Below are 121,516 nucleotides of genomic sequence, written 5' to 3' on the forward strand. Positions count from 1 at the left end.
CAAGAGGCAGGCCTAGATATTTAGCTGGTAGGGCAGAGACTGAGAGTCCTAGCGCAGTCGCCTCCTGCTCTATAAGGCTGCGACCTCTTCCCCCAGCATATAGTGTCGACTTAGCTAGGTTGATAGACAAGCCCGATATCTTTGCAAACTCTTCAAATACCTGGATTGTACCCCGTAGAGATTGCGGAGATCCATCAGTGAACACCATTATGTCATCAGCGAAACTCAGATGGGATAGCTTAACCTCTTTGCATCTCGGATGGTACCCTATTTCTCTCCTTTCAGTTGCTTTATTTAGCATCAGGGTGAGCACATTGCTGATAATTACATACAGGTAGGGAGAGAGAGCACAGCCTTGTCTGATACCACGTGCACTCAAAAAGAACCCCTCTAGCTCTCCATTAACAGACACAGAGAACCCAGCCGTTTAAATACAACACATAATCCAAGAGACAAACTGATCCGGGTAATGCATCGCACGCAGGGTCGCTTCTATAAATCTCCACTGGACTGAATCAAAAGCTTTCGAGATATCAAGCTTTAAGGCCGTACGAGGAGTAAGAGATGTGTTGTGATAGTCTTTAACAAGCTCCATCACCAGCAACACATTTTCCAGTAGCAGCCGCCCCTCCACAAACGCGCACTGGTTCATTTCTATAGCCGCTGGAAGTGTAACTCAAAGCCTCCTTGCAATTAGTTTGGAGATTACCTTATAGACCACATTGCAGTATGCAATGGGTCTGTATTCCGACATACGCTCCGCATCCTGAGTTTTTGGTATCAGAGCTAGAAGAGTTGCATTAATGCTTTTGGGCAGGAATCCATAGAGAAAGAAGGATTGTACTGCAGTGACAAAATCAGCTCCAATAGTATGCCATGCAGCTTTATAGAACTCCATTGGGTAGCCATCAGGTCCAGGGGCTTTATTTGACGGCATTGAGAAGAGAACATCCCTGATCTCATCTCCATGAACCGGTCTGATCAACAATGCAGCCTCCTCCATACTACATTTGTACTCAATCAGGCCAGATAACTCCTCCAAGTCAACTTCCATCACCTCTGTCGGAACTTGTTGTAAGAAGTTCTAAAAATGACAAGCGGCTTATATCTTAATCAACCCTGGTTCTGTCACCACAACACCATCAGCAATTATCAACCTCCTTCTCGCATTCTTGGAGTTTCTGCTTTGAGTAATCTTGTGATAGAAGTTGGTATTGCGATCACCTAGCTTGAGCCATTGGATTCGCGACTTCTGATAGAAAAATTGTTCCTCTATCCCCGCTAGGTGGTGCCAATCACTCCAAGCTTCAGCAACAGCTGTGAACGTGCCAGTACATGGATTAGAGAGGGCTTCAGTTTGACGGACGCATAGCAGATCATAAGCAGCTGTTACCCTTGCTGGAATATTCCCAAAGACGTCTTTATTGAGCTGCCTAAGGGGGAGCTTGAGGTTCTTCAGCTTCGCATGAAACATCAAGAGGGCTTGTCTATAGTGGAAGAGCGGAGCAGTAGAGGTCCAGGATTGGGATGTCACATCTAGAAAGCTGGGGTGGGAAGCAAGATGGTTGAAGAACTTGAAAGGTTTCTTATTCCCCATAACTGGCGCATGAAGCGTAGCACAGACCCGAGCATGATCAGAGACACCTCCCATTTCAAATTTTGCAAAGGAGTGCGGGAACACCATGAGCCAAGCATGATTTACTAGCGCCCTGTCCAGTTTTTTGCAGATCGAGTTGGCGTCTTGGTTATTTGACCACGTGAACAACGGCCCTACATACGAGAGATCAGATAGCCGACACATTCCGACAGCCTCTTGGAACTCCCTGATAGCACTACGAGCACCCACTTGATATCAGCCATTCTAGAGTGCTCGTTAATAGACAGAGTGGCATTGAAATCACCCAAGACAACCCATGCATCACTGCCTCCTGCAGTCATAGTAGCAATCAGTTCCAGCTCTTTCCAAAGCTGCCTTCTTTCATGCGCAAAATTTGAGGCATAGACAAAGGAGACCAGAAACGTATCACCCGTCTGTCGAAATTTCACCCAACATGTTATCATCTGTGCGCTGATTAAGACAGGAGCCACTTCCACCAAGTCCGACCACACCACCCAAATACGCCTCAATCTGTGCTTGCTGTAGTTTGTAAGACTAGACCAGCCCGGAAAGGTATTTTGGAAGACCCATGGAAAGTTTGCTTCTTGTACTCGAGTCTCAAGCAAACAGCCCAATGATAATTTTCCAGCTCTAATCCAATGTTTGACTGCATTATGCTTGCGAGGCTTGTTGAATCCCCGCATGTTTCAGGCAAAGATAGACGACATCAGTGCTTCCTAGAGGAAGCTTCTTTGTTTTGACTCTGCACTTGAAGCAATGCTTTTGAACTCAATATCGGCTTCCTCCCTTGCTTCCGACCATGGTGAATCCAAAGTGTAGCCACCTTGCTACCCAATTCCATCTGCTTGTTCCCTTTAAGTATTCTAGCTTCCTCCAGATCTTCCTCCACTTCTCCACAGACTTTCTCTGTCTCTTCAACCACCTCACATTCCCCTTCCTCCATTATTTCACCTTCCTCGCGCAAATCTTGTAGTACAGAAAATCCATTTGACGAGGAAGCTGAGTTCCTCCTGCCTTGAGAGCTCATTTGGTTTCCAATGGGGGAACAGCTTCGACCTCGATGGGCTACATTTTTCCATTGTTTTTCCACGCCCACTTTACTTATCTCTTTGCCATTCATAACTTTCTTCCCATTACCACCCGACTCACTCACACAACCACTAATGTTGCCGCCAGAGCTTATTGCTTTCGTGTTCTCCAACTCCTGGATTAAATCCAAGACAGCCTATTTCCCGGTAGCAACTACTTTCTCCGCGACCTCAACTACCCCCTCTCTATGCTCCAGCACATCTTGGGACCTCTTCAGAATCTTTACTGACGACACCACGGTGCACTCCTTTTCCACATGCCCCCAACCATGACAAAGGTTGCAGTGTGGAGGTAGCCAGGGGTAATCAATCTCAACGGAGACATCACTGCCATCTCTGTCCTTGAAACTGAGCTTGTGAACCAGCGGTTTGTGCAGATTCACTTCCACCAGGACTCTTGCAACATCAAGTCTTGTGCATCGCTCCGTCTATGGGTGAAGCTTTACGAATTTCCCCGCTGCATGAGACAGAAAGCTGAGTCCTTTCTGTGAGTAAAGATATCCAGGAACACCTTTGAAACCTACCCAGAGAGGCATAGCTGTAAGGTCCGGAGGGGACTGCGCTGTCTCCGGGTTCCACACACACACTGCCAAGGGCACATCCGCAACGTACCAGTAGCGACGCTTCAGAACGCGAGCCCTCATCTGAGCATTCTCAACCCTGAACAGAACTGTTCTCTTGCTGATGAACTGGACATCAATCTTCGATGCGCTGCCCGGAGAGTTCCAAATACGGTTAACCGGAGAGTTCCAAATACGGTTAACCGTAGAGTGTATGGAGCCCACATGAGGACGGTCCCCCATAAAGTAGCCCACGAGAAAGCTCTCCCACAATGGCACAGCGTCCTCAAACACCTCCTCAGGGATTTTGATTTCAGCAACACCATCTCGAACCTCAATCTCCACCTGAACTTCTTCCTCGATGACCGAATCGTCACACACCTTCTGAACATACGACTTCGGACAGCCACTGGTTCTGTCGAAAGAGGGAGACCCGCCTTCGGAGACAGTGGTGGATCGCTCGCGGCCACTGGGGAAATCTCGATTAGGGTTTTGTCGCCTTCGATATCGCCGTCGCCCTCTGCCATCGCCATGATTTTTTTTTTTGATTATTTGTATATTTTATAACAAAAACTTTAAATCACTAATAACACAATTTTCATTGTGTGATGTTTAAAAGTTTTAATAATTTATCATTTCAATACAAAATTTAAAATTGAAATATTAAGTTGTCACTATTTGTTCAAAACTTTTATCAAAAAGAATTGTTCAAAGCAAATTTCAAAATTAAAATATTTATGTATTTTTATGGTATATAGTTTAATTTAAAAAGATATATATATATATATATATATATATATATATTAAATAACACTTCTTACTTATATGATTAGGTAATATATTAATATCTTTTAATCTTGATATTTATTAAATAACACTTCTTACTTATATGATTAGGTAATCATTTGTTTCTTGTCATAAAAAAAAATTAAAACATAGATCATAAAAATTTTAATGTGAGACTTTTTAAAAAATTCAAAATATAATATATACGGAAAAATCTAAATTTTTATTATATGGTTAGTGTGACATTTTAATTTATATTTTAATAATTTAAAGTTAAACAAAAATGATAGAGAATGCACTAATTTGTATCAAATCTTCATTATTTAAATCATTAATTGTCATATATACTCTAACCACATTAGGAAATTCCGTAGTTTTTATTTAAGAAAATATTTGAGAACATTAATAATTAATTTATGGTTAGTTTAATAAAAAGTTTATTATATATTTAGATGGACCAACCTATTTCTTTAAAAATTTTAAGAATTATTGTGGTGATGATACGTGACAACCTAAAAAAATTGTAATGATTCTCTTTTAATATACAGAGATTTGAATTATACTTGTGCCTCGGCCTATTATTCGGCCCATTTCATTTGACGCCAAATCGTACAAATAAATTAAAGTAACGTGAAGCAGACATTCGCTAGTAAAAATTAAGAAATTCCAAAAACTAAAAATGTTAAATTATAAAATATTGGGGTTTTTGCACGCACAGGAAAAAAACTGAGAATTGACTAAAATAATAGTCAAAAAGATGTGACCTTGCGTGGAAACGAAAGCGGATACTCGGAAGCGGAATTGTATGGAAGCGTAAACGCGAATTTTTTAAAAAAATATGAAGCGGAATCGTGTTGGAAGCATATGTAAATAAATAAATAAATAAATAAATATATATATAATGTAAACCCAAATATAAAATAAAATTCTGAAAATTAAAAGTGTCTAAACCACAAAAATCCAACAAAGTCTTAAATATTAAGCAGTTAAACTAAAAATAAAAATATTCAATGTCAAAGATCAATTGTTTCACTCATTATTGATGTGATCTTGGGCAGATTTATGAAGTTTTGGACATGAAAAATAATCAGAAATCAACCCATGATGTTAGGTAACATGTCCAGCTCATTTTTATGAAGTTACAATCCCAAGAAGAATCAAAATCAAGTGGTTTCTTTGCTGTCCAAGGAAAGTGACGAAAATCACAAACTAAATTGCATGGAAAGCTTCTCTCTCCTGCATGCAAGGATTGCTTGTTCCAAGAACCTTCTCCCTCATCCATGCACTATTTTGTGATTTTCTATGTATTAATTATCTAGCTTTCTCAACAAGTTTAGTTTCCTATAAATAAGTTGTAATCTCTATTGAAATAAGATAAGTTTTGAGTGATTATTTTTGGAATCTTGAGGGTGATTCTCACTTTTCTTTCAATGTGTGTAATATCCATTGATCTTTTCGATCCGTCTTGGTGCGTCATATCCAAGGGATCAAACCGATTCATCCTGGTGCGTCATATCCAGGGAATCATCCTCATTGTCGTCTAGGTGCGTCATATCCTAGGACATTGAGTTGGAATATCCCTTACCAATTTCAGAGTGTATTCCTTGGGAGGTTTTTATCATTTGGTATCAGAGCAACACTCTGAGTTTGGTATTCACTTCTGTTATCACCATTCTCTTCTTTCCATCTTCTACAAAAAAAAAAGAAAAAAAAAGAGTTTTATTATTTATGTTCTACAGATCTGCTGGATCTTTGGAAAGTTTGTGTACAAGTTTTCTTTCTTCGGAAAGCAAAATTTGAGGACAAATCTTTTTGAAGAGGATGAGTATGATGTGATCTTGGGCAGATTTATGAAGTTTTGGACATGAAAAATAATCAGAAATCAACCCATGATGTTAGGTAACATGTCCAGCCCATTTTTATGAAGATACAAGCCCAAGAAGAATCAAAATCAAGTGGTTTCTTTGTTGTCCAAGGAAAGTGACGAAAATCACAAACTAAATTGCATGGAAAGCTTTTCTCTCCTGCATGCAAGGATTGCTTGTTCCAAGAACATTCTCTCTCCTCCATGCACTATTTTGTGATTTCCTATGTATTAACTATCTAGTTTTCTCAACAAGTTTAGTTTCCTATAAATAAGTTGTAATCTCTATTGAAATAAGATAAGTTTTGAGTGATTATTTTTGGAACCTTGAGAGTGATTCTCACTTTTCTTTCAATGGTGTGTAATATCCATTGATCTTTTCGATCCGTCTTGGTCCGTCATATCCAAGGGATCAAACCGATTCGTCCTGGTGCGTCATATCCAGGGAATCATCCTCATTGTCGTCTAGGTGCGTCATATCCCAGGGCATTGAGTTGGAATATCGGAGGCCTTCTGCATCCTTCGTGCGGCCATTCACTCCACATCCCTTGTCTTTGAAGCTTTACGGTTTCATAGCAGCACGGTTTATCCCCTTTACCAACTTAGAGTGCCGACTCCTCGGGAAGTTTTCATCAATTATCATCTTCTCCATCAAACACAACAACCTCTAGTTCTGGTTCATCAAGGGAAAAATCTTCAAACTCAAGTCTTCATATATTAAGCTCATCTAAAGAATCAAATTGGTCACCTCCAACATCCCACATCTTGTTAGGACCTTCTTTACAAGCCGAACTCCTTCTAGATAAGAGACGAAGATTTTATGCATAAATACTAAATCTAGAATAAATTTATAACTTACTTGGGATTTAGAGAATGTGTCATACAATGGAGAGGAGTGTTACTCTTACTCCAACGATATGTTAAAATAGACTGCACATCATTCCAACAAAATTGAGTCATCTTCAAGTTCTTTCCTTTCCTTTCTAGAGATAGCCTTTTTCATAGTCTCTTCATGCTTTCCCACCATTCATAAACCAGATGAAGTGAAGGCTTAGCAGTATCAGCAGCTCTAATCACATTATATATCGGCAAAGTGAAAGACAAAGCATATTCAATCTCATCCCAGAACATCTCATCTAATATTTTTTTCTTCACTGCTGATGCTCTTTCTACATCATCATCTTTATAATCATCCCACTTAGGACTGGTCACAATTTGTTGTAACCCGGTTTTTATTTTCTTGAATCTCTTAAGCATCACAACTGCTGAAGCGAACCTGTAAAAAAAACTTAATAATTTTTTTTTTAATAATCTAATTAAAATTGAACTTAACAACAGAGAACACAAACCTTGTAGAAGCAATTGTAAGGAGCTTAAGATCACAATGCTCTGTGAACATGACAAGCCTCATTTCATGGTTCATAATGAAGTTCTTGATCCAAGTAACATCCTCACTGATAGACTTTATCCAATAACAAGCATCATATACATCTGCATTGTTTCTTGTATTATAAACTGGTGCACATATGTTCTTGAGTGCAAGATTCAAAGTATGAACCACACATTGTGTCCGAAGATAGTAGGAAACTTAGCTGAAATAAGTGCACCAGCTTTTACACAATCTGAAGCATTGTTTGTGAGTACTTGAACCACATTCTCATGTCCAACCTCTTTAATGCATTCTATGATCATTTCTTCAATCACCTCACCAGTTTTTGTTTCACCTTGAGTGTTGATTGCTCTTAACATCATTAGACCACTCTCATTTGCAGCAATCAAATTTAAGATAGGTCTTCGATGAGGATCAGACCAGCCATCACTACATATGCTAACTCTTTATGTTTCCATGAATCCTTCAAAGGCTGCAAGTGCACTTCAAGGTTCTTTCTTTCTTTTTGGAGAAGTGTGGTCCTCAAAGCATTATAACCAGGAGGAACATATCCTGGAATTTGTGATGCACGCACAAATGAGTTGTGATAATGAGGATTTTTTGCAACGTTAAAAGACAACCCGCTTGTACAGAACATTTTAAATATTTCACCATCACACTGCTCCCTAGCCTGATTGTTAAATGCCTTTTCCAAAGCTGAACCCATTCCTTTTCTCTTCTTTGAATCAGCCTCATTTGTATCAGGAAATTTGTAGCTCATGTCACAGTCAAGAGAAGAAGCAAATGTCTTTCTTGACGATGAAGGTAATGGAACTGGCGTAGGAGCTGCATGTTTTATCATCTCCTTGCAATCATTAACCAATTTCTTCATGTTATCTCTTTTTTGTGGAGTAACTTTCAAGCATCTTTTGATTCCCTTGACTCCCTCTTGTAAAAGATGAGTCACAACTCTAGTATGAGATCCAACGTACGTTGTATTGAAATATTTGCATTCAAACCTCCATGATTCCCCTCCTGCTATCTTTTCAATCTTGTTCACATAAATCCATAAGGATGCTTTGCCATCCACATCATCATTATCAGATGAGTTCATATGAAAAGAAAAATTGTCATAATGAATCAATGATCAGACATGGTAGCTCTACTCTACGGCTCTACGCAAGGAAACACCAAAAAAAACATTATTTGCACTTGTTTAATATTAATAAAAGAGTTTAACCTTAGATTCACAATCCAAATTCAGTTTTAGTTTCAACTTTCAACCAATACTAACCATCTAATCATCGAAGCATACATAAAAAGCTACAAAGTCTCAGGTTTCTTTAAAAAAGAAGAAGAATATAACAATTGACAAAGAAATAAAAGTCCAAAGAAAATTACCTTGATCGATTGTTTGGTCTTAGTACAGAGAAGAAGAAAGATAGCAACAATGAAGTATAAAAGAGATGAGAATGACGACTCATCGTCGTAGTCTTTTGGATCTCCACTTTTTTTAATTAGGGTTTTCAGTTAAGGAAATAAAAGTTAAACACATTTAAAAAAAAAAAAAAATTACGATTCCATTATTGGATTTACACGCTTCCAACTAGAAATCATTGGTTCCAATACGCTTCCAAATCTGATTTTTTTTGAAACCACAATTCCGACACGCTTCTGATCCCGCTTCCGCTTCCGAACCAGGAACCATGGCTTAGGACACGCTTCCATGCAACATAGGATGTGACACCATACCAAACAGTAGATGTGATTTCAAATACAAATTCTCCCTCTCCTTTCCTTCAATTTATCACCTTCCCGAAGAAGAGGAGATCAGGAGATTAGAAGAGGGTAGTTGTGGTGTTGACATCCCCTATATATTAAAGGATAAGCATTTTTAAAATTTTCCTTAATGGTGTATTGGCAAGGTGTCTGACGTGGCTTTATGAGAAGATTTTATTTACCAAAACGCGTACGTGTCACGCAGAGAACGGTTCTCGCAAAAAAACTGAGTTTAATGCAAACATGACTTTCCTTTAACATAACTATAATAATAATCTCGATGACTTTCCTTCTGACATATCTTCGATGTACACAATTTTCTCAACGACGTTTTTTAGTTATTTTCATTCAGCTTCGAATACATCATATAATCTCGGTTGTAAATATAATCATAGATCCATGATCAACACTAACAAAAAATCCTCTTATCTTGTGTTAACCTTTATCTCTTTATCTTGATGGAAGCGTTCGAAGAGCTGATAGCAACCTCAAAGGAGCAATCACTGATCCTGGGAAGTGGACAAAGCGACAACGTCCACAATCACGTGTTCCTTTCTCTATCTCTCCTCCTATAGTTTCTTGCCCCGCACGCGACGTTATAGAGGAATACACTTATCTTGATTCCAAAGAAAACGCCTTAGGCAATAATGTGGAGAACCACAAGAAGGATGGTGTGATCACGTCTTCATCTCCGTCAGCCTCTTGGTCTTCTAACAACAACCCAACAACATTGAAAGCCGAAGAAGACGAGGAAGACCTAGACATAGCCAGTTGTTTGATCGTCCTTTCCCAAGGCCACTCTCTTCCACATCTCAAGATACCTAACCACGAAACAACAACAATAACACATATAAATTTAGCAGCAGGAGGTTCCTAGAGACTTCTTCATCTAACGGTGGTGGTAAAACTGACAGCTACGTTTATCAGTGCAAAACATGTGACTGGACCTTCTCTTCTTTTCAGGCTTTAGGTGGCCATAGAGCTAGCCACAAGAAACATAAGGCAACCTCTAATTATTCCAACCTTGACCACATTTTTGTGTATGATGATATGTATCTTCAGATAGTACCAAAAAATCGCGTTTTTGTGTATAATCACATGTATGTGTCCAGCTTTCTTTTTGTATGATCACAATAAGGAATCAATTTTGTTATCTGTTGTCCGAATATGATTATGTATTGAACATGGGACGAACTGGACCATTTAGATGTTGTATTCACGTGGTGTTTTTAGTTAGAGCTAATATGACGTGCCCAATTATTTATCAACATAAACATGAAATCTTAGACGTTGAATTTATTGTAGATTATTATGTCCGGTTTGTATATGCTTGGTTTCCAAATTTTCAATAAGTAATAAAAAAAAAGTCAAAACTCAGTGTACATTACTTATAATATAGATTTAGGATATTTTAGCCTACCATTTACTAAGTTCTTTCCTAATTAACAAAACTGAGAAAGTATAAGCCTAAAATTAAGAGGATAATATATATTGAGTAACCCGAAGCCTCTCTTAATCTCCATCCCAAAACAAAACACCGTACAATATTGATCATAAAGATGGCTGGAATTTGGAGAAATTGTGAGTTTATACAATCACGTATATAATGTACTACGAATCAACGTGAGTTTATAATGATTTAAAAATATTTTAATAAATAGTTAACATAATTAGTATTTTTAATAGTATTGATGTTAAAAAAAAATTTCACTTTCAGGATTCTATTCCACGCATTTTGATTCTACAAAAAGAGAATTGAAGACTTTAATTTATTATCTTATGAAAGTTTTTTTGTCATTTTTAGTTTTTTATTGAAAACTAATTATGTATTTTAGAGGATGGAATTTATTTCAATTACTTTTATGCTGTAACTACGTTTTTTATATTTCGATAGCTAAACATTATTTATTTCACACAGTTAATGTCTTGCTTATAATATGTTATTGATCTACCGATATCTTTTGGAAGTTAATCAACATCAAAACGAGTAATTGGCTCCAGTGAACACATATATACAATCACGTATAATCACTGAGTCGATAACATCATAATTAAATGAATCATACATTTAGTTGTGTCTAACGTTCGCTTAAAGTATACCTTATGTTATACTTAATCATAATATGTAATTTCAACAATGATATATATATCTTATTCCGCGCAAAGCGCGGGTTACTACCTAGTTTAAAGACTGTAATCAATGTTAATATTTAAAAAAATAATTATCAATCAATAAATTTTAGAATATTTAGAAAATCAGGTTGATTCATGGAAACAAATAATATATTTTACATTAAACTAATCAGGTAATTAATTAGTAATGCATAAAAATATTCTTCATTTTTTAAAATAAAAGTTATGAAATTACCTAATGCGATTAATATGTGACAATTAATGACTTGAATAATAAAAATTTAGTAAAATTTTGTGCATTCTCTATCAGTTTGTTTAATTTTATATTATCAAAAACAAATAAAAAATAACATTATCCATATAATTAAAATTTATATTTTCTGTATATGTTATATTTTCAATTTTTAAAACGGCTATAAATTAATAAAATTGCTAAAAGTTCCACATTGGAAATTTTATGATCAATTATTTATAATTTTTTTATAAAAAGATACAATTATTATAAAACCATATGAGTAGTAACTTTCATTTAATAAATAGTCATGTAAAAATATACTATATATATGTTAATATCATGTAAATTTAATTGTACATTAAATAAAATAGATAAATTATATTTGGATTATTTACCATAAATGATTGTAAATAAATAACAATGATTATTTTGATTTATATACATGCACCAATTTAAATATTTACGTAATACTTACTGACTTCTCAAATATTCAATATATTTTTTATAATTTTATTATTTCACAATATGTAAAGAACGCAAGTAAATAATAATATGTAAAGAATGCAAATAAGTAATATATATATATTGACGTCAAAAAGCCATTTTATTACTCAAACTTGAGGTGGTCTGGGTAACCAAACCGGAATAGAACAACCAATAAAAAGTAATTTCCTATGGAAGGATCTAGCAGTATTTGCTAAAAAATCTGAAATCTTATTGCACTCTCGTGGAACGTGAATGATGTTGAAATCCGGGAAGCATACATGTAGAGTCTCTATCCTCTCCAATTCCGTCGCAAAACTTGGCCAAACATGAGGTTCCTTTATCATTGCAATCAGCTCCCTATAGTCTGTCCCAAAGGTTTGGCATGGTGAATGTTGAAGCATGTTCTCCATTGCCCACCGCAGTGCTTCTACTTCCGAATGCAAGGCCGATTCGCGTCGAGGAAATTTCTTAGCCCCATAACTTGAACGTTCCCACCACTGTCCATCCAGACCCATCCAAATCCACTAAAGTGAGCAGAGGATGTCCAAGATCCATCTAACAAACAAATATTACCCAAACTTATGACTTGGGGTTCTTCAGTAATGTTATCTTGTACCACTGGATGTACCACTTCGTTCGCATCAAACCATGCTTTACATTCGCTTTCTGCATGTCGAACTAGTTCCAAAGGATCTATGTCTATCTCCCTGAAGAGTTTGTCATTGCTAGTATTCCAAATATACCAGATTATCCTGGGATAAGGATCTATGTCTTGTTCTGGCTCGATAATGTTGTTTTTCCTCCAGAATAGGTAATCCATATTTGTGTAGACACTCGGTATTGGAAATATATATGGGCTTGTTGGAGTTGATGATAAGGACCAAGTTTGTAGAGCTGGCGGACATTCGAAAATGGCATGGGTTACGGATTCTTCTAGTTCTCCACATCTTGGGCAGTAGTTATCACACTTCATATTGCATCTTGCTAAGTTTCTCGTTACTGCCACATAACCAATTAACAATTGCCATATAAGAAGACATATCTTCTTAGGCGCCGTTAACTTCCAAGCAAAGGCTTGAAGCTTCGTGATACTCGGCTCCAATACTTTCTTTTCCTCATGTGTCTTTAATAAATTTCGAGCCACCCAATATCCAGATTTAACCATGTATTGGCAATTCCTTGTGTAGTTCCAGCAAAATGTATCACGACGATGAGTTGAGCTTATGGCCAAACTCCTTATGAGTGGTATGTCATCAAGATTGACATAGTTCTCCAAAAGACCAGCATCCCAATCCTTCGAAACATGGTTAATGAGATCGCTGACTCTCATATTAGGATGCATAACTGGCGCTACAGGGATAGCTGGTCTCCCAGGGGTCGTTCGAATCCATGGATCCTCCCACACCTTGACCTCATAACCTGAATGTATCTTATGTCTGATTCCCACTAATAATAACTTCTTTGCAGCAGAAATGATAGACTACACATAGGATGGGCTACTAGCAGAGTTTACTCTTAGTGGCGAACTCAATCTATAAGTAATATATTTTATGTGTCATTTTAATATTTGTGCACACAAATTAAGAAAATATTTAATATTATATTTGTAAATAAAAACAACTATCTATTCTACTCCTAACCATTTCTTAACTAATAGAAAAATTAACTGAAATATATAAAAGAGAAATTCCATAGGATTGACCTAAAAAGGTTATTGTCACAGAGGACAGTATCACAGGCAGAGGTTATGTCATTACCGTTAATCCTAGGTAGATGGTGTTTCACAGATGGTTCCTGGAAAGAGAATGACGGTTTCTCCGGACAGGGTTGGTTCAGTACTTTAGAAGGTTTTGATGGGCTGATGGGGGCGAGGAATGTTCAGGCTAGTCTCTCTCCTCTCCATGCAGAGATGGAAGCACTACTCTGGGCAATGGAATGTATGAGGAACTTACGTCAATTTCAGGTTACGTTTGCAACGGATTGTTCTCAATTGGTGAAGATGATTTCGGAACCAGAAGAAAGACCAGCTTTTGCATGTTATTTAGAAGATATTAAAGTCCTGAAAGAAAGTTTTTCCCGATCAGAGATTTTCCATGTACCAAGAACGCAAAATACAAAGGCGGATAGCCTAGCACGTAGTGTCAGGAAGCATGGATCAACATCTCCCGGTTTGGTTTACAGAGTCTGTATGAGTCTGTTTAAGTTGATGACAAAAAAAATATATATATATACTATAAAAATAAAAATGACCAAAATAGACTTAAATGTTTTATCAAAAGAAGTAAATATACACTTATACCCCTAGGGTTAATTAATCTAGACATTAGAGTTTAGACTTAAGGGGTGGGGTTTCAGGGTTTAAAGTTTAAGGTTTAGGGTTTAGAGTTTAAGGTTTAGGGTTTAGAGTTGAGGAGTGGGGTTTTGGGGATAGGATTTCAAATTAAAAAAAAAAAATCAAAAAAAAAAATGTTATTTTGGTCATTTTAGTTTTTGAGGTCTATTTTTGTGACAAAAACTTAAAAATATCTATTTGAGAGAATTGTCCAATATAAAAGTCATATAACATATAAATTTAATAAATTTTGCATTGAAATTCTAAAATTACACTTATTTAGTAGCAAAAATTTACTTTACAACGATACTTAATATGAAAATGAAGCAGTATTAAAAAAAATATTTGTATATACAGTACCATCCCGTGCAAGATATATGTCTCAACCTAGTATATATATTGTGTGCCCCAGTCCACAGATCAGTACATGGAACCAGCTCTGCATGGAGTTTAGGACGTTCTGAACATTTCAACCGAGATTCATGTTTTTCACCGTACCAGACTGACTGACCGTGCAGTGTACTGGACCGTCCCGCATACGTCCGGAAAGGAGCTTTGGCTGGAACCATGGCTGGATGACCGATCTGACCGTATTGGAGCTTGCCTTTGCCGTCCAAGTTCACAAGATAAGGCTGATGGTCAAACCAGAATCAACTTAGGACGAGCCAATTCTGATTCAGACCATAGCTTCTCTCTTTTGGCCCGATTGGCTCGTACCGCATGTACCGACGACCGTGCTGATGATCTCTCTACCTTGTTCGATCCGATCATGGACTTTTCCTTTGGATATTTCTCTAAGGCAAGGATCCTTAAGCTATCAGAAGACTTGGGCTTTGTTGGAAAGCAACTTGTCCGATCATAACGTCTCACGGCCCTTGCTGATCGTCCCGCCTATGTGATGATCCTTACCGCATTGGACTTAGCCGGTTCGGATGCATCTGGACGGAAGCCGATCGGTCTCTTTGACTAGTTTTCTCTTTATTTTTGTGCCTTGACCAGATCTAGTCAAGTTTATTTAATGTTTTGCCTTGTTTTCCTACATTTCTATTTAATGTCTAGATCTACAAAACTCTATAAGTATGTAAACTCTTCTAATGAATAAATGAATCGATTTTGTCTAAGCTTTTTGAGTTAAACTCTTTGTTCTTTGTTTTAGAACTTGTCTTGTTTCTTGGTGAGTCATATCCAAGCAAACATCTCTCAAACTCGTTGGTCTTGTGAGTCATATCAAGCAACGGTTCGAGATTCTTCTTTTGGTGGACTTGTGAGTCATATCAAGCACCAACTGAAGTCGGGAATATCGAAGGTCATTCCGCAACCTTTGTGCGACCCTTCAATCCATCTAGTTCTCCATCCGGAGTTCATATCAAAATCTGATCCATTCGAGTGAGCCGATTTTAGGGTCCTTCAAGTGGTATCAGAGCCACTCGTTTGGTATCTTCTAAATCATTTCATCTTTCTCATCTTCCATTTCTAAATCATAAACACTTCTTTTCTATCTATCTTGAATCCGGGGCCCTCATTACCATCCTCTACCTATAAAAAAAATTGATCTATAAAAAAAAAAAATTCGAAAAGATTTCATTTGGGGGATTGGTGGTGGAAGAGAAAGCCTGCTGGCTGAGGAGAAATCCAACCTTTGAGGTGGTTAAAACGGATTCCCAAAAACAAAATCTCTTATCTGTCTCACTTTAAAAACTTCCCTTGTGTTTGCTTGGATTTTGTCCATTAAGTTTCTTTGATTTGTTCTTCTTAGAACTTTGAGTGAAAACTTGTTGTGTGACCATCCAAATTCTGAGAGAAACACGTGTGTGGGTGAGGATCAAACACTTGAGAGAGTGAGGATTTTTATCTAACGTTTTGTGTTTAAGAAATTTCAGGAACCATGAGTAGTGATGATGAACGGAGCCGTCCCGGAAACTCAGTTGCTGGATTGTCTAACCTTCAAATGTGTGCCTTGAATGATTCTATATCTAACATGTTGAACGCAGGTCTTGAGCAGATCCATCTAAGGCTAGACGAGATTCAGAACAGTCAACAGCCGCGTCCTCAAACCGGATCCATACGAGATCGCCCAAGGAGGCCGAACCGGCCAGATGATGATATCCGAGAAGAGGACTCTCATGAGGACGACGTCCGATCTATCAATCGACCTAGGAGAGGTTACAGAAACCAAGAACCAGGTGATACCAATCCTTTTGCTAGAAATGAACGTACTAATGATAGCTTAAGTGGATTGAAACTAAAAATCCCACCTTTTGAGGGTAAAAATGATCCTGATGTTTTTCTTGAATGGGAAAGAAAAATTGAACATGTCTTTGATTGTCAAAACTTTTATGAACTTAAGAAAGTTAGACCAGCTGTTACTGAATTCTCTGGCTATGCTATTAATTGGTATGATCAAGTTGTGACCCACAGGAGGAGAACAGGTGAGAGACCGATTGAGACATGGGATGAGTTTTTCATGCTGATGAGGAGACGATTTTGTTCCTGCTCATTATCACCGAGACCTCCACCAGAAACTCAAACGCTTGCTTCAAGGCACTAAGTCCGTGGAAGACTACTACCAGGAGATAAAAACTTTGATGATCAAGGCCGATGTAGACGAGCCCATGGACGCCACTATGGCTAGGTTCCTCTCTGGCCTTAACCGAGACATCCAAGACCGCAATGGAGCTTCAAGAGTATGGAACCGTGGAGCAAATGTTTCACAAAGCCATCCTGATCGAACAACAACTTAAAAGGAAGAGTTTCTCTAAACCGGCCATTACCTCTAAACCGGCCTACTCTCCTAAACCGGCCTTGCTCCTAAACCAAGCTACCAAGACAAAGGTAAGTCTTCTTCCACAACACATAATGCTTTTAAAACTGATGTCCCTGCTCGTGATGACAAAGGAAAGGCAGTTGATACTTCTGGCCGAGCAAGAGACATTAGGTGTTTCAAATGTCAAGGTCTAGGACATTTTGCCAAAAATTATCCCAACCAACGAGTGATGATTCTCATGGAGAATGGAGAAGTTGAATCTGAGGATGAACAGGCGGACAAAGAGGATCTTGGACCGATCTTTGATGATGAGGATGAGTCCTTTGGATATCCGCATCAAGGGCCACTACTTGTTGCTAGGAAAGGCATGATCGAGTCTATCTTCGATGAGACGGACGGCCGCTTAGTCGATGGTTCCTATCCAGCCTTTGATGATGAGTCATATCCAAGCAAACATCTCTCAAACTCATTGGTCTTGTGAGTCATATCAAGCAACGGTTCGAGATTCTTCTTTTGGTGGAATTGTGAGTCATATCAAGCACCAACTGAAGTCGGGAATATCGAAGGCCATTCCGCAACCTTCGTGCGACCCTTCAATCCATCTAGTTCTCCATTCGGAGTTCATATCCAGATCTGATCCATTCGAGTGAGCCGATCTTAGGGTCCTTCATATATTCTATTAAAACTGAAGTACAAAATAATACTTGTATATTTTTAAGTAGATTCTTAGAGATGTTATTTCTTTTTTGACTAATTCTAACAAGTTTATTTATGATTTTCATTTATGTGTTTTAATACATTTTTTACATTCCATTTTCACTCTTTCAAATTACTTCATTAATTTTATTTACCATGATAATTTGTGTTATTTATTTTACGTATTAACCATAATAATTTCACGTGTCATTTAAATGAAATTGCTCCATTGGTGAATAGAATTCAAAATGGTTAACAAAATTGTTATTATTTGTTTACATAATTAGTTAGACATGGCATTCAGGTATACATTCAGATATAGATCAATTTGTGCGGGTATCGGGTTTTTGAATTTTAAAATTAAACTATTTTTGGATATTATATTTTTTGGACAGGGTATGAATTGGATTCTTTAGAGTCCGGATAAGTTTTAGGAACCTAAAATATCTAAATAATTTATATGTTAAAAATGTCACTAAAAAAATTATAAAAAGATAAAAACCAATTTTCGTACGGGCGTGCGGATCAAACTCTAGTAATGAGTTAAAAAGCAAGATGAGAATACAATGGGTGAAATATGACCTTTAAAATAGCCAATTTTCCATGTTTATACTGGGGTCATCACTAAGCTGACTCATATTTTCTTCCATTAGAAGTTTATAAAAAAAATCTAAGAAACTATATGTTTAGTGATGATGAAGGTAAGATGTGATATAGAAAATCTTACAACTTTGACCCCCAAAACAAAATCTTAAAACTTACAAAGACGTGTGGCAAAATCCGATAAACAATTTAAGATATGATGCAGAAAATCTTAAAACTTTGACCAAAAAACAATCTTAAAACTCACAAAGACATGTGGCCAAATTGGATAAACAATTAAATATGGGTTATAATATTTTCTTTCTTCTTGTGGATATTCTTTTTGTTAACTCTTCTTGTGGATCTAATATGCGTTTTATTTTCTTTTATATATATATACACCAGATGTTATGCCCGCACTTAAAGGCTTAATAATTTTACAAAAATTTGTAAATAGATATATTATAAATTCAAAAACATTAGAAAATACTTTCATGCTTTTGAAATATTTACTAATTAATTAAATATTGAATTTTTTATATACAATAGAGTTCTTTTTAGTTTAATAAAATATATTTCATTAGGTAAAATAAATTTGAAAATATACATATATACATAAGACTATATACAACATTTTTATTTATTTTTAAAATATTATGATGTAAAATATTTTTGGATAACATAATATAGAATCTTTTTAGATAATGATGATTATCAAATTAATGAAAATTATTATCTTATTTATAGGTAATTATATATTAACAAATAAAATATAATTATTTATTAAGGGTAACAAATACTTTAAACGCTTTAACTTTTAACGTGAGAGCGAAAAAATCACTTCGTAAATAATAATACAAATATTTTGAATTTGTTGCCAATTTTATTTTTAGAAATTATCACAATAAGTGAATTTTATTGTCGTAAATTTTTTTATCTTAAATAGTAGATGATTAATAATAATTTAGCATAAAATATGACTAAACCTAAAATTATGTAAATCATGACAAATCAGCAAATTTACTTCACAAATAATAGTATAGATTTATATATTGCTTATATTTTTATTTTTCATTTTTATCTTTATTTCTTATTTTTCTTATTTTTTTTTTTTTTTATCTTTATTTTTTTAAACGATGATGTTGAATTTTCCCCAAATAAAAAAATCTTCAAAACTCTAGCTTTCTGTGATTACTTAATCGACCTCGTCCATAGAGCCCGAACCCACTAATGCGTATTGGTTAATTGGTCTTCTATTGGTTGACCAATTATAGCTAATATGAACGTAACCAAAGTAGTTGACAAAATAAAAAAGATGTAACCAAAGTAGGCGTAATTAGATTTGGACATGGATTACCAATGGTTAAACCAACCATTTGACAGCTCTACCTTTTGCTGACCACGGGCACATTTACACGTTTCTGACTTCTTTTGTCGAAATGCTAATAGCGTGGTTGATCATGCTTGTGAAACCATTAATATCCGCACAAGCTGAATCCTTGGTGTTAGAACTGCTTGTCATCTCCGTCTATTACATCATAATTACCTTCTGCGAGCTTCTCTGTCTCAAGGACAGAGATACACATACACTCTTTTGAATTGATGTGTTTTTGTGGTTATGCATAGTTTAGTTATATGCTTTAGTTTGTAATTCAATTTCTAAATGTTTCTTTTCTCTGATCCAACAGGATCCATTAATGGAACTGCCTCTGTCATCATCCTTGTTATGGTGAACAGGTTTCGATTATTTGCCTTCCCAATTACTGGGGCTATTGTCTTTGGGAAGAGTCTCGTCTGCGATCAGATTGCTGTGAATATTGAAGTACGCAACGTACTCTTCGCGCGAAGGAAGAAACGGAGGTTCAAAAACCTACTCATACGGTGGCTAGCATAGATCCGAAGTTCCATTTGTAACCAAAACAACTTTAGTGCTTCCTTGTTTTTATTTCTTTTTGCCTCGGAAGCATTCTTAGGAACGTTTGTTGTAACTTCCTCTCTTCATTTATATGATATTAACATTTTTAGCAAAAAAAAAAAAAGAAGAAGAACGAAAAATATTTGTACGAACCATATCAAGCAGGGAATATCCGGCATTTCACCGTAGTGGAGCATTCAATTCATACTCTAAAGGGACCAAAGCTTACTGACGATTACGTGAAATGCAAGCAAGGATCATTATCCATGTTGCCCCCTAGGGCTGGGCAAATAAACCGAACCCGAAAACCCGAACCGAATCCGATCCGATAAAAATGAATCCGAACCGATCCGAACCCGATGTAAATACCGAATGGATCTTGTTTTGTGGTATTTCGGGTTATGGGTATTATCCGAACCGAACCCGAATCTAAATGGATATCCGATAGAACCCGAAAAATTCAAACCTCTAAAAGATCTTGTACCAAACATGATCTCAATTCCTAATATATATCCAAAATACACTAAGAAATATTGAACATCTAAAATACTTATCTATTACACGAAGGTTGGTGGTTCTATTACATGAAGGTTGATGGTTGAAGATGGCCGTTGAATCTTGAAGTATTTAGATTTAGATTTTGTTTTCGTTAAACAATGTTTCTCATTTCATGAGAACTGGGTTTTCGTTTTATGCTTTTATTTATTGGGTTTTCTTTTTATCAGTAAATATGTTTACTTTTCGTTTGATTTTGAATGATCACGGTTGATGTTCCTTATTTTTGAATCGATTTTACTTAAGTTTTGGTTACAAAATAGGTACAGATCAGGTATTTTAAAACTGAAAAACTGGTTTTACTCATGATTTGGTTATAAAATAAGTAAAAATCAGGTACTTTTAAACCGAAAAATCGATTGGGACCCGAACTCAAAAGTATATTGGGTTGTACCGGTTCTTTAAAGATTTACTAACCCCGACCCGAACCCGATAGAACCCGAACTGGTCCCGAACCGAACTTTCATATAATCCGAATGGGGCTGATTTTGATAAACCCGAAAAACCGAAACCCGATTGGATAAAACCGAAACCCGATTGGGACCCCGAATGCCCAGGCCTATTGCCCCCAAAAAAATTCATTATCCTAATAAAATAAATAATTTTTTTGAATAAATGTTAAATTGGATTCAAAACAAAAAAAAAAAACTTTTTTACAATGAATGCTACTTGTTTGAGTTTGTGTAAGTCTACTATTCTACTTTTTTTTAATAGAGATATATTTTATTCAATCCGAAATGGGGATTCAGATTCGATTATCAGAACAAAAAATACCCAAGTCAACATATTTCAACCCAGATTCGGTTACTATCCCCCACTTTGCTAAATAAGAATCATCTCGATGCAAACCATAGTTGCATTGCCTTGTCATATTTCTTATGAAGTTTCCCACGCATTGAATCAATACGGTTCCGGATGTGTTTGTCGATGTTCCTTGCTAGCAGAGATTGATCTGTAGAAGGCTCATCGTGACGACGTGCGTTTCTCTCTCTCCAAATAGAGTGGATAGCAGCCTGGAAAGCAGACCGTAGCAAAAGCAGAGTATTGCAGTCCAATGTTGTGTCCGTAAGACTACGTAGAATATCATCCCAGTCACCAGAATATCGATTCCCCATCAACTTCATTGTGAGTTTCCTCAATAAAATAAATTTCGTTTACTCAAATTTGTTATCTTCTCCATTAAAAAGAAGTATACTTTAAATTTAATTTTACTATCATGTGGGATATTACAAAAAAATTCACTTCTTTTAAAATAAAGTCTAATACTCTCGTTAATTGTATTTTGGTCATTTGACAAGCCCTTAGATATACACATGTTGTCTATCCCCTAGACTATATTTGCGAAGTGATTTTGCCACCTGTCTTTTCTACAATCAATTTCACAAAACAAATATGACATGACTACTGAAATTGATGACATGTCTTATAGTTTAATATGACATGAAGACATGAATAATTGCATTTAATGTTAATTTATATTTTTGGTAAATTTTTTAAAATATGGTAATAACTCATATATTACAATTAATGTCAATTTATATTTTTGGAAATTGTTTTATAATATGGAAATAACTCATAAATCATCATTAAAATAAATATATTCAAATATGTCATTATAAATTTCGAAATATAATATAATTATACATTTTAAAAAATTATATATTTTTAAATTATACAATTTTATTACTAAAATTTTCAAAAATGTATACAATTTTTTTAGAAAATTATAAAAATTTAATCGTAAAATCATTAATTTTTTATGTATCTACAAATTTTATAAATATTATTTAATTTTAATTTTTGGTAATTATGCAACTTTTACAAATTTATTTAATATATTTAATTAAAATAGATAGATAGAAAAATCTATCTAAGATTATAATTTCAAATATATACATGCATATTCTTAAATATAAATTTTTATGTTTAATTAAATCAAATTTATATTAAAATATTGATACAAAAAAGAAAATTTATGATATTAATAAAATTTTATTTTAAAATATAATTTATATTTTTCTGTTAAAAAATATTTTAAATTTTTTTACTACACATGGTGCAGGAAGACACCTGGTTAAATATAATTCTAAAGTCTAAAATAATAAATCAAACACTAATATAACACCTAACATTACGAATGCATTTAACTATACCGGTTTAGTTGGTCCAATTTTATTACAAAACCAGCCATCATACGACTCATTAGGTCATAGTGGAAACTTAGCTCTCTTATTTGAAATGTTTTTCGATCAAAACGAATTTTTGTTTTTATTTTCTTTTTATTGCTTGAAGTTTTAAAGTTTAAAGTTTCCATAGATTTATAAAAATAATAATATTACAAGTAAAATTTTATGAAATTTGTGATGAAAACAAATATATATATTTATATAAAATATGTTTTCGCTTTATATATATATATATATATTAATATAAAATTACATATATATTATTTTTAAAAATAGATCTCAACTATTAAGAAATTGGAAGACATTGGATTGGACCCGGAACAGTCACACCGCTTGTCCCTCACTTAAGCCAAGCCGGCCATGGTCCTCACCAAACTGACTCATATTTTCTTGCATTAGAAGTTTATATGCTTCTACAAGTTTAGAGATGATAAAGGGAAGATATGATATAGAAAATCTTAAAACTTCATCACAAAAACATGTGGTCAAATCCGATCAACTAATATGGGATCGAGTATGCTTTTTGGAGTAAATGTCTTAATTTATGATAAATTATCTTATATACAAGTCATTTATTTTATAATAATACAATTACGATTCTAATAAATAAGATATTTTTCCTATTTGTAAGTAAATGCTTTTCTTTTCAGATATAAATCATAAATATCTGAAAGTGTATACCAATCATAGACATGTGTAAGGAAATAATCTTTGATGAGCATTGTTTAGAATCTGTTTAAATTGAAATACAATGTCACCAAAATTCTCTCTCTCAACCATACTTACTGGCATATGCCTTCCATTTCCATTTCTTGTTGCTCTGGCATATATTGCTTTTTAAATAAAACCTTTAGGAGGTGTTATTGGTTTATATATTTTGATTTATGTAGAAATTCATATAGTATTTATAAATCCAAGTAAAATATGCAAATCCGGAGGTTTTTCCTCGGATTTGAGTCTTTGTATTTTTAACTAAAAAATCCAAACAAATCCATTCAAATCCATTATAAAATCAAATATATTAGTAAATCCGTACGATTGAATAACACTTGATTTGATACAGAATTTATAAATCATTAAACCAATAACACATAATTTTAATACAGATTTGAAAATCATAGAACCAATAACACTAGATTTAGTTCGGATTTTCAAATCCATTAAAATACAACAACCAATAACCCCTACTTAATCTCATCAACAATCGCCAACTTCTTTGTAGATCACGGGCACATTTACACAATTTTGTCAAAATGATGATCATTGTATGGTTTATCACGCTTGTGAGGTCCAAAATTTTCGGTTTATTCATTTTTCTCTGATAAATTTAATTATATTTTCTATTCATTTTTCTCTTATTTTTCCAAATATTTCAGTTTCACCGTTCACATATAATCTTTCTACTATTTTACCCGACAGAAAATTACTTAGTTAATCTGTTATTTTGATCATATTAATTTACTTTTTTTTTGCTTTAATTAAAACTTTATTATTTTGCTTGTGTTTTTATTTATAAGGGTCAAGTCGTATTTTTATCTTCATTTATAGAAAAAAATAATTGATCAAAACATGTAAGTACATAGACAAAGATAAATAACTATAATTTTTTCTTTTTATTTTACATTTTGCTTTAGCTAAAATATAATTACATGATCTGTTTGTTTTGATTATGTGGATTATGAAGGAAATTCTGGTCACGACCATTAGTTTCTTCCATTGAATTGGCGAAAACATATCTTATCACTACCAACACTTCACAAATATCTCAAAATTGCTAAATAGCAGAAAAACCTATTTCTTCAAACCATCATTTGGTCATTTGGGGCTTATATGTGCATCATATTTTGTAAGTTCAATGACAATTATTTTTCATCAATGATCGTTTACTCATGCTTCCGTTATCATATATGGTTGTTTTAGGGTGTATAATTTCTTACTTCGAATATATGATGTCGTCCATAATAACAAACTTCTTTGGCAATCACGAACACATATACACAAGTTTAATATAGCATCATATGGTTGATCACACTTTTAAAATAACAAATTTATACCAAATGTGATTTTTTTAAAGTTAGATTTATTAATCGTCGCCGCTATTATAGCCAGCGTCTATAAATAAAATTAGTTCTAAAAAATTTAGATATCATAAATATTTAAAGTAAATTCAATAATTTTAAATAATTTAAATGCCAAAATTTCACAAAATCTACTTTCTTAAATTTCTAGAGCCATTGACTTAAATTTTACTGAAAACTGATCATGTCTGTGAAATTTTCCGTTTATAACGATGACAGAGTATATAGGTGTTATGGGGTTATGTATAGTTATTTGCATCTTCTACAAGCTTGTAAGTTTAATCTCAGTTTCTAATTGTCTTCCTCTTTACTGAAATTCTTTGATAACTATTTTCCAATAGGTTTGATTAACGGATGTGCGTCTGCCATCGTTCATCGCCAACTCTACCGGTGAATAATCAAAATTCGAATTATACTCGTGCGTCGGCCTATTATTAGGCCCATTTCATTTGACGCCAAATCGTACAATTCAATAAATTAACGTAATGTGAAGCAGACATTCGCTAGTAAAATTAAGAAATTTTTTAAAAAAATAATGTTAAATTATAAAATATTGGGGGGTTTTTGCACACACACACAGGACAAAAAAAACTGAGAATTGACTAGAATAATAGTCAAAAAGATGTGACGCCATACCAAACGGTAGATGTGATTTCAAACACATATTCTCTCTCTCTCTCTCTCGTTTCCTTCAATTTATCACCTTCCCGAAGAAGAGGAGATCAGGAGATTAGAAGAGGAATCAGAAGAAGAAGAAACACAGTGTTTGTACTTTGTATAATAAATGGAAGCAATCAGAAAACAAGCTTCAAAGCTCAGAGAACAAGTGGCCAGACAGCAACAGGTTCTCTACTCCCTCTATATTGAATCATAAAAAACCCTAAATCAATTTCAAATTTTAAGTCTAATCCCCTTGTTAGTTATATGGTAAAGCGAATGTTTTTTGCCTGCTTTATTGCTCATAGATGGGATTGATCCTGTTCTTGATCTGGGGAGATGATTTCGTACTGATGTTTCTCTGTTTTTTTTGATGTTTCAAGGCTGTCATGAGACAATTTGGGGGAGGAGGCTATGGAGGTTCAGATACTGTAATAACCGACGAGGAAGAGTTACATCGGCATCAGAAGCTCGAGAAGCTTTACATCTCAACACGTTCTGCTAAGGTTTACTTTTCTCCTGCTTGAACTATACTTCTCTCTTGCTACTGTTTTACTGAAGTTTACTTCTTCGTCTTCTCAGCATTTTCAACGGGACATTGTTCGTGGTGTTGAAGGATCCATCGTCACAGGATCCAAACAAGTCGAAATAGGTAAACCTTTTTTTTGTTTTATGCATCACTCTTATTGCCAGAGGTTTATAAAATTCTTTTTTGTGATTGTTCTGGTTGCTACTAGGTACAAAGTTGTGTGAAGACAGCAGGAGATATGGTTCAGGAAATACATGTACAAGTGGCAACACACTAACAAGAGCTTCACTTAGTTTCGCAAATGCTCGGGATCAAATGGAGAAAGAGCGCGGAACTCTATTGAAGGCTCTTGGAACACAGGTTTCACTTGAAACAAATTGATGCACTTCTTTTTTCTTTTGTATTAAAGCAATATAGCTAAGTTTTACGTTGATGAAGTTATTATTAGGTCGCTGAGCCACTAAGGGCAATGGTAACGGGAGCTCCATTGGTGGATGCTCGACATTTAGCACAACGCTATGAACGGATGCGACAAGAGACTGAATCTCAGGTTATACTTAATGCCGCGCCTCTTCTTTTTTTATGTGCTCTCTTTTTTTATGTTAACTTAAAACACGTTTTTATTGAACCGACACTAGACTATTGAAGTATCAAAACGACAAGCTAAGGTTAGAGAGAATCCTGGTAATCCAGAACTAGTAATGAAATTGGAATATGCTGAAGCAAAACTACAAGATCTTAAATCAAATATGACCGTACTGGGTAAGGAAGCAGCTTCTGCCATGGCTGCTGTTGAAGATCAGCAACAAAACCAAACTCTCCAGCGGCTAATAACTTTGGTACTAACTTAGGAGTTGTTTTATCTTCATAATCATTTACTCTGTGTTTTGTTTTGTAAAATGTTTTTTTTAATGATAAAAAGGTTGAAGCAGAGCGTATTTATCACCAAAGGATCCTTGAGATTATTGAAAGGCTAGAAGGAGAGGTATAAGTAGTATATTGGTCACTCACAGCTTTCTTCATTGTTTTAAAAAAACATAACTACAATTGTATAGATGAGAGTTGAGCAACAAAGAATCGAAGGGCCTCAAACTCCACAAGTAGATAACATCACATCTTCGCCTCCTCCTCCTAATTCATATGAAGAAGCTAGTAATGGAGTCAATGCTTCTCATATGCATAATGGAACATCCGATGCCATGGGATATTTCTTAGGAGAGGTTAGTGAACTTTGTTAGATTCAGAAGAGCTTACTTAATCTCTTGATTTGCCTATGATCAAATTTTGTTTTTTTGGGCGCAGGTCTTGTTTCCGTATCAATCTGATTCAGAATTTGAGCTTAGCTTATCGGTTGGAGACTATGTTGTTATCAGAGAGGTTAGCATATTAGATTACCAGTCTTTCATGGTTTAGGACACGTATGATCTGTGAGGACTCATTTACAAGGCTTTTTTTCTTTTGCGGATCCAGGTAACGAGCAGTGGGTGGGCAGAAGGAGAATGTAAAGGCAAAGCAGGTTGGTTTCCTTTTGACTATATCGAGAGAAGGGATCGTGTGCTTGCCGCTAAGGTCATAGAGGTTATATAATGTCATTCTTTTGGTGGGTTTTGGTGATACTTTGGGTCTGGTCATGTTTCTCTACTTATTAACTTACAATAAAGAGCAAACATATTTTTTACCACTTTGATGAAGCAAGTCGGGTGTTTTCCAATCTGATCAGAGCCTAGCTCTAACCGCAACTTGGCTTCATCGCATTCATAGCTTATTGTACCTTTCATAGTCTCCTCTCTACAATCTGTAAGAGACAACTGCGATCCAAACCGCACTTCATCCCTCTCTTTAACGGCCTCCATAATATCTTTCCCTAACGCGCCGCTCAAATCTTCCCTAGTAGTTGAGAAGCTGAGGCGTGCCTAATTCGATTTTGTTGTAACTACGTTATCAATCAAACATAAAATTTCAAGATCAGTAAAGAATAACATTTAACGTTTTTCAACAACATAAATCTTAGTAACCTTTGGATAGAGGAAGTAACAAGAGTCATGTTCTTTTTCCTTTTTTGGTAAAATGTTAAAATTTTATACATTTTCAAATTTTTTGAGTGTTGCAAGCAACTTATTACAACACGGAATAAGAAACAAAGAAACAACTCAACTCAAGCAAACAAAAAGATACCATCAAGGATTCAAGGAGGTCTTATACAAGAGAGTGATATTCTTGTAAAGGAAAGAAGCTTGGAGGTTTCATCGGAGACATATATCATTATTAATACGTACGAAATTTTTTTTTTTTCTTTTCGACATGGTAAGTGTATTTCAAATATCACACCACATGACACGTGAGAAAAGGAAAAGCATGCACGTGAGCCAGCTGCGCAATGAAGCTGAAAAAGTGAGTCATATGACAACTACTTAGCTTCGATAAGCAGACACTTCTGTATCTATCACGTATAAGTAATTGATTCGATAAAATCCTAAAAATCTATGTCGCATTCTGTCTTTATAGTTCTTTTTTGTTCCAAACATTAATTGTTGGGGTCAAAAATATCATCCAAACTTACGTGTTCCCAAGAGGCCAAGACAACTTTCCAATTATCGTAGTTGTTCTTATAATAATAGCTAATGATAGTAACTACTATTATTCCTCATAACAGGGTACTGCTTAAGCACTATGTCGAGCTAAAATGAATACTCTTCCAAAAGATGTATGAACCTTATTTTATTATCATAGGACAACTGATATTTGTAAAAAATAATAAGAACATAAATCAAAATTACAATACTGAAATATAAGAATAAAGAAGAATTGCATAGTCAAGATGGTTAATCTCTTTTATTAAATATTTAAACGCCTTGTAGTGTGACAGTTTCATAGCGCTCGGATTCCTAAGATACAACTGCAACATTGTTTTTGTTTACTATCACCGAAAAATAGAATCTATCGAACATAATTTTGTGTTGTACTCTCGGACTCAAAAAACTAAAAAAATATTCAAACAGAGGATCTTGGTTTTGTTGTTGTTGATCGTATGAAATCCATTTTTCTAAATGGCTTATTAGCCTTATATAAAAAAAAAGAGATTGAGAAACACAAGTTAATGGCTTTTACAAAACCAAAACTTACAAATGCATTATGGAGACTTTTAATACATATATTAATCACAATAAAGATGAGCCAAACACTATTATCACCTAGATTTTATTGTGTGATTAAAATGAAGATATTATGTTTGACCAATTTGAAAAACACTAAAATATACTTCAATATGGATCTGCTTTTTTTGTGTAAAATTAATTTAACACAAAAGATTTTTTTTTTGATAAAATGTGAATATTATACCAAAAAGGAACAAGAGTAGATTTACAAGGGCTTTAAAGCAAGAAGTTACATATGGCTAAAAAAAAAACCGATATGGAACTAGAGCAAACTAGGGATTAGGCAACATGATCTAGGCGAACCTAAACCACTGAGATAAGAGTCCTTGACAACGCTTATGGGGTAAGCGAGCAAGGAGGGTGTCTCTCAAAGTCTTGTTGATCTTACTGAACAAGACGGATGTGGATGCAGGAGAACCATTATGGAGTCTGTTGTTCCTTTCTCCCCACAGGAAGAAAACCACCGCCTGAACAAGAAGCTTCTTTAGCGTTTCTGAGAGGCCTGGCGTGTCAGTGAGCATCCAAGCGATAAGAGAATCCCAGTTATGAAGAGTGAGGTTCTGTTGTCCAAGACGAGGGAGAATGGCTGCCCATAGCTGATCAACAACGCTACATTGCAGGAACACATGGTCACGAGATTCCTATCCAGAGCCACACAGACAGCAAGTTGGAGAATCACATAGGCCCCAGTTCGCTAACCTTGATACCATGTAAGAGTAATATATTTCTTATATATCAAGAATGTACATTAGAGAGCTTTATATACAAGTCTAAGCTAGGGTATTAGAAGTACATTAAATGAGAACATATATTATGTCCATATATGAAGAGATACTAGAATCAATCAAGTATTATGATTGATCCTTAATATCCCTCACTGGTAAGCGGTTCAGGGTTGTCACCCAGAAGTTGAAGGCATGCTTAGGAACTGCATGTTTGAACCAAACAGACTTCTCCCAATAAATCGGAGGAGCAGTTTGTCTTATAAGCTCCCACGTTTTTTTGATAGAAAACACTTGGGCTCTGTTACCAAGCGGCCCCCAGCAGTAAGCATCAGCATTGTCTGCGTTAGTAGGCGGTAGGATCTCCAGCAAAGTAGTTCTCAGGCAAGCGAGAGGGCGTACGACAGCGAGAAGATGGGAGGAGCCAAACTCCCTGACGAGTTCCATCTCTGACTGTAGCTGTGATAGGAATACCAAGCCTGGAAGGGCCAGTCGTACCGATGAAGTCAATGAGAGGACCATGAGGAAGCCAATTGTCAAACCAGTAGCTAGCTTGCTGTCCATTCCCTATGTTACAGCCAATCAGATGACGAGCCAGGGGCCGGAGAGAGATCAGAGATTTCCAAATCCAAGAGTGACCTGGTTGTGGTTCAGCATTCCAGTAAGTACACCTTTTTAGGTGGTGTTCTCTGTTCCAAGTAACCCAAAGCGAGTTAGTACCAGCGAATTGTAACCAAACCAGTCTGAGAGTGAGAGCCTTGTTCCATAGAAATAGGTTTCTCAATCCAATTCCACCCTCGCTTTTCGGAAGGCATAAGTCATACCACGAGACCTTAGCATTTCCGCGAGCGTCGGGGTTGGAGGACCATAGGTAGTCTCGATAGATTTTCTCAATCTCCTTAATGCACCCCTTAGGGAGAACAAAGGTAGAGAGCCAGAAATTAATCAAGTTGTTTATTACCAATTTGATAAGCTGCAGTCTTCCCGCATAGCTAAGCAGTCTAACCTTCAAGCTTTGGATTCGCCTCCTTATGTTGTCAACAAGAGGCGAGTACTCAGACTTTTTAAGGCGCCGATGATGTAGAGGCAGACCCAAATATCTTATGGGGAGAGTGCCCAAGAGATAGCCACTAGCGTTTAGAGTAGTTGTTTATGTGTCATCCATGCCCGCATGGAACAGAGCAGTCTTTTCCTTATTCAAACCCAGCCCAGATTGGAGGAAAAACTCATCCAGAGACTCTACTATACCAGTGAGAGAGTTGCTTGAGCCGTCAAAGAAGATCATGAGATCGTCGGCGAAGCAAAGGTGTGAAATTTTCAGGTTCGGTCCTAGAGGATGATACCCAATAAGGCCAGAGTCGAACTTCTCTGTGAGCAGAGATGAGAATACCTCCATAGCGATGATGAAGAGCGTTGGGCTAATAGGGTCCCCCTGTCTTAGGCCACAACCACCGTTGAAGTACCCACAGTGCTCACCATTGACATTTATAGAGAAGGAAGTGGTTGTAATGCAGTTTCTGATCCAGTTGATGAAGATACCTGGGAAATCAGCGGCTCGGAGGACTTCCAGAATGAAAGGCCAGCTTACGAAATCAAAGGCCTTCCTTATGTCAAACTTCAGGAGACCCCTAGGAGAAGCGTTCTTAGATCCAAATCCATGCACTAGCTCTGTAGCGAGGAGGACATTCTCCATAAGGAGACGACCTTTGACAAACACATACTGTGATGGAGAGATCATAGATGGCAGCAACTTCTCCAAGCGTCTTGCAAGAATCTTTGAGACCACCTTATAGACATCATTACAACACAAGATAGGTCTAAACCCACTCATCCTCTCAACTTCTGTTGATTTAGGCACTAAGGTAATAAATGTGGCATTCCATTATTTGAGGATATGACCTGAAGAGAAGAACTCTTGCACTGCTTGAGTGAAATCGTTCCCTATGATAGGCCAAGCTCTTCGGTAGAACTCTCCTGTGTAGCCATCAGGGCCAGGCGCCTTATTGGCAGGGAGATCAAACACCTCCTTCTTTATCTCCGCTTGGGAAACTAGTGCCATGAGCATACCTTTACAAGCCTCGTCACATTTAAAAGATGTTAGACGGTGGATTTCCCCAATATCATCATTAGAGAGAGATGGGGAGGAGCTACCAAGGAGGTTCGTATAGTAGTCCACACAATGGCTTTTGATATCATTGATATTCTCTAGCCTGTTGTTCTGGTCATATATTAGGTAATGTATCTGATTCCCTGATCTTTGGGTCTGCATAGATCGATGGAAAAGAGAAGAGATACAGTCCCCCAGCTTCACCCAAGTCACCCTTGATCACGGATAGATAAACTTTTCTTCAGCCTTTGCCAGCCTAACCCAATTTTGATGGGCTTTTCTTTCTCTTTCGGCAGAAGTAACCGATGGAGAAGATAAGAGATCAACTTGAGCAGATAGCATACCAACATGTAACTCTTGGACCCGTTTTTACAAGTCAGAATAATGCTCTCTGTTGATGTCTTTTATCACTGATTTCAGTATCTTGAGTTTTTTGGAAAACTGGAACATAACAGTTCCTGGAATGTTGGTGTTGTCCCAGAAGGCCTCCAACCGAGGGGTGAACGGCTCGTGATTCATAAGGAAGTGAGAGATCTTGAAAGGTTTCTTGCTTTTGGCCCGCGAGCTAATGATGACAGTACTTGGACAGTGATCCGAAAAGTCCATATCACCAAAATGACCATAGGAGATTGGGAAAGAGAGGAGCCAGTTGTCATTGACAAGGATCCTGTCAAGCTTCTTCGCGAGGAGTTTTGCTGTCTGGTTATTCCACCAAGTGAACATACTGCCCCGGTAGGTAAGATCTGAGAGGCCTGAGCAAGAGAGACAATCCCGAAACTGCATCATACCTTTAGAGATTCTAGTACTACCAGAGGAGCTATCGGCGGGATCAATAGATTGGTTGAAATCCCCTAGCACCACCCGGGGCTCGGAAGCAATTATGGGGTCAGCTGACAGAGCACTTATCTCCTCCCATAACAGTTCCCTTCCGTTCTTACAGTTTACCCCATAAACGTAAGAGACCGCCATGTCAGTTGAAGAGTTAGGCAGACGGACAATGGATGTGATCATCTGCTTAGACTTTGAGTGTAATAATAATAAGTTAATGGATATAATGTCCAATTAACAAATTAAGACCATAGTCCAAATCCATAATCTATAAAGTAGTTATTTGTTAATTTTTACATTTAGCCAAATTTTGAAGCTTTATAAACTTTTCAAGTAACTCACTTTAAATTTTCATTTCTCATTCAAACTACTACGATTTTGACATATGGTTACACTACTTCATAGTGTCAAACATTCGGTTATTTTGACGAACATTCGGTTACACTATTTCATAGTGTCAAACATTCGGTTATTCTGACGAACGTTTTCGTCAAGAAACTTACCGAAATATGGTCTAAAACCATTTTGTCAAAATTCCACCAAAAAAGACTCTATTTAGTTTAGTTGCTAAAACAAATGAAACGAAACAGCTTGGGTTTTGGATCATATGGCCAGCTAAACGGTATAATCTTATTTAATAAGTATATTTTGAATTGTGTGTTGTTGTTGGTATATCAACTAGCGTTACATGTGTTAAATGAAAATAAATTATTTTAGCGTTAGTCAATAGCAATAAATTAATATTCTGCTGATTGTAAACGAATTAAACCCCCTAGTTTCACACCTGATTATACGGAATTACCCTTGCTAACTCGTTGATTAATCAAATGCCTGACAGAAGTTCGTCAAGTTATATGCAGAAATTAAAGGGTAAAAAGGGGAAATTATCGAGCCATTGTCATTCCCGCTCGTCTCGTGGCTTGAAAAACTTTTAAACTGGTGCGCGCTTTTTTTACTACTAGGTCACACGGTGATTGTCACAGCAGCATACGGTAAAAATATTTTAAATAAATGAAAAATATTAAGTTGTCGTTCTCCTCCCTGTCAACTACCACAATTAAATAATTAAATATATGTAAATTTGGAAAGGCACAGAAAAAAACAAAATTCAAAATCTGAATTCTCAGCCTCCTCGTTTCTTCACCAAGGAGGAGAGAGAGAGAGGCATCTACATCAATTCGACCTTCTTCCTTTCTCTCTCTACAGCACATTCGCTTAAAGAAGACGAAACAATTGGTCTCACCTTCTCTCTCTACCAGCAAAACCGAATCTAAAGGAGAGAGAAGAGAAGGAGGCTACAATGATTTATTCTGTCTCCAGCCATGTGAGCTCCCACTGACACATTCTCTGCACCTTCTTTCGAAATCGTTTTTAATTACTTGATTCTTCTTCACCGTGACCTAGTCGCCGGAGTTGATCATCTAGGTTTAGTGGATGGCTTCATCGTTCTCGAACCGCAGACCACCAAGTCCCGCTTCTTCCACTTCTTCTTCTCATCTCAGCAGCCGTCTCATTCCCCGTTCCTCCTCCACCTCCGCCTCTTCCTTTACCAACTCCGGCTCACGATCCATGACGACGCTTAGTCGCACCTTCTCCGACTCGGGGCTAATCGGCGGCTCCGGGAGCTTCGGAACTGCGTCGCCTGTTCCTTACCCGTCGGAGGAGCTTCTCGGCGAGCCTGTGGAGGAGACTGTTAGCTCCGAGCGGGATAGTATCTCCGTCACCGTTCGTTTTCGACCGTTGAGGTATACAAATAGATCTGATCGCCGTGGACCAGATCTCCCAATCGATGCAATTCGAGTGGTTTAATTATTGGGATTTTGAAATTGATTTCTGTTTTTGGTTTTGTTTGCAGTGATAGAGAGTATCAGAGAGGAGATGAAGTTGCTTGGTACCCCGATGGGGATACCATGGTTAGGCACGAGTACAATCCTCTCACTGCTTATGCATTCGGTATTGCCTTCTAACTCTATTTTTCGGATGATGGTTTATTTGTGGAGATCATATCATTTTCTTGCTGAGTGAATATTTTTTTTTTCAAAATTTGTTGATGTTCAGATAAAGTTTTTGGACCACAAGCAAATACTATGGACGTGTATGACGTAGCTGCAAGACCAGTAGTTAAGGCAGCTATGGAAGGTGTTAACGGTATGCAAATCTCCGCTAGGCCAATTGGTCTCCATGTTAGTATTGCTTGCAGAAAATCTTCTGACCCAGTGTTGCGACTTTGACAGGAACTGTTTTTGCTTATGGTGTTACAAGTAGTGGAAAGACCCATACAATGCATGTAAGAGTTTTCTTTTCTTTCCCTTTTATACGTTTCTCTCTTATGAATCTGGATCTATTTTGCAACTTAGTTCTCCGTAGATACCGCCTGCTGGTTGTTTTGGATTTACTGTAACAATTTACATGGACCACTTCCACTTGACATAAACTGTAACTGATGGTTACGTGAATTTGAAATACTCTTGTGAAACGAAATTTGAAGGTCTTCATTTAGATTGACCGTGTTTATCTTTAGTTAAGTAGCTGGATGAACGATTGGATATCAAATTCTCATCCAATCAAGTAGAACATATCTCTGATATTGTTTTCGTTTTGCCATTGGTTCTTTTGCAATATGCTTAGGGTGATCAAGAATCTCCTGGGATCATACCGCTAGCAATAAGAGACGTGTTCAGTATCATCCAGGATGTAAGTGGTTTTCACGTCTTTTCTCATCCTATCACGTCTTTTTCTCCAATGAATTCATGTTCCCTAATTGGATTCGTCTCTATATTTCAGACTCCAGGAAGGGAGTTCCTGCTCCGTGTTTCATATCTTGAAATATACAACGAGGTTAGTTGTCTATCCTTGATATATGACTCGCTAAGCCCTGCAAAATAAACTTTTAGGTTGGGATTGTTTTCCTACTCTTATACATTATCACTGGGAACTATACTGCTTAAATATGTATATATAAATTTGGCTGATTACTCATCACCGTTTTGCTTTTACTTGAGTGTTTGTATGTTTCATCTGTCTACAGTTTATCTGATCTCTGTCCTTGTATCAGGTGATAAATGATTTACTGGATCCAACAGGCCAAAATTTACGAGTTAGAGAGGATTCCCAGGTTTGCTTAACAACTATTGAATGCTTAACTTAACTTTTCTCTCTCACACACACGTGCAAGTCTATAACATTGTGGTCGAAATAGAAACATTAAGAACGTATTAGTTTCGAATCACTATATGATGTGAAGTCGCTTATATATTAGTTCACATTGCACCCGTCCTGTTGTATGAATCAGTTTGGTTAAGTACAAAGTGTAATATTTGTTTCTAGGGGACTTATGTCGAGGGTATCAAGGAAGAAGTTGTTTTGTCTCCTGGTCACGCACTATCCTTCATTGCAGCTGGTGAAGGTAATTATAAATTTTTAACTCTGAAACATGTCTTGATATTCTTAACTCTGTTTATTCCATCTCTCTAGTGCTCTTGTTTCAATGGCAGAACATCGCCACGTTGGTTCAAATAATTTCAATTTGATGAGCAGCAGAAGTCACACTTTATTTACACTGGTATCTCTTCAAGCTCCATAAATTTGTCAAAGGGTAATTTATTGCCTCTTACTACATGTTTTAAGTCTAATTTGTATCTGTTGCAGATGATTGAAAGTAGTGCTACTGGAGATGAGTATGATGGAGTTATTTTTTCTCAACTCGTAAGTGTTATTTGTTTAACTATTGTATAAGATTATTTCTTTCAAGAGGGGCTCTAACTATATAATTTCTTGTTTAGAATTTGATTGATTTGGCTGGATCTGAGAGTTCCAAAACTGAAACAACTGGATTGAGGAGGAAAGAAGGTTCATACATAAACAAGAGTCTTCTAACTCTTGGAACTGTAGGTCTCTTTTCTTAGTTTGGGCTATCCTTCCATTTACCATTTGTTCTTAAATATGTAATGATAACATGTCAATCAAAAAACACTGTTACTGCAAAATGATGGATTTGCTAATAGGAACAGTTCAATTAGCTTCGACATCCCATTGGTGGCATTAAAGAATCATGAAATAATTTGCAGTTCCACTGGGAATACACTTAGGATTTTGATTTCGTTTCTTTTTTTTTTTCATTGATCTGGTGTGCTAGTGTTTCTTGATGCTTGACTTTCTAATAAATAGTATGTCATCCTTCTTGTTTTTGTCTGTCAATAGTAGCATCATTAGTCACTTAAACCTTTGAGATAGTAGGGCGTTTTAATTATTTCTTGCTGTTTCATTTATGAAGGTGATTGGAAAACTTAGTGAGGGTAAGGCAACTCACATTCCATATCGTGACTCTAAGCTAACTCGTCTTCTGCAATCATCACTAAGTGGCCATGGGCATGTTTCGGTGAGATCTTTTGTATTTGGTGAAATATTTCCCTAGCGGTACTCTATACTCTTGTCTATATTGACTATCTGTAATAAGCGCTACTCCACCGTAACAACATAGAACTAATTCAGTATTTTGTTTTCCTTCTTTTCTTATAGCTCATATGTACAATTACTCCCGCGTCAAGCAGTAATGAGGAAACTCATAATACATTGAAATTTGCCAGCAGAGCAAAGAGTATAGAAATATATGCTTCACGCAATCAGGTGATCTTTTTAGCATGCTTTACAATAAGGTACTTCACTATACTTAAGGTACAACTACAACCTATGCTCAATGCTATTTTTAATGTCCTAAAAGCAGATTATAGACGAAAAGTCACTGATTAAGAAATATCAAAGAGAGATCTCAATCCTCAAACTAGAACTTGATCAGTATAGAAAGGGTATGCTTGTTGGTGTCAATCATGAAGAGTTAATGAGCTTAAAGCAACAGGTTCTGACTTCTTTTAAGATCACTGTTATCCTGAATATATTTTGCTGTGTTCTAAACTGACGGGTTCTAAAGTCAGTGACTGACCTATCTATTTATTTCTCATAACAGTTAGAAGAAGGTCAAGTGAAAATGCAATCAAGATTGGAGGAAGAAGAAGAAGCCAAAGCAGCTCTAATGAGCAGAATCCAAAAGCTTACCAAGCTCATACTGGTCTCTACCAGGAATTCTATTCCTGGATATTTGGGCGATGTACCCACTCTCCAGCGCAGTCTCTCTGCGGGTAAAGATGATGTAAGTTTTCTGATATAACCTAAATGATAATAATTTCAGTGGTTCAGCTAGTTATTTCATCCATTGTGAGGTGAACCAACAAAAGAAGTTCTGGAAATAGGTGGTTTTGTTGATTTAACCTGAATAAATTTTGCTTTTGGTCAAAGACCAAGTAGTTTATTATTCTATCAGCTGCTTTACTGCTGCATGCTGCCTCCACATCACAGAAGCTGTTTTAAAACACAATTGGTCATTTTGTGTTGCTTTTTCGCTTTTCAGAAATTGGCTTCTCCGATCTTGGATAATGATAATCCGGGATCTCCATCTTCTACCTTGGCTCTTGTATCAGATGCTTCCTTAGGTTTTAGCCACCAGAGATCTTCCAGTAAATTGAATGGCGAAACCTCACCGGAGGCAGAATCTACTCAAGTGAGTAAATTACCCCCAAAGTATGTATTGATTGCCAGAACTGGCATCTGATAGTTGTGGGCGTATGACCTTTTGTAGGGTGTCATGACGCCAGATGAAATCGACCTTTTGGTTGAACAAGTTAAGATGCTTGCTGGTGAGATAGCATTCAGTACAAGCACACTAAAGCGTTTGGTGGATCAGTCCGTAGATGATCCAGAAAACTCACAAACTCAGGTAAAGATACTTTCTGATATTTCTGTACTATGCCATTGAAGGTCCGTTTTATAGATACGTTTTGTGATTTTTCAAACAGTACTTGATTGTTTACCTGAAGTGACTCATTTACCTTTAGCTCAGATAACGAACCTAATAAATTGTTGCATGCAGATACAGAATTTGGAACATGAGATTCAAGAAAAGCAAAGACAAATGAGGGCCTTAGAACAGCTCATAATTGAAAGTGGTGAAGCTTCAATTGCCAATGCATCACTGGTTGAGATGCAACAGGTACTTAACCTCCACATCTCATTCACTGCGAGAAAATGATCTTGGTCACTGGTTCAAGGGTCAGCGCCTTTCAGCTAATATATCACGTTCTTTTGTTGTTTTCAGAAAGTTATGAGTTTGATGAGCCAGTGCCATGAGAAGAGCTTTGAGCTGGAGGTGAAAATTTATTCTTCTTTTTAAAATATCACCTTGCTTACTACAGCAGCCAAATCAAAAGCCATATGTCTAACTTGGTTCTATCTATGGAACAGATCAAATCAGCAGACAATTGCATTCTCCAAGAACAACTACAGAAAAAGGTTGGTAGGATGTTTTCCTCCTTTCGAAATTGTGCATAAGTCTTATCTTTTTCTCTCCATTCTTCTTGCTTCTATTTGATTCATACATTGAACATTGTTCTCTGGAAAGTTCTTCTTACCAAACTTTCTCCAACTATGTAGTGCACCGAGAACAAAGAACTACATGAAAAGGTGAACCTTTTAGAGCAACGTCTGAATGCAGTATCTAGTGAAAATTCTTCACCATCTTGTTCCAATAATACGGTATCTGGAGAGTATGCAGACGAACTAAAACGGAAAATACAGTCGCTGGTAAATCTACAAACATGCATACATTCTCAGTTATCATAAGTATCCTAGTAAATATTTACACGCTAAACATAGACAATACATCAATCTGATCATCTCTTTATACTTACATTACCTTTTCTTCTTGCGTGGATGTTTTTTACGTTCCGTATTTAGGAAATAGAGAACGAAAAGTTGAAGCTAGAACATGTTCAGATTGTGGAAGAGAACAGTGGTTTACGAGTACAAAATCAAAAACTAGCTGAAGAAGCTTCATACGCTAAGGAACTAGCCTCTGCTGCTGCTGTTGAGCTGAAAAATCTGGCCAGTGAAGTAACAAAACTCTCACTGCAAAACACAAAGCTAGGCAAAGAATTGGCAGCTGCAAGAGACTTGGCTCAAACGCGTAATCCAGTAAACGGAGTTAATAATCGCAAGTACAGCGACGGGGTAAGGTCAGGAAGAAAGGGAAGGATCTCTTCAGGCAGGTCAAGTGGTGATGAGTTTGATTCATGGAATCTCGACCCGGAAGATCTGAAAAAGGAGTTGCAAGCAAGGAAACAGCGAGAGGCGGCTCTTGAGTCTGCATTGGCAGAGAAAGAGTTCATAGAAGACGAATACAGGAAAAAAGCAGAAGAAGCAAAGAGAAGAGAGGAAGCTTTAGAAAACGATTTGGCAAACATGTGGGTACTTGTTGCCAAGTTGAAAAAAGACAATGGTGCGTTGTCTGAAATCAATGGCGCCGACTCTCTAAGGGAATTGGAGAAGAATCAAAGCAACGTGGTTCTGAAAGAGAGACAAGTCGCGAGTGCACCGAGGCAGCCTGAAGTGGTTGCGGTATCTAAAACCGAAGAGACACCAAAAGAGGAACCTCTTGTTGCTCGTCTCAAGGTAAATATAACGAGATGAACTTTCTACATTGTTTACCTGTGAAGTAGTCTTTCCTTTACAAATGTTTAAAGAAGATTTTATAACAATGAGACAGGCACGAATGCAAGAAATGAAGGAGAAAGAGATGAAATCACAAGCGAATGGAGACGCAAACTCTCACATTTGTAAAGTGTGTTTCGAGTCACCCACGGCAGCAATTCTGCTCCCTTGCCGCCATTTCTGCTGTAAGTCACAACTTCATCTCCAGGAAACCTGCTTACTCTCTTTTTTTTATCTTTTAAAAAAATCGAATTAAAAGATGTTTCACTTTACAGTATGTAAATCATGTTCCCTCGCATGCTCTGAATGCCCAATCTGCCGCACAAAGATCTCTGATCGGCTCTTTGCGTTTCCGTCTTGACAAAGGCAACAAAGGTACCTTTTTACAAGTGAAAGCAAAATGTTGTTAGGTAACATTCCATTTTGGGTTCTTTTCGTAATAGAAAATGTTCAAACCAAACTGAAACTAAAATCCTAGTTCGGATGAGTTTGGTAAAGTTTTTGTTTCTCTGTCACAGCTTGTACGTCACAGTTTCGGCCTTGTTTCTTCGATTTATTAGAACCTGAGTTTAACCGATTTAAGCTTAATAGGTTCAGTGTTCGGATGTTTCAAAAAAAAAAGGTTCAGTGTTAGGATTCATAATTGGAGGAACTTAGATCATGATCTTCACTCACATTAATTTACTTTGACACCTCGTAGGTTAGATGAGTTTCTTAAATAAAATTACAAAAAAGATGTAAACATATTAATCAGGTTGGATGATCTTGCAGGTGTCATGAAGTGTGGGTGAAGCCTGTTGCTATATATTTTGTTGATGGGGTGGTTGAATAGTTTTAACATGGACTCATTTTGTATGTAAGATAATATAATTATATTTATCACTAAAATGTGAAAAGGGATTCTTTTGCATATCACCAAAACTGCAAAAGGTTGATGGGGTTGCCGATCATGACCATTGTGCAGCAAAAAGAGAAAAAATCATTTGATGTTGGTTTAATTGACCATTCCCTTGAGAATTCATAATTTCATATTTGGCTAATTGGTTGGTTCCACAGATCCAGTTACTAGTTATATTAGTGACCATCCAATATAGTTGGACGGTAGTCAAAGTTGTCAATCGAAATCCGAATTTTTGTTGACAAAGACAAACAAATTCTTCCTTACAGAAAAAAAATAAAAATTATACTTTGAGAAATACAGAAACAACAAAAGTTTGTTTGATTAGTAATCTCAAACTCCAACAAACCAAATGAAAAGGTTCAGGAAAAAGGTTTTTGTTCCCAAAACCCTTGATGAAGGTACTGTGAGGAAGAACCATCGTAAACCATATAGGACTCATTGTTATTAGTATTCATAGTGTTATCCTCATAGGAGACACAAGAAGGATGTTCAAGCAGATCCTCCACTCTCCAACCCGGTAACGTTTCCATCAAGTACTCTGATATACTGCCCGTACCACCCGATCCGGAACCAGAGTCGCTTACTTGATGATAGTTTTCATCTAACCCGTAATAGTAATTGCTTGTAGTTGTCGAAGGAGAGCTCGCAAAGACCTCACTGGAGGCCGAGCTCGGGACCTCACCTGATACTGATTTAGGTCTGGTTTTGGCCCGGCTCAATGCTGCTGTAGAGTTTGAATTGGAAGCTTTCGGGTATGTGGATGGAGAGGCAGAGATCTTGACGCCGGTAAGGAGGAATCTATTGTGTTTCTTAGTGTGTTCATTAGCTTGGTGTATTGGAATGTCACACTCTCTGCATAGTATTGCTCTGTCTTCTTGGCAAAATAATAATGCACGCCTCTCCTATCATATGGATAAAGATTTGATTCCATTTAATAATAGTAGTAGATAATCAAAGAGGACTATTGTTTTGTAATCACGTATTCTCTAAAAGTATTTGTATTATTTTATTTATTTTTTAGATTTGACCTCTTTTTCCCTAAAAGATATTGCTCTTTATTCTTTTATTGAAAGAAGGGAAAAAAAAGAATATCTTTTAGATATCTTTCTCTTCACTGCTTCACCTTCCCAAAGAAGAAAGTAATTTTAAAATACTGTAAGTAACTCGATTCAATTGGTTAATTACCTAATTTTGATGCACTTCCTAAGAACTTATCAAGAATTTAGTAATCTCAATCTTTATCATGTTTCAGTTTTTATGAAGGCAAGTAAAGTTGGAAAAAATTTCCAGGAAAGAAAAAGGAAAATCAATCATATTCTCACCAACCAATAAGTAAATCTCAGAAGAAGAAGAAAAAGGTAAACTGATTGTGAAATCCAGGTTTCATCAATAGTAACACACATCCAAATATTCATGGAAAAGTTTGAGAATGTTCTTGAAAACCAAAAGATAGATATGTTTTGAATTTGTTCTTACCCCGCATATATCACAGAGAGGAGCATCTTTGAAAGTAGGAGAAGTGAGAGAGAATCGTTGATGTTTTCCGGCAAGCTTATTAGCGAAATGAACATGGCGATCACAACCATTACAAAGAGCTGCTTCATCTGCACAACAGAACACTGAAGCTTCTTCTTTATCACACACATCACACCAAATCTTCATCTTTCACTCTGCTTTTTTTCTTTTTAATAAAAACAAAGATTTTTTTATTTATTTCCTCTCTGAAAAAGATTTTGTTTTTCTAGATTTCACAAGATTGGCTCTGAACTCACTATCTTTCTCTCAACTTGGATCCTTGGACCAGTACTATACAATAGTATTTATAAAGACATTCATGTGGGGTGAGTGTATGTAATATGGTGTATGTAGAGATGATGATGATGGGTATGAGTGTGGGCAAAAAGGGTAAGAATAATGTGATGGCTTTATAGATAAGCAGCTTAGCTTTCCTTTGTCTTTTTCTTTTTACTCTTCCTCTCATTTTCTTGATAGCTACTCTCTCCCTAGCTTTGAATTGCCCACATTGATTTGCTTTCGCACCCGGTTCCTTCCGGTTTTTATTTTCTTTATTTTCCCTTCTAAATTCTAATATTGCATCAACTGTATGTTATTATTACTTTTTCTGGATGTCGAAGTGCTTAAGTTCTAAGGAACATACACCTCTTTATTGTTACATGTAACGATCTCTAAACACGGATTGAAGAACTATATATTTCGTAACTCATAAGCTTCAGTCACGTTTTGCATTGAATTTTTGATTTCATATAGAAGGAAGCAGGGATTAATAGTAATTTGCCAGACTTAAGCCACTTAAGTTTCATTTTATCTAATACGAATTAATATTGGTTAGTTGCCAAGCTCTCGTTTGAAACGTGCCTTAAAGTGGACATGTCATGCCTAGCTATCTATCTATTCATGACCAAGTTTACATTAATGTAACACGTACTTGTGTTTAACTGTTTTTAGATAAGATGGTTTGTAAAAGGACTACTGCACCATAATTTTTTGATAGTAAATGATAAATTTTCCTAAACTAGCTTTCCTATAAGCGTTGCATTAAACATAACTAACTATTGTGCCAAAAAAATGCTCATGATGTAAACTTAAGTATTTAAAATCTGTAACTTCTTATTATTATTAATCAATCATAAGGTGCCCTTGAGAGTTACAAAAAGATAAAAAGAAAGACATAAATATGGAAAATGTACAAATACAAGGAAAATGAAACTAGGGTTTTCCCTTCTCTAAGCCGTCTCTCTCTCTCTCTCATGCGGCCGCCTTTCTTTCTCTAGGTATTGGGCCGGTTATAGACCAAGCCGGTTATGGACATCCACAATATGATTTATAACATTCCCCCTTTGATGCCATAACCATTTAGAGCTTGTAATGTGCTTTAATGTTGCCTCATTAAAACCTTACCAGGAAAACCCAATTAGGACAAAACCATGGTGAAGGAAAAAGAGTACAACACACATTACTCCCCCTGATTAACCTCTCCAATTTTCTGTAATCCGTGGGTGATGAAGATCTTGGACATAATACGCTTCGTCCTCGAACATGATAGTTGGTTCTTCTTTACCATCGGCCATGCCACAATCTGATCAAACATATTGAGTCATCGACCTCAAACACACACACAAAAAATCTTGGATGATGTTGCTGTGATATGCGTGTACCACCATGTGTAAAACATAACCTGTCTGAAAACAAATCAACAAAACCAAATAACCCTTCTTTGGGCTGGTTAGTATAAACCAAAATCAAAGGCTTCTTCATCGTCCTTATTATGGACCAAACAGATCAGTATCTAAAACAAGACTTCTGCATCGTCCATCTCAGGACTAAATGGACTTCTTTATCGTCCACCTTTGGACTGAATGGATCAGTGTCTAAAACAAGTGATCTCACGCCCATGTACTAGATAATGGGTGAGACTGGTCCATATTAAATCTTTGAGTACCCTTTTTTGTATATACTATTTGATGCACAAGAATTTCATTGTTAATGTACTCAAGCTGTAATCCCAAACAAAAATTTGTTTTCCAAAATCTTTCATCTCAAACTCTTTCTTGAGATATTCAACTGTTTGGGAAATTGTATCCAGAGGTTCCTATGATATTCAGATCATATACTTTGATGATTATTAATATTGTTCTCGAGAACTTGATGTACTTTCAGCTCAATACCCTCTAGTACTTTCATTATCCAGTGGACCATATAAATATGCAGTCACTACATCAACTTGCTGCAAGTCTAATTTTCTCTCTTATATAGCCAGACTTATGAGAAATCTAAAAGTAGTTGCATCCACCACATGGGAGTATGTCTCCTCATAATCTATTACTGGTCTTTGTGAGAATCCTTGTGCAACATCAGCTTTATATCTCACGATTTCTATTCTTCACAAGACCCATTTATATCCACTGGTTTTAACATCATATGGCGTCTTAATCATATGGCCAAATACGCATTTCTTCTTTAAACTATTTAACCCCACGTTTTCATTCAATCCAATCTGTTCTACGAGTGCGCACTCTTATATTGATGTGGGTTCATGATCTTCGCTTATATTCATAAATTCAAGTGTTACCTTGTATGCAAATAAATCATCTTACGTCGACATTCCTTATTGGTTCCATTATGTTCCAGACATGATATAATCGATTGAGATTCATTATTACCAGGACCTTTAATACTTTGTAGTTTGGCGTCCCAAGTTACATTGTTTGGTTCCTGTACCTTAGAGCCGGCCGGCCTTATCTCCATGTATGGGATGGTTTCCTTAGTAACCTCGGATTTGGATTTTGATTATCATTCTTTGCACATTTCTTTTGTTTCCGAGGATTCTTATCTTTTGGAATCTATTTGGTCTACCACGTTTCATACATTGTCTAGACTCTGTAGCAACTTGACAGTGACTTAGTCATTCTTTTTCGGGTCCGCAAATGTGTCTGGCATTTGATTAGCTAGCTTTGTAAATGTATAATCTTTGGACGTCTATTTCACATTCTTTAGTCCTAGGATCTTGTCAAGACATTGATGGTTGATTCCATTCTATTTCTTTTACCATTCTTTTACCAACTTTATTATTTTTTTCTCCTCCTGGTCTTAAAATAATCCGTGTACCTGGCCTCAAATATAATCACCCATAGTTGGCTCAAAGTACTTTATTATTGTGGGAGAATCATATCCAACATATATCCCCATCCTCCTTTTGAGGTCTCATCTTAGTTCTCTGTGGTGGGGTAATTAGTACATAGACAACACATCCAAATGTCTTATGATGGGGTATGTCTGGCTCTTGACCCGTTAATAATTGCGATAGGGGATATCTATGCTCACTAAATGGCCTGATGCGTATTAACTTAGGTGCATGTAAATTTCGTGTGGCCCAAGCTGTGAATGAGAGTTTTGACCTCATAAGTTATGGTCTATCAATCAGCTATTTGCGTTTTAAAATATTTCGGCCAAGCCGTTCTTGGTATGGACATATATCACAGAATTGTCCACACTTACCCTCATGGACATACCATAATCATTTAAACGCTTGGGACATGTATTCACCAGTATTATCTAGACATATAGTCTTTATTTATGAAAAAGGGGCTCGTAGCCGTTTTACTGGTGATGCCCTAATGAGTTTCCCTTGTGTACATGCTACACACGTGAGATTCTTTGGGATAACTCTTCTTATCTTTTAATGTGTGCCTTTTGAATATCAATTTTCGCATCATGTTTGGACCAGGATGGCTAATCCGGTCGTGCCATAAAGTGTATATTTTCGCAGGCTTTTAGCCTCTATCATACTGATCTATGCATAGTCTAGGTCAGTAGAGAATGCATGTATAGTCTTTAGGACTTATTATGGCCTTGGGCGATTTTATACATATATCTGAAGGAACTATTTATTTTCTTCGCCCATTGTTTCAATATGGAAACCATTCATTCTTATTTCTTTAAAACTCAATAGGCTGCTCTTGCTCTTAAAGTTGGGTGAATATAAGGCATCACTGATTTCTAGATGCATACCCTTAGGGAATAATATATTAGCCTAGCCATAGTATTCTTTCAGACTGGCGATACCTGCTTTAGTATTTATATTGGCGTTTTTCAGTGTACTCATATAGAAAAATCATTCATTCATTTAATCTAAGCAGACAATGTAATAAAAATAAATTTAAGGAGATAAAAATCAGAGAAAGCATACAAGCAAAGCAATCACACAAGTTTGGTATCGAAATCAGATTATCAACTTGATTCTTTTAGGCAATCATAAGTCTCATATTCCATAAGATCATCTTGATCATGTTCGAAATTATTTTCACCATCTTTATAGACCAAGTGAGTTTCATGATTCTTCCCTTTCAGACTCTCTTTGATAGATGTCACAAAAATGTTTGGGAGACCTTCATATCTTAGCCCAATGGTTCCCATTCCACATCTATGGCACACTGATTTGGTCGAGCTTTGTGGTTTAAAGGATATACCACGGCCACTGCCTTGACCATGGCTCAAATTGGGTTGATACCTACGGCCTCTGCTATAGTGATTCCCACGGCCAAATGTGTTATAGTGGCCATGGCCACGTCATTTCCACCCTCCACGGCCATGACCATGTGGTCTATCATTCTGGACGTGTTTACCTTTTTTTTTCTTCTGCGGCCTTATTGGTATCAGGTAATGGGGTTAATCCAGGAGGTCTCAATTCACTGTTTCTCATCAGTAATCCATTATTTTGCCCAGCTAGCAATAGACTCATCCACGGACTTATAGTCCTGGATTCTGGGATTCCTCCAATCAAATAGGGTCTTTGTTAATAACACCGTTCTTTGGTGATCATATCTCGATTTTTAACTCTGTCTAAAGGTCTAGAGGATTCTCTATAGTCAGATACTGATCTTTGAGACTCTTAATAAGATGATGGCTAATAATTAATATTGCCATGTATCAATCTTTCTCATTTGGTATTATCGCCTTTTGTGATTCATTCACCAAGACATTTGACTTTAGGATAAACTCAGTATCCAGTGCCCATTTCAAATAATTATCTCCTGAGAGATTTATGGCAGCAAAATCCAAGTTGATTTTCGACATCTCAAATCATATATCAATCAATTTTAGATCTCATAAAATATTTTAAATACGGCCATAAACAAGACATGATATCAAGTCAATACATTTCTAATAAGCAAACAAGCCACACGGCTAAATGTGATATAATGCAATAAGGCCACACAACCAAAGTGATATATGATGCATAATAAGTCACACAGATTTATTAAGCAAGAGTATCGACCAAACAAGCAATTTCTATATGTTTTCATGTGGCCATATGGTTATAATGCAAACCTAGCATACTGATTCTATATGTACAAGAGTGGAATTATGGAACCTCAATTTAAAACAATCAGATCATGCAAAGGTGATAATAATCAGATCATGCGTATAACATAAACATGTTGGTCAGGATGATATATGATGCAAACTGGCCACACGGCCAAGTAGATATGATGCACTCAATCTTAGCAATCAGATTCTATATGTGCAAGGGTAATATTAAAACATTCCATCAAGATTTAGCAATTAATCAATCAGTTTCAGGTATGAGATTTAGCTAGACTAACAATCAGATTCAATTAGGTTTTATCAAGACTAGCAATTTGATCAATAATCGAAAATAATCAAACGGATTCAAGCATTACACAATTTAGGGTTTCGATCCAAAAATAGGGTTTCAATTATGAAAAACCAAAACAATCAGTTTCAAGGCTGATTCTATCAATTTTATTAATCAGTTTCAAGGCTGATATTTATCAATACTAGAATATAGATTTCAAGCATGAATTTCAGTGAATCAGTTTCAAGGCTGATTGGTATTTAGCATAAACCATGTGTAAATAATTTATCTAGTATCCGAATTTATCAAACCTCAAAAACATATAATCAGATCAATCAATTTAATCGAACTTATAATCTTAAACCTCAAGACATTAGATTTTATCACGAATCTATCAATCTATCGGATTATATAAGCAAAGAAAGCTAACAACCTATCGGATTCAATCAATGTTTTAACAGGCTGGTCGGTTTAAACAATTTTAAATCAGATGAACAATTAACCAAGTAGGATGAGAAAATAAATCTATCAATTTAACGGTCAAACAATTCTAGCATCATAGCATCAGATTTAATCATATTTAAAACCTCAATGATCAAAACCGAAAACAATTTTGATTTCAAAATATTCGATTAGGGTTTTAATATGTAATTTGATAATTATAGTATAATTAATTATGATACTTATATTATTTAGGGTTTATAGATATAAGGTTAGGGTTTATCGGATTTTAACTTGTAAAAATCGATTTGGGGTTTTAATCATGTAAGAACATGATTTAGGGTTTGGGGTATCGAACTTTTAGAGCTTCGATTTACCCAATTAGGATTTTTGATCTATTACCCTATGGTTTTGATTCATAAATATTAGGGTTTTAGGGTTTCATTCTTTATCAATCAATCCATGTTCGATTATGGGTTCTTAGGTTTTGAATTACCTTTTAACCTTAAATGATTGTTGAATCGGACCACCAAAGGAGTTGAGCCGCGAGCTGGACACAAACGAGACGCGAGCTGGAATGGATCGAGTCGCTTCTATCGGGCCGCAGACGTCCTTTGTTGCTTGATCGGGAACGCCTTGATCGTCAGACGCGAGCTGGAACATATGCGGGAACAAGAGACGTGATCGGGGTTTAGGGTTCGTCAGATCGCCGGCTAGGGTTAGGGTTTTAAGGTTTTTCGATTTGGGTATTAGCGTAGGGATTTAGAGTTTCGTGCTGATAACGTGTTGTAAACTTAAGGATTTCGAATCTGTAAATTCTTGTTATTATTAATCAATCATAAGGTGCCCTTATATATGAGAGTTACAAAGAGATAAAAGGAAAGACATAAATATGGAAAATGTATAAATACAAGGAAAATGAAACTAGGGTTTCTCCTTCTCTAAGTTGTCTCTCTCTCCTACGGCCGCCTCTCTCTCTTTAGGTATTGAGCCGGTTATGGACCGGACCGGTTATGGACATCTATAATATGATTTATAACACATTTAGTTTTGCTTTAGGATTTGAGTTTTTTTCCCGAAAGGGTTAAAGGACTCGATCGATGTGGGAACCTTGTCGGTCTTCTTGATGAAAGAAAAAGCGCAAAAGTGAAGGTGTATACAATATATATATTCATTTTTGGTCAGATGCTTGTTACTAGTTACTCCAATAAAACTAATAAATTGAAATGATTTTTAAATTGTGGAGAAAATATACAAAAATAAAAGGAAGTATATTAAAATAAATGAGGAAGGTGGAGGAATTTGACAAATGGCCAGCTCTTCATGCCAGCTTTTGTCCCCATCATCCATGTGTAATATTTACTTCCTTTGTATTTTTACTAACTCTTATCGCCGCTCTTTTATTTCATTATACATTGTGTATTAATTTTTTTTGGTAAAATACATTGTGGATTAGTTGGAACACAAAATTACACACAAACGAAAATCGAGATCAAATCTTCACAACACACACTTCAACCTATCTGACTCAAACAATTAATGTAGCTTAGTAGTTATAAATTTATAATATCATCATTATTAACACAACGTAAATCATCCAATGCTTTAATTTAGTCGTAATTAACACCTTATCTATCGTTGTGAGGTGACCTGATTATGGTTGAGCTTATTAACGATTATGACATGATTCCCTAAGTCCTAATGCATCCTTTGATGGGTGAACTCTGTTCGTTATTAAAAAAAAAACAATAATCAAACATACTCGTATAAGGATTTGCGGTCATGTCGGCAACGATATTCGGAATTAAATACTTTTGATATAAATAGGTATAGTGGATCTGATCTTTGAAAAGAGTTAGGCAATGAATAATTTAGAAGGTAGAAGACGACAAAAAACACTTTTTAGAGCCAAGATATGGTATGATCTTTTTTTTTTGTCAAAAGATATGGTATGATCTCTCTCGAATCTTTCCTCTCTTTACTTTTTTTTGTTTTTGGGTGTCAACGAAGTTGCTTCGTAATGTGAACTAGGCACTCTCAGGAAGGAACTAGAGGAGATAACATCGGCGGGTGCGTCAAGTCAAACCATTTGCTGAATAAGTTTCCTTTTCTGTTTTGGTTTTTTTTTTTTTTTGTCGATTCTGTTTTGGTAAAATCACTGAATAAGTTACAAGCCATTTTTATATAAAAATGAAAAAAATGGGTTCTATTCCGTAGATAAAACGTCTAGTTTACAAATAGTATATTAGTACCAAAGTACTTGCACATCTTGTAGTCATATTGTTATCACAGTGAGATAGTCATATTGTTATCACAGTGAGACTTTTTTAGTCTTATAGTTCGGCGAGATGCTTCCCAAAGGAATCGCAATTTCTGAATATTTATTTTTCATGTTTTCTGTTATCCTCTTAAATAATTATAGATATTTTTAATAATATCTGTAGATCTCAATCAACTCACATGGATGTACTACTGAACTTTTTGAAAAGGTTCCTTGTGCACTTTTCAAACATTCCTTTTTAAATTATATAAAGTATAGATGGGACCTTTACCAATTAATTGATACCAAATCAATCATTCATTAGTGGACTGAAAACAAAGATATAATCATTCATCTACATTATTGACCTTGTATTATATCAATGCTAATTATTTTCCCTTTTTAGTTGCTATACAAAAAGTTTCCTTGTCTACATTATTATATAGTATATACTATAGCCTAGCTCGAAACTCTGCTAACTCTATCCATCGATCTCTATTCCTTTATAACCAAGTTTCAACATTTATGTTTATTGTTTCTTCTTACTCGGTGGATCTAGATGGGCGCCAACTTTAATGAATTGAGAGTATTAATTCATCGTTTGTTAGAGTTTGAATGGGGACCATCTTCTGACATGTTTCTTGCTTTTTTCAATCCTATCCGTTCTAGCTCCGTAGATCTCAGTGTATATATTAATACGCATAGTTCAATTTTCTTTTATTATTTCCTTGGGCTTTTTACAAATGGAAAAACACAATGGCGGTTCTTAATCGAGTATTATCACTCATGGGCCAAGATGGGTCTAACTTTTAAAGTATCGATTGATTTAGCCCATATGTTTTGTGAGACCACACCACGAAGCCCGCTCGATTTCAGCCAGAGTCCAAAACACACAATTATTTAACGAAGAGGGGGCAATATAGGGATTTCACAATACCAACGTGGGACTAGGCTGAGGATCAAATAATTACAGCTCTCCTCCTCTCCTCTCATCTCTGACAATCATCGTCATCATACATTTTCGATTTCTCGTTTGGGTTAATAGAGATAACAAGTTCATCGACGACGACGAACGAGTATCATCGATGGCGGAAAACGGCGGCGGCGGTGGATGTTGTCCGCCGATGGATCTGATGCGTTCTGAGCCGATGCAGCTCGTCCAGCTCATCGTTCCCATGGAATCTGCTCATCTCACCGTCTCTTACCTTGGAGATCTCGGCCTCGTCCAATTCAAAGACGTGCGTGATCCTTCTTAATCGTCCATTGCAATCCAATCTCTGACGAACGATTTTATCGTTGTTCATCATTTTGACTTTTGACGTTTGGTTTGTTTTTCTTTTGGATCTTAAGAGATGATGAGATTTAGATCTTTCGTCAATGCTTTTTTTTTTTGGCGTTTGTTGTGAATCAGAATAACTCTCTTCTTATTAAACCAGTTTTTTTTATAATGTTGATTTCAGCTTAATTCAGAGAAGAGTCCGTTTCAACGTACTTACGCAGCTCAGGTAAATAAATTCATGTTTATGTGATTGATTGTGTAGGAAGGAATGTAATACGATCTAAGAATGTATATCATTGTGATAATTCTTCTCTTGGCTTTGACGGATTAAAAAAGATCAAAAGATGTGGAGAGATGGCGAGGAAGATTCGTTTCTTCAAGGATCAAATGTCAAAAGCTGGAGTTTTACCCAAGGAGATGCTTGGGAAAGAAAATGACATTGACTTGGATGATGTTGAGGTAAAATGAAGATACCTGCTTGGCTGCTCTTCATTTTCTATGTTTTCGGTTAATTTACTTTTTTTTTTTTTTAATCTTCTTCTTGGCTTGTCAGGTAAAGCTTGGAGAGCTAGAAGCTGAACTTGTTGAAATCAATGCTAACAATGACAAGTTGCAGCGATCCTATAATGAACTTATGGAGTACAAGTTGGTTCTTGAGAAGGTATATGTTTTTCTATTTTCTTGATTCAGGGCTTTGAAGATGTTAGGTTGTATTAGGCAAAGGAGTAGCATGTTTTTGATTTATTTAAATTGTAGTTATCGGTTTTTAAATCTTTATTTTCCATAAGCTGAACCTAGGATACTAAGGTTTTCATGGTGATAAGTAGGATTCTCATGTTACTATGGTTGAATCCCTGGATGGGCATCTACTATCTATGCCAAATTAATCTGAATGTGATCTTTTCAGGCTGGTGAGTTCTTTTCTTCTGCTCATAGAAGTGCCACGGCTCAACAGAGAGAAACAGAATCACCACGAGCGTCTGAAGATCTGCTGGAGTCTCCTTTATTGCAGGAAGTACGACAGATGCAGCTATTCTCCTAATCAAAGTTTTTTCGCATTTTCTTATTTAGTCACCAACAGTTAAGATAATTCCTTTTAAACAGGAGAAGTCCATTGATGCGTCTAAGCAAGTAAAGCTTGGATTTCTCACCGGATTAGTGCCTCGTGAAAAGTCGATGGTGTTTGAGAGGATTCTATTCCGTGCTACTAGGGGAAACGTCTATGTTCGGCAGACTGTCGTTGAGGAGACGGTCATTGACCCCAACTCTGGAGAGAAGGTTAGATGCTTCTGCTTTTCTTTTAAATTTTCTCAGACATAGGAAGGAGTTCAGTTGTTCTTTCCTTTTGCAATATTTTTTTTGTATCATCATATGTACATGCTAGATATTTGAAAAATAGAAGTACCTATGTGGTTTATCTTTTTGATCTACAGAGCCAAGAGTTCATTCAACATTTGAAATGCTGATGATGCATTATAAAACAAATTTAATTTTCTCTGTGTCAATTCGAAATTGACTTTCTTAACTTCAAAAAAATGGCAGGCTGAGAAAAATGTTTTTGTTGTCTTCTATTCCGGGGAAAGAGCAAAAAGCAAAATCCTTAAGATATGTGAAGCTTTTGGGGCCAATCGTTATCCCTTCAGCGAGGATCTTAGAAAACAAGCTCAAATGATAACTGAGGTATGTATTATCTTTCTTGTTAATGCTCCTGCTGATAGGTGTGGACCGTGTGTGGGGGTAAATATTCATATATATACATTTGGTGATAAACCTTTTACTTCCCTGTATTGTTTGTTCTTTCTTTGTGCATGGCTTTCTTGGACATGAGTTATAGATAGCAAAAGTTCGGGTATATGTTGACACTCAGATGTCCAACAGAAACTAGTGCATGAGAACATGATATTTTGATGTATTGAAATTGTGTGGATGCTAGTTTTAAAGTCGGTAGCATCCATGTGATGATGTATCGTAGGCTAGCAATTTCATCATGACATTGTATAATGATGATACCGTAAACCAAGAAACTGTCTAACCATGTTTAATTCATTCACAACGTTTCAGGTTTCAGGTCGATTAACTGAGCTTAAAACCACCATAGATGCTGGGTTAGGTCACCGTAACATTTTGTTGCAGACCATTGGAGACAAATTTGAGCTATGGAGCCTCAAGGTATTATCCTGTGCAGATCAATGCTAAGCGGTCTCTGTTGAGTGTTGACAAATCTGTTCTAATCCATGCAAGTTGACGTCAACTTTATAATTACCAATTGCAGGTTCGCAAGGAGAAAGCTATCTATCATACTTTGAACATGCTTAGTCTTGATGTGACTAAGAAGTGCCTTGTGGCCGAGGGCTGGAGTCCTGTCTTTGCATCAAAAGAAGTGAGTTATTCGTTTTGTTGCACTCTGAATTGCATTTTAGAACATTATATTGCGTGAAAGTGAGTTACTGGTTTTGATAATTTCGGAATACTTAGTAGAATAAGGTTTGTTTATGCAGATTCAAGAAGCTTTAGAGCGTGCTGCAGTTGACTCCAATTCGCAAGTTGGATCAATATTCCAGATTCTGAGGACCAAAGAGTTGCCACCGACTTATTTCCGCACAAACAAATTTACTTCTGCAATCCAGGAAATTGTTGATGCATATGGGTAATTGTCTTTCACTCTTTCTCTGACTCATAGGAAGTAGCTTTTGGTTATTATAAGAAAATGTGCTGTGGACTGCATTTAGTCTTGTTATAGTTTACTCTGATCAATCCTCTATGATCACCACTCTGCAGTGTTGCCAAGTATCAGGAAGCTAATCCGGGTGTATTCACAATCGTCACCTTCCCCTTCCTTTTCGCTGTTATGTTTGGTGATTGGGGGCATGGAATATGCTTGCTACTTGCAACCATGTACTTGATAGTGAGAGAAAAGAAACTTGCCAGCCAGGTGATACCCCAATTAATGATGCCTACGTTTGACTTGAGAGCACGAGATTGAATTCTTGCAAGTTTTAGATGCTAACTTTTCAATCTTGCTTTCTGACAACAGAAACTTGGGGATATTATGGAAATGGCTTTTGGCGGTCGTTATGTCATTATGATGATGTCACTCTTCTCAATATACACTGGTTTAATCTACAACGAGTTCTTCTCTATTCCATACCCGTTGTTTGCTCCCTCAGCCTATGATTGCCGTGATGCATCATGCAGGTATTCATATTAGTTCTAAAAGTTCCCATTTATATGAATACAAACGAATATTAGTAGCCTGAAAATACGTTGCGGTTCTGAACCTTTTTTTTCCTTTCTTTTATGGTCTACGTTCAGCGAGGCTACAACAATTGGTTTGATAAAGGTCAGGGACACTTATCCCTTTGGTCTAGATCCTGTGTGGCATGGTACCCGCAGCGAGCTGCCGTTCCTGAACTCGCTGAAGATGAAGATGTCAATCCTTCTTGGAGTTTCTCAGATGAACCTTGGGATCATAATGAGCTACTTCAATGCAAGATTCTTCAAATCGAGTGTGAATGTTTGGTATGTTTGGTTGATTTTTTTTTTGCAACATAGCAGGCTCTATTTTCAGTTCCATCAGTTATCATCACGACGTCTAATTTTGGGGAGGGGCTTGCAGGTTCCAGTTCATTCCCCAGATGATATTTTTGAACAGTTTGTTTGGGTATCTATCGGTCCTCATCATCATAAAGTGGTGCACTGGTTCTCAAGCAGATTTGTATCATGTTATGATATACATGTTCCTGAGCCCAACCGATGAGTTAGGAGAGAATCAACTTTTCCCTCACCAGAAAACGGTGCAGGTCAGGACCTCTGCCTAGTAATTACTGTTACGAGATCTAATAAGAAAAGCATTACTTTTCTCGTTTCACTCATCATTCTTCTTTCACATTTTCAGCTTGTGCTTCTCTTTCTGGCTCTTGTCTCTGTTCCCTGTATGTTGCTTCCCAAGCCGTTCATCTTGAAGAAACAACATGAAGCTGTTAGATTCTCTCCTTTTTCCCTTTTAGTTTCTACATAAAGGTCTTGTTTTTCTTTTGCCTTTGCTGCTCGTGCTAAATGGTTTCCATATCCAGAGGCATCAAGGTCAGTCATACGCACCTCTTGAGGAGACTGATGAGAGTCTTCATGTAGAGACAAGCGGAGGATCACATGGGCAAGAGGAGTTTGAATTCAGCGAGATATTTGTGCATCAGCTGATTCACACCATAGAGTTTGTGCTTGGAGCTGTTTCCAACACCGCTTCTTACCTGCGTCTATGGGCACTCAGGTATCCATCTCATCATCGAGTAGTAAGTAAGCTATATATATATATATATACTACTCATGGCTTAATAATATCATCATCCTTTGTGTGTGTGTTTCAGTCTTGCACACTCAGAGCTATCGTCAGTCTTCTATGAGAAGGTCCTCCTTCTCGCTTGGGGGTATGCGCATCCTCCTCTAACTATCTTTCTTTAGTCTAATTAATAGTAGCAAATCAAATAATCGATCTTTGTTTTGGCACTTAAAACAAAAACAGATACAACAATTGGTTGATTTTGATCGTTGGGATCATCGTCTTCGTATTCGCCACTGTGGGAGTGCTGCTGGTGATGGAGACATTGAGTGCATTCCTTCACGCACTGCGTCTCCACTGGGTTGAGTTCCAGAACAAATTCTACGAAGGAGATGGTTATAAGTTCGCTCCTTTCTCTTTCATTCTCACCGCAAGCGAAGACGAGTGAGTGATATGGATGGATCATTCTTCCATTCCCCTCCCATTCTCTCGCAAATTTGCATATATAAAAACAAAGGTTATTTATTTATTTTTGCGATTATGTTTTTTCCCTTCTCTCCACGTTCAGGGTGGAATTAAATAATTTGATTTATATGCCTGTGTGGAGATGAGATTTTTTACACAAAAGTGGGGGAGGGGATAATGGGATTTGTAACCCATTTGTTGTTGTGTTGTTTGGTATTAAATAAGTGAGGATTTGTTTCCCCTTACTAATACAGTTCATCTACTGAAAATTGTTTGTCAATAAAGAATCAACCTACGTTGCATGGAAGCGTGCCTGAAGTTGTGGTTCCTGGTTCCGAAGCGGAAACAGATTCGGAAGCGCTCGGAAGCGTGGTGGAATCGCGAATCCGGAAATATAGATTTTGGAAGCGTAATGGAATCAGTGATTCCTATTTGGAAGAGTTAAAATTTGAAATCGGAATCGTAACTTAAAAAAAAATAGAAAAAATATATGTTTTATGTTTTATTTCCTTGATGAAAACCCTAATTAAAAAGTGGCAAGACTAAGTTAATGAAATGTCATTCCTTGTCGCTGCTTTCTTCTTCTTCATACTGGAGCCAGAGAACTAACAAGGTAATTTTCTCAGATGTGTTCTTCGTGTTTATCAGAAAACAAAAACAAAACTATTGATAAGTGATAACATGATTTTACGACATATGCTTTTCTAATGTGTTGGAGTGATGATGAAATTTTGTCTTTTATAGAAACATAAACCTCTTTTTATATATAGTTTGATGATTGAATGGTTTGTAATGGTTGGAAGTAAAATTGAACTTGGATTCTGCAACTAAAGTTAAAGTTTTATGTTAATAACTTAATATCAAATTGTGCTTTGACCGCAGAGAACGTTTTGTTCCTGCGACATAATGTACGGTAATGTCTTCATCATCACAATTTTTTTAAAGTTAATTGCCTTTTTTATATTTAGATCATTGCTGTGTGAAGTATCCGCATACATAAAAGACAAGACTTTATGAAGGTAGTATATTTAATTTGTTGGTTAAATTTTAACAATTGTTTCAGGAATATGAATCCATCCGATGATGCTGCTGTGGATGATAAAGCACTTTTATGGATTTATGTGAACAAGATTGAAAAGATAGCAGGAAGAGGGTCATGGAGGTTTGAATGCAAATTCTGCAGTAATACATATGTTGGGTCTTATACTAGAGTTCTGACTCATCTTCTGCAAGAAGGAGTTAAGGGAATCAAAGGATGCTTTGTGGGTTTTGGACATTTTTAAATTTTCAGATTTATTTATATGTGGGTTTTTATTTTATATATATATATATATATATATATATATATATATATATATATATATGTATATATATACGCTTCCAACACGGATCCGCTTCCTATTTTTTTTTAAAAACTCGTTTCTACGCTTCCATACGCTTCCGCTTCCGCGTTTCCGCTTCCGTTTCCATGTAACGTAGGAATCAACTACTCGATTTTGGTTGTTTGATGCATGATTATTATTTATTAGTATTTCTCGTCTGTGCATATTTTAAGAAAATAATAAGGTGCCATTCCTCTCTCCTTGACCGCCTTTGAACAATGGAAAGAGGGTGGACATACATACTTCATTGCATCATATTCATTCAAAAACTTTTTGGCGGTTGAATATATCAGATGATAGCAGTCGTTACAAAATTTCCAACGAGCTAATGATCTGGGCCACGTTGACCGCCGGAAGGCCACTATTGGACCAGTCAGCATGTCAAAAACAGTGTTTGAACAGACCTACAAGCCCTTCATTTTTTTTCGCTAAAATTTATTCATTTTTCCAAAGATTCAATCGTTTCAAAACGCTATAATCTTCCTCTTGTAATCTCGAGGTAGAGTTTTATTTATAAAGGTCTTGCAACTCCACAACTAATTTAAAACATCTTTGGAAAGGAGAAATGCAGTTCAAAACTTGTCAAGTTTTTTTACAATCCATTTCGGAACAAAGAAACAAAAACATCCGTCTCACATCTCTTCAAACACATGCCAATCTCCACACCACCAATCTCATCCCTCCTCTCCGACATAGTGAAGAGAATGTTTCTAGTGAGGCTTATATTCTCAGTATTAACGGGTCTTCCCCACCCAAAATCTGACCCGTATATCCCAAACCTGTTAGACCCAGCGACGATTACCTTCGGTGTACCTGGTTCCGCCCATTTTAATCCTTCCTCATACATCTCCCATAATGACTCCTCAGCACCTCGCGAACTCAAACCTCTTATCGAATCACCGAGAATCTCGACCCCATTGACAAACCCATCTTTCCCAGAAAACGTCGTCGCTTTGTATCGATAGAAATTGATAGGCAACACACAGTTCCCAAAGTAGTTCACGGGAACAGGCGGGTGTAACCGTTGTCTGAAATCAGCAACGTACATGAACGGAACCAGTCGATCTTCTTCCTCCTCGCCTCCACGTGCCTTCACCACACAGGCCAATACATAAGCGTAAGTGACTACGAAAGTCGACAAGTGTGGGAGATCGGGGCGAGTCGACTCCCTTCGCACCCGTTCTCTAAGCTTCTCCACGTCCTCATGACTCAGCTCGAGCGTGAGCTTGACGAGATCGTCAGTCTCTTCGGCGGCGGGATGAAGACTTACGGACCTTGCTACGCTTGCTTTGTCTCGCGAGATCTTAGCTTCGAGTTCGGCTGGAACGTTGACGACCGTACGATCTAAAACCATGGGTAGATCAAAATCTCGTGGTGCTGCCCCGTGTTTACATATGTGAGCCCACGACTTGAGAAACTTAACCACGGTTTTGCCGTCAGCGACAGCGTGGTGCAGCGAGAGTCCCATGCAGAAGCCTTGGCTCGGGAACAGTGTAATTTGCAGCGTCATGACAGGGGATGAGTAAGAAGAAACCGGCAGCTCGGGGACAAGAGCGCGTAGCTCCTTCCGGGGACGGATCCCTTTGGTGGAGTTCTGAGAGAAATCGGCGTCGGTCTCGGCCACTGTGAGGGAAACGGCGTCATGCGGCGAGATGAGGATGTGGGGTTTAGGAGCTTGTGGGTCCCAGTTAAGATGACCGGAGAGAGGGAGAAAGTGTGCGAGGACGAGGGAAAGGGACCGCTCGAGCTTGGGGAGGATAGCGGAGTGGAAGGAATCGCAAGATGATGATGACTCGGTGAGTTTGTAAAAGATGACTCGGTTTGTAGGAACGAGATGCAGCCAGAGTAGATCGAAGAATGTTAGTGGGAGGATGACCGGGGAGAGGGAGGGGGTTGCAGGACGAACCGGGGAGATTTTGATCACGTTTAAAGCCATCATGCAGGTAGGTACGTAGTTGTTAGTATTAATATTTTCATATATATCCCATGAGATTGGGGTTTGTGTGTGTATTCACCATTCAATCTGATTTCGTATCTTATCAACCAAGTCACTCTTTATTAAGGGAAGCAATGCATCCACCACCACCACGTTTAAAACGGCTTTTGGTAGGGTCAACACTGTCGTTTTATGCATAGGATTCTCTTTATATCACTATTAGGATTCAAGGGTTCTTTCCAGATTTAATCTTAGAGCATCTCCAATGGTACCCACCATTGGAGTCTTTAGCCATATTTTAATATTTTTTTTTCTTTTCTGAATAGTTAAGGACTTTGATCCTAATTATATGTCCAATGGTGTTACTACTATGAAGTCCTTATAATTTTTTTTTTTTTTTTTTAAGAAATTAAAAATTATGAAAGTTGCAAAACATTAAAATTGAAAATTCATTTATTGAATGATTAAATGCAAACATACAATAATTATTCATCTTCATCATTACCAAACTTGTTCCAAATATTTTCTACCAAATCATTTTTCAATCGTTCATGTAACTGCCTATCACGAAGATGAGTCCGTATAAGAAGCATATTAGCGAGATTTGGAGGCATCTCGGAAGTATTGGGTGCATCCACATTCGAACTTCTGGTCGAGGTTCCTTCTTCAAATTCAGATGTATCATACTGAGTGTATCCATTGCGTTCATTTTCTACTACCATATTGTGAAGTATGATACATGTTCGCATAACCATCCCTATCTGTTTCTTGTCCCACAAAATAGCCGGGTTTTTCACTATTGCAAATCGAGATTGCAATACTCCAAAAGCCCGCTCCACATCTTTTCGGGTTGATTCTTGAACTTTAGCAAATAACTCTGCTTTAGGACCTTGAGGAAGTGAGATAGATTGGATAAATGTTGACCATTTTGGATATATACCGTCAGTGAGGTAGTACGCCATATCATATTGGTGTCCGTTGACCACGTATTGTACCCTTGGAGCTCGACCTTGTAAAATGTCATCAAAAATAGGTGACCGATCGAGGACGTTAATATCGTTTAAGGTACCTGGTGGACCAAAAAAAGCGTGCCATATCCAAAGATCTTGTGAAGCGACAGCCTCCAAGACAATTGTCGGCTTTCCTGATCCACGTGTGTACTGTCCTTTCCAAGCAGTTGGGCAATTTTTCCACTCCCAATGCATACAATCGATGCTTTCAACCATTCCAGGAAAGCCACGTATTTCTCCAATATCGAGTAGTCGTTGAAGATCTTCTGTAGTGGGTCTTCGTAGATACTCTTCTCCAAATAATTGTATTACGCTTTCTGTAAAATTAGTTAAACACGAAAGTGTTGTGCTTTCACCAAGTCGGAGATATTCATCTGTGGCGTCCGCCGTGCAGCCATAAGCAAGCATACGAATAGCTGCCGTACACTTTTGTAGTGGAGATAGACCTAACCGTCCGACAGCATCTCTTCTTTGCTGAAAAAATGTAACATTTTCGGAGAGGCGATTGACAATACGCAAGAATACTTCCTTGTTCATGCGGAAACGGCGTCTGAAAAAATGAGCCGGAAATGTGGAATCTTCACGGAAGTAATCATTCCATAGACGGTTGTAGCCCTCTTCGCGGTTTCGTTCGACATATGCACATTTCTTCGGTTTGACTGTTCGATTTTCGACGATGTTGTTGAATGTATCCTCAATATATTCATCGACCGCCTCATCCAAAACCGCATATAATCTTCGATCTACTTCATCTCCCATATTTCACTATCCTTTCTTAAATCTACAAAAGAAAGTTTGTTAAAACCAAAACCATAGTTGTGCGTACGAATAGTTGGACCATTATATCAACCTTATATATCAGAATCATCTAATTCTAGGTTGTCAATCAATCATTGTATCAACCTTATACAATATCAAATATTCGATGGTGGATTGAAGCCTACTAAAGATTTGAATTGGTATTTTGAGAAGCAACACAAAACTCTACTATCATACTGGCAACACAAACCAGTGACCATACCTGCCGTGAGCATACAAATATGAAGGGAAGGGTTGATGAAACGCAGATACTCGAAATTAAAATTTCATCATAACAAGTTTTTAGTACAAGAAGAGCAAATGAGATAGCTCTTCGCCGAGTCTACAACCAGACTTATAAATACAAAGCTAATAAACAGACAAAGTACCCGTGACTAGGTTCACATGGAAAAATAAGAGAAAAAACAAGCATCCCGTGAATACATAAGGAAGAGACAGCAGCTTTTGTCTTCGTCAGGCACATGGTCTTGTACATCACCTGAAATAGAGAAAATGAGATGATTAAACATAGTGAAACGAACAGAAAATGTGTACTAAAGTTAGAGCTAACAATCATCACATCATTTCAGACATAAGTTTCATTTTCAGAGCTAATTCCATGTCATCTAGTGGCTCAGTCTTTGCAAGTAAACTCTCTAGCACATTCTGTCTAGAGATTTGTTTTTTGAGCGCCAACAGTCCTTCTATCTTTTCCAATTCTTCTTCTTTTCCACCTTTCTTCTTCTTGCTACCAGCCTTAGCTGCCTTAACTCCTATGGGTCTTTCTTCTGGCTCCGCGAATGACCCTTGAGCATCAGAAGCAACTGCTTTGCGCTTCTCCCGACCGCTCTCCTTCTCGAGATAGGTGGAACACCATTTCACATCATGTCGAAGCTCCCTCCACGCATGTTCCAAGTTGAACTTACTGCCGTGGTCATTGTAGAAGATATCCAAAGCAGCCTTCATCACATCGTTCTCATTTTGCCCGCTCCTCTGCTCCCTCAATGCCATCTCGTAGCAGCCCGAAAATTTACACACCAAATCATTGATCCTAGCCCATCTTTGCTTGCATTGCCCAAGTTCTCTTGGGATTGTCCCAACCAGCTGAGGACTGCAGTTGTAGTACTGTACAATCCTCTGCCAGAACTTACCAGCTTTTTGTTCATTCCCGACTATAGGGTCTTTGCTGGTGTTGAGCCAAGCACCAATGAGGATTATATCCTCCTTTGGTGTCCATTTCTTCCTCTCTTTGACAGTAGACTCATCGGAACATTGGCTGTTAAAGCAAAGGGGTTCCGATGAGTCAAGCTCAACACACCCTTGGCTAGCTAAAAGGTTTACAAAGCAAGTGGAGTTTTCCATTTTCGGATTTCACTCTGTGTTTCTCTTGTAGAAACGCAGAAGATTAAATAGGGATCTTTAGTTCAACTCTATTTAATCCTAGTAGGAAACTGTCCTATCATAACAGCTAGAGAGTGAGTTAATGAAGTTTTCGTTTGAAAGCGAGATTTAATGAAGCAGTATGGATATTATTTGCTAACTGTCCTATCATAACAGCTAGAGAGTGAGTTAATGAAGTTTTCGTTTGAAAGCGAGATTTAATGAAGCAGTATGGATATTATTTGCAAACTCCTACTAATTTCACACGAGGCAGAGATGAAGGATAATTTAATCCACTAACCTCACAGGGCTCTCTCGAGTTCAGCCACACACATAAGCAGCATTCTCACCTCGTCCTGCAGCATTCTCACCTCGTCCTGAACATACATCATACAGTTATTACAGAACTATAGTCCTACCCACATATAAGTAAAGTCCTAAAGACATAACAGATCACTCATCACTCACCGTAACTGCCTGGCACTCTCTCAGAAGCTTCGCCTGCTCGTGATACCGTTCTTTGAGCCTCTCAACTTCTTCATGAATAGCCGTAACCCATGGTTGCCTGAAATGCAGCCCATCATTCTGCAAAAAAAGATAAACATTTGTCAGAATATGAACCATAAAAATAACCAGATTAATTACAGTACATACCTCAAAGTCTTTGCAGATAAAGTATCTTTTTCCCGGGAGGTAGTCGTACGTATCATCTTCATCAACGGTTTCTTTCGTGATTGATCCACAGGGGCAAATTTTGGGAATCCCCTGTTGCGCATTTGCAACAAAATCGATCATGTTGTAGTACTCTTTTTGTGCTTTCTTATCGCGAAGTTCTTCCTCCATTTCAAAACCTGCAAGGAAAATCATGTTATCAGATTCATAATTAGCTATAAGGATAGCTTAACACAAATGGTTTCGACTATCCCGAACCCGTAATCGATTTACAAATCAATCTCGAACCGTAAAATTATTTATAACTCTTCACGGAACGTAAATCAATCCAGAAGTCAATCCCAACTCAATTTCAAACCCTATATCTATTAAAACCATACGATAGAACTCTCAAACAACAAAGAACCGATTCGAGATGCAGAAAATAACAAACCTAGACGAAAACCGTAAATCGAAAAAAATCCCCAATTCGATTTGAAACCTAAAATCGATTTTTACCACACGATAGAACCCTAGAACTGACTAATCAACATGCATCAACACCTAATCCAAAAATATTGAGTTAAGAGCACGCGATTTACCTTCACCGTTTCACGATCTCTGAATCGCCTTTCGCCTTCGGGAGAGTTTTTTTTTCGAGACGGAGAAAGAGAATGAATGTTTTTTTCCACATACGAAACACAACCCCTACCACGACCACTCCCGCCTTGCCACGTGATTAAGGATTTGATCCTTAAACCCCTTAGTTTAGGATCAATCCTTCGGTTACGACATTTTAAAATTATTTTTTTAATTGCTTTTACCTAAGTTATCGCGCTTAGGATTCATCACGAACCCGCGTTGCGGGTGCTCTTAGAGCATGAGGTTCACCTAATTTTTTTAATATTTTTTTGTCGGACTATAAATAGTTATGAACTTGTATTTGTTGTTTTCTGCATTAGTGAACCCGAAGAATGAGTTCATAGGAATAAAATAATAATATAAATTAAAAAAATAGAAATAATTCAGAATACATGAATAAAATATTAAAATATATTATAAAATTTTGAAAATTTTTTATTCAATACATTAAGAGTAGATTACATAAATAGAGAAATTCAAAAACATACAAAGCTTATTCATCTTTATCACCAAACTTTTGCCAAATATTTTCCACTAAATCAGCTTTCAATCGAGCATGCTTCTCTAAATCTCGAACTTCTCTGCGGATGCCTAACATATCACCGACATGAATACTATCTCTACTTCTCACCCTTGAACTTCTGCTGGACTCTCCTGACTCAAACTCAGATGTATTAATTTGAGCGTATCTGTGTCGTTCGTTCTCTACTATCATATTGTGCAATATGACACAAGTTTTCATTATCTTTCCTATCTTTGCCTTGTCCCATTGTAGAGCTGGGTTTTTAACAATTGCAAACCTCGATTACAATACTCCAAAACCCCGTTCGACATCTTTTTTGGCGGATTCTTGCTTTTCAGCAAATGTTTCGGCTTTACGACCTTGAGGAAGTGGGATGGATTGGATAAATGTTGCCCAATTTGGATAAATTCCGTCAGTAAGATAGTAGGCAATACGATAAGTGTGGTTGTTGACCTTGAACTTAACTTTAGGTGCTCGACCATGTAAGATGTCATCAAAAACATGTGACCGATCTAGAACATTGATATCGTTAAGGGTACCTGGTAAACCGAAAAATGCGTGCCATATCCAAAGATCTTGTGATGCAACAGCTTCTAAGACAATTGTCGGCTTTCCTGAACCACGTGTGAACTGACCTTTCCAAGCCGTTGGGCAGTTTTTCCACTCCCAGTACATACAGTCGATGCTGCCTATCTTCCCCGGAAACCCCCGTACCTCTCCAACATCGAGTAATCGTTGAAGATCTTCGGGTGTAGGTCTTCGTAGATACTCATCTCCAAACAACTGTATTATTGCATCAGTGAAATTTGCCAAACATAAACGTGATGTACTGTCACCAAGTCGGAGATATTCGTCATATGTATCTCCCGACTGACCATATGCGAGCATACGTATAGCTGCCGTACACTTTTGAAGGGAGAGAAAGCCCGTACCTTCCCGCAGCATCTCTTGTTTGCTGAAAGTATGGAACTTCACTACTTAGACGCTCGACAATGTGAAGGAACAGTGGTTTGTTCATTCGAAAACGCCTCCTAAACATTTCAGGTGGGTATGTAGGATTTTCCATGAAATAGTCTTTCCATAGTTGATTGTGTCCTCGCTCTCGATCTCTTTTGATATAAGCTCGTTTCTTCCGGTAGTTGGTTTGACCATCAACTACTGTGTCTATGAAATTATCAACAATTTATCGACCATTTCATCAAAAGCTTTATCTGCTTCATCGCTTGATGAGGAAGACATTGTTGATTGATCTTTTTCTTGCTACAAAAGAAGAACTTATAGTTAATTTTTTTACATAGAATTCATTTTCTTTTCTTTTCTATATGGTATGTTTATCTTTTTTAGAATTGTTTTTGGATTTTAAAGTTATAGTTCATTTTTTTTTTCATAAACAAAAGGGATCGAGTATAATATTTTTTTCATATAATTCATTTTTTTTCTTTTCTATATGGTATGTTTATCTTTTTTAGAAATGTTTTTTGGATTTTAAAGTTATAGTTCATTTTTTTTTCATAAACAAAAGGGATTATAATTTTTTTTTAATAGAATTCATTTTTTTTTCTTTTCTATATGGTAAATGACATTGTTGCCTCATAAAAACAAAAGAAAAGTTCGTATTTTACCTCTATGGATTGGTTTTTGACAAGTAGAGGTGGTGATGTCTATGCAATCGTGGTGAACCCCCGTGGTGATGGATGAGAAGTGTATCAGAGCAAGTGGTGATGGTTGATGAGTGTATCAAAGCAAGTGATGAGTGTATCAAAGCAAGTGTATCAACGAAGTTTACAAGTTTAGAAGTTTTGGTTTTCAAGTTTACAACTATTGTGAAACACTTTGATGCACAAAAATAATAGAAAGACATAGTTTATATATATAGAGATACATGAGTCAAGTTGCTCGGGTACATACACCCGTGAGTTGAAAAGGCAAGTCGTGGGGACATACACCCGTGACTTGAAAACACATCCTGTGGGTACATACACCCATATTAACCGAAGGTCCTAAAACGAGTGTAGAAACATACAAAATACTACACTCTCCCGTGATTCAATCTGACATAATACTACTACAACCATCAACCTTACTCGTGACTTGATATGATACATAAAGAAACCGAGACCTACAACCACGTCCACACGCATCCTCCTCCTTGAACCCGTGACCTACAAAGAAAAACGGATACATATCAATAATCTAGATACCAAAACATATACAAACATTATCAATATACATAAACCAAAACATATTCAAACAATGTGAAAATACAACAGCTAAAACATAAAGCACAAGAGAGTGAAACAAAAGAAATCAAACAATTAACCAACTGATAAATGCACAAAAAAGCTTCCACTCACCACGTTAAAGCATTTCTGAAATGATTTTGTTTTTTAGAGCTCTTTCTTGATCAGAAAGAGTTTCTGCATTTTTTCCTAGCAACCTATCTAGGAGTTTGTGTTTGGATAAGTTATTCTTTGCCTCTAAAATGCTTTCTATCTGATCAAACGCTGGTTAATTGAAGTGTTTCTTGCGTTTTGCTGCTTTGGAAGCCTTCACACCGGGAGGCCTAACATCTTCCTCGCCACCCACCTCCTCCGCAGGTTCCTTCCTCTTCTCCTTTGCACCATCTCGTGTCGAAGTGTGGGATCTCCATTTTTGATCAAACCGAAGCTCCCTCCAACAATGTTCAAGAGTGAACTTGGCATTGTAGTCATTAAAGAAGATGTCATGAGCCGCCTTCATGACATCATTCTCAGTTTGTCCACTGGCTTGCTTCTTCAAAGCAGCTTCGTGACATCCCACGAACTTGCAAACCTGTTCATTAACCCTACCCCACCTCTGCTTACATTGACTCCACTCCCTAGGAACGGAGCCAACGAGCAGAGGGCTTGCATTCACACACTTCTCTATGCGCTTCCAAAATGAGCCAGCCTTCTGCTCATTACTCACGATTGGATCCTTGCTGGTGTTCAACCAAGCACTGATCAGCACCACATCTTCTTTGGTTGTCCACTTCCGCCTTTCCGCAAGTTTTGGAACCTCAGAACAACCAATATCTATTAGTTGACTGCTCTTGGAGGCAAGGAGGTTAACGAACCCGTGAGAGTTAAGGGAAATTGGTTCCATTTAGTTTTAGATAGAAGTTTTAAAAGTTTGGTGTGTTTTGAGATGTGGATCATGCCTATGTTTTAATACTAGTTTTAGTGTTAGAAAGTACAACAAATTGATTACGTGTGTGTGTTTGTCTAACTACCAAGCATTGATTAAACTAGTTTAAGTATGGTGTGTGTGTTTGGTTTTTCGTGTGTGTGTTTGTTGTGTGTGTTTTAATTACTCTATACTTGTTTTAGTGTTTGGTGTGTGTGTTTTAATGACTCTATAACAAGTACAACATAGGTATAACTACACAGATATCATTGAATGAACATCAAATAAATTTTAAAAACTCAACTACACCGATTTTATACACAACCATTCATTACCATTGAATACGCAACTACCTATAATTTTTAAAACTCAACTAAGCGTGGTTAAACTCTAGCTAGCTACCACTGTAGTTAACCAGTGTAGAGTAAGGGTTACCTTTTGTTTTCAGTCGAAGCAGAGCTTCTCCAAGACCTCAACCTGCATAGAGAGGTTATAAACCTGCCCAGTGAGGTTATCAACCTCTGCCTGTACATGAAAGAACAATCATACAGTGTTAGTCAATGCATAAAAAATTAAGAAATATTTTAAAAAATTGAAATCAAATTAGAATCTAGTTACCTCCAGTCTCTGAATGTGGTTATTGACCTCCAGCACCCAATTTATCACCACCTCCACCTCCTCCAGACGCTTAGTGAGGCGTTCGATCTGCTCCTCGACACCAATGACCCAAGGCTGACGATAATGAAACCCATCAGCCTTGGTAAGAAGAAAAAAAAATTTGAATCAATAATCAATCTCGTTTAAAAAATAAAAAATTCAAAATACAATTAAGAACAACCGTACCTCGTAGTTTTTGCAGGTGAAGAAGCGCTTCCCAGGAAGAGTATCGTAGTCGTCCTTCCCACGAACCTCGTGAATGATACTGCCACCACAGGGACACCTCGTCGGAATCCCGTACTCTGAATCAGCCACAGAAGAGAGCATGTTGATGTACTCCTTTGTCCTCTTTGAATCTCTTATCTCTGCTGCGGGATCCATCTGCATCAGAAAAAACGATTCCTTTTAGAACCCTAACTATAAACTAAATCGATTACAAATCCCAAATAAACGTACCCGCATGACGATTTTAAACCAGAAATCTATACCCCCTTTTCGATTTCGAACCCTACGACAAAACCCCCAAAACCATGAATGAAAACCCCCAAATCGATTTTTAACCTAAAACGCTTTCGACCCCAAACGATTGAATCAATCGGTGAAACTAGTGGATACTCACCTCAGATCGTCTACGAGAGAGTACGACGTCGATTAGATCGAAGAAAGATGAGAGAATGATCCGGCTATTGCGTCACACGAAAAATCGCCAGGGAGAGAATGAAACCCTAGCTTTTGAAGAGAGAAGTGAAAATGAATGATCTATCGCGAATCCCTTTTTTTCTCCGTCTACACGCGGACTCGCGTGTCCACTATGCTATCGACGCGTGGCTTGACCCCGTATCATACGGGTTCACCCGCAAGAGACGGATCACGATATTAAACCCAATAAACATTTTCTTTTAATCGAATGGGCCTAGGATCCCGAGCCCGTGATCCGGTTATAAACCGTCGATGCGGAAGCTCTTATACCTCCTATCCGAAATATCCAAACTCGAAGTCGCTCCGATCTATAAAAATATTGAAATGTGTATTAAGTTAGAAAATATTGGATATCTGAACCTCTTGTTAATGTCCAGATAATATTAGAAAATATATATAACAACTCTAAATCCTTAATATTTTACACTCTTCATTTTTTTTTCCATAGATCCTCAAAACTTATGTCAGTTGGCTTAATTGCATCAACTTCTTTTTTTTGTTAAACCCTCACCGATGTCCTTCACATGTTAACAACCTATTTTCTTATTTCTTAGTTAATGTTATGAACCATATTGTGGATGACTCATAACCAAGAGATTATGATTTGTAATTTTTCCATTAATCTATGACGGTGTAATCTCCTATATAAGAAACCTCTATGTTATGAATAAAGATAGACTTTTCCTTTATTTTTAGAACACGTTATCAGCACGATAGCCTATAGCCCTAAGCCCCCACGAAATATTCTTCAACTCAGCCGAAAATCATCAAACCCTAAACGCAAAGGAATCTGCCTCGGAACTTCAAAGTGGTCGTTCTCTCAAACCGTGAAGACCCAGAAAATGATCAACATATCAAATCGAAGCCCTCGCCGAGACGAATCCGTCAGTGCAAACCGCTTGTCGATCTGACCACCGACGCGCCCTCACGCACAGATATAGTGCGCGCCGATTTGATTTGGAAACCAAATCCGATTCCAACAAGGATTTTCTAGCCGAACTCAACTTCTGTGCAAGCGAGGGAATTAAAATCTAATATCAACAAGGAGTTCAAGCCGAGAGGAGTTGCTGCCCGTGCGATCAAACTCTCTTTTCCATTCAGATCAAAGGAGTTCATAGGCGTTCCTGATTCGTCTCAGCTCAGTCTACAGGCGATCTCAGTCCGATCCTAGCTCAGACGAACTCAGCCTCAGCTCGCATCCCGGACAGCTCGTGTTCCCGACAGCAAGCATCCTGTTCGCGACAACTGCAGCTCACGGACAGCTCGCGACCTCAGCCTCAATCTGTTCGCGATCCGATAGCAGTCAGCTCGCGTCCTGTTCGTGTTCCAGTTTGCGGTTTCATCCCTTTGGTGGTCTGTTCAACAATCATTTAAGGTTAAAAGGTAATTCAAAACCTAAGAACCCATAATCAAACATGGATTGATTGATAAAGAATGAAACCTTAAAACCCTAATTTTTATGAATCAAAACCATAGGGTAATAGATCAAAAATCCTAATTGAGTAAATCGAAGCTCTAAAAGTTCGATACCCCAAACCCTAAATCATGTTCCTACATGATTAAAACCTCAAATCGGTGTTTACAAGTTAAAATCCGATAAACTCTAACCCTATATCTATAAACCCTAAATAATTTAAGTATCGGAATTAATTATACTATAATTATCAAATCACATATTAAAACCCTAATAGAATATTTTGAAATCAAAACTGTTTTCGGTTTTGATCATTGGGGTTTTAAATCTGATTGAATATGATGTTATGTTGCTAGAATTGTTTAACCATTAAGTTGCTAGATTTATTATTCTCATCATGCTAGTTTAATAATTCTGATCTGTTTAAGTCTTGATTAAATCCGACCTGCTTGTTTTTATTAATGCTTTAATCACAGTTAGGATTGATAGATTTATTTTCTCATCCTACTTGGTTAATTGTTCATCTGATTTAAAATTGTTTAAACCGACCAGCGTGTTAAAACATTAATTGGATCCGATAGGCTGATATATTGATTGAGGTTTACTTGTTTAAAATCCGAGTGATCTGATTGCATGATTCTTGAGGTTTAATATCATCTGCTAGGATTGATAGTTTTGTAATATGATCTGTTTTAAATAGAAACCCTAAATAATCCGTATGATAGGTTATATTGATCTGATTTGGATGTCTTTGAGAGTAGAGAATCCGTATGCTTGGTTGATATATTCATGATAAAATCTAATGTCTTGAGGTTTAAGATTGTATGCTAGGTTCAATTTTATTGATTGATCTGATTAGAAATCATGAAACCCTAATTCTAGTCCTAACCTTAATCCGCATATCTGAAACTTGAAACCCTAAATTCATTATGCTTATGAGTTCTATTAAATTGATTAATCTGATTATATGTTTTTGAGGTTTGATAAATTCGGATACTAGATAGATTATTTACACACGGTTTATGCTAAATACCAATCAGCCTTGAAACTGATTCATTGAAATTCATGCTTGAAATGTAGTATTGCTAAAATCAGCCTTGAAACTGATTTTGTGATTAATGAATCTTTTTACTAGTCTTGCTAAAACTCATTGATTGTTAAACCCTAATTGTATGATTAATTGAATATGTTTTTGCTAGTCTTGATAAACCATAATGTTATGAGCACATAAAAATAGTAAATGCCTTTAAGATTGATAGTTTCATTGTCCTCAAAAGGTTGAAATCCGAATTGATTGTTTTTTAAAGAGTAAGGCCGCATGAAAATTATACCTAAATATTGAGTGATATATGATTTGAGATGTCAAAAATCAACCTGGATTTTACTGCCTTAAATCTCTCTGGAGATAATTATTTAAGGTGGGCATTGGATACAAAGATTATCCTAAAGTCAAAAAGACTTGGTGAATGTATCATAGAAGGCAATAATGCCAATGAGAAAGATTGATACATGACAATATTAATTATTCGCCATCATCTTATTGAGAGTCTCAAAGATCAGTATTTGACAATTGAGAATCCTCTAGACTTTTGGACAGAATTCAAATCGAGATATGATCACCAAAGAAATGTGTTATTACCAAAAGCTATGGAGGAATCTCAGAATCCATAACTACAAGTCCGTGGATGAGTCTATTGCTAGCTAATAAGAAACAATGAATTGAGACCTCCTGGATCAACCCCATTACCTGAAGCCAATAAGGCCGCAAAGGAAAAAAAAGAATCCAAAGAATCTAACCACGTCCAGGATGATAGACCACACGGCCATGGCCGTGGAGGGTAGAAAGGACGTGGCCATGGCCACTATTATACATTTGGCCGTGGGAACCACTATGGCAAAGGCCCTGGGTATCAACCTAATTTGAGCCATGGTCGAGGTAGAGACCGTGGTATATCCTTTAAACCACAAAGCTCGACCAAATCAGTGTGCCATAGATGTGGAATGGGGAACCATTGGGCTAAGGTACGTAGGACTCCCAAACATCTTTGTGACATCTATCAAGAGAGTCTGAAAAGGAAGAATCCTTAAGCCCACTTGGTATATAAAGATGGTGAAAAGAATTTCGAACATGATCAAGATAATCTTATGGAATGTGAGACTTATTATTGCCTAAAAGAATCAAGTTGATAATCTGATTTCGACATCAAACTAGTGTGATTGCTTTGCTTGTATGCATTCTCTGATTTTTATCTCCTTGAATTTATTTCTATTACATTGTCTGCTTAGATTAAATGAATGAATGATTTTTCTATATGAGTACACTGAAAAACGCCAATATAAGTACTAAAGCAGGTATCGCCAGTCTGAAAGAAGACTATGGCTAGGCTAATATATTATTGCCTAAGGGTATGCATCTAGAAATCAGTGATGCCTTATATTCACCCAGCTCTAAGAGCAAGAACAGCCTATTGAGTTTTAATGATATAAGAATGAATGGTTTCCATATTGAAACAATGGGCGAAGGAAACAAAGAGTTCCTTCAGATATATGTATAAAATCGCCCAAGGCCATAATAAGTCCTAAAGACTATATCTGCATTCTCTACTGACCAAGACTATGCATATATCAGTATGATAGAGGCTAAAAGCCTGTGAAAATATACACTTTATGGCACGACCGGATTGGCCATCCTGATCCAAACATGATGCGAAAATTGATATTCAAAAGGCACACATTAAAAGATAAGAAGAGTTATCCCAAAGAATCTCACGTGTGTAGCATGTACACAAGGGAAACTCATTAGGCCATCACCAGTAAAGCGACTATGAGCCCCTTTTTCATAATAAAGACTATATGTCTAGATAATACTGGTGAATACACGTCCCAAGCGTTTAAATGATTATGGTATGTCCATGGAGATAAGTGTGGACAATTCCGTGATACATGTCTGTACCAAGAACGGCTTGGCAGAAATCTTTTAAAACGCAAATAGCTGATTGATAGACCATAGCTTATGAGGTCAAAACTCCCAGTCACAGCTTGGGCCACACGAAATTTACATGCATCTAAGTTAATACACATCAGGCCATTTAGCGAGCATAGATATTCCCCATCGATTAGATAACGGGTCAAGAGCCAGACATATCCCATCGTAAGACATTTGGATGTGCCGTCTATATACAAATTGCTCCACCACAGAGAACTAAGATGGGACCTCAAAGGAGGATGGAGATATATGTTGGATATGATTCTCCCACGATTATTAAGTAACTTGAGCCAAATATGAGTGATCAGTTTGAGGCCATGTGTACGGATTAGGGGGAGAAAGTAATAAGCTGGTAAAAGAGTAAAAGAGATTACATGGAATCAATCATCATTGTCTTGGCATGATCCTCAGACTAAAGAATGTGAAATAGACGTCCAAAGATTATACACAAAGCTAGCTAATCAAATGCCAGACACATTTTCTGACCCGAAAAAGAATGACTAAGTCATATATAAACCAACTTGTAAAGCACCAACGAATTTGATGTTCAAGAAGAGACGCAATCAAGTTGCTACAGAGTCTAGACAACGTATGAAACGTGGTAGACCAAATAGGTTCCAAAAGATAAAAATCCTCGGAAACAAAAGAAAGGTGCAGAGAATGATAATCAAAATCCAAATCCGAGGTTGCTAAGGAAACCATCCCAGACATGGAGATAAGGCCGGCCGACTCTAAGGTAAAGGTACCAAACAATGTAGCTTGGGACGCCAAGCTGCAAAGTATTAAAGGTCCTGATAATAATGAATCTCAATCGATTATATCATGTCTGGAACATAATGGAACCAATAAGGAATGTCGACATAAGATGATTTATTTGCATACAAGGTAGCACTTGAATTTATGAATATAAGCGAGGATCATGAACCCACGTCAATATAAGAGTGCACACTCGTAGAACATATTGGATTGAATGGAAACGTGAGGTTAAATAGTTTAAAGAAGAAAGGCGTATTTGGTCATATGATTAAGACGCCATATGATGTTAAAACCAGTGGATATAAATGGGTCTTGTGAGGAATAGAAATCGTGAGATATAAAGCTGATGTTGCACAAGGATTCTCACAAAGACAAGTAATATATTATGAGGAGACATACTCTCATGTGGTGGATGCAACTACTTTTAGATTTCTCATAAGTCTGGCTATATAAGAGAGAAAATTAGACTTGCAGCAAGTTGATGTAGTGACTGCATATTTATATGGTCCACTGGATAATGAAAGTACTAGAGGGTATTGAGCTGAAAGTACAGCAAGTTCTCGAGAACAATATTGATAATCATCAAAGTATATGATCTAAATATCCTAGGAACCTCTGGATACAATTTTCCAAACAGTTGAATATCTCAAGAAAGAGTTTGAGATGAAAGATCTTGGAAAACAAAGTTTTGTTTGGGATTACATCTTGAATACATTAACAATGAAATCCTTGTGCATCAAATAGTATATACAGAAAATGGTACTCAAGAGATTTAATATGGACCAGTCTCACCCATTATCTAGTACATGTGCGTGAGATCACTTGTTTTGGACACTGATCCATTCAGTCCAAAGGTGGACGATAAAGAAGTCCTTTTAGTCCTGAGATGGACGATGCAGAAGTCTTGTTTTAGACACTGATCTGATTGGTCCATAAAAAGGACGATGAAGAAGCCTTTGATTTTGGTTTATTTTATACTAACCAGCCCAAAGAGGGGTTATTTGGTTTTGTTGATTTGTTTTCAGACAGATTATGTTTTACACATGATGGTACACACATATCACAGCAACATCATCCAAGATTTCGTGTGTGTATTTGAGGTCGATGACTCAATATGTTCGATCAGATTGTGGCCTGGCCAATGGTAAAGAAGAACCAACTATCATGTTTGAGGACGAAGCATATTCTGCCCAAGATCTTCATCACCCACAGCTTGCAGAAAATTGGAGAGGTCCAATGGACTTTCAGTAATGTCCAAATCAGGGGGAGTAATGTGTGTTGTACTCTTTTTCTTTCACCATGGTTTTGTCCCAATTAGGTTTTTTCTGGTAATGTTTTAGTGAGGCAACATTAAAGCACATTACAAGCTTTAAATGGTTATAGCATCCAAGGGAGAGTGTTATGAACCAAATTGTAGATGACTCATAACCAAGAGATTATGATTTGTAATCTTTCTATTTATCTATAATGGTGTAATCTCCTATATAAGAAACCTTTATGTTATGAATAAAGATAGATTTTTCTATTACTTTTATAAAAGTTAATACTATATTGTCCGGTTTTACAACATATATTTACCATTTGATTCATTTTTTTTGTTTTGTTTTGATTCATGAATTTTTTTACTTTGTTAAAACATGCAAAAACCCGAACCATGGGCGAATCCGTGGGTGCACTATTGATTACAAAATGGAAAAAGTCACAAGTTGGTTTTGAACTCGGGTCTGGTACGGGTGCACAAACCACTTTTCCACTTGCTCTAACTGAATTTTTATGTTTTTTTATATGAATACTACATTATAAATAAATATTAATTATGGGTGCACAGTGGGTAACCTGGCTTCGCCCCTGACCCGAACCCAATGTGAATCACCTGAACTACAAATATACATGATTCGAAATGTAAAATATCCGAATGAATTTTTTATTGTTATTACCAAAATATTCGAAAACTCGAAATATTCCAAATCCAGATATCCGAACCCCATCCTAGACAAATCAACAGCGATGGTCATTGTATTTGGGTCAGCGATGGTCATTGTATTTGGGTATGATCGAGAAAATGCATTTTTTATTTACAATACAAACTTCATCTTCCTTTAATAAAAAGCAGAGGGAAATAGGGAGTCAAAAGCAAAGAGTCCTCGCTCACACAAATCACCAGCGTTAAGTTAATTTATTAAAACAAGAGCTGGTTTAACTAATGGGCGGCGGGTGACACGGTGGCTGTAACGGTCGAGACAAGACTGTCAACGCCACAAACGTTACGGCCTCTGCAGATTTTGTAAAAACCATCCTCACCCCAAGTCTCTCCCCACGAGTTCTTAATAATCCAGTAAGGCTTCTCCTTGAACCTAGCAGGAGCGTAACCAGCAGATCCATAACCAACCAACAAGACACCATGGTTGAGCCTCCTCATGCATATGTAAGGGCACGAGACTCCTCCAATGTAAGTCTGCATATATGCGGCGTTGATGGCTACCGCAAGAGGTCCGTTCTTGACCAGGTTCGCAGCGATCTGCTCTTCGTCAATGGAGATGACACTGAAGTTGGAAACGGATGCGACGATCTTGGACTTGTCTAACTTGCAAGTGGCCCCGTCCTTTCCGGTGTAGGGATAATCTTCTTCTCTCATGAGCCCTCCGGTTTTGAGCGTGTATTCAAAAGCGCTGTTCATGAGGCCACCGTTGCAACCAGAGTCGCATGAACCTGCTTCTTCCGGATCACACTACATAGAGAAATAGAGACGAGATTGAGCATAGAATCTGAACTAAGTACTGAGCAACCATGCCTAATTTCTTTTGTTTTTTTTTTTTTGTTTTTTTTTTTTTTTTTTTTTTGTCATCAGCATAAACAGACTCATACAGGACTCTTTGAACCAAATTGGGAGATGGATACGTGATCGGCGAAAGACGGCTCCTTCCTTGCACTACGTGCTAAGTTATCCGTCTTTGTATTCTGTGTTCTTGGCACATGGACAATTTCTTTTGTTTCGTATATCTAATTTCGATAATTTATTAAAATAATTTTATAAATAAACAAAAAAAAAAAAATATTTTATATAAATCTAAAATATAAATGAAATAAATTAATAATTTGTTAATGTCTAGTTCCAAATAATCCTAAAGTGATTTTGTTTAATGGTACATCAAAACGCATGCCTAAAGTGAAGAGAGTCGTCGCATCGCATGAGAAAGGTAATAAGAGAAGAAAGTCAAACCTCGTGATCACAGTCAACGAGCTGTTGTTCGCTAAGGCTAGCGAGTTTGCCCGTAGCGAGGAAGTTAGCACCTTCAAGAGCTCCGGTGGCGCTGAAACTCCAACAAGAGCCGCACGATCCCTACTCGCACGCACACACAAAAGATCAGACCAATCAGAACTTTAAGATTTATTCGAATAAGGAATCAATTATTCATCATCCACGTCACCACTACGGTTACCTGATTTTTGACGGGAGTAACTGCGCCGCGCTCTCTCCAATCGAACTCCACCGGGAGATTCTCGGTAGGGAGGATCGGAGCCTTGTTGGCGTCCTTGGGGAGCTTAAAACCGCCTTTGACCCCGAGATGCTTCCTCTTGAACTCAGACCGAGTCAGATCCGAGAACTGCGTAACGCCGTGACGAGCAGAGGGATCCAGCTTCTGGTGACGCCTCGCTCGCCTGAGATTGGATTTGAAAACGGAGAATCTGTAGTCGTGCTCCTCGCGGGAAGCGTAGACCTTGCCGAACTTCTTCTTGAACAGAGAGAAGTGATCCTCGGAGGATAGGACATTGGGATCGGCTCCTCCGTCAACCACTTGCTTGATCACGAGATCATCGCCTTCGTTGCCGTCAGAGGAAGCGGAGACGACGATGAAAAGGAGAGCGAAGACGGAGAGAGAAAGCTTGAGACGATCCATTTGAGATTGAAGAAAAGAGAGAGGGAAGGAGATGGATTAATATAGATGAAAGGTGATTAGGTGTGTGATTGTGTATGTATAGACAGTTGATCAAAAAAAAAAAAGAATCTAATCTACCTGTCTTTTTGCCTTTGGATATTATATTACCTTTCGGTTTCTTTAGAAGATTTTTTTTATTATTAAGCAATTATTTATTATTATAGTCAGAACAGGCCGGGAGATATTTTTGGATTTTAAAAGATTACTTATCCAAGAGGAAAAGGGATGTAACCAATGGTGTACGAACACGTGGTAAGAGTTGACTGGGTGTCGAACAGATAGGTTCAACTTGTTGCAGAGCCGTGCCGTGTTGTAGAAAATTAATTAATTGTTTTTCTTTTCTTAACATCAAAATTAAGTTTATATCACAAAATAGCACTAAAAAACTAAAATGATCAAAATAGCACATTTTTAAGTTTACCCTTTGAAAATTTTAATTTTTTATTTTTCAAAATTTGAAATCTTATCCCCAAAACCTCATTTCTCGACTCTAAACCCTAAACCCTAAACTCTAAACCCTAAACCCTAAACCCTAAACCCTAAACCCTAAACCCTAAACCCTAAATCCTAAACCCTAAACCCTAAACTCTAAACTCTAAACTCTAAACCCTAAACTCTAAACTCTAAACTCTAAACCCTAAATCCTAAATCCTAAACCCCACCCTTTAACTTTAACCCCTAAGTTTGTGACTTTTGATAAAACATTAAGTGTTATTTTTGTGATTTTTGAACTTGAATGCTAGTTTGGAAACAAAAATTTGATTTAGTGTTATTTTTGTCTTTTTCTCAAATTAATACATTTTTTTAATTTACTTATCTTCGACTTTCTCGCGACAAAAGTGGAGACGTTTGGTGCAATATTTGTCTTCTCTGAATTTTATTATTATTATTACCAAATATCATGAAAGTTAAAAGTCTTGATTATTAATGTAACTTGGGTTGACGGATGAAATATGAATCCCTCACTGCACCAACTATGATGATGTTTGCCATTCAGCTACTATACATTTTAAAGTTTTAACTTTTAACCATGATTTTTTGCTTTGAATATGCGTTTTAAATTTACATAGAATGAACCCAAAGTGTTTTTTCTCCTCCACTTCTGTCTAGCTAGATTTCACAATCGAAACAAACAAGTGGCCTCTCTCTCTCTGTTTCTTTTTATAAACATACCTTTCACTCAGCTTCATTATGTCACAGCTTAAAGCAGATGAAATGAAAACATATAATATACTATACATAAGATTGTGCCACAACACAAGTCACTAATCAAGCCAAACAGCCTAAACCTCACATTCTTAAGAAAGAAAGAAAAAAAAGTAGAGTGGGAAAGAAAACAAACTCTTTCATAGATTACATCATGATGATATAGCTCTCAGAGGTTTTTATGTTAACCTGATCGCTTGGCGTGTTTGTTCCTCGTCTTGCTTACCTCCAGGCTGCGCTTTGTATTCACCTGTTAAATTGCAGAACCAAACATTTATTTTTATTTTTTAAAACTTGCCTTTTAACCATAAAGAGAGAGATATATACACTTCGCGTTAATGAGATATTGGCATTGGCAGGGAAGGTTATATATGGACCGGTTTAAATCATATTCCCAATTTAGTTTTAAGCCCGCCATGCTGTGGTACAGCACGAGTTTAACCAGCAACAGAAAAAAAAAAAAAAGAGATAATAGTTGCTGAAATGAGGTGATAGAGAGATAGATACCTTAGCATCTGTGTTTTTGGAAGTCGAATTAGAGTTGTCCAAGTTCTCCAGTTCTGGGGAACACTCTTCGCAGTAGAAGTGATCGAGCTTTTTAGCTGCCTCTATTGTTGTTCCTATACAAGAAGGGTGAAACCTGAGCCAATGTTAGTTTCCTGTAACAATCCAAAGGCATCATAGTAAAACAGACACAAACATTCTAACGAGTGTACATACATAATGATCCTCATCACAGATTCTATCACTATCTGGTAAGTTTACAAAGGGTACATACATAATGATCTATCATCACAGTTTATACAACAAGCGTTAAGAACTTACCACTCAGAACACTCCTCGCATTGAACCATCAAGTCATCAGGGTTGTACGGCATCTCACACTTGCAGAATCTACAACAATCAATCATTCAATCTTATCTTCTTGGCCATTAAAATAAGAGAATCAATAAGGTAACAGAGAGAGAGAGAGAGAGTGTCTTACACGGCGACTCTGTCGGGAATAAAAGCCCCGGTTGCAGAATTATACTCAAAACGACAGAAGAAGTCGTCGTTTCCAACAGAGCTGAGTTTCGTGTAGCTACTGAAACTGTGAACCTTACACTTTCCTTCGATCGTATCAGCGCTCTGCAAGTCAAAGTGATCCGAAAGAAACACCTCCTTAGCTCCATGAAACTGCCTCCTCCCTCCCATGGACTCCTCGGGGCGGTAGTACCACCTCACGCGAACCCTCGCGTTGGATCCACGCGCGTCCGTCGCCTCGATCGCCTCCACCCTCGCCACGTACGACGGTTTCCCAGGCTCCGAAGACCGCATCAAAACCGCATCTCCCTCTTCAAATCGAAAAACCATATCGAACGATTCCCTTTTTTGAGTTGTTACAATTTTAGGAAATAAAATAAAATAAAAAAATTCAAAAAGAAGAAGAAGGAGAAGAAGGGAGGTTACCTTGAATCGTTCTGTTGATGTGTTTGAGTTTGTAGGATTTGAGTTGCTTCTTTTGAGCTTTTTGCTTGGGCATCTGCGGAGGGGCTAGAAAGAACCAGAATAGTTTAATTTCTCGAGAAAGTGAGGAAAATTTTCTGGGAAAAGTTGCAATTTTATTGAGACAATAATCAGATGGGACACGGAGTACGGTGAGAACAAGTCTTGTCGACCTCACGACCATACGGTTTGGGACAAGAATGGCAATATCGTGAATATGAGGAAAAGTTAGGGAGTGAAGGGGTGGAGAGAATATGTCAGATTGTCAATTAACCACGTCAGCTTCTTTTTTTTTATTGAAGCGCATGTTTTGTGCGTGCCTTTACCAACTACCAGTCTCGTGAATCATGTATAACATGCCACGTAAGCAGTTACGATTATGACCTATGTCAGACCATCTCCACCTCACCCCTGTTTCTATCTCTATATTTTCCCTTAAAATAGAGAAACTCTATTATAGAAGTGAAAATGCTCCAATGTATGTCTCTATAATAGAGTTCCTCTATTTATAGGGGAAAATATAGAGATATGATATTTCTACCTCTAAATATAGAGGCAAAAAGTAATTTTCCTCTATATTTTCCTCTAAAGTAGATGAACTCTATTATAGAGGCATACATTAGAGCATTTTCAGCTCTATAATAGAGATCTCTATTTTAGAGGAAAATATAGAGGTGTACATTGGAGATGCTCTTAGACCTTATCTCTCAAACAAGATACGAAGCCGGTTGCTAACATGTTTTGTTTGATGTTTTAGTTTAATAAAAACCGTAAAATAGTAAATAATTTTATTATAATTTTACGATTTTTTTTTGCATATGTTGTTTGAGATTTATTTTCTAATTAAAATACGTTTTCACACATAAGTTCAAGTTAATATTTGTATTTTATAATCTGATGCATAGAAGAATTGTTATAAACTTTGTACTTGGATTAGAGAATATATTATAGCTAAACGTTTAAACCAAACACAACCCGAAATAAGAAATTGAATGAAAAATAAAAAAAATGAAAGTCAAATACACCAATCGAGTCAATGACAACAATATAAATGTTCTTATGTACTAATTTAATGTTTTATTAAATAAGTTTTTAAAATTTTATTTTGTTAGAATTTCTTTTAAAAAGGAAACATTATATTTTATAAATCTCCTTTTTATTTACAATTAAAAATTTTAAAAAATAATATTAAATACTCTTTTACAATTTTTTTTTAAGATTTTGGAAAAGAAAAATTACTGTCATATAACCTATTACAATTATCTTCTCTTTGCAATTTCAAAAAAAATAAATTGCTAAAAATAAATAATTTTAAAATTACTATTTTTGCCATTCGTATCAATAATAATTTTACACTTCTTTTGTTGATTAAATAATGTTTGGTATCATGTTCATTATCAAATACTCTCTTAAAAATATTATCAAATAAAAATTTACAATTCTCTTTTGGTTAGGACTTAAAAATATGATACAAATTTCTTTTATTTAGGACTTTTTTTATAAAAAAATAAGAAAACAACTATCAAATATTCTTTTACAGTTTTTTAGGATTTTAGAAAAGGAAATTAATATTAAATAATCTTTTACAACTATATTTGTCTAAGATTTAGAAAAATAAAATTTCTATCAAATAATTATTTCCAGTTAATATTAACTATTTTAAAAGTTGTCATTTTCAAAATTCGTTTCTTTTTCAATATCACAAATATTTTTACAAATTTTTTTGTTAATTAAATAATTTTTACTATCATGTTTATTATTAATTTTTAAGTACAAATTGCTATTAAATAAAAATTTACAATTCTCTCTGGTCAGGATTTTTAAAAAAATAATTGGTTAAGATTAGAAAAGAATATTTGTTTTTAGAAATCTCTTTTATTTAAGATTTTAGGAAAATAATAAGTCATTTTCACGTAATGGTAGTTTTTATTGACACATTCACAATATATTTTTTTAATTGACACATATCACAATCATATCAGGTGAAATATTTGAAGTTAATTTTGGTTTATAGTTTTTAACAGAAAATTATTAACAAGTAAAGTTAGTTAATTATAATAAAAATTAGATTATTTTTACATTTTTATTTTATTTAGACTTGTAAAAAGGAAACTAATTATTTTATAATTTGTTTTTCTTTTAAATTTTTATACAACTATTTTATTTTAATAGAAAAAAATATGTTTAATTATTTATATATTTGGTCTTATACATACAAACACATATTCATTATATTCACACATACTCATGTACAACAACAACATCAAAATTAAAAATTATGTCTAAGATGTAATAAGGATAATAAAAAGGAGGTTGAGTTGTATCAAGAAATTAAAAAAAATATTCAAGTAATACTTTTCATGTAAATACTATTGTGTTTTAGATATCACTCAAATTACCCTAACGAGTGATTTATACTCTCTCAAATAAGAAGTCGAGTTGTAGTACTTAGGGATTGAATCCACAAGGAGCTAGGGAACCAATTTGATCTAATAGTTATATGATTAAGCTAGGCTAATAGTTTATAAAACAGTAAATAAATATAGCAAATCAGTAAATAAAGCAGTAAACAAGTTGAACAAGACAATTGTTCAGCTTGGCAAAGAGTTGTTTGATGGAATGATGGTTTGCTATATCTAGGGTTTCTATCCAGGTAATCAGGATTATAATAATATAGAGGCTAATTGTTGCTTACAAGATATTATAGAACTCAACTGGGAATACAAATCTAACAACTTTCGTTGTATAGACAGTCTATTATCCAGATCTTAGATCTCAACTCTCGTTTATTGATCATAAGAAAGTGTCGGTCGATTATTCTATAGGAATATCGATCGATACACCTTTCACAATATCGATCGATTAATCTATTGGATCATCGATCGATATCGCTTCTAGCAAGCTTTACGATCGGGTTGAATATGTGTTCACTAGGATTCCTAAATCAACTCTCGTATGTTTCTAGCAATCCTAGCTCAATAGAATTTAGTTCAGAGAAAAGACCAAGCGTTCGCAATTGTGCCTAATGATTCTAAGATTAGGGTTCTAGTTCATGACTCTAGAACACAAGCAGTAAGAATAATCTTATCATGAATTTCACAACTTAGCAGTTCTATATTTTAGACTAATCTTTCATAACCTATCTGAACCCTAAACCTAACAGGTGGATCTATTTAGACATGAAGTTTGTCACAGAAATCATAGATGAAAAGCATAAATAATATAAAACCAAAACCAATGGAGTTCCAGGAGGAGGACTCTGATAGAGTTCATCCATTCTCTCATAACTAAGAACTATGGATAAAATAAAGCTTAAAGAGCGTGTAGCCGTAAATAATGGCTTATAAATAACATAAATAGGGTTTCTGGTCGTCCAAGGGTATTCTGGTAATTTGGGGTTGCTTCTGGGCTTCAGTCGGTCATAAAATATGCTCAGTCCACATTATGGCATCCATGTCGATCGTTGTCAAGAGTTCTTCACTGATCGACATACGTTCCTCTTCTCGACAGTTTCCTCTCGCGAGGCAGACTGACCACTCTTCAGTAAAACGGACATAACTTCTGCTACATGATGATGATTGACCTCAAACTGGCATTGGAAAGCTAACGCAAAGCTCTATCGTGTGTTAAAATATGGGCTCAATCTAACGGTGGGAAGGTCTTCATCCATAGCTAAACATCTGACGCGTCTGTGCAGTTTTGCACCTCAAAATACTCTAAAATCACCATATTTCTCGAGAACATACATGAACCTGTAAATACTCTAAAAATACTCTATATAGTAATAAATATATGTTAAAACACTTATAGACCATGGCTGAAAGTGGGTAAAATCCATGGTCTATCAGTTTTGTAAAAAGTAATATTATTTCTTTTAAAGTTAGTTTTTTTGTGTTTTTTATTAAATAATTTATTGTACTTATAGGATTTTACAATTCGTTTTTTTAAAACATCTTTTTCTTAAATGTTAATATCTATCTTTTATAATTCTCTAACTTTATTATCATTTAAAACAAACATTATAATAAATAATAATAATAATAATAGTAATAATAAGACTACTAAATAATATATATAATTAATTTTTAAGAAAAATCATTTTTATTATTTAGTATATATATTTTTGATTATGAGATAGTTTAACACATATTACATTTTTAAATATATAATTGACATATGTCACAATCATGTTAATTACCAATTTTGAAGAAACAAGATTGATATAAAAAAAAAATAATAATAATAATAAGACTATTAAATAATATTTATAATTAAGTTTTTTAAAAAATCATTTTTATTATTTTAGTATATATATTTTTGATTATGATATAGTTTAACGCATATCACATTTTTAAATATATAACTGATATGTATCACAATCATGTTAATTAGCAATTTTGAAGAACCAAGTTCAATATAATCTTTATAATTATATTTTCATTACAATTTTTGAAAAGGAAAATTATATTAAATAAATTGTTTTCAAATTTATTTTTTTGGGATTTTGAAAAAGGAAAATTTCTATAAAATAATTACTACTAAATATTTTTTAAAATTATGCTTTTACTATTAAATTATTTTTAAAAGTAGTTTTTTCAAAATTCGTTTTTATTATCTTATTATATATATTTTTAATCATTACATATTTAAACACATGTCACTATATTAGAAGGAAAATTATCATCAAATAATCTTTTACAATAATCTTTTGATTAGGATTTTAATAGTAATTTATATCTACTTTTTAATAAAATTTGTTTTTGTTTATATCTTACTATATAGTTTTTATTATGAGATAGATTAACACGTGTCATAATCTTAAAATATATAATTTCCATGTGTCGCGATCATGTTAATTAGCAACTTTGAAAAATCAATCTTTATATAATAAGATTAGGTGTGCGCATTTTAACCTGGACCAAAAACCAGAAATCGAACCAAAATTTTTTAAATGCTTTTTGGGTCTAAATTTTTTTACCCGAAAGAAACCGACTCGAATAGATCCAGACCCAAAAAGAACCGACCCGAATAGACCCGACCCGATAAAAACCGATTTATACATGACTTAAAAACATGTATATTCAAAACTATGATTTTTTGTTTTTAATTTTAAATATATTATTTTATGATTTAGTTGAAATATCTTTTGTTAACATTATTTGTTATTGTTTTGTAACATTTTTAAGTAATATGAAGCTTTAAAATATAAAGTTTAGAGTTTAAAATATTTCATTTTAATTATTAATAGTTTAATTTAAGTTATTTTATAAAATTTTAGATATATATGACAAATATTGACTACATTTGATGGAGTTTGACTATATCATGTCTTCTTCAGATCCTAAATATCCAAATTCGATCTGGATCCGATATGGATTTGAAAATTATAGGTATTTTATAGGTATTTTAATTATAGACCCGAACTGACTTGGATCTGTTCATGTTCATGTTCCTAGGACGGAGAACAAAAGGGCGGATAGCTTGGCACAGAGTGCTCGGCAACAACTGTCTTTCGTTGTGCACATGGATGTAGTTTTACCACCTTGGTTTACAGAGTCTACATGAGTCTGTAAATGTTTGCTGTAAAAAAAAAAGACTTGGATCTGAGAAGAACCGACCCAAACCCGACCCGAACACCCAGACCTATCTCAAATATTAATTACCTTTGATAAAGTTATATAACAAAATCCAAAAAGTTAATAATGTATTCCCTCCGTTTCAGATTACTTGTCGTTGTAGGACAAATTTTTTGTTTCAAAATAAGTGTCGTTTTATAATTTCAATGCAAAATTGAATGATTTTATATTTTAATCTATTTTTCAATTGGTTGAAATGTGGTTAGATGTATTGGTAATGACGTTTTTATCTAGTATATATACAAAATTAATTGTTTTCTTAATCTGTGTACCGAAGTCTAAAACGACAAGTAATTTGAAACGAAGGGAGTATGTAATATTTTTCATATAATTCTTCAACATTATTTTATTTTCTATATATACATTTCGCTATTTATTGACTTTTACATTTTCTATGCGAATACTTACATTTCTTTTACGTTTAAAAGGGTTACCAATACTCTGTCCTAGACAACTATGTACAAAATGGCAAAAATCTACTACAATATGGTGCAAAGAAGCACCTAAACAAATGAAAGGAAAAAAAAACTCAAAATTGGATGTGAACGGGATGTTAATATAACGTGCTGTAGGTTTGTGATAAATTGAGAACCTGTTTTTTTTAAAACTAAGCACTAACACAAGGTGAGGAACAATGTGTGCTACTAGAAACTCTACGACAAGGGTAGTTTTGATAGTTAACATTGCTGTTAACAGCAGCAGAAAATGAAGATGATGATGATTGCTTATTCTTCTTCTTCCTCTTCGTGTAGGCATCATCATCATCATCAATATCAAGAAGTTGGGTTGGTTTCTTCAGATCTTCAAGGCATTTAACATCAAAGATACAAACATATGATCTTGCTTTCCCTGAGTAGAACCTTGACAATCCTCTCCTGTTTTTCCAAACCATTCACAGATCCAAAAATTAAGCAATAATCCAGGAATCTATTAGTTTAAACAAGAAACATAATCAATGAGATCATTTTTCAGGATGTACTTTGTGGGAAGGTTGTTTCTTAGCTCCCCCATGTCAAAAGCCATCAACCCACTTATGTTTTCCATAGTTTACAGATATAATAGAGAGAGATAACAAAAACAATATACAAGAAACAAAAGTTGAAGCTATTTATTTATATAGCTAAACCGAAGGAAGAGGAAAGAGAGAAAGAGAAACACATTTGCTTAATTGAAGGAAATGGTTTCTATTTCTGGTTTTTTAAATTTTATTATCCTTTCATGGTTTCTCTAATTTCTTTCCACAATCTGTGACTCACCTATACTTCCTCTCCTACAAACACTTGTGAAGAGTTCAATATCCAAACGTTTCACAATTATTTATACAAAAGATTGCAACAAAGAGCAGAGATTAATAGCACAAAAGTAGCCCTTCTAAAGAAAGAAATAGTTCATGTGACCATTATTATCTAACAGCGGTTGCAGACCAAACACTAATTCCATTGAATCAAAGCTTGAATCCTATAGTCAACTACGCGCAGAAATTTGAGGTCTTCTTAATTTATCTGATCAAGATCGAAATGTGACAACAAAATAAGAGAATCAGACACCAATCTATCTATTTTAGAACTTTAGGAGGAGAAACAGATTATTCGCCAATTCAAACATCATCTCAGAGAGGGGTTCATCGGCAAAAATATTCTAAAATCGACCCTAAGCCTTGGTCCGAGAAAGATGTACAGACAGTAAAACCAATAACGAAAAGAGAACCGTTTGCTTTCTATGTGTACAATGGTCTAATGTTATTGGAACTTTAATCGCACACACTTACTTTCAATGTGAAGCTGTTGTATTTGCAATCTAAGATTAACAACTACAGTAAAGGAGGATAAGTAGATAAATGCATCAGCGCATTTAGTAGTATACATATCCACCCACAAATGACAATTCATACAATAAAAAGATAAATTTGACATAATACACACCAAAAATATAAATATCACACAAGTCTCCCGACCACCACAAAAACATAAAAAAACAAACAAACATTTTGCCTTAGAAAGTCATTTTCTATTCATTTACTGTTAATGCAAACAAATTCGTTTTGTGTATTCTTTTTTTGTTTTTTTTTCCTTTTAGATGAATTATTTGTCAGTTAGTTTTATCTTCCGTTAAGACTAGCAAACTGAGTGAACATAGCTGTTCCAGAGTGTTCGTCCACGGTCTGTGAATGGACTGAGCCATCGGTCTCTTCCACTTTAGAAGCAACTTGAACACTAGCCTCCGCGTTGGTGGTAGCTGAGGGGGTGATTGGAGTTGTAGCAGTTGGCAGAACAGAGCCAGGTGTCACTGGCTTATCGATCTCAGTCTCCTCCGCTTTGCCCTGAGTGAATGCCTCTTGAAGCTGAAGAGCGTATTCCAAGTTCCACAGAACATCTCCCATCGTCGGTCTATCAACGCCGTAATCTTCCAAACACTTCTCTGCAGCTTCCGCGAACTTCTTCATCGATTCAGGGTTTATCGTTCCAGCCAAATGAGGATCAATGATCTTTTCCAACAGTCCTTTCCGTTTCCATTGCATTGCCCACTCAGCTAAGTTAACCTGTTCTCTCGGTAGCTGGGGGTTGATGGCCGGTCTTGCGCATAGAGCTTCTAGAAGAACGACGCCGAATGAATAAACATCGGACTTATCGGTAAGTTGCTGTCTTCTAAAGTACTCAGGGTCTAGGTACCCGAAACTTCCTTTCACGGCCGTGCTGACATGGTTTTGTCCGAAGGCTACATCTTTAGAAAGACCAAAGTCAGCGACCTTGGCGACTAAAGCATCGTCGAGAAGAATGTTGGTCGATTTGACGTCACGGTGGATAATCCCTTGTGCTGTTCCCGTGTGCAGATAGTGAAGCCCACGTGCAGAACCGATACAGATCTCAAGCCGCTGTTTCCACGTTAGTGGAGCAAGGTTCTTTCCGTATAGATGATCCCTGAACGGACCATTGGACATGAACTCATAGACTAGGATCATCTCTGAGTTTTCATCACAGTAACCAATTAAAGAGACCAAATGTCTGTGTCTGAGCTTAGAAAGCATCTGGATCTCCGTCTCAAACTCGGTGATTCCTTGTTCAGACTGTGGGTTACCTCTCTTAACAGCAACTTTGGTTCCATCGTCGAGTGTTGCGATGTATACATTACCGAACCCTCCAACACCGATGATCTGAGACGCTTCGAAGTTCTTTGTGGCTTCTTGAAGCTCCGAGAGGGAGAAGTAGCGGCCGAGTCCCATAGTTGAGTTGTAGAAGTTGGATTTTTGAGAACCGCCTTTGCTTGTCATGAAAGTAGTGTCACCAGCGTGTATCGGCAGCAACCAAGAGGAGAAACTGTTTCTCTTCTGCCAATCTTGCGGCCTCTTCTTCCACCTGTAAACCATTGCTCCAAGTCCAATGAAAGCTCCAAACATCATCACAAACCCCGCGGTCGCAACCATACCATGTTTCCCCATCCCAGTGGTTCTACCATCAACTCCAAACTCTCCGTCAAGGCTGTTCACTGAGTTGCTCATCTTCAAAACCTCGACTCCATTCAAGATCGCGTTTTGGGCCCCTGTGTCTTCCCCCATGGGACCAATCTGAACTTGGAGCTCAGGGGTCATAAGCGTCGCGTTCACAACAATGTCTTTGTAGTAAGGAGTCGCGAGATCGCCTGCGACGGTGGACAAATCCAAACCAGAAATGGCGGTTTTACCGTTGATGTACACGTTGAAGTAGAGGTCGTTGAGAGACTTGCTGACGATGTCGCAGAAATGAAGGCGGATGAGGTAGTTAAACGAAGGGTTCGAGGGGAAGTTCCAGCTAACGTTGAAGTTAGGGGCTATGGTGTGAGAATTAGCCATCTCCGCAGCCGTTGCATAAACCGTCTGCGGAGCGATCAAAGGTGTAACTCCAGGAGGGTACTTGATCGCTGAAGGGGTCGTCTTAACGTCCTTAGCCATGTTCTCTTCTTTCAGAAACTCCTTATCTGGTATCCATGTTCTTCCCAACGTGTCGTTCTGAGGAACGATCAAAGGACCACCGACGTTGACTCTGTAGACAGACTGGTAAGCGTAGTCAGAGAGACCCGAGAAGCCGTTAACCGGGAAAAGAGCTGTCCCGGAGTCAGAGATCAGCTCGTCCGGAGCCGAGACAACTTCGATAGCGTTGATGAACGCTGCAGAGCTTTTCATAGGCCTAAACCTGAGGGAGAACTGCGCATCCGTTATGTTGACGAGATACTCCTTCTGGAGAACAGCTTGACTATCGTTGTTGTTGTTACTGATCTTGAAGTTATGAAGCAACACGTATTTCTCCGTCATGACGGAGAAAGTCGCTTGTTGGAGATCGAACTTGTCGTTCGTGAAGGCCAAGAAATGGAGGCGAACCCAATGCCAACCGGGTCGGGTGAGATGGAACTTGTAGGTGGCTTCCTCACGGAAGATCCTTGCAGTTAGGTAGATAGGAGAAGCGACCTTGTCTGAAGGTGGGGCTGAGACCTGGATATCATCCTTGGCTTCTATGTATTGGACAGTCTCTTGGTCACTCTTGAAGACTCTTCCATCAGGGTTTTTTGATGATGATTTGCTTCCACAATCAATGAGGATATCATCTGCCGGTTTGAAACCGGTGGCAGGTCCCACGGCGGCGGTTACGGTAGACACATCAAGGCCTGAGAGGAAGAGGAGAATAGCCAGGAGGAGACACATGGAGAGCTTTGGAGAAAAATCAAAGATGGGAATCGTGCATGTGTTTGATTTCTTTCTTATCTTCATCCCTCCTCGGCGGTGGGGAAGGAGAGAGAGAAGAGAGAGAGGGATGAGGAAGAACAAAGATAAGAAGGAATGAGGGAGTTCGTTAGATAGCTTGTGGCTGAAGAAAAGAGGGAGAAAAAGGTCATGAGAGAGACAAGAGTTAGTTGTTATATGTGTGGCCAGAAAAAACAAATTGTCATTGATGTTATTCAATGGTTATTTTTAGCAAATTGCTAATTCTGTTTTTAGACACAGTGCCAAAAATAAATTTGATTCTGGTTTCCTATTTCAAGAAAAAGAAAACTAGAATTAAAACACAAACCAGATTATATAACCTCACTATCAGTTTTTTTTTATCAAACAAGCAAAACATGAACGAAGTAGAGTCCCTAATGATCATCCAGAAGCAAGCAAGTGATGAAGAAACATTAGGTAGAGTAAACAACGTACCAGTGAAAGCTTTTCACTGCCACTCAAGTGACTCCAATGCTTGCTGATGAATGTTTGAATCTCCTGCTGCAACTACATTAAAGCCTATGACAAATGAAAAAGTAGATGCATTCAGGGGTTGCACGCTCTTTTGTTTCGATGAGTTGTGATTGAGAGAAAAAAACAGAGTTATTTTGGAGTATTGAACGTACTTGTAGCAACGGCACTGGATGAAGCTTCCCAAAGAGGTGGGTTACCGTTCCAATCGGTTATGGTACCTCCAGCGCCTTCTATCACAGGCACCAGAGCAAGGAAATCATATGGCTGATGAAGAATAACAGTGACTTCAATTAGTAACATAAGATTGACACATGAGATATTTAACTTTTGACAAGTTATTCTGAAGGAGAAGTTTTACCTTTAGACCGGATTCAATAACAAGATCGACAAATCCAGAAGCCAGGAGAGCATAAGCATAACAATCACAGCCGTATAATGGCATTTTTACCTGTTATAACAAAAAATTGTCAAGGCAGAAGAGAAAGCCATTCACTTCTAAATAAAAAAAAAGTAAAAGGGATTTAGGGGAATCCATATATAAGTTATAACTGGATAAGAAACTCAGTTCGAGATTTTGATAAGGACCTTTTCTCTAACTCGAGCAAAGGCCTCTACTGCCTCTCCACTGAAAAGATGTGGGCTAGTGGTGTATCTGGACAGTCAAAATATGAGAAGATAAACAAATCATGAGATTTCTAGTTGCCTTGTTGTTACACAAAGCCAAAAAGACATCATATATATTTTTAGGCTACTTCTTAAAAAAGATGACTACAGAAGTAACACTCTAGTATGGCTCAATGAAAAGAAACTTACAAATATGCTTGTGACAGTTTCGGGCAAGATCGCGTTGAGATATCCTCCCCGTTTAATTTAGTTCTTCTTCCACTCATTCCTATCCATCTCTCTTTCAGAATAGGCTGATCAATTAGACCTAGAATCTAAAAGAGAAAACACGGTCAGTTAGTAAGCCCAAATGCAATTGCTAAGAATCGAATCACAGAAGTACTTATTCGCTGTCAGACTTTTAGCATGCCTAAAGCTCGTCTACTATTAACACAAAACAGATTATATCCTCGGCAATATGAATTCCCAATCTGATAATTCGAATGTGCTTATAGTGCATAACACAAACATGGGAAGCAACAGAGTCTGGTGTCTTACCGGTTTGCCTTTGTACAGCAGAGCTATTAACGTACCAAACACAGGTTTCCCTGAAAAGAAGCAATTGATAGCACAATCAAATCCTCAAACTCTTGATAAAAGGGTAAAAACGAAAATAATTAGAACAAAGTTTGCGAACCTGTGATAAAGCTCTTTGTTCCGTCGATCGGGTCCAAAACCCAAACATAGTCTGAAGATTCCTCTTTGCATCTCCAACCTTTCTCCTCGCCATATCTACAGTATTCAGAATTTAAAGGTGAATAAAGATGCGCATTTGTCTTATGCATTCATGTAGGAAAGAGAGCAATCAAAATGTGTCTTTATCTCACAATAAGATTCCCTTGTGATCTAGTAGAGCATAGTTCACGTCTTTATATCATACAAAAGAGGAACAGAGTAAATTTATCAAGAAAAAAAAGAAGGGAAACTCACATAGCATGAGAAGGGAAGTTGTGGAAAATAATAGACACCATGGCCTCTTCAGCCATTTGATCAGCGATTGTAACAGGACCTACACATGAACCAAATCAGATAAACAAAAAAACATACGTTGGGACTCTCAGAAAGCAAAAATGAGTGAGAGGTTCATTGGTTTATCTACCAAAAAAACATGAGATCCCTAATCCAATTCACTGTGCTCAACAAATCAAACTCCGATTTCACTATTATCTCTAAGGAAGCTTCTCTGACTGAGAAATTGCAATAAGTTCACCTAACACTTAGTTAAATCACCAATGACTACTCTATTAGGTCCACCAAGCTGAGCAGAGCTCCATTGTATAATCACAACACTACCCAAAGGACTTACTCATATCATCTTTCTCAACGATATCGAATTTCTTCCGGAAGTACTTTCTGATAACCTCGCCAGAAGCGTCCGCCAGTTCATTTGCCACGGCGGCGAATCGATCCAGATCGGTGGCGGCGCTCAGTTCCGAAGAGGAATCTTCGCTTAGGTCAGGCCGTTTCGAGTTCGAAGCCATTGCCAGAGAGATATGACCGCGGGAGACCGAAACAGCGCTTAAGGAAGACGATAGAAAAGATAATCTACCGCTTTGCGAAGAAGAGAGATGAGGAGAGCGAGTCGCGGACCGCAGCGCCGGAGACGGCGGCGGAATCAGAGAGAAGGACTTGCAGAGGAAGTGCGACTGAGCTAACATTTGCAATGAGAGAGGTGAACGACGGAAGCAGCGATTCGTCGATGGACGACGAGTGGGTTTAAAAATAGAGATGAAGATTTATTCAATCTCGTCCGTTGGATCTTGTTTTGAGATTGGGAAAGCTCTCTTCGGTTCGTTAACTAACCGAACCGGACCGGACATGTACTATTTTTCCCACTCCTATTGTGGAATAAAAATTCCCCACTTACTATTGATCAGAACAAAATAATTATTATACAAACTTAGCTTAGTGGTTACGACTTATGAATGGTGTATAATATATATGTGCTAGTGGTGATACTTTTGCATGAATATCATAAACTTTTTTTCTTTCTGTTAGCAACTTTTTGATAATTTTATTGAGAACCAATGGACTTTGTATGAACCTACTCATCCCGGCAAATAATTTTCTATTTCTGACCATATAAATCTTGTTTGTTTAATGTTTTTTAGTAGAGAAATGATCAACCGATGTTTATCTGTTCATATACAGCAATGAAACAAATCAATATTCACAGAAAGAAGTTTGATTGAGGTGAAGCTTGCAGATGTAATACAAACCATATACAATCGCTTTGCTTTCAGAGTTTAAATCCTAATCTATGCACAGCCAGATTAATTTTATAAGCTAATGATCCAATCTTGTTTTTATCCCCCAACCTTATATTCTAAATTTGTAACTTTACATGTGTGACAGTTTAGGAACCAATTAAAAAAAAAAGCCAACGAGGAAAGTGTGTAACAACGAATAGCCTGTCTTAATTGAATGGTACTGTCTCCGTGTGTGTTGAGTTCTATGGTTCGGACAGTACAGAGCAACGCATAATCTGAAACAACAAAAAACATGATCAGTCTCTTACCTGTATGTAATTCACTGATTCGAGTCTTTGAGCTATAGAGAGAGCAGCTTACAGTTCATATTTTGCTGGATTTGGTCCAAAAGAAGCCTTTCTTTTTGACAGGAAGGTTCTCTTTAGTCGATTTAGTGGACCCAAAAGAGAAATGTCGAGCCAAGAAAGGCTTTGCCGAATAGCTCTTGGCGCTTGAACTTGAGACCAGTTTAGGGCTCTTGCCTGCTGCTGCCTCTACCCTGTGGTTGTCATCAAACATTACAAAATCCTCGCAGTCAAAACCACTGTCCAAAACTCGGTTTCTAAGTCTTTTGTTGTGCCTAGCTTTCAAATCCATCTCCACTCTCAACGCTTTCTCCGACAGCTTCGCCGTTTTCTTCTCACCCAGAGTACAGATTGGGCATGAAGGGTCGAATTTATCGATTTCTGGGGTCATCTGCTCTAAACACTCACCATGATAGACATGCCCACAAGCTAGAATTGCAGACACAGAGAGCTCGTTGGTCATAAACATCTTTTGGCTGCTCCACAAGGATTTCTCTGACAAGGGTCTAGAGCACGCACCACAGCTTTGCTGCTGATGATTGGACATTCGGTTGCTGTGATGGCCTATCATGTCCCGTTCAAGCCCAAAGTGGTCGTTATCATAAGACAAAGGTTCGGTGCTGCGAGAAGATGACATCATTTCAGAAAAGGCCTGCAGTGACCAACCTTCAGATGGTCCACTCTCAGAAGAATCACATCTTAAAGGAGTTCCCTGCCTCTCTTCAGTTATCGAGCTTCTGCTAAGTGAGTTCATTCCACAGATCTGACCATCTGAGACGTGCTTTGATAGGCGAGGGCGCTGTGTCGGATTAAGTGTAGATGAACTTGCAGGGTGATAGTAGATCTGGGAGGGAAGTGGTGACGTTGGGAAAGAAGATGGTTGTGAAGCAAGTGAAAGAGACAACTGTGCAGGAGATGGGTACGAAGGTGCTGCAGATTCTATTGAATCCTTTTCTTTCTGTGTGAGAGATAGAAATGCAAAAGAGAGGTTAAGCATCACAAGTGTAAAGTTTCAAAGATGTGAGAAAACTCAGCTACTGGTGAAACAAGCTTTACCTGCTCAAAGACTGTATCCATGGAAGAATTTCTTGGAAAAGATAAATCTGCCAAAATATTCATTAACCTCATGTAAGATTATTATGATCTGTAGACAGATGCATAGCCAAGTCAAGAAGCAAGTAGAGAAGTCCTATCAAGAGACACATGATTTAACATGTTCTGAAAAATACTATCTAAAAAAAAACCAAGTAAACAAGCTGAACTTATTTTTACCTGAGGCCGGAGACTTCTGCAACGTCTGCGTCCGGAAACTGTCCAAAGGGGAGCCTTGAGATGAAACAAAATCAGATTTGAAATCAGACAACACATCGTTCCGACTAATACCATCAGACAACCAACTGAGAGAGGCTTCTTCACCAGCCACACGGCCTCTATTATGATTAGTATCCCAGCGGAAACTCCAAGTAGGAGAATGCCTCCTCTCAGCAGCAGCTGATGATGCGTTAGGCAGGAGGACCATTTTGTCACGCGGAGCTACACAACACGCGTTCCCCATTATCTGAAAACTCACAAGTAGTAACCACTATGCAGTGACAGTGCTGACAACAATCCCGCTTCTTCTACAACCTTAACTACAAAATAAATGAAAGGAAGCAAGGAAGTTTCAGGAATTGGATCAGAACATCAAAGTCCAGGTTGCAATCACCCCATGGATAAGATACGTGGGAGCTTATTAGCCATCGATCAAATACCAATAAGTAAATATATATATATATATATATATAGAAAAAGAATCAACTCGATCTCTATCTATTGCCCACCCACAAGATTCTAAAAATGCCATGACTATTATTCACTAAGAGAATCCGAGATAAATTTCAGAAAGCTTAGTAATTAAACAATCATTAAACAGATCCGAGATTATGGCCGGAAAATCAGCAAGCACCAACGACAAGTCGACAAGAGACCCAAAACAGAAACATAAACCCTAAAAAATCAATACCCGAAAAATATAATACCGGAAGAACACAAAGGATAACAAAAACAACAATCAAACATATGCTAAGATGATGAGATGATGGGTAGAGTCACAAGAAAATCGAACCTGCTCCCGGAGAAGACGAAGAGAGAGAGAGAGAGAGAGAGAGAGAGAGCGGCGGGTCTGTTAGAGTGAGAAAGGGAAAAGTACACTGCGATGCGAGTGCTTTGCTTTTTGTTCCTTCCAGAGAGGGAAAGAGACGACTACAAGTCTTTTCTGACGGCTTATTCCACGCCGTTTGAATCCGGTTGGTATATATTCGCAAACCGTACACATTATCATAATTGCACCCAGATAAATCGGTTCGGTTCGGTTCTCGAAAAGAATAAAACAGGTTTGGTTTAATGCCTCTATTTGTGGTGTTGTGACGCCGTCAGAGTTAGCGGAATTGAATTGACTTACGGGTGAGTAGTGCCACGTCACGTTAAAGGACAAAAATGCGGAGGGAGGACGAATAATAATGAACCGGCAACTTTTCATTGTGACGTCGTTAGATGGAGCCGTTAAGAAGATATATTCCAAACCGGAAAAACTAATAATATTCGAGGGACCAATTTTATAAAATAGGAAAGAGAACCATGTCCCTGTCCCTGTCCCTGTCCCTGTCCCTGTCCCCAGTATCTTAAAGGATACGCGACCTGGAGTTTTGTGAAGCCAACACGGAAGTAAAAGATTCACCGAAGAAAGAGAAATATAAAGACGAAACCATCACTACTACACAAAATATGTTTATTTATTAAAGGTGGATTTGGGCCCTTATTAAAGCCCATTAGGCGGCCTACTACGGATTCTGATTAATAACCGAGCTTTTAGGAATCGAACCCTAGCCACTAGGTCAAAACCGAACTTTAGAGAGGCAATCAATGACCACTAGCCCGCACGATCTTTAATAACAGTTAGTTATTTTTATATAACCTAGCCGATAATAGACGCAGAACATTCACGGCCAATCCTCTCTCTCTCTCAGTCTCTCCATTCGTCGAAGCTAGTGTTCCGACTCCGAGTAGCGTAAACCCTAGAGTTTGCATCAACAGTCTAGATTCAACCGGATCGTTTCATGGTTTATCAGGTATCGCTAGTTTTCTGATTCTCCGCTGAAAAAGTTCCAGTTTCTATTCATAGGTTAAAGAGTTGCTTTGATTGATTTTTATGCTTGGCGACCGTTTACATAGACTTGAAATATCAGATTCTCATTTACTCATTGGTACATGGAATGCTCTCCTGAATGTTTCATTGTGATTACAACATTGTCCTTGCTTTGCTTATATGTTTGTTTGTGTTGAGATTTGTCATTGATCTTATTTTTGTAATTGTATTGATTGAAGAGGGAGGTGACACTTTGTTGAGAGGGTGAGTATTTTGTGAACACACAACAAAGTCCATGGATTTAGACTTTGATGATGAACCTGCTGCACCAGCAGGTAATTTTTATTTTCTCTCTTCACTTTTTTTGATTAGTTTCATTACTTTTTTTATTTGATTGATTGATTTGGCTGAAACATATGGATTTTAACAGCTAGGGCTGGTGCCAAGTTTAAGCCGAGAGGTAGACCACAACCCAAGAAGAAGCAAGTCCCTCTTTCAACCTCACAGACAACACTCTCTACTGATGTTGCCAAGGAGAAACTCTCAACACAAAGCGAACATCCGGTTTCTCTGGAGGCATCGTCGGCTTATCCCAGTAGTATTGTTTCTTCTCTCAAACCAATTTGTATTTTATATGTTGTTGATAAGTAATTTAAGATGTGTGATTCTGTTTTGCAGATGTTTCAACTTCTGAGACTACTGTCCCTGATAGTGGAACCATTAACCAATCCACCATGGGAACAATATCTAAAGAGGTAAAGTGTTTTTCTTCCTACCTTTTTGAAATGTTTTTTTAGTGTATGCTACATGGTGTTTTAGTGGAGCAAACTCTTTTGTTTCTGTAGAATGTCTCAGGAGGGGCCTCCGTTCTCCGTGCTTGTACTAACTTAAATTCAGAGGGCAAAAGATGTGAGGATGGCACAGAGGCGGCACCTGCATATCCTGATGACCCCAGAAGACAAGATTCTGCAACGTTTGGTGATTCTGTTACTAGTGAAACGGATGAAGTTATTGATGATCAAACTCAAAGGATGCAAACAGGGGTATGTGTGTGGATGCTCGCTTTCTAAGCCGATGTTTCACTTCTTTTACTTTAAATATAAAACTAATTTTGCAAGTTTTAATGTTGACACAGGAAGTAGAAGAAGAATGCGACTGGAACATGGAAACTCTTGATATTGTACAGGAGGAATGCATCACCAGTGCTTATGGTAATCTTTAAGCACCGAATATTTATGCTTTGATTATCTTAAATATATCTAGTAATAACTTAGTTATAATGGTGTAACTTGTGTAGAGCAACATACTGGAAAGTTCCAACCAAAGCCTAGATTGCTCGACACTGTGATTGAAGAAGAACCAGAGTCTCATTACTCTGTTGATGATACAACTGGTGCTAACCAGTCTGAGTTTATGGTCAATGAGGAATCAAGAAACGATGAATTCAACACCAATACTATTCCTGAAGTTCACAAAGAAACGGTAATAATATTTGCTCTTCTTACTATGTTAAGTTGGGACTTGGGATATATAGTTTTTTGATTGGTTCTGCTTTTTAATATTTTGATCAGGCTGCTCCTAGCGTATTGGAACAAGAACACCATGTTGTCTCACCTAGTAATAACGATACAGTTATGGGAGAAGGAGAAACACAGTCTAATGAAGCGGAAACAGGTGCTGACAAAAAGGGGAAAAAGAAGAGAGGTCGAAAGAAGAAAACCACTACTAGTGAGGAAGAACCAAATAAGTCAACTCCTGAGAAGAAGAAGAAGTTCAAGCATTCAAGTCGTCGGCAGAAAAACAGAACATGTAACTTAATTAGCTGAAACATAAATGATTCTCTCTTTCAACTGAAATAATCATCTTAGCATCTGACCTAACTGTATTCATGTTTTTGTGCGTGGTCTAGTGGATAAGGAATTGCTTGAAACCCCCGATGATGAAATCAGAAATCTGCCTATTAGAGATATGCTTCGCCTTGTTGCATATAGAGAATCGCTGGAGGTAAGAATCACTCTTTGTTCATGTATTGCTTGGATCCTAAACTTTCCTTATGTTTATTTCTTGTTAATACAAACAGAAAAAGGAAGCAAAGGGAGCTCCTGTTGTGCCGCCGACCCAAGAAAGGTACTACACTATATTCATCTCAGAGAAGATTGAAAGTGGGAGATGAGTGTCTCAGTTTGTTTTCTTTATCTAATGTGGTGCAGTAATACAAACATGTCGGAGGATAACCACTTTTATTCTCAAGGCTTTGACGCAGAAGACGAGTTTGGTATGGAGGAAGGAGAAAATCACGAAGCTCCCGTAGTTAAACCGGACTCACCGGTTAACTATCAAACGTACATGAACAAGACTCCCAGAACTCGGTGGTCAAAACAAGATACACAGCTCTTCTATGAGGTAAAATAAACTTGATCTCACTTATTGTTTAAATGGCAAAGATATTGTTAGTTCATTCTATAGATCTTTTTTTTTGTTTTGGTTATAGGGAGTTCAAGAATTTGGGAGCAATCTATCAATGGTACAACAACTGTTTCCTGAAAGAACTCGTCAACAGATCAAACTCAAATACAAGTTGGAAGAACGCAAGAATCCGTTGAAGCTTAATGATGCTTTATCAACACGCTCGAAACGTGAGAGATCCTTTCTGTCTCTCTCTCTTTTGCTCAATTTAGTTTCTTGGTTGAGCCATGGAAGAACTTAGCAGGTTTGTGTGTTTCTTCATGCAGAGTTAACTCATTATCATAATGTGATAAAGAAGCTTCAGGAAGAAGCTGCGGCTGCAAAGGAAGGAGAAGAGGAAGAGGAAGAAGGAGAAGAAGCTGGAGAGGAGGCAGAGACGACTACTGATGTTCCAGAGAATGTAAGCATTCGTTATATTCTTCTTTAAGTTGCCGCCAAAATCTGTAACTAAAATTCAAACGATGTCGCTTTGTATGTGTGTAGGAGGAACCGACGAAGACTGAGGAGACTGAGCGAGCTGGTGATGTAGTAGCTGGAGTAAAGGAATCGGACGGTGGGGATGTTGAGAATGGCGTTAGATCGGACGGTGGAGATGAAATCGACGATAATGAGGGAGATGATGATGATTTTTGGAATTCTTATAAGAGTGAGATGTAGTGATTTATAAACAAATCGTCTTTGCTGTCATAGAACATAATATTAGAGTATTCTTTTCGATTTAGATGAAAAAGTTTTTATACGAAGACTTATGTCTTGGATAGTTGGATGTAAAAGATTTCGTTATTTTTGTTTTTGCTAATTCGTCACGTTTATATGTTTCATACAAACAATTGTAATTAAGGAATTTTTTTTTCGTCAAAAAAAAATTAAGGATTTTTTTGTGGGGGAAAATGTATTAAAAATCCGACAACAAATGGCCAATGACTGTTGACTCATCGTGTACTGCTCCGGTTTGTCGGCGAAATTCTCATTGATATTTTTTTTTATTCTTTTTAACTTTTTGTACAGTGTGCTTCTCTGATTACGACATTACAGCCTACTGAAGGTAGACCCGTTAAAATTTCACGTAATGTCATTAACGACCGTCAGATCATCGTCGGCTGGTGTGACAAAAAAGCGAATCTCTTGTTCTACTGCTTCTTCACGCCTATATTTCTTATTAATTTTATAAGCATCCCCCAGTCTTATGCCAACATTTATTTTCAAGCCACATATTAAATTTTCTTACAAAATTTACCGCGATTTCTACATTTAATTCTCCCAACCCACGGCTCCTTCAACCAAATATGTTGTCGACTTGTTTGTTGGTGATTCATAGTCTTCAAGCCATGCATAATTTTTCAGCCGTAACTTAATTTTTAAGTAATAGTTATTGAATTTGTAGTCTTAAAAATGGTAAATAAGACAAAAATTAAAAGAAAGAAAAATTATGTTGAAACAGATATGGTATACAATATTTTAATTTTAAAAGATTTAATTCAAATCCAAAGATAATTAGTAACTAGATATATTTTTGAAAGTTTTACCAACTGACATACTTTAAAGGTGTTGTATTACACTTTGACATACTTCAAGCTGTAGGTATATTTTGTGCAGGAAAATGTGAAGTAAAATGTCTATTATAACCCTCATTTAATTTCGTTCATGTGATCAGAGAAAATGTGGTCATGAAACCGATTTCAAATTGTGGACTATCCATAACTACCTCTTTAACCACCACTGAGGTATCTTTCTTTTGTACCACCATACCACCTCCTTCACCACTACCACTTCCATAACTATCCCGCTATAAACTTCACCTCCTCCATAAGCTTCTCCACCACCACTTCCTCTACCGCCACTAGAGGGTATAACTGTTGATCTTTCCCCGCCTCTGGTTCCTCTTCCTTCAGCCTTCGTAAAAACCAACACCATAAAACCTTCAACCGCCTCCATGACCGCTAACCACTTCTTTCGCAACCACAACTTTCATATCCACATCTGCAAGCTCCAGACGCCATTAGCTCCTCCTCCTCTGCCATAAGCTCCTCCATTACCTGCCTACGTAAGCACTAACACGATAAGACCCTCCACCGGCTCCATGACTGCTAACCACTTCTTTCACCACCACAATTTTCATATCCAATTACACAAGTTCCACTTAAGCCATTAGCTCCTCCACCGTCACCTCCTCCATACCTTCCAACTTTTGATCCACATCACGGCTCCACGTCCAGCTCTTCCTCCTTCACCACCACATAAGACCTGACCTCTACCGTTGCCACTAGCATGACCACCATAAACATTATGTTATCCACCGTAACTATGTCTCCACCTTTTCTTCTCCACTAGCATCTCCACCTCCAACTTTTCCTCTTCCATCTACGGCTTTTATTATATTGTGTAAAACGTCGGCTGTGAAAATTGTAAGAGAAGAGAGTAGATGCGTCTGATTAAAATTTGATGAGTTAATGAAAAAATAGATTTTAGGTTATAAGGGTTCTTTGGAAAATTTACAAGGAAGAAGTACTTCACATGCTGAAAATATGTGTGGATGTAAATAGGTAAGTAAAAAGTATGTGTACGTTTAATATTTTCTATCTTTTTGGAACAAGACTAAATATCCAAATTAAGTATGGGATTTGGAGATTTAATCCTTACTAGAACAGGAAGGGGCAAAAGCAAAGAAAAGTATGGGGTTCACAATAGGAAGCGAGTGTAAATAATAGAGGTGTCAGGCTAATAAATATTTAGATATTATTTTCCTTTGTTTTCTAGAAAGAATTGTAAAAGAGATATAAGCAAAGCAAAAAAGCAATAAAGAAATAGTCCAGAGGTTGCTCCGAATTCTACTCTCCACTTTTTTTTTACCTCTGGAATTTTTTCTTTAATTTTTGCGAAATTTGAGGAGTCTCTCTCTCTCTCTGGTTAATGGGAGGAAGAGTAGATTCGCAAGAAAGATAGAACAAAGATTGATTCGTGGATCAGCCATTCGAGCCAGAGCTTTTATCAGTCGTTTAGTGGGAAGGAATCTTCAGATGTCAGGTCCTGTTGATCGATTCGCAATACCATGTAAGTGTATCAGATCTGTCGATTTGCTTTCTAGGTTTCTGAGTACGATCGAATAATGTAATCACGTTCTGGGTATTTAGGGCTTTGCTGTTTAAGAACCTCAATTTTCAGAAATTAGATTAATTTCAGCTGATTGTTATTAAAAAAATTTTAAAAATCGACACTTTAAATCAGGTTTCGAGGGACTGTTGAGCAGCGACGAGAAGAAAGAGCGCAAGTCCGACTTCGAGATCTCAGAAGACGAGAGGAGAACAAGAATCGGCTCCCTGAAGAAGAAAGCCATCAACGCCTCCACCAAGTTCAAACACTCCCTCAAGAAGAAGAAGCGCCGCAAAAACGAAGGCCGCGTCAGCTCCGTCTCCATCGAAGACGTCCGCGACGTCGAGGAGCTTCAAGCCGTCGACGAGTTCCGGCAATCTTTAGTCATGGATGAGCTCCTCCCTTCAAAACACGACGACTACCACATGATGCTACGCTTCCTGAAAGCGAGGAAGTTCGACGTCGAGAAGGCAAAACAGATGTGGGGGGACATGATCCAGTGGAGGAAGGAGTTTGGTACAGACACTATCATCCAAGACTTTGAGTTTGAAGAGATTGACGATGTCTTGAAGTATTACCCGCAGTGTTACCACAGCGTGGATAAAGAAGGGAGGCCTGTGTATATCGAGAGGCTCGGGAAAGTCGATCCCAACAAGCTGATGCAGGTCACGACGATTGATAGGTATCTTAGGTATCATGTGAAGGAGTTCGAGAGGAGTTTCATGGTCAAGTTCCCTGCTTGCACGATCGCTGCGAAGAAGCATATTGACTCGAGCACGACGATCTTGGACGTGCAGGGAGTGGGGTTGAAGAACTTTAGCAAGTATGCTCGGGAGCTTGTTACTAGGTTGCAGAAGATTGATGGGGATAACTATCCGGAGACTCTCCACCAGATGTTCATCATCAACGCAGGGACTGGATTCCGCGTGATTTGGAGCACTCTGAAGAGCTTCCTTGACCCCAAAACAACTTCTAAGATTCATGTGAGTTTACTACATTTTTTTTCTTCTTCTCCTTTGGCTTTAGGTTTAAAGGCTTCTGGTGTTTATCTAGACTGTTCTGTGTTGTGATGTAGATGCTTGGAAACAAGTATCAGAGCAAATTGCTTGAGGTTATCGATTCCAGGTATGTAACTCCTGCTAAAGAATTGACTTTGATTCTTTTGTGTGTTTTTGCTTACATTGTATCGTTTTGTTACAGCGAGTTGCCTGAGTTTTTGGGTGGTACATGTACTTGCGCTGATCAGGGTGGCTGTATGCTTTCTGATAAAGGGCCTTGGAAAAATCCTGATATTTTGAAGATGGTTCTACACGGGGGAGCTCACCGAGCGAAGCAGGTGGTGAAAGTTCTGAACAGCGAAGGGAAAGTCATTGCGTATGCAAAGCCATCTTATCCATGGATAAAGGGAAGTGACACCTCAACCGCAGAGTCAGGTTCTGAAGCTGAAGATGTGGTTGTCTCTCCAAAGGCAATTAAAAATTATTCTCATCTCCGCTTGACCCCTGTTCGTGAAGAGGTGTGATTTTTTAAAATGGCACTTTCTCTCTCTATCTTCTTGTGTAGTTTTGTAGATTTACTTGCTAGTGGTTGTTATTTGCAGGCAAAGATTGGGTCTGGTGAAACGAGCTTTGCCGGTAGTTTGGCTGGTTATGATGAGTATGTTCCAATGGTTGACAAAGCTGTCGACGCCACCTGGAAGGTCAAACCCACCACCTCCATCAACAGGGTTCAGTCCAAAGGTAACTTTTTAATGATTAAGTTAAAGAAAGGTTCAAATTTTGGCATCAAACACTGGACAAAATCTGAAACTTTGGTCTATAATCTTTTTTTTTACTGCAGGAGTTCTTGTTACTCCAAATGTCCCAAAGGAGAATGAAAGCTTCAGCGCTCGTGTGTTAGTATTTTTCATGGCGATTGTGATGGCGATTCTCGCATTCTTCCGCACAGTATCAAACCGTGTTGTGACCAAGCAGCTTCCTCCTCCTCCTCCGCAAATAGAAGGAAACACTGCCGCTAAAGAGGAGGAAGCTGAGCTCCTCAATTCAGTGCTGAAGAAATTAACGGAACTTGAGGAGAAAATTGGAGCGCTGCAGTCAAAGCCAAATGAGATGCCTTATGAGAAGGAAGAGCTGCTTAACGCAGCTGTTTGCCGCGTGGACGCACTTGAAGCCGAGCTCATAGCCACTAAAAAGGTAAATTTGAATACTCCATATGTTCAAACATAAGTAGAATCTCCATGTTCTCTAAAAAAAAAACGTTTTTCTTATTTTTGGAGCCAGGCTCTATATGAAGCTCTGATGAGGCAAGAAGAATTACTCGCTTACATTGATCGTCAAGAGTTTACTCAGTCCCAGGTCTGTTTCTTTTTTTTTTTACTATTTTGAATGTTATTGATTCAATTTCTGTTGTAGGAACTCCTAATCTCATGATCAATATTGTTTTTTTTTTGTTTGCAGAAGAAGAAGAAGAGGAAGCACATGTTCTGTTTTTAAGAAGATGAAGAAAGAAGAAGCGTCTATCTATCTGCCTTCTCTTTCTCTTTTCCTTCGTAGATTTTCGTTTATAAAGAAGAGGAACAGAACAAGTGTTTATTAAAAACAAACAGACTTTTCTCATCTCATTTTATGTTCAAATCAATTCAAAGAAGAGAGTTCTTTCTCTTTTATGATGATGATGATGACAAGTTGGTCTTTATGAGTTTTACATTAACAAAACAATTATTTTATTTTTTTAAAGGGAGAAACAATTACACAAAAAGGGAGAAATTGAGTCTTTAAACACAAGGCAAATCAAGACTTCATTATTATGTCTTCTCCAGTATCCACTTGTAGAAAACGGAAATGCAGTTTAGGAGGTTGAAGCAGTCTTTCAGAAAAATAAGAACTGAAAATTCAAAAAAAAAAAGGCAGATAATTATTTATAAAGCAATAAAAAAGTAATCATTCTTAATGTGATGAATATGTGTTCTTCTTACCTTTCTCTTCTTCTTCTTTTTCTTCTCGATGTAAGCCATTATCTCATGTTGCCTCGTCATTGTCTCGTCCAGCGCCTAAAAATAATAAAAACAGAGCAATTATTACAAAAGAGAACAAGAAAGTAGTTATTGAGAAAGATAAAGAGAGTTCTTCACCTTCTTGGTTTCAGACAACTGAAGCTCGAGCTGGTCAACACGACGAAGTGCAGCGTCAAGAACCTTCTCCCTCTCCATAGAAATAGCAATCTGAGCAGCTTCCATGGATTTACATTTCTCCTCGAGATCTGTCATCCTCTTAACCATCGCCCTATACTCCTGCGTCGGCATAACGGTCACTCCGTCTGGGTAGACATTCCCCTGTGTGAGCTTCCTTGGCATGTTCTTCGTTAGCCTCATCACTCCCACTATCCCCATCAGCAACGCCATCATGCTGCCGTATAAGTACCCTTTCCTCTCCACAGCCGGGGACAACAACAAATCTGAAAATTTTAAAATGTCTCACCGGTTTAAATAGAACTTATAACCCAAACCCGGTTTATAAGCTAAACCAAAAAACTATAAAAAAAAACCTTTAGGGTCGGGAACAATGTTCTTGGCCTTGTGATGCTCCTGTGTAGGATAAGCACCAGTATCCACGGTTTTGTCGATGAACTTCTCCATCTCCGCAGCAGCTTTCTTGCAAGTCTCTTCTGGTTCGAAAACTTCACGTTTCTTTATTTGTTTTAAAAAAAAAACGTTAGGTTTTTACTGAAAAATATCAAAGCATATATGAGAAAATGTTCAACATACCTCCTCTGTTACGTTCTTGCACACTGAGATGGTCTTTTCCTCGATCCCTGACAAGCTCTTCCTCGGGCATCTACCTTCGCCGTTCTGAACCAACTGTTGTTTTATTTATATATATGAGTCAGAAGTTGTATAATAAATTCATATATCTGTATTTCTTTTTTATAAAAAGGTTTTGGTTCTACCTTGAAGATCTCAGGGTCGTTCCATGGACCTTTGTCTGAACGCATACATCCACCTTTGTCTGCGCATGTGCACTTACCACCCAAGAACTCAGGCAGTTCACTAAAACATACAATGAGTAGAACATATTTATTTTTTTAAATAACATGTAAAAAGATAAAGCAACGGTTTAAGGTCAAATGTAAAGAGTTATCAAATTCTCACTTGGCGTTAATGATCTCCAGCAGTTTGCTTTGGTATTTGTTACCAAGAACCTGCCATTAATCAACAGAAATAATGTTTTTTTTTTTTTACTAACTTTTAGATCAAGTAAACACAAAGTATAGTCTTTCAGGAAAGCTTTACGTGAATCTTGGCTGTAGTCTTTGGGTCAAGGAAAGATTTCACTCCGTTCCACACAAGCCTAAACCCATAACCAGCATTGATGATGAACATACGGTTCAGAGTCTACAATGTAATACAGACACAAAGAAGTCATGGTTCTGCATCCAAAACCATTAGTAACTCTTAATATAAGAAGAAAAAGGCACAAAACAGAACCTCGGGGTAGTTATCATTGTCGATTTTCTGAATACTCTGGAGGAGATCTTTTGCAGCTTTGTTGAAGTTATTTAACCCCTCAATGAGAAAAAAAAAACAAAAGATCAAATCATTCAAGAAACAACCTTACAGAAGAAAAAAATTATATTCTATAGCTTATTTTAAGCACATACCACGCCTTGAACATCCAAGATCGTTGTGCTCTGATCAATGTGTCTCTTAGCAGCAATGGAACAAGCAGGGAACTTGACGGTGAAAGTCTTCTCAAACTCTTTCACATGGTACTTCACGTACCTATCTATTGTTGTCACTTTCATGAGCTTCACGGCATCAACTTGGCCTAGCCTCTCAATATAGACAGGTCTGCCTTCCTTGTCAACACCATGATACCCTTGTGGATAGTACTTAACCACTTCATCGATCTCTCCATAATCAAAGTCCTTGAACAAGAAGAAAGAGAGAGACACTTTAGAGACAAAGAGACAAAAACAAGAGAGTAGAGAAAGAGAGCCGTTTACCTCCATGATGGTATCTGCACCATAGTCTTTCCTCCAGTTAAGCATATCAGCCCACATTTGTTTGGCCTTTTCAATATCAAACTTTCTTGCCCTCAAGAACCTAAGCATCATGTGATGATCATCATGTTTCGAGGGAAGCAGCTCCTCTAGTATAAGAGCTTGACGGAAAGCATCAACCTGTCGCAACTCCTCTGTATCGATTTCATCGACGATTGAGACGCATCTCACACGGCTATGCCTTCGACCTCTCTTGGTCATGGAGTGCTTAAACTTGTTCGTTGCATTTATTGCCTTCTTCTTTAGAGAGCAAAGCTTTGTTAATCTCTTCTCATCTTCTGAGATCTCAACCATTGTTTCCGTCATGATTAAACTTCCTGTTGAATCAAATAGCAGTTTAATAAAAAAATATAAAAACTCTGTTACGTTTCATTTGGCTAACAAATAAACGTTGGAAATGAAAAAGAAATGAAGAAGAAACTCATTTAACATGTCACATTCATCCCCAAATACTACGAGAAACAATCTTCCTAAGCTTATGAGGATTAACGTAAACCGAAAACTATCATAAACCTCACGTTTTGTGTGATTAGAGACTGAAAATCGAAAGAAAAATATGTATTATATGTTTCAAAATTGATTCAAGAAGCGTGAGTTTCGAAGAGTTTAGGTGAGAAAGAAGAACACATGTAACTTCTTCTACATATTTTTTTACCTGTAGACTAAAAACAAAACTAAGAAGAAAACAAGAGAGATATATATAACTCTATTCTTCTCACACCAAATTAAGAACGTCTCTAAAACTAATTATCAGAGAACAAATGTTACAAATCTAGAGAGAGAGCATTGACAAGGTTTTTACCTGTTCTTGATTCACTTTCAAAAAAATTAGCTTTTTCTTTTTTTGTAAACAGATTTTTTTAGCTTTAATCTTATATTAGAGAAACCATTTTGTGAGAAATAGTTTAATCCAAAAATGAAAATACTAATAAAAAACTTCTTCTAAAATTATATGCCAGTCGTGTAAAATAATTATTTGTTTCTTAATTAGATTTATTTGTTTTGGACTTTTGGGAAGAGGAAGAAGAAAAAACGGGGCCATAAATGGGGGTTTCTAAAAAGTCTAACAGTAATTGGGGAAATTGATGTGTATTTTCTAAGGTTTTATAGAAACATATCCTATCTTAACCTTATACGACATCATATGGATCTTTTGTGTTATATATTTCTCAAATTAGTTTTAAATCAGGTTTTGGTAATCACGTGAATATTAATTCTTATGAATCTATATCATTATTAACAAATTGCAGATCAATATTCTTCCAAAACTAGTATCTGAAAATCACAACACAATAAATGGTACTCCATTCGTTTCACAAGGATAAATTTTCTATTGTTTTCACACGTATTAAAAAAATCACATTAAATTAATATAATAAATGTATCATTTTTGCAATTTTTTTAATTTTAATAACTTTCAATCAATAGTAATTCAATAAAATTAATTAATTTTTTTTTAAAAAACACAAAATATTTATCTTTGTAAAATATATTTTTTAAAAAATATCTATCTTTTTGAAACGGAACGAGTATATCAATACCAAAATTTATGCCAAAAAAACAAATAATTATTATTGCCAAGGCTTTTAAGATGTAGTTTTAAAGTCGAAAAGAATATAATTGTTCTTTAAACGTAACACAACATTAATCAGCATTAACGTAACATGATAACTAAGTTCCATTTTAATCCTGGAATTTTGTGACATCTTATATAGTGAACCATCGTGAGGTAGTAGTGCAGTACTGAACGAGCGCTGACTTGACTTGTCAATGGGAATTGACCACCTAGGCCTGGGCGTTCGGATCGGGTTCGGGCCGGTTCCTTTCGGGTCCGCGTTTTTTCGGGTCCTAAATATTTAGATCCAATAGGTAGTTAGAAATTTTCGGTTCGGGTTCGGATCGGTTCTTCTCGGGTATGGGTCGGTTCGGGTCTATAATTAAAATACCCGTAATTTTTCGGATCCATATCGGATCCGGGTCGGGTTCGGGTATTTAGGATCTGAAAAGGACATGATATACTCAATTCCATCAACTTTAGTTGAATATTTGTCATATATATCTAAAATTTTACAAAACAACTTAAATGAAACTATTAATAATTAAAATAAAACATTTTAAAAATCTAAATTTTACATTTTAAAGCTTTATATTACTTTAAAAATGTTAAAAAATAATAACAAATGTTCTTAACAAAAGATATTTCAACTAAATCATAAAATAATATATATAAAATAGAACACAAAAACATCATAGTTTTAGATATACATGTTTTTAAATCGGGTACAAATCGGTTTTTATCGGGTCGGGTCTATTCGGGTCGGTTCTTTTCGGATCCGGGTCTATTCGGGTCGGTTTATTTTCGGTTCCGGTTCTTTCGGGTAAAAAAAATTTAGACTCAAAAGATACTTGTAAATTTTCGGTCCAGTTCCGGATCGGATATTTTTGGATCGGTTCCGGTTCGGGTCCAGGTTAAAATGCTCAGGCCTATGACCACCCATAATCTCAACCTGTAAAAAACAAAAATTTCTCAAAAGATTTCTTGAGAAACAAGCAAACACTTGATATTATTTTTTCTCATGATGTTAACATTAACTGAAACTATTTAGAGACTTTGATCAAATAATGAATAAAGAGAACTTCAAAAATAAAATAAAATAAAAAAATAAAAGGCGTTTATTCTCTCCGGTGATAAAGATAACTGATCAGGTGAGTTTCTTTCTACCTGATACAACCTAGGAGAGATCAAGAAAGGTGTTTATTCTCTCCAGTGCTAAACCGGCAGACGATATCATTTTAATCAACAAACGTCTTTGCTCTTCATCAAGTTTTGTGATGGAAGAAAATCTTTCAGCCATGCTGACAATCCCCAACAATGGTGATCTTAACTCACCAGGCATTTTAGCTAGAATCTTCTTCGCATTCATCATCTCATGTGCAAATAATAAAAAGAGAAACCATTCGGTCTGATGAATCTTGATGCTTTCACTAATCACACTTCTCAAAACCTGTAATGTGAATGGTCTTTCCAAGTTCTGATTCCATTGTCTTTCTAACTGCATTATCTTCTCCAAGTTTTGCCATCTTTTCCCTCTTCCTTACCTGTAAGAAAATAAGAACTTCAGATAACTTATCAATATCAACATTGTCTGGTTTTTCAAACTCACCTGATCAGTTACTTCCATCCCAATGTAATTTATGTCCACTTTCTTGCCAGTTTTACTGTAAACAGTCTCAACAAAGATCAGAAACGTCTTTGATCAGAATAAATCAGTGTCAAATGTGATCTCTCTCTTTGAAGCTTTTCCCTTCTCAAGAACCTCTCTCTTGAATTCTTCAAACTCTCTAACCCCATTGCCATTGAAAATCTCAGAGTCTATTTTTCCGAGAATGTCCTATCATAATGTTAAATAATAACATGATCAAATAACTATGTTTTATGCAAGTGGATGATCAATAATCCAAGTGTTTGTCCCAACCTCTTCCTTCAAACTAGGAAACTGGTTGAATATGAACATGTACCGTAAATCTTGATCTTGAAACCAGACATACAGAAGATCTCACTTGGGACCGGATTTGAGTCAAACCCAATAAAACTTTAGCTTTAGCTTCCAAAAAATTTGTAGGTTTTTTACCTAAGCATAGTCCCCAAAATTATCAGAAAAAAATTTAGTAAAAGTATTTAAAAATGTTTCTAACCCTCAAATTCTCACAAGTTTCATACTGAAAATTAAAAAAGTAATAATCATCTACCTGATGTCCCATAATAAAAGGTGAGTTCTCAAGTATGAAACTCAAGAAACCTTCACCTGTCTTGAGAGTCTCCATAGTCTTCAAACTCTCAACCGTAGCCGATACGATATCGATTCGCTTGTTCTTCGAGCTCGATTCGAAACTCTCACGCTCTCGTTTGACCTCTCTCTCTCTCTCTCTCTCTCTCTCTCTCTCTCTCTCACTCGTTTGTTTGAAAAGATGAAATACAAAGACACACGAATTATAGAGTTCCCCGAATCAACCTGGGTACTTATCTCTTCAGGATCCTTCTCCTGGAATTCACTATATGATCGACAGATCGTTTTCCTCAGTACAAGTCAACTCTCAACAACCTGAGATTGACTTTATAACAACCAGCTCTCCGCAACTCCTCGCGAGCTAACTGCCATTTTGGGCTTCACCAATATCACGTAGGCCCATTAGTTCTTTTTTCTGTCGATCAGGAAAGGCCCAGTCAGTGTGACTATTATAGTCGTTGCTCCCCTTGAGACCCAAGCAATGAACCACAAACACTCACAAACTCCACCTTGGTTCATGCTTCCTCTCTCAAGCTTATATCAACTCCTGATAAATATAGTGAATCTTGGATCTTGGCAATCACAAGCTCTATGACTTCGAACTAGTTGAATTCCTCAGCTTCTTGACTTCAAGCCCCTGCTGACTCCGGGTAGCGATATCAATCTCCCCTTTGATATCTACTGCATCATCTCGTTAATCCATCACCTGAGATGATCCATTTTCTTGAGCAAGGTTCCAAGACCTTTAAGGTCTTGATATGTTCTCTGAACTTATCCCCTGGTAGCGCCTTTGTCAACACATCTGCTGCATTCTTCGACGTATGTACCTTCAGCACTCTGACTTGACTGTCTGCCACAACTTCGCGAATGAAATTATCCTTCACCTTCATATGTTTCGTCCTTTCATGAAACATATTGTTCTTTGACAAGTATATTGCACTTTGCGAATCACAGTGAATCTATGCTGCCTCTTGTTCAAATCCCAAGCGTTCACATATCCCTTTCAACCATATTGCTTCTCTGCTAGCCTCTGACAATGAAATATACTCAGATTCTGTTGTTGAGAGAGCCACTACTCTCTGTAGACACGATCTCCAACTGACCATATTTCCCCCAACTGTGAACACAAACCCTGAAATCGATCTGCTCTTATCCTAATCCGCTGCATAGTCTGAATCGCAAAACCCTCGTACCAAGAAGTCTGAACCCTTTGTAAATACCAGATTGTATCCTGTTGCACCTCTGAGATACCGCATTATCCATTTAACTGCTGCCCAATGCTCCTTACCCGGCCTTCCCATATACCTGCTAACAAGTCCAACAGCATATGCTAAGTCTGGTCTTGATCCGACCATATCATACATAATGATCCCGACTGCACTAGCATAAGGAACCTCTTCCATCTCTGCAGCTTGCTCCTCTGCTTCCTTCTTTCTTAACGCCTTAAGCTTAAACTAAGATCCAATAGGAGTTTGGACCTCTCTGGACTCTTCCATGTTGAATGTCTTCAGAACTTTGCTGAGATATCTCTCATGTGACAGCATTAGCCGTCCTGCTTCTACATCTCTGAAGATATCCATACCTAATATGCGTCTGGCTGCTCCTGAATCCTACATGTCGAACTTTGCCTTCAACAAATCCTTCAGCCTGTTGATCTCAGTTCTACTCTTGGAGGCTATCAACATATCGTCCACATACAGAAGCATAAACACTCAAACTTGCATAGTAGCTCCCTTCGTGTAGACACATGGATCATATTGACTCCTAGCATACTTCTCCCTAATCATAAACTCATCAAACCGATGATTCCATTCTCGTGGAGATTACTTTAACCCATAGAGAGATTTTCGTAGCAAACAAACCTTGTCTTCCTGGCCCTTCTTCACAAACCCCTCCAACTGATCCATATAAATCTTTTCCTGTAGAACCCCATGTAGGAATGCCGTTTTTACATCCATTTGATCTAACTCCATGTCAAAGTTGACAACTGCTGAAAGAAGAATTCTGATGGAGACATGCTTCACCACCGGTGCAAAGACTTTGTTATAGTCTATGCCTTCGATCTGCGCAAACCCCTTTGCTACCAGACGAGATTTGTATCTCGGTTCCTCCACTCCAGGAATGCCAGACTTTAGCTTATACAACCACTTGCACCCAATCACCTTCTGATTCTTCAGTCGCTCTGTTAGATCCCAAGTATGATTTTCCTCAAGAGATGTCATCTCTTCTCCCATTGAACCGTTCCAAATATCCCAATCCTTGCTTTGTTTTGCTTCAGCAAAGGATCTAGGTTCTTCTTGTTCAATTTCTTCTGCGCATGCTAATGCATACGCCACCAAATCTGTGTCTTCATACTTCGATGGAGGCTTTATCTGTCTTCTGACACGGTCCCTGGCCAGAATGTAATCACTCAGATCCTCTTCCTGACTGTGATCCAGCTCTTTTTCATCCTCTGAGCTGCTGGAGGAATCACACAACACTTCCTTCTTTTCCAAGTCTGGTCCACCTTGAACTGAATTCCCTGATGATGACTCTACTAGTTCATCTTTGAATGTAACCTTCTTCTTAGCCTTGGGTGATGAATGAACCTCAAGCTCCTGAACTTGCATCACCTCCAAGTCATTGTGTTTAAATAGATGATCTTCGTGGAAGATAACATCTTTAGTGGAAGATAACGTCTTTACTGATTACAACTTTCTCTTCATCAAGTAGCCAGACTCTAAAGCCTTTGGTTCGCTGAGCATACCCAAGGAAAATTCCTTTGGTAGCCCTCGGACAGATCTTGTCTGCTATTGTGTGAATGTACGCCACACACCCAAACCTCTTTAAGTGATCATATCTTGGATTTGCTCCTGTCCAAATAGCCTCTGGAACTTCAGACCATGTAGCCGATGTCGGAGACCTATTGATGATGTAAACTGCTGTTGAAGCCGCCTCTGCCCAAAACTCTGCATCAAGACTTGTCTCAACCAACATGCTCCTCACCTTATCCATTATGGTCTGGTTCATTCTCTCAGACATCCCGTTCTGATGGGGAGTGTACGGACAAGTTTTGTGACGCTTGATGCCAGAATTTCTGCACACTTTGTCGAAAAGATTGTTGCAGAATTCTAACCTGTTGTCTGTACGTAAGCAGCTTCTGACCTGTTTGATTCTCAACCAATGCTTTCCACTCTTCAAATTTCTGAAAGGCTTCATCCTTTGTGCGGAGGAAGAATATCCACACCTTGCGCGAGAAGTCGTCTATGAAGGTCAAGAAGTATTTACTTCCTGATAGGCTTGGGGTCACGTTTGGTGATCCCCATAAGTCGGAGTGCACATAGTCGAGGATAGCTTTAGTTGTATGCTTTGCCTTTGGGAAGCTCTGCTTGTGCGATTTTCCCATCGCACACGCTTCACAGAACCCCAGAGAGTTAATCTCTTATTTCTTCAAATAGCCTTTTCTCACCAAGACTTCCATTGATGACTGGCTCATGTGAGCTAACCGAGAGTGCCACTGATTGGTTCTGTCAACTACATTGCATGACGCTCCCTCTGTGACCTTTCTGACCGACCCTGTAGATAGTATAGACCTTGATCATATTTTCCAGTCAACACCTTCTGATCTCCTTTAAAGAACTGAACTTCGAAACCTTCTCCCCAGTAATTACATCCTGACTTCTCCAACTGTCCGTGAGAGATCAGATTTCTTCTCATCTCTGGCATATACCTCAATAGACCGAGAGTAACAACCGAGCTATCCGGGTTGTCTATAGTGATAGTTCTCATGCCCTTCACCATACAATATGTATTATTTCCCATCATCACTTTGCTTCCCTCAACTTCTTGGTAATCTAATAATACTTCCCTTCTTGGGGTTATATGAATTATGCATCCCGAGTCTAGAACCCAGTCCTCGTTAGACGCATGAGGACTGGCCGTCAGTGCTATTGAGTCTGGGAGCTTCATAGCAACATTCGCAGATGTATGCAGTCTCTCTTCCAGTGGTTTTCGTCTCCACACGCCCAACACGCATTTGGAGCAAACTTCTGTCTAGACTTCGACCTCGATATGTCGTTATCTCTGCTCTTACCGCAGTTGTTGTAACCTCGATGCCCTTTCTTATCAGACCTTCCCCTTAACTCTACATATAGGCCATCTGAGCCTTGCCTTGACTTGCTGAAGGCTCCATTCTGCCTCAATTCAGCTTCTTTTGCATAGGCTGAATAGACTACTTCATTTACTGTCAAAGTCTCCTTGCATGTCCCGTACTTCAAGGTATGAACCAGCGGTTCGTATGATGATGGGAGGCTAGTCAGTAGTTGAATTGCTTGATCCTCATCGCTCACCATAATCTTCAAGCTGCCAAGGTATGCTATCAGCTTCAGGAACGTGTCAAGGTTCTCTTCTATCGACTTTCGTTCCTCCATCTTGAAGCTTGCAAAACTTTGTTTCAGGTAGATCCGGTTTGGCAGGGATTTAGTTTGATAGTCCTGCTCCAGAGCCTTCCACATTCCCAGCGCTGTTGGCTCAGACATGTACTCAGCAGATTCCTTACTCTGACGTCCTTCTCTGCTGCCTTCGGATCAACCTTAACATCATTTAACTCTGTACCGTCTGCATCTTTGGTCTCAGTTGTTGGTTTTGATTCTTCCCTTAAGACCGAAGAGAGTCCTTGAATCTTCAATTGCCCCAACAGTTTGTACTTCCAAAGACTGAAGTCACCTTTGCCGTCGAACTTCTCCATGACGAATCTTCCCGGAGTTGGATCCATGCTTCTCCCACCTTAATTTGTCTGTCACCTGCAGATAACAGACAAATACCCACAGAATCAGTAGATATCTAATTCCACGCACGAATCTACAATATTTGAAGGATCAATTTCTAGCTCGCTTATTTGGAGTAATCAATCTAGTTCTCAACAATCAGTAAAGGTTTTGGAATCCCTCCCCTGAGATCCTCGAGACTTTCAAGATCAACCAATAATCCTCTCGATTTGACCTAATCTCCTTTGGTACACTTGCGATCGAAAATTTCGATCTATCTCCGTAAGATCTGGGCGATCTTTCTTGAGTGAATCCTCAAACCCGCCCCGAACCTCGAACCACCTCCTTGTATCGCCGTCGCGTAACCAGCGCTCTAATACCACTTGTAGCCGATATGATATTGATTCGTTTGTTCTTCGAGCTCGATTCTATCTAACTCTCACGCTCTCGTTTGATCTCTCTCTCTCTCTCTCTCACTCGTTTGTTTGAAAAGATGAAATACAAAGACACACGAATTATAGAGTTCCCCGAATCAACCTGGGTACTTCTCTCTTCAAAATCCTTCTCCTGGAATTCACTATATGATTGACAGATCGTTTTCCTCAGTACAAGTCAACTCTCAACAACCTGAGAGTGATTTTATAACAACCAGCTCTCCGCAACTCCTCGCGAGCTGACTGCCATTTTGGGCTTCACCAATATCACGTAGGCCCATTAGTTCTTTTCTTCTGTCGATTAGGAAAGGCCCAGTCAGTGTGACTGTTATAGATGTTGCTCCCCTTGAGACCCAAGCAGTGAACCACAAACACTCACATCAACCAATCTCAGCTTACTCTCTCTACTCTCCTCCAGTGATTTCTCCAAGCGTGACACCTTCTTCTTCCGGTATTCGACCGTATCAACCTCATTCTCTGATTCCTCCTTGTCTATCTCAGTCTTTTCAGCTTCTTCTCTTTCTCTACTCATATTCTTAAGCTCCTCTCTTAAATCTCTAATTAGTCGAGATAAACCTTGGTGAGTGGAATCCATGAGTTCATATAATCGATCCAAGTCTGCGATCATCGGGTTAACCATAGTTGTTACTTGTTACTTGTTACTTCCTTCAACAATGAAGTATACAAAACTGAACATGTAGTTAGAGGAAGTATGAATAGTTAGTAGATCTGTAAACTTATCTAATCTCATCTAGTGTAGAGTAGAGTCAACCAAGTGCAAACGACCATTGGGACAAGGTTTAGTAAAAAAAAAAAAACTTATACTGAAGCATCTGACATTATTAATATAAATTGTATTGAATAAACTATAAACTGTTCCAAGAAAAAAAAACTATATATTATAACTAGTTGCTATCTTTTATGTTGGATCTCTAATTTCATCTTTTTTTTCAAATTAAATGCAAAATATTCAAATTTTTAATTTTGTAATATCATACTGGATTACCAAAAATTATACAAAGAATACAAACAAAAATTTATGCCAAGGATTAATATACTTTCACCCTTTTATAACAAACACTCACATAGTCACATTATCATACGTGAATGGTATTTGCAAAAACTATTTTTTGGTTATTTTCATTTTTTTTTTATCTAAGCTATACCAAGCTAATCATCTATTTGATTCCTCCTCTGCCTTGCAATGAAAGACTCGATCTTGAACCGGAGTTCATCATCAGAATCAAATCTCTCAGAAGACGCATCCGTCTCTGATCTCCTTAATCTGCCACATGAACTCTTCTCCAAACCCTCCAGATTCTCAGACCGGCTTCGTTGGTAACTCTGAATTTGCCTCTTCTGTTTCTCCATCTTCTTCTCTTGATGCTCAACTATGCTTTGCTTCTCTCTCTTCACTGAATCTCTCTGTTTTGTAACCTTCTCAGGTTTGCTCTGTTTGGCTATCGTCTCAGTTATGCTCAGTGTCTCTTTCTCTGCTTCGCTCTGTTTTGCTCTGGCTTCTGTTATACTCTGTTTAGCCTTGTTCTCTGCTTCGCTCTGTTTTCCTTCATCTCTCCTTGAGCTCTCTTGAACAAACTCCTCGTAAAGAGCGTTGCGTTTGGTCTTCGGGCCAACTTCTTGATTCAAGAGAAGGCCAGATTTCACGATTAGAGCGATGACTATCGCGTTTGCTACAACAAACGCAAGATTGCGGTTTGCGATAATAACCGCGGCGACACCAGAATCATGCAACGTGATAACGAGGTGATAGCATAGCGTAGCTACTGTTACCAGAACAAGAACTATCTCGATCGCCCGGTAAAACAGATCCAAGATTATCTGAACACAAGACTTTTTCGCAAGCCTTTTTGTCTTTCTTGGTTTAGTTTTCTGAGAGCTAAAAGAATCCATTGGTGAGAATAGGATCCGAAGAAGAAGAAGAAGGAAGAGTAATGAGAAGAAGAGACCAGTTGTGTTCTCAGTTTATATTCATGTAAAGAAACTGAGAATATGTTTCTCTCTTTGTTCTTTTTTGTTTTCTTTTACTTTGTTTCTTGAGAGAACTTAGCTTTGATCCATGAGAGTATTTATACTGGGTCACTCACTGTAGTCTACAATAAAACGCGGGTTGACATACTTTCGTTTTTACGTTATTTACATGTTAAACGTGGTATAAATTCTCTCTTGACAGGAGAACCGAGAACTTACTACACAACTTTTTTTTTTTTTTTTGAAACTTACTACACAACTTTTTTTTGCACAACTTCATTAAGATAAAGTTTCTAAATTATAATAACTTGCTTTTGAGAAAAACTATAAGAAAGTTATACGACATAATATGGTTTTTGTATGGGGCTTTGTCATTTAAATGCAAAGTTTAACAATAACAACAAAAAATGTGGTGACCAAGGCTATATATTGTCTTGATATGTATGTTATGAAAAAAAAAAATATATATATATATATATATATATATATATATGCTTTCCTTTAGCTTTGAGGTTTCGTATTTTAATTTTCAATACAAAATTAAAATGTTATTTTATTCGTAATGATAAGAAGAATATACATAAATAATTAAAAATGAGAGGTTTGTTCAAAAAAATGTGGTACTGTATTAATCCAACAAGGCTTGTCGCATGCTAACTCATTAACTTTGATATAAAATACTATTGATCATGGAAAGTATGCAACTCCTAAAGATTTTGTTAGTTAAAGAGCCTTGTCCTGTATCGAATGATATTATTCTCTAAATAATGTTTATTTTATTTGTAATATTATTAAGGGAGAATTGCCAAGTGTGACTCAAAACTTGGAATCAAACCCAAAACAATACCCAACTT

The 121,516-nt window shown here is 37.2% G+C and overlaps 20 protein-coding genes and 1 pseudogene across 26 annotated transcripts; 6 read left to right on the plus strand and 15 right to left on the minus strand.

Annotated features, from left to right (window-relative positions):
* The first annotated feature begins 4,984 nt into the window (after positions 1–4,984).
* On the plus strand, positions 4,985–10,473 carry LOC125583416 (annotated as a pseudogene).
* A 15,136-nt stretch (positions 10,474–25,609) lies between these two features.
* Positions 25,610–27,893, plus strand: LOC106402823 (SH3 domain-containing protein 2-like). The gene is made up of 10 exons (XM_013843619.3): positions 25,610–25,870; positions 26,067–26,189; positions 26,266–26,335; positions 26,421–26,572; positions 26,661–26,762; positions 26,851–27,051; positions 27,135–27,197; positions 27,268–27,432; positions 27,515–27,589; positions 27,683–27,893. The coding sequence occupies exons 1-10, from the start codon at positions 25,811–25,813 to the stop codon at positions 27,797–27,799; spliced, it is 1,128 nt and encodes a 375-aa protein (XP_013699073.1). The 5' UTR covers positions 25,610–25,810; the 3' UTR covers positions 27,800–27,893.
* Positions 27,894–29,660: 1,767 nt separating this feature from the next.
* LOC125583200 lies at positions 29,661–30,653 on the minus strand. The gene is made up of 2 exons (XM_048749827.1): positions 30,270–30,653; positions 29,661–30,008 (listed from the first exon to the last, which is right to left on the minus strand). The coding sequence occupies exons 1-2, from the start codon at positions 30,651–30,653 to the stop codon at positions 29,661–29,663; spliced, it is 732 nt and encodes a 243-aa protein (XP_048605784.1).
* Positions 30,654–34,105: 3,452 nt separating this feature from the next.
* Positions 34,106–41,563, plus strand: LOC106406013 (kinesin-like protein KIN-7D, mitochondrial). Of its 2 annotated transcripts, XM_013846593.3 has the most exons (26): positions 34,106–34,348; positions 34,429–34,769; positions 34,880–34,977; positions 35,083–35,172; positions 35,259–35,311; positions 35,653–35,718; positions 35,809–35,862; positions 36,080–36,139; positions 36,352–36,430; positions 36,519–36,586; positions 36,673–36,729; positions 36,807–36,911; positions 37,298–37,402; positions 37,543–37,650; positions 37,748–37,879; positions 37,988–38,170; positions 38,429–38,578; positions 38,657–38,794; positions 38,948–39,067; positions 39,173–39,223; positions 39,319–39,366; positions 39,508–39,657; positions 39,811–40,524; positions 40,619–40,748; positions 40,839–40,938; positions 41,335–41,563. In XM_013846593.3, the coding sequence occupies exons 2-25, from the start codon at positions 34,459–34,461 to the stop codon at positions 40,922–40,924; spliced, it is 3,156 nt and encodes a 1,051-aa protein (XP_013702047.1). In that variant the 5' UTR covers positions 34,106–34,348; positions 34,429–34,458; the 3' UTR covers positions 40,925–40,938; positions 41,335–41,563. The 2 variants fall into 2 exon arrangements, with proteins under 2 accessions (XP_013702047.1, XP_048606281.1); XM_048750324.1 differs by having other exon boundaries at positions 34,134–34,769.
* A 118-nt stretch (positions 41,564–41,681) lies between these two features.
* Positions 41,682–43,362, minus strand: LOC106406014 (B-box zinc finger protein 20). The gene is made up of 2 exons (XM_013846595.3): positions 42,941–43,362; positions 41,682–42,366 (listed from the first exon to the last, which is right to left on the minus strand). The coding sequence occupies exons 1-2, from the start codon at positions 43,124–43,126 to the stop codon at positions 41,824–41,826; spliced, it is 729 nt and encodes a 242-aa protein (XP_013702049.1). The 5' UTR covers positions 43,127–43,362; the 3' UTR covers positions 41,682–41,823.
* Positions 43,363–52,224: 8,862 nt separating this feature from the next.
* On the plus strand, positions 52,225–57,547 carry LOC106405736 (V-type proton ATPase subunit a3). Its single transcript, XM_013846273.3, has 18 exons — positions 52,225–52,520; positions 52,743–52,787; positions 52,898–53,020; positions 53,115–53,222; positions 53,469–53,576; positions 53,666–53,839; positions 54,104–54,241; positions 54,623–54,730; positions 54,834–54,941; positions 55,060–55,208; positions 55,340–55,493; positions 55,596–55,756; positions 55,874–56,080; positions 56,178–56,361; positions 56,457–56,540; positions 56,635–56,828; positions 56,926–56,985; positions 57,081–57,547. The coding sequence occupies exons 1-18, from the start codon at positions 52,368–52,370 to the stop codon at positions 57,283–57,285; spliced, it is 2,463 nt and encodes an 820-aa protein (XP_013701727.1). The 5' UTR covers positions 52,225–52,367; the 3' UTR covers positions 57,286–57,547.
* On the minus strand, positions 57,367–60,955 carry LOC106405738 (BAHD acyltransferase At3g29680-like). The gene is made up of 2 exons (XM_048750325.1): positions 58,790–60,955; positions 57,367–57,594 (listed from the first exon to the last, which is right to left on the minus strand). Exon 1 carries the CDS (start codon positions 60,621–60,623, stop codon positions 59,277–59,279), a length of 1,347 nt encoding a protein of 448 aa, XP_048606282.1. The 5' UTR covers positions 60,624–60,955; the 3' UTR covers positions 57,367–57,594; positions 58,790–59,276.
* Positions 60,956–61,022: 67 nt separating this feature from the next.
* On the minus strand, positions 61,023–62,830 carry LOC106403408 (putative nuclease HARBI1). Its single transcript, XM_048750326.1, has 2 exons — positions 62,652–62,830; positions 61,023–62,411 (listed from the first exon to the last, which is right to left on the minus strand). Exon 2 carries the CDS (start codon positions 62,387–62,389, stop codon positions 61,106–61,108), a length of 1,284 nt encoding a protein of 427 aa, XP_048606283.1. The 5' UTR covers positions 62,390–62,411; positions 62,652–62,830; the 3' UTR covers positions 61,023–61,105.
* A 174-nt stretch (positions 62,831–63,004) lies between these two features.
* Positions 63,005–63,790, minus strand: LOC106403409 (glutathione S-transferase T3-like). The gene has a single exon (XM_013844240.2). The coding sequence runs from the start codon at positions 63,788–63,790 to the stop codon at positions 63,005–63,007; it is 786 nt and encodes a 261-aa protein (XP_013699694.2).
* Positions 63,791–64,134: 344 nt separating this feature from the next.
* On the minus strand, positions 64,135–66,148 carry LOC106402962. Its single transcript, XM_048750327.1, has 3 exons — positions 65,062–66,148; positions 64,463–64,659; positions 64,135–64,393 (listed from the first exon to the last, which is right to left on the minus strand). Exons 2-3 carry the CDS (start codon positions 64,649–64,651, stop codon positions 64,262–64,264), a joined length of 321 nt encoding a protein of 106 aa, XP_048606284.1. The 5' UTR covers positions 64,652–64,659; positions 65,062–66,148; the 3' UTR covers positions 64,135–64,261.
* A 1,323-nt stretch (positions 66,149–67,471) lies between these two features.
* Positions 67,472–71,622, minus strand: LOC106405305. The gene is made up of 4 exons (XM_022704529.2): positions 69,612–71,622; positions 69,387–69,524; positions 69,204–69,293; positions 67,472–67,786 (listed from the first exon to the last, which is right to left on the minus strand). Exons 1-3 carry the CDS (start codon positions 69,810–69,812, stop codon positions 69,213–69,215), a joined length of 420 nt encoding a protein of 139 aa, XP_022560250.2. The 5' UTR covers positions 69,813–71,622; the 3' UTR covers positions 67,472–67,786; positions 69,204–69,212.
* Positions 68,133–68,747, minus strand: LOC111206938 (glutathione S-transferase T3-like). Its single transcript, XM_022704422.2, has one exon. It carries the CDS (start codon positions 68,745–68,747, stop codon positions 68,133–68,135), a length of 615 nt encoding a protein of 204 aa, XP_022560143.2.
* A 5,709-nt stretch (positions 71,623–77,331) lies between the features above and the next one.
* LOC106405911 (cysteine protease RD19A) lies at positions 77,332–79,326 on the minus strand. Its single transcript, XM_013846469.3, has 3 exons — positions 78,721–79,326; positions 78,501–78,620; positions 77,332–78,008 (listed from the first exon to the last, which is right to left on the minus strand). Exons 1-3 carry the CDS (start codon positions 79,177–79,179, stop codon positions 77,481–77,483), a joined length of 1,107 nt encoding a protein of 368 aa, XP_013701923.1. The 5' UTR covers positions 79,180–79,326; the 3' UTR covers positions 77,332–77,480.
* A 1,103-nt stretch (positions 79,327–80,429) lies between these two features.
* Positions 80,430–82,134, minus strand: LOC106406868 (chromatin remodeling protein SHL). Of its 4 annotated transcripts, none has more exons than XM_013847607.3 (5): positions 81,874–82,134; positions 81,410–81,758; positions 81,250–81,318; positions 80,932–81,064; positions 80,430–80,674 (listed from the first exon to the last, which is right to left on the minus strand). In XM_013847607.3, the coding sequence occupies exons 1-5, from the start codon at positions 82,091–82,093 to the stop codon at positions 80,609–80,611; spliced, it is 837 nt and encodes a 278-aa protein (XP_013703061.2). In that variant the 5' UTR covers positions 82,094–82,134; the 3' UTR covers positions 80,430–80,608. The 4 variants fall into 4 exon arrangements, 2 of the variants coding, with proteins under 2 accessions (XP_013703061.2, XP_048606285.1); XR_002659267.2 differs by having other exon boundaries at positions 80,607–80,674; positions 80,932–81,044; XR_007320411.1 differs by having other exon boundaries at positions 80,607–80,843; positions 80,932–81,044.
* Positions 82,135–88,080: 5,946 nt separating this feature from the next.
* Positions 88,081–95,131, minus strand: LOC106406767 (bifunctional phosphatase IMPL2, chloroplastic). Of its 2 annotated transcripts, XR_002659266.2 has the most exons (11): positions 94,721–95,131; positions 94,345–94,423; positions 94,052–94,146; positions 93,913–93,962; positions 93,565–93,689; positions 93,337–93,403; positions 93,110–93,199; positions 92,904–93,015; positions 92,712–92,796; positions 88,525–89,061; positions 88,081–88,420 (listed from the first exon to the last, which is right to left on the minus strand). XR_002659266.2 is itself a non-coding variant. In XM_013847497.3 (10 exons), the coding sequence occupies exons 1-9, from the start codon at positions 95,070–95,072 to the stop codon at positions 92,726–92,728; spliced, it is 1,041 nt and encodes a 346-aa protein (XP_013702951.1). In that variant the 5' UTR covers positions 95,073–95,131; the 3' UTR covers positions 88,081–88,420; positions 92,713–92,725. The 2 variants fall into 2 exon arrangements, 1 of the variants encoding a protein (XP_013702951.1); XM_013847497.3 differs by lacking the exon at positions 88,525–89,061 and having other exon boundaries at positions 92,713–92,796.
* LOC106406766 (probable receptor-like protein kinase At4g39110) lies at positions 89,312–92,283 on the minus strand. The gene has a single exon (XM_013847496.3). The coding sequence runs from the start codon at positions 92,281–92,283 to the stop codon at positions 89,644–89,646; it is 2,640 nt and encodes an 879-aa protein (XP_013702950.1). The 3' UTR covers positions 89,312–89,643.
* Positions 95,132–95,583: 452 nt separating the features above from the next.
* On the minus strand, positions 95,584–98,271 carry LOC106406537. 2 transcript variants are annotated; one of them, XM_013847223.3, is made up of 5 exons: positions 98,073–98,271; positions 97,241–97,599; positions 97,025–97,071; positions 95,985–96,926; positions 95,584–95,899 (listed from the first exon to the last, which is right to left on the minus strand). In XM_013847223.3, exons 2-4 carry the CDS (start codon positions 97,521–97,523, stop codon positions 95,988–95,990), a joined length of 1,269 nt encoding a protein of 422 aa, XP_013702677.1. In that variant the 5' UTR covers positions 97,524–97,599; positions 98,073–98,271; the 3' UTR covers positions 95,584–95,899; positions 95,985–95,987. The 2 variants fall into 2 exon arrangements, with proteins under 2 accessions (XP_013702677.1, XP_013702679.1); XM_013847225.3 differs by having other exon boundaries at positions 97,241–97,594; positions 98,073–98,237.
* Positions 98,272–98,840: 569 nt separating this feature from the next.
* On the plus strand, positions 98,841–102,364 carry LOC106402511 (glutamic acid-rich protein-like). The gene is made up of 14 exons (XM_013843263.3): positions 98,841–99,075; positions 99,332–99,427; positions 99,523–99,690; positions 99,771–99,847; positions 99,938–100,135; positions 100,228–100,303; positions 100,390–100,574; positions 100,664–100,901; positions 101,002–101,096; positions 101,173–101,219; positions 101,303–101,495; positions 101,584–101,728; positions 101,825–101,958; positions 102,042–102,364. Exons 2-14 carry the CDS (start codon positions 99,388–99,390, stop codon positions 102,213–102,215), a joined length of 1,770 nt encoding a protein of 589 aa, XP_013698717.1. The 5' UTR covers positions 98,841–99,075; positions 99,332–99,387; the 3' UTR covers positions 102,216–102,364.
* A 1,152-nt stretch (positions 102,365–103,516) lies between these two features.
* On the plus strand, positions 103,517–107,319 carry LOC106405727 (phosphatidylinositol/phosphatidylcholine transfer protein SFH6-like). Its single transcript, XM_013846262.3, has 8 exons — positions 103,517–104,609; positions 104,784–105,631; positions 105,724–105,773; positions 105,849–106,164; positions 106,249–106,387; positions 106,488–106,840; positions 106,928–107,002; positions 107,105–107,319. Exons 1-8 carry the CDS (start codon positions 104,576–104,578, stop codon positions 107,138–107,140), a joined length of 1,851 nt encoding a protein of 616 aa, XP_013701716.1. The 5' UTR covers positions 103,517–104,575; the 3' UTR covers positions 107,141–107,319.
* A 3-nt stretch (positions 107,320–107,322) lies between these two features.
* LOC106405728 (phosphatidylinositol/phosphatidylcholine transfer protein SFH2) lies at positions 107,323–110,380 on the minus strand. Its single transcript, XM_013846263.3, has 12 exons — positions 110,225–110,380; positions 109,650–110,023; positions 109,305–109,571; positions 109,132–109,209; positions 108,937–109,038; positions 108,796–108,845; positions 108,594–108,693; positions 108,412–108,504; positions 108,192–108,333; positions 107,779–108,101; positions 107,623–107,697; positions 107,323–107,531 (listed from the first exon to the last, which is right to left on the minus strand). Exons 2-12 carry the CDS (start codon positions 110,010–110,012, stop codon positions 107,517–107,519), a joined length of 1,608 nt encoding a protein of 535 aa, XP_013701717.1. The 5' UTR covers positions 110,013–110,023; positions 110,225–110,380; the 3' UTR covers positions 107,323–107,516.
* A 9,266-nt stretch (positions 110,381–119,646) lies between these two features.
* Positions 119,647–120,737, minus strand: LOC106404807. The gene has a single exon (XM_013845475.3). It carries the CDS (start codon positions 120,582–120,584, stop codon positions 119,844–119,846), a length of 741 nt encoding a protein of 246 aa, XP_013700929.1. The 5' UTR covers positions 120,585–120,737; the 3' UTR covers positions 119,647–119,843.
* Between the last annotated feature and the right edge of the window lie 779 nt (positions 120,738–121,516).

This window comes from Brassica napus, chromosome C3 (assembly GCF_020379485.1).
Source record: "Brassica napus cultivar Da-Ae chromosome C3, Da-Ae, whole genome shotgun sequence".
NCBI classification, from domain to species: domain Eukaryota; kingdom Viridiplantae; phylum Streptophyta; class Magnoliopsida; order Brassicales; family Brassicaceae; genus Brassica; species Brassica napus.

What these genes read in the sequence shown, in the direction of transcription:
- LOC106402823 (XM_013843619.3), top strand. Translation starts at nt 25,811, where the DNA reads ATGGAAGCAATCAGAAAACAAGCTTCAAAGCTCAGAGAACAAGTGGCC. An exon ending in AAGTGGCCAGACAGCAACAG is followed by an intron (nt 25,871 to 26,066) that starts GTTCTCTACTCC and finishes TGATGTTTCAAG; the next exon opens with GCTGTCATGAGACAATTTGG. An exon ending in GACAAGAGACTGAATCTCAG is followed by an intron (nt 26,763 to 26,850) that starts GTTATACTTAAT and finishes AACCGACACTAG; the next exon opens with ACTATTGAAGTATCAAAACG.
- LOC125583200 (XM_048749827.1), bottom strand. Translation starts at nt 30,653, where the DNA reads ATGGACAGCAAGCTAGCTACTGGTTTGACAATTGGCTTCCTCATGGTC. An exon ending in AGCATGCCTTCAACTTCTGG is followed by an intron (nt 30,009 to 30,269) that starts GTGACAACCCTG and finishes GGCTCTGGATAG; the next exon opens with GAATCTCGTGACCATGTGTT.
- LOC106406013 (XM_013846593.3), top strand. Translation starts at nt 34,459, where the DNA reads ATGGCTTCATCGTTCTCGAACCGCAGACCACCAAGTCCCGCTTCTTCC. An exon ending in CTTCATTGCAGCTGGTGAAG is followed by an intron (nt 36,431 to 36,518) that starts GTAATTATAAAT and finishes TTTCAATGGCAG; the next exon opens with AACATCGCCACGTTGGTTCA. An exon ending in TATATGCTTCACGCAATCAG is followed by an intron (nt 37,651 to 37,747) that starts GTGATCTTTTTA and finishes TCCTAAAAGCAG; the next exon opens with ATTATAGACGAAAAGTCACT.
- LOC106406014 (XM_013846595.3), bottom strand. Translation starts at nt 43,126, where the DNA reads ATGAAGATTTGGTGTGATGTGTGTGATAAAGAAGAAGCTTCAGTGTTC. An exon ending in CTCTCTGTGATATATGCGGG is followed by an intron (nt 42,367 to 42,940) that starts GTAAGAACAAAT and finishes TCCATATGATAG; the next exon opens with GAGAGGCGTGCATTATTATT.
- LOC106405736 (XM_013846273.3), top strand. Translation starts at nt 52,368, where the DNA reads ATGGCGGAAAACGGCGGCGGCGGTGGATGTTGTCCGCCGATGGATCTG. An exon ending in AACGTACTTACGCAGCTCAG is followed by an intron (nt 52,788 to 52,897) that starts GTAAATAAATTC and finishes GGATTAAAAAAG; the next exon opens with ATCAAAAGATGTGGAGAGAT. An exon ending in CTGTCTTTGCATCAAAAGAA is followed by an intron (nt 54,942 to 55,059) that starts GTGAGTTATTCG and finishes TTGTTTATGCAG; the next exon opens with ATTCAAGAAGCTTTAGAGCG.
- LOC106405738 (XM_048750325.1), bottom strand. Translation starts at nt 60,623, where the DNA reads ATGATGGCTTTAAACGTGATCAAAATCTCCCCGGTTCGTCCTGCAACC.
- LOC106403408 (XM_048750326.1), bottom strand. Translation starts at nt 62,389, where the DNA reads ATGGGAGATGAAGTAGATCGAAGATTATATGCGGTTTTGGATGAGGCG.
- LOC106403409 (XM_013844240.2), bottom strand. Translation starts at nt 63,790, where the DNA reads ATGGAAAACTCCACTTGCTTTGTAAACCTTTTAGCTAGCCAAGGGTGT.
- LOC106402962 (XM_048750327.1), bottom strand. Translation starts at nt 64,651, where the DNA reads ATGGAGGAAGAACTTCGCGATAAGAAAGCACAAAAAGAGTACTACAAC. An exon ending in TTATCTGCAAAGACTTTGAG is followed by an intron (nt 64,394 to 64,462) that starts GTATGTACTGTA and finishes CTTTTTTTGCAG; the next exon opens with AATGATGGGCTGCATTTCAG.
- LOC111206938 (XM_022704422.2), bottom strand. Translation starts at nt 68,747, where the DNA reads ATGGAACCAATTTCCCTTAACTCTCACGGGTTCGTTAACCTCCTTGCC.
- LOC106405305 (XM_022704529.2), bottom strand. Translation starts at nt 69,812, where the DNA reads ATGCAGATGGATCCCGCAGCAGAGATAAGAGATTCAAAGAGGACAAAG. An exon ending in TCACCTGCAAAAACTACGAG is followed by an intron (nt 69,525 to 69,611) that starts GTACGGTTGTTC and finishes CTTCTTACCAAG; the next exon opens with GCTGATGGGTTTCATTATCG. An exon ending in ACCACATTCAGAGACTGGAG is followed by an intron (nt 69,294 to 69,386) that starts GTAACTAGATTC and finishes TTTCATGTACAG; the next exon opens with GCAGAGGTTGATAACCTCAC.
- LOC106405911 (XM_013846469.3), bottom strand. Translation starts at nt 79,179, where the DNA reads ATGGATCGTCTCAAGCTTTCTCTCTCCGTCTTCGCTCTCCTTTTCATC. An exon ending in TTACTCCCGTCAAAAATCAG is followed by an intron (nt 78,621 to 78,720) that starts GTAACCGTAGTG and finishes GCGTGCGAGTAG; the next exon opens with GGATCGTGCGGCTCTTGTTG. An exon ending in TCGTTGACTGTGATCACGAG is followed by an intron (nt 78,009 to 78,500) that starts GTTTGACTTTCT and finishes TTCTCTATGTAG; the next exon opens with TGTGATCCGGAAGAAGCAGG.
- LOC106406868 (XM_013847607.3), bottom strand. Translation starts at nt 82,093, where the DNA reads ATGGTCGTGAGGTCGACAAGACTTGTTCTCACCGTACTCCGTGTCCCA. An exon ending in CATCAACAGAACGATTCAAG is followed by an intron (nt 81,759 to 81,873) that starts GTAACCTCCCTT and finishes TTCGATTTGAAG; the next exon opens with AGGGAGATGCGGTTTTGATG. An exon ending in ATTCCCGACAGAGTCGCCGT is followed by an intron (nt 81,319 to 81,409) that starts GTAAGACACTCT and finishes TGATTGTTGTAG; the next exon opens with ATTCTGCAAGTGTGAGATGC.
- LOC106406766 (XM_013847496.3), bottom strand. Translation starts at nt 92,283, where the DNA reads ATGAAGATAAGAAAGAAATCAAACACATGCACGATTCCCATCTTTGAT.
- LOC106406767 (XM_013847497.3), bottom strand. Translation starts at nt 95,072, where the DNA reads ATGTTAGCTCAGTCGCACTTCCTCTGCAAGTCCTTCTCTCTGATTCCG. An exon ending in TTGCTCGAGTTAGAGAAAAG is followed by an intron (nt 93,200 to 93,336) that starts GTCCTTATCAAA and finishes TTGTTATAACAG; the next exon opens with GTAAAAATGCCATTATACGG. An exon ending in ATCCAGTGCCGTTGCTACAA is followed by an intron (nt 92,797 to 92,903) that starts GTACGTTCAATA and finishes CATTTGTCATAG; the next exon opens with GCTTTAATGTAGTTGCAGCA.
- LOC106406537 (XM_013847223.3), bottom strand. Translation starts at nt 97,523, where the DNA reads ATGGGGAACGCGTGTTGTGTAGCTCCGCGTGACAAAATGGTCCTCCTG. An exon ending in GCAGAAGTCTCCGGCCTCAG is followed by an intron (nt 97,072 to 97,240) that starts GTAAAAATAAGT and finishes ATATTTTGGCAG; the next exon opens with ATTTATCTTTTCCAAGAAAT. An exon ending in TGGATACAGTCTTTGAGCAG is followed by an intron (nt 96,927 to 97,024) that starts GTAAAGCTTGTT and finishes TCTCTCACACAG; the next exon opens with AAAGAAAAGGATTCAATAGA.
- LOC106402511 (XM_013843263.3), top strand. Translation starts at nt 99,388, where the DNA reads ATGGATTTAGACTTTGATGATGAACCTGCTGCACCAGCAG. An exon ending in CATATAGAGAATCGCTGGAG is followed by an intron (nt 101,097 to 101,172) that starts GTAAGAATCACT and finishes TAATACAAACAG; the next exon opens with AAAAAGGAAGCAAAGGGAGC. An exon ending in TTTATCAACACGCTCGAAAC is followed by an intron (nt 101,729 to 101,824) that starts GTGAGAGATCCT and finishes TTCTTCATGCAG; the next exon opens with AGTTAACTCATTATCATAAT.
- LOC106405727 (XM_013846262.3), top strand. Translation starts at nt 104,576, where the DNA reads ATGTCAGGTCCTGTTGATCGATTCGCAATACCAT. An exon ending in CTTGAGGTTATCGATTCCAG is followed by an intron (nt 105,774 to 105,848) that starts GTATGTAACTCC and finishes GTTTTGTTACAG; the next exon opens with CGAGTTGCCTGAGTTTTTGG. An exon ending in CAACAGGGTTCAGTCCAAAG is followed by an intron (nt 106,388 to 106,487) that starts GTAACTTTTTAA and finishes TTTTTACTGCAG; the next exon opens with GAGTTCTTGTTACTCCAAAT.
- LOC106405728 (XM_013846263.3), bottom strand. Translation starts at nt 110,012, where the DNA reads ATGACGGAAACAATGGTTGAGATCTCAGAAGATGAGAAGAGATTAACA. An exon ending in GTGCAGATACCATCATGGAG is followed by an intron (nt 109,572 to 109,649) that starts GTAAACGGCTCT and finishes TTCTTGTTCAAG; the next exon opens with GACTTTGATTATGGAGAGAT. An exon ending in TCTTGGATGTTCAAGGCGTG is followed by an intron (nt 109,210 to 109,304) that starts GTATGTGCTTAA and finishes TTTCTCATTGAG; the next exon opens with GGGTTAAATAACTTCAACAA.
- LOC106404807 (XM_013845475.3), bottom strand. Translation starts at nt 120,584, where the DNA reads ATGGATTCTTTTAGCTCTCAGAAAACTAAACCAAGAAAGACAAAAAGG.